This window comes from Giraffa tippelskirchi, chromosome 13 (assembly GCF_054371585.1).
Source record: "Giraffa tippelskirchi isolate mGirTip1 chromosome 13, T2T-mGirTip1v1.2.pri, whole genome shotgun sequence".
NCBI lineage: Eukaryota > Metazoa > Chordata > Mammalia > Artiodactyla > Giraffidae > Giraffa > Giraffa tippelskirchi.
The window spans coordinates 108,647,069-108,777,196 of NC_137287.1; the positions used below are offsets into that span (position 1 = coordinate 108,647,069).

Sequence of the window (130,128 nt, forward strand, 5' to 3'; positions counted from 1 at the left end):
CTAAGGTCCCTGGGCAAAAAAAAAAAAAAAAAAAAAAGGCCCCTGGCCTATTTTGAGGGGCTCCTGAGCTAAGAATAATGTTCACATGTGAAAAGGTTGTAAAAAATATCAAGGAAAAAGATGCCATAGAGCTGCGGTTCCCAGCCATGGAAGACAATTTTCCCAAGGACCAAAGAGGGGGGAGTGGTTTGGGGATGATTCAAATGAATTGCATGCTTTACTTCTATTATTATTCCATCAGCTCCACCTCAGATCATCAGGGATTAGATCCCAGAGGTTGGGAACCCCTATCCTAAAGAACCTGTCCGCAAAGCCTAAAATATTTGCCAGCTGGCCCTTCACAGAGAATGTTTGTGGATTCCCGCTTGGATGCACAGTGCTTGGTTTGGGGCGCGGCGACAGACGGGCTGAGCTGAGGAGAGCAAGTGCTAGGACTAGAACTGGAGCTGTCAGAAGGACGGGCACACTCTCCTAGGTTTGTTGAACCTACATCTGGAAGTAGTGGTGGCCATCTCGGGCACTTAACAGAGAGAGGCTGCCTGAGAAGGAAGGCAAGCACTGGGGGAAGCAGAATCAAAAGACAGGCTGGTTGTTGCGCTGAAGCCAGCTAGGCCCATTGGTCATGTGAGCCCAGACATTTCTTTGTAGCTGAAGCCAGTTAGAGATGGGTCTCCTGCCAGCTGCAAGGGAAGGAGTTATGATGAGTACAGATATTGGCAGGTATGCCCGATGCCTTTGGGCATGTTATTACCTTGTCTGGAATGCCCTTTATCTTCTCTGCCTGTCTGCTTATCTTCGAGGATCTTATATCCTCCTCTGCTGCGGTGCCCTGTAGTTCCTGGATAGTTCATTCAGAGACATAACCATCTACTTGCTCAGCTGTAAGTGTCTTGGAGGAGTAGGTGTTGCATCCCTAACAAAGCCACGAGCAGTGGGGTTGGGAGATGGAGGAAGGACAGCATGGTGTCCTGGGAGCCAGGCACTTACTCACCAGAGACACTGCAGCACTTAATTCCTCCTGAAGCAGCCGCCAAAAGAGGCAGTGGCAGCGGCTCCATTTTACTTAGCTATTTAAAACATTTATTTGACTGCATCAGGTTGTCGTTGCAGCACGTGGGATATTAATTGCGGTAAGCAGGCTTCTCTAGCTGTGGTGTGCAGGCTTAGTTGCCCCTTGGCATGTGGGATCTTAGTTCCCTGACCAGGGACGGAACCCACTCCCCCTGCATTGGAAGGTGGACTCTTAACCACTGGACCACCAGGGCAGTCTCAGTGGCTCCATTTTAGAGACGGGAAAATTAAGTAAAGTGACTCACTGAGGTCATGCCGTTATGAAGAGGCAGAGTCAGAAATCAACCCCACATCCATGTTCTTTCCAGAGTATGGTGCTCGCTCCCGCCGAGGATCACATCTAACTCTTTTCAGGATCCCCTGGGTCCAGCTTTACATGTCCCTGAATCCTCCACTTCCTGCAGATAAGAGCTCAAACATCTCAACCCCAACTGCAGGGCCTTTCAGCATCTGCCTGTTCATTCCTCCCCTACCCCTGACTCCAGCCACACAGCCATGCAGGGTACTCAGGGTACACCCTGAATGAGATGGGAAACCTTCACGGCACCAGCAAGTTTTAACAGGGGGAAATGATCGCTTTGCGAGGCCGACGTTAACAAGGACTAGACTGAGTCAGCAGGACAAGTTCAAAATAAAAGTTGCCTGAATATAGTAATAACCGGAGAGGCACTCTAATTAGTGTTTTTTTTTTTTTTTTTAATCAAGTGCAACAATCTGCCTGCAGGAATCGGAAAGCGACTCAGGATATCTTAACTCTTTGAGGAAGCGGTGGGTTTTCGGAACATCACGGCAATTCTCTTGTACGGGTTATCCCCTGGAGGGCTTCCCCAGAGCACGAGCTTTCTAATATTATGGTACAGGGTGGGTGTGCATGTACCCCAACTCTTTGGCACACCATCTCGGCCTGCCACACCCTGGCACCTGGGGAAGGAAGGCAGGCTGCTTTAATCTCCCTGGGAGCCAGGTCGTGCTCGACAAGTCACGCCACCTCTCTGACCTGTTTTCTCATTTGTCAGGACCTAGAGATTGAATTAGTCTATCACTCTGTGTCCCCAGCGGAATCAGGAACAATGCTCTGTGAATCCTTTGACAGTCACCTCAATTAGAGGGCATTTCCTCCCCTGCCCAAAGGAAATAACTCCAGAATTTTCAAACTGGAAGAGAATTAAGTGATTCTCTCTCTCTTCAGGGCTTCTTAACCTGGAGTCCCTGTGGGGTCACAGGTGAGGTCTCCGAAATTGGACACAGAATTTTGCAAGGTCAGCTGAGCGGACCCAGCGGGAGGTGGAGATGGGCCATGACTGCAGGCTCAGAGGATGCTGTACCCTCCAGGAGTGACAGGCAAGGAGGAGTGTTTTCGGGGAGTGATTCCTAGCGGAGTCTAGAATCATCCAAGTTTAAGAGTTCTCCCTCTGGCCCATTCCGTCCACTTTCCAGGTGGGAGAACTGAGGCCCAAAGTTGTCGGGGGTGGGTGGTGGAGGCTGATGACTCACTGACAGAGCCAGACCAGAAGCCAGCTGGGCATCCCGCTGCCCTTGCACGGAGGCTCTGCAAGGCAAGGAGTGGGACCTCTAGAATGGGCTGGGGACCCTTGCTCCATGAGGTCCCCATGCCAGCCATCTTCTGGTTTTTTTGTTTTTAGAGCTTGGGGATTATCTATGTCACTGGAGGAGTTATCTAGCTAGTGCCTCACCATGCATCTGCTGAGAAAGCATTCATCGTTCCTGCACGTGTGTCCTTCAGCATCTGTGTGTATGTGTGTGTGCAGCTATATAACTGAATTTACACAATCTGTGGGTTTTAAGTCTCCCAGCTAGGAAAATCAAGTGTTTATGCTGCCTTTACCACACAAACTCCCTCAAGGTTACCACATGGTTGATGAAGGGACACAAGGCTCTAGCTACAAGCCAGCTGGTGTGGTGGGGTGGGAAGAGCACAGCTCTGCGGCCCATAAAGAACGAGTAGGTCCAGGCGTGACCCACCAGTGGCTGCCAATATCACAAGAAGAGATCAGACATCATACACCTCCTGATGGAAGTGAGTGATACCACCCACAGAGGAGTGCTGCCAAAAAATAAAAACAAAAAAACCCTGATCTTTTGTTTTGCCTCATTTATAGGAAATATAGGTGACAGGAGGAGCCTGTACAATGACCCCCAAGGGGATGTAATCAGTAAATCCAGGCTGTGGGAAGTGCTGTAGAATAAATGACCTGTTTCCTTAACAAAAAACTTCCCGGGAAAAGAAAAGAGAGGTGGAGAATCTATAAATTAAGAGAGATTTATTAAGGGACATATCGATAATGGCAATGTACACACCTTATTTGCATCCTGATTCAAAAACACTGGGGAAACCTGAACACTGACTGAATATAATATTAAAAGAACATTGTTAAATTTTTTAATGTTATTCTGTGGGTTAGTTGCTCAGTCTTGTCCAAGTCTTTACAACCCCATGGACCGCTGCCCCTCAGGCTCCTCTGTCCATGGGATTCTCCAGGCAAGCATACTGGAGTGGGTAGTCATTCCCTCCTCCAGGGGATCTTCCCGACCCAGGGATCAAACCCGGGTCTCCTGCATTGCAGACAGATTCTTTACCAGCTGAGCCACCAGGGAAGCCCAATCTATTCTGGTTGTCCATAAAAAAAAAAAAAACAAACAAAAACCAGTTTGGATATGACATCTGGGATTTGCTTCCAAATAATGCAGGGGCTGAGTGGGGGCATGGAGGTAAATGGGAAGGGGCGGGATGAAGCAGGGCTGGCCAAGTCCTGACTGGTGCAACTGGGTCACAGCCACAGTGGTCTTCAGTAGACCATTATCCATGATAGACAGTTAAAAATACTTAAAAGGCATCCAAACAACTATCAGGAGTGTTTGACTCTGGAGAGGGAAACTAGATGTCTGGTGAATGAGGATGGGGAGAATGACTTCTCCGTGTTTTGTACCACCTGGATTTTATACCATGACTCTGTATTATTCCTTCACAAACATAAACTCATTTTTAAAAAGTCACCCGATTTAAATAACAAACTTCAAAGTGAGGTCTTGATCATACTTTTCATCCAAGAAGTGCGTTTATTTCATCTTCTTCCAATGAACAGGTGAGGTTCCATCTCCTTATTTGAGGAGAGGGAGGTGAGTTGGTGCTGCCGAAAACTTGTGGATGGGTGTCGCTTCCACATGGTCCTTGAGCGCTCAGAGGACACACACGATGCGCAGGCCTCTGCCCCACGTGTCCCCGAGCTCTCGGGTGTGGGTGTGCGTGGGGTGACCTGTGAGGCAGCTGGGGCCGCAGAGATGGTGAGCTAAGGAGTTAAGCCCTTAGAGCTGCCAGACAATGTCATTTGAAAACACCAGGTATGAAATATAAATAACAGTCGGCTGCTCTCCTTCAATCCAATTTCTGAGCAGTTGGTGTGATCGATCAATTTATAAATCGATCGGCTGTCTAATCCGCCTTGGCAGTCTTCTCTGCTGCCGCCACCACCGCCCTCGCCAGGGTGGGGTCGGCCCCACATCCTCGTCCTCCTCGGCAGGGGAGGGAGGGGACCTCCTCTGGCGCCCACCTGCCAGCCTGCGGAGGGGAAGGGAGGAGTGTCACTGCAGCTCCAGGAGCAGGCGGAGCACGTTAGCCGAGTAGGGGTTCTGCTGCCTGGTGGCCCCCTGCAGCTGCACAGGGTGGAGGCTAGGGTGAGGAGGTGTGAACTCCTCTGGGCAGTAAAGTTCGTTCAGGAGGAACCAGGTGGAGTCCGGGTCGACCTTCATCAGGTGGAGGAAAACGCTGCGGAGAGATGGAAAAGGAGTGTGGGGGCATGGGGGGGAGCTGCTGGGCTCCCTGTACCCCCAGAGGCTGCGTACTAGGCTATTTGTGAAAAAAACTGATAACCGCATCACTTCGAACAGCAGAACAAACCTCGCTTTAGTTCTGAAGACCATTATGATGGTCTGAAAGTCTAACAGAAAGAGAGGTAAAGAGTTTCATTTCCGTTGACAGAGAGAGAAGGAAAGTAATTAGTCTGAGTGGAACCATATTGACATCAAACAAACTCTTGGCAAAGAAAGTGGTTAAATTCTTGGCTAAAAAGCAGTTTTTAGAAGGAAGGAAATGGATAGGGCCCACCTCCATTACAGGGTCCTCCCCCCTCACAGGACCAGTCGCGGGCAGGGACTTCCTGTCCTGCTTGGGGAGCCTGGACAAAACCCTCAACTCGTGGGCCTCAGGTCCTTATGTCCTCCCTCCAGCAAGCTGCTGAACTCAGTAGTCGAGGCCTCTGAGAGCCATGGAATTTCGGTGGTCTGAACTCACCCACAAAGAGATCTGATCCAGTTGTTCTCCCATGGCAGGATCGGCTGAGCCCTGCTCTGAGACCTTTAGCAGACCCCCAGGACTGGTCATGAACATACAACACAAACACAGCGGAAGGGCCCAGGCTACCCAGCGCCAGATACCCACCACAGGTGAGGTTCTTTATCTTGGTCTGAATCGTGGGGTCACAATCCTTGCCCTTCATCTGCTCACATCTCATTTCTAAACGATGCCCAGGGCCACGGCACTGGGCGACCCAGGTGTAAACTTCTTACACTTGGCTGACTCAGCGATGCAGAGTCTGGCTTTTCAGTCTCAGGAAGGGTGAAGCCCTTCCCTAGCTGGGCGGCTCTCTTGCAGCCATCCTGCCCATCTCAGCGCCTGTACCACCTGCACAGAGAGGGAGGCCTTCCCGACCACTTCACCCAGGTGGTTGCCCGACTTTTCCTTCTCGGGACACTCTTCCCAGCATTTGTCAACGGCCTGTTGACTGACCTTCTCTCTTCCTTCTAGCACAAGCCCCTGAGGCCAGGGACGCCTGTTTGGTTCACTGCTGTATCCCAGGTGTTTAGTGTGCACATGGTAAGCACTCAACTAACACTTGATTGAACAGGCTTCATGTTTAATAAGTAAGGGACTTATCACGCTGCACACTAATGATTTCAGATGGCATCCCTCTCTAAAATAGTTGCTCAGTCGCTAACTCATGTCTGACTCTTTGTGATCCCATGGACTGCAGCATGCCAGGCTTCCCTGTCCCTCACCATCTCCCAGAGTTTGTCCAAGTTCATGTCCAGATAATGCCATCCAACCATCTTATCCTCTGTTGCCCCCTTCTCCTCCTGCTCTTAACACCGAAATATTGTTGTTCAGTCACCCAGCCTTGTTCGACTCTTTGCGATCCCATGGATTGCAGCACGCCAGGCCTCCCTGTCCCTCACCATCTCCGAGTTTGTCCAAGTTCATGTCCATTGCATTGGTGATGTCATCCAGCCATCTCATCCTCTGATGCCCTCTTCTCCTTCTGCCCTCAATCCTTCTCAGCATGGTGGTCTTTTAAAATCAGTTGGCTGTTTGCATCAGGTGACCAAAATATTGGAGCTGAAATAGCTATATTCTGTAAAATGACCTAAAGAAGAGGTGAATGCTCACCACCAAGGAAGGATCCACAGATGTCACTAACGGTCACTAACAGTGTGTCACGTTACCACAGACATCACTAGCTGCGTGATTTATCTTCATCTCAGCTTCCTCATTTCTGAAAATGGGAGATATACTTCACCCAGGGTTCTGCTGGGGTTTAATTGAGAAAACACAGATCTGGCCCTACACAGGGCTGCCTGCATGCGATCCCTGTCTACCAGCTAACACTGGACAGAATCTATCTGATGGATCACGTTTTATTCTTGATGACCTTTCGAGGAGCCTCTCCCCTACTACTGGGCGTCGGATAGGAACTTAAACAGTTGTGGCATGCCTGCTCGGTCATGTCCAAAACGGTTGCTAACTGGCACTAAATTCTGGTTTTTAATTTTGTTAATCTGAAAAGCCTGTGCCCTTGGGGGACGGGATTTGGGTTTTACTTCAGTGGAGCCAGTTTTGCTTCCTTCCTTGGGTTTAACAGATGTGGGCTCAGGTGGCCAGGGAGACAGGTGGAGGGAGCACTCTGATTTTCTGACCTGTCTGGTGCCTGAAGTTTTCTTTACTCAGGATAATCTTGAGCTTATAACCTCAGCAGTGGCTGCTGGAGAAGTGATTAGAATATTCTAATTCATTGTTTCCATTTCACCGCAGAAAGGAGATGGGGCCTGCGTAGGAGACAATTTTTGTTTTAAAACAAAAATATCTTTGATAATTAGAGTGGCGAGGGAAGTGATGAAAAAATGCACCAAAACTGGGAAGCAGATTTCTATTTACACGTGACACAGTTGACAGTTTTCCCTGGTGCCAAAGGCTGTTAGAATGCAAATGATTTCATTTGATTTTTTTTTTTCTCCCCCTTCAAGAACTGGAACAGCTCCTCAAGCGACAGCATGGGTGCACACTCTCAACTTCAAGGAGTATTTTGATCTGGGCGACACCCAGCCAAGTGGTGCTGCAGCCCAGTTCAGTCACCGCTCTGTTCGGCAACGTCGCAGTTCATTTTCGGCATCCCTTTTTAACTTGCTAAATTTGGGTGTTGTATTCATTGGCAGGAAAGGAAAAGGAAGGAAGCCACTCTCTTTGCCCTTCGAGATCCCTAAATAAGACACTAACGGGGAAGCAAAGGAAAAATCACATGCAAAGTTCATCTTCTAGAAGCCAGGGCCAAACTCTTAGAAGAATTATTTTGGGTCTCATTCCTGAGCTCCTAAAGTGATAGAATCTTCAGAATGCTGCTGCTGCTAAGTTGCTTCAGTCGTGTCCGACTCTGTGCGACCCCACAGACGGCAGCCCACCAGGCTCCCCCGTCCCTGGGATTCTCCAGGCAAGAATACTGGAGTGGGTTACCATTTCCTTCTCCAGTGCATGAAAGTGAAAAGTGAAAGTGAAGTTGCTCAGTCGTGTCCGACTCTTAGCGACCCCATGGACTGCAGCCTACCAGGCTCCTCTATCCATGGGATTTTCCAGGCAAGAGTCCTGGAGTGGGGTGCCATTGCCTTCGATCCCCAGAATGGCAGGTGGCAATGCTGGTTTCTTCTCTCTGTGGCTGGCAGCAAATTATTTTGCCTTTGAGAACCTGTTTTTCTCTTTCTCCAAAGGAAAATAATCACACTGGCCCCACCCTCCTCACAGGTTGGTTCTGAGGCTCTAAGGAGATGAGGTGCAGGAAAACACTTTGAAGTGTATGATGAAAACAACTGTTCCTTCCAGAAAGAGTGTGTGTGTCTCAGGAATAATTATCACTACCAACCCCGGCAGGACTGCCACACCATGGAAAATTCTCAGATGTTCTGAAAAGGGCAGAACATTTGTCTTTTGCTTCAGTCGTAATTTCCTTCATATTGACTTGGTAGGGGTCCCAATTCTCAGCCACTGGGGTTGTAATTTTGCCCATTATTTTCAGGAAGAAATGAATGCACTGTTCTTTGCCCTCTACGTGCCCGAGGTCGGGAGCAATTACTGTGCCATGCAACTGTGCCAGGTGGCTGGTAGGCAGAGCTGTGCTTTTTGCTTGGCAAAAGACATGTGACCTGCTGAACTCTAAACACTGAAAAATTCTGAACCCAGACCCTTGCTCATTTTGAGGCCCTGGCAGCTGACCTGAGACCCAGGAGGTGTTGTCCGACTACTCAGAGGCCCAGCTTTGCTCCAACCTCTAGGATTGTCCTGTCCTGGGCCCTGTTCCTGCCCTTTCTGGGGAGAGGGGCACCCAGATAGGGAAAGGCAGAAAGCCGAAGACCCTGAAAGCATCCTTCTGCATAATCGAAAGATGAAAGACAAAGAGGAGACCTCTGCTTTGACGTGATTGGAGTAACTGCCTGGAAAATGTTCCTAATACATCTTGAGACATGGCTGGGATGGCTGGTGAACACAGCAAATGGCCAACTCCATCTTTTTTTCAAGCCCAAAGAGAAACACTTGAAAAAAAAAAAATATATATATATGTGTATATATATATATATATATATATATATATATATATATATATATATATGTACACCATTTAACTCCTGCACAAAAATTTCTTTCTCCTTCCCCCAGGCCCAAATCGGTGGCTCCAGGGAGCACAGTTATCAAGAGATTATCTGGTCCCCAGAGTTCTGGGAGGCACTCGGCTGGGTCTCCTGCCTCCAAGTGTCCTGAGGCGAGTGATTATCTCTCAATAACCTGTAGGGCCGTGTAGCTTAAATGATAACTTGACTTTAAAAAATTTAGAACTCGCTGTTAGGCAGTTTCTAAGCAACCTCTGTTTCCATGGCAAAGAAGCCTGGTGTTTATACTGATTTTTCACTTAAAATGCGGTTTTATTGAATTTCACTTCATGCAGGCAGCCATTTCCCTGCACTTCAGCCCTATCTACAGTTGACGGGTATCAGTAAGTACCTAATAAACTCCAGACACCAAACCAACAGAAGCGACTCATTCCTTTATGATCCCTATCAGGTGCTCTGAGTGACAAAGCTGGGGTTGAGGGTGCCTGGGGGGCTGGGAAACGTGCTGCTGGAATCTAATTGGCTGGGTCTGGTCCCATCTCCGCATGGTTCACCAAATGTTTACTAGCACCTGGTCCAGCCCGGGCAGGCACTGTGTCAGGTGCATGGGACACAAAGATGGGTGGACAAAGGCTCTGGCCTCAGGGCTCCCTGTCTGGTGGGGGAGGACAGACGGATCACAGACACCCACAATGCGACGTGAAGAGGGTCATGGCTAGGCCAGAGCCGGGGAATGACTCCTGAGGTGGGGACGTGGCAACTCTTTCCTGGACATCCGTCAGATTGGTTCTAAGTCCCTTCCAGCTCCAACACATCCCAGCAGTTCTCAAACCTGGGGGCTGGGTCCTGGGCCCGTCCATCCACCGATCTGAAACCCAGCAACCCACTTCGTTTGTAATTTGCATGGCAAGGACTATACTTTCAGGGATCATTTCTATAGTTCATAATTTGCATGGCAGATGTCTCTTATCTTTGAACCTGAACCAAAAAGGCACCCTTCCGTTGAAGAGGCAAATATTAAGGAGTGTGTCCTCACCATCTCAGGCTAGACAACACTGGCTTCAAGGGGAGCTCTAGAAAACCGCCGGCCAACTGAGGCCCAGCAAAGCTAAACAAACCGTAACTGAAATTCAGTGCTCCCAGTTCTCCTGGGTGACAGGCTATTCTTTCTCTGTCAATTACTTGCTTGAGGGATCTGCTGTTCCTTGTCTCCTTCTGGATTTATAAAATGCTCTCATGAGCTGTCTGCATAAATGCCAGTGGTAAAGAACTTGCAGCTCTGAGAGGTTTATTTATTTATTTACTTGGGGCGTTGAAAGAAGTTACTCAGGGCGTCTCCTTAGGGATATGACACTGGCTGTCTCTATGTGGGCGCGACTAAGCGCAACTGGAGGATAAACTCACTTGTTGGAAAGCAGGCACACTGCAAAGTGATTTTGGCTTCCCTGTGATTCCCTTTCTGGCAGAACAGCCTCCACGCTCTTCTCTTCTCCGGCCACCTCTTCTCCCATGATTCCGTACCTGCTGACTCGGTACATGCTGATGCTACAAATGAGGCTGTGTGTTTCCTTTTAAATAAACGGATGCTAGGGGTATCCACGTGTCCGAGCCAGCAAAGCAGTGGGGCGATGCTTCCATACTCGGTAATTTACTCTAATGGGTCTCGCTTCATTGGTTAACCAGTATTTCAAGCCTGTCCTTTCTTGCTATTCAATTTAGCTATCTTCCCCCGCACCGAGGCTGTTTTTTTGTTTCTAAATGTTGGAAATGGAGGATTATGACTTGGAGCAACGATTTACTCTCCAAATAAATACCACCAATTGCCTTTGCGGCTATACATACTCGTTCGACTTAACTATATTTACCTGTTCACAGTCATTCATCTATCGATCGCCGACCTGCACACTCACGCAGAGGCCAGTATTAAAAACATTTTTAAATGCAACCAGGAAAGGAATTAAAACCATAAACACCAGTGGAAGCTTACGATGCTAATGCAGTCCCTAAAGTACCACAAGACAAAGTATCATAGTTGCAGTGGAATGACTCCATGGCTTTGTGCATATTTAAAAAGATATGGCACTGAGAGGCCCAATCTGTTACCGACAATTCAAAAATAAGCCAGAGCCGAGAAGGGTTTAAATTCCACTGGGGCCGGATTTAAAAGCAGTCCTTCCCATCTGGCCAGCTCTTCCCGCTCCAGGCCCCACCGCTAGCCCAGATCCCACGATGGAAACACTGCTGGGCGTGGATCTCAAAGTGGCCCTGGCCGTCTGTACTCTCCGGCCGCATGCCGAGTTTCCTGGCCCTCCCTGGAAGATTCACACCTTTGCAGATAAAGATGTCTTCCTGGTAGCCTACCTGTTTTGCGCCCCCTTCCCCGCCACCCTCGAACTCTTTTCCTGCAACCCACGCTTGGGCACCAAGCCAGCAGGCTCCACTGATGGAGCTGTAAGAAACAGCTCTAGGAAATGTGCTTTTGTATTTACTGCTAGGATGTTAGGAGTCATCAATCACAAAGGTATCTAGTGTTCTTCTAAAATGACACGGGGGGGCATTTTCTCAGGGTTCAGTACCAAGGGAATTCCAGAGAGGGCTGCCTTCTAAAAGCTTTCAGTTCTGACTTCAGTAATGACTGGAAGTCGCATAGCAGATGTGTCTCCCTCTCCGCCTCCTGTGTTAGGAAGCCCAGAGCCATGCTGCAGGCTCATCTCTAGCAGAGGTGAAGAGTTCCAAGTCTGTGTTTTACAAATGAACCTCAGCCCTGGCTTCACTTTGTTTTCCCTCTTCTTATTTTTCCTTTAAAAAATGTCTTCACTTCTTATTTACCTTGTTGCATACACTTTAGTTTGTAAGATGCTCAAGGTCTTTTTTTGGAATAAGGAGGAAGTTTAAATAATGATAATGACTACTACTGATTGACTTTTTACTCTGGGCTGACATTTTGTGCTATAGACTAATATACATGGCTTTGTTAAATCTTTGTAATAATTTTATCATGCAGGAAAAAAAAAGATATGCTTATTATAGTCTTGTAGATGAGGAAACTGAGACTTCCAGAAAGAAATTAATTTGCCCTAGGTGATAACACTACTAAGCAGTAATGTGAGGCCGACACTACCGTGGTCTTCACCTTTGAATGCTCAGCACAGTATCTGGCTAATAAGAGATTCTAAAGCATCTTTTGAATAAATACATATATAATAAGACAACTGAGGCCATGTCCCTGGCTACTTCACTTGGCACTGAGATTGTCAACATTCACTCCTGCTGCCTCTTAGGTGTTCAAGACAGACCTCAGACCCTGCAAAGGGATGAAATGACCACTCTGTAGTCTGCCAAGGCTTTTGATATCAGAAATCCACTTGGTGCAGGCTGTCCAGCTACCAGGCTTGATCTCCTGTCATGAGCATCATGGTTCCTGACCCAGTACGGCACATATAAGTGTGCGTGCAGGCCCCACACTGGGCTCTACCACTGAATGGTAGAATGGATGACCCTGGCAGATTATCAGTCACATGATAACACCGAGAAAGCAGGGAAAGGATTGGTAGCATTTGATTTAATTGGTAGCACAGAGGTCCCCGCCTTCTGATCTGAAACCCAGCAACCCACTTCGTTTGTAATTTGCATGGCAAGGACTATACTTTCAGGGATCATTTCTATAGTTCGTAATTTGCATGGCAGATGTCTCTTATCTTTGACACCAGGAAATCATGCCTATATCCACACAGTGAACAGCTTCAGATCTGAGTGCATTTTTAGAACAATGAGACTTGAAAAGCAGCAGTGCCTGCCAAAAGATGGATAATAGGAAAGCTAACTACTGGGTCTGGATTTGTCCACTATTAATCAAATGTCAAAAGGGAAAATATTAGAAGTGCCCTCATTTCCATGCTGGGTGTAGTCTGAGGGGAAAACAGCTCGGCAGCCCAAGCTCAAACACACTGCCCACACCATTTAAGGGGGTGAGCTGCTAATTTCAAGCTCAGCTGAACTAACGGATCACCTCTGTGGCTGCTGATCCATTCAAATATAATAAGCCCACATGTGGGTAAAGAGAGGAGTTGGGGCTCTGACGGGGATGAAATGAACAAGCCTCTGCTAGTCTGAGTTCATTCAGGGTTTGAGGCAGTGGCTGCATCTTTGATGGGCTGAGATCCTACTGCTAGAAAGAATGCAGGGAAGTCAGTCAGTAAATGAACATTCAAACTTGGTCCTGGCTGCTCACGCAAAAGTGGTAAGGGGAAGGTGGAACAACTAACGTGAAAAAGATCTTGAAAGACTTCCCTGGCGGTCCAGTGGTTAAGATTCTGCACTTCCACTGCAGTGGGCACAGGTTCAATCCCTGGTTCAGGAACTAAGATCCTGCATGCTTCACGGTGCCGTCAAGATAAATAAATAAAATTAAAAAAATACTTTAAGAAAAAGATCCTTCTGAGGTGAATACCCCTGTTTCAGATTTCAGTCAAGATGAAGCAGGCTTCCAACAAAAAAATACCATGCCCAAGAGTATACATATATGTGTAATGTATACACAACATATCATATATTTGGCAAATTTATATATCTCCCCACATGGATGATTCCCTGGTATCTCAGATGGTAAGGAATCTGCCTACAATGCAGGAGACCTTGGTTTGATCCCTGGGTCAGGAAGATCCCCTGGAGAAGGCAATGGCTACCCACTCCAGTATTCTTGCCTGGAGAATTCCTTTGACAGAAGAGCCTGGTGGGCTACAGTCTATGGGGTCACAGAAGAGTCGGACATGAATGAACGACTAATGCTTTCCACACAGGTATGCACACACACATGAATATAACTCCAGGATGGGAGCACCATGAGGGCACAGGCCTCCTCTCTGCTGCTCCCCTCTAGTTTCCAGGCCTAGAACAGTGCCAGGCTCGGAGTAGCTACTCAGTCAATCAGCAGCATGAATGACTGCCGAGTGGACTCTCACACACAAACGCTAAGCATCGGCGTGACATGTCTGGAGGAAGCTGTTATCACCAAACCCAGTTTACAGAGAAAAGAGATGAGGGGCAAGGAAACGAAGTCACCTGCTCAAGGCCGCAGAGCCAGGAAGACGAGAAACTGGGTTTGCCTGCGTCCAGGACTGCAGCCCCAGGCCCATCTACACAATGTCCAGGAGAGGCCCCTTTCCAACCACACCCATCAAGATTCTGCACTTCCACTGCAGTGGGCACAGGTTCAGGATGTGGTAGAACCACAGCATCCCGCACCTGCCCAAGCAGGAGGTGTACCAGCTGGTCCCTACCTGCTAGCACCCTGCACCCCCACCTGGCACCTCAGGGTGACAGACAGGTGGAGTTAGGACTGTGGGGTGGAAACTGGGCAGCCTGAAAGCATTGTCCCTCCCTTGCTGGGCATGGACTACCAAGTTTGAAAAGACAGATATTACCCAGTTTTTGTTCTGTTTAGCCCTAGGGTAGGAGACTGACTAGATGATGTATGCAAAAGACAGGGAACCTCAGAGGCTGCTTGGAGAGAGGCCTGAGGACTGTGGTTTTAATGGAGCTGAGTTGAACCAGGTTGAGAGCATGTACTGATTGGAAAGAAAAACACAGAAATTTGGGGGAACGTGCGCTCATCTCAGACTCTTTTCATGTAGGGGAAGGAAAAGCTCCACGGCCAGAAAGGCACAGAACCGTGGAGGCCCACTGCATGCCGGGAGGTACCTCAAAGGCCACTGGGGCCACTGGGGAATTTATGTCAGTTAAGTTCGCCAAGGCTGAGATGGTGTGGCTGATAGAACGTGTTATTTGGTACTCCAGTGCTTATTCTCAGGGACTGGGGCTTATTTACAGCTCGTGACATGCTGACCCCTCCTCCCACACCCCAAACATGGTTTTCTCATTTGTTATCCACTGAAATCATTTAACTAGGTGAACTCGGGGAGAGTTAGTATTTTTTCTTGCACAGCCAGTTAACAGTGACACCTGGTGGTAACAAACAGCAAGATTATACCCCTACTCCTACCACCCACCCCCATGTCCCCCATCCCGCCCCCTCTCCCCAACCAAGCTGCAAGATTTATGTTCCTCCTTACAAGGCACATTCGCTAGATAAAAGCATTAAACTGGAATGACATCTCCGTTCTCAGCATTTATGGCCTCGGTTATATCAACCACCCCCTGATCAATTTCCATTTCTCGAGTTTACAGCCTGGATGTAAAAGCCTGCCACAAAGGCTATATTTAATATGACAAATTAAAAAAGCAAACACAGGCTTGGTCATTCTTTGGAGCCAGGAGAAGCAAACAGGAGGAAGGAAAAAATCCAACCATGAATACATACAAAGGGGAACTTGCCTGGAGCTGCTGAGTCTGCCTCCATCCCCACATGAGGGAGGCCGCCCTGCCGAGGTCTCACCAAACCCACACCTGCCAGACCTACAGACACAGCTGCTCCTCCACCTCCTTTCTGCACTGGGGTGGGGGAGCTCAGAGCAGCCACCTGCCCTCCCAGATTTCCTCACCAGCCCCGCCACAGCCAAAGCGAGCCAGTCACCTGCCTGGAGCTGGAAAGTCACTACCCTGGAGAGAGTTGGGGCCTCTCTGAATGGCTCTGGTTTGTACTAGTTTTTTTGAATACGGAGCTGAGGCTTGAGTTTTTGTAACCCTCTGGTTACAGAACTCTCCTGTGGGCCCTGGCAAAGAACACACAGCCTGTTCTTCTCCCCCGAGTGGGTAGGGGTGTCACTGACAGTTGTGGGGAGGAACACTGAGAGGCAGGAGTGGAAGCAGGGGGCTGCGGAGAGGCTTCTGCAGGGGATCAGGTAAAGAGATGGGGTCCCTGGCCTGGCAGCTTGGAGGTAAGGAGAAGCAGACAGTGTTAAGAGAGATGTCACAAGTTAGATAGATAGGCTTCGTTTCTGGAATAGATGCAGTGTGTGAAGGAAAGAGGAGAATTAAGGACCAACGGCTGGATGGATGTGCGGCCATTTGCTGAGCTGGGGCCTCTGTCTCATTCAGGGGACCTCTTTCATAAGTCCCTGGAGGTCTGACTGCTTTCATACTCATTGGCTCACCCTTCTCCCTGTCTCTGCTCTGCAATGAGACTCACAAAGGGACCAGGTTGCCTATTGTCTCAGGCTTCTTCTCCCATTTAGAGAGCTTATTAATTTCTGAATCAAGATGCCAAATCAGCTCCGGATCAAGGACAACACAGGTATTTTTTTCCCCTGACTTCAAAATAAGTTTGCAGATGATGCGTACGTGAAGCAACCAACCTTGCACTTCCTCCCCGCCCAGCCCGCCCGGCAGAAGAAGGTCATCTGACTCAACCCTGAGTGGAATGTGGTGGAGCAAGCAAAAGGCACCGCAGTCAGGCTGGCTGGCGGCAACCTCCTCCTTCCCTACCCACCTCCTCCGGAGGCACCTGGAATTCCAACTCAAAGAGTTAGTAAGGTCCAGTTTGGGTTTGATTGCTTTCAGTGGCAAAAAAAGAAAAAGAAAATTAGAAATGAAAAGATAATGAATTGTGAATATTAGCCTGTTTGATGGGTCTGAATTTGAAGGACAGCTATGGGGAGGGTGGAGGAAAAGTAGAATGAGACGGGAGATGAGAAAAACCAGGTCTTTCAGACTCGCGATCATAACAGACACCCAGAAGAATCTGCTTCCAGATGGATTCGTCATGTTCGTGAGCTGTACTTTAAATTGGAGCACAATTAGCTTCAGGGACTCTGCCTGGGGGAGGACGATTTTCATCTTTAAGGAACTAGAATGTCTGGGGACAAAAAGCTGGTTGAGATGTGCCCCTGTACTCGAGAAACCATGATTGATTCTGGGCCTAGGGGATGTGACAGGAAAGGGACAGAAAGAAAAAAGGGAACTGGGGAAATCAAGAGCAGAGAACTGCAAAGGATAATAAATCAATTCGAAGAGATATTTCCATCACTCCCGGAGAGTACAAGGTTTATAAGGGAGCAAGTAGGCTTTCCTCACTCACAGAGAGCAGCTTTCCAGCCCTTCAGAGAGCGAGATGACGCCAACCCCACCAAGGAAGACTAGGGGCACGTTTCCAGAAGCTGATGGAGTGGGAGGGGCTGTTTCTTTGCCTGGGCAGGTGGAACTGTAAGGCCCAGGGCAGGAGGCAGTGCCAGGCAGACTGGCCAGCTTTTGCCTCCACTACAGACGTCCAAGGATGGCAGTTCCAGGGCGCACGCTGCTTCCAGTTAGAAGGAGGGCTCGGGAGAGGGGGGTCAGGGTGCACTGTGGGTCTCAAGTCGGGGGAAGGCTGCTGTGCTCAGTTTTATCTTTTGCTGAATATTCCTTAGGACTTGAGGAACCAGACAAAGGTTCTTCCGTTAGAGGTGGTAGAGCTATTCTTCAATAAGCAAATCTCTTAGAAATGAGAATCACATAATTTCAGAGTTGAAAAGGCCCTTTAAATCATTAGTCTAGGGGTTTTGAACGATTCTTGGTTCACAGACTCCTATTACATATCAGATGAATGATGTAGACTCCGTCTAGAAAAAGACATGTACGTGTCTGCTTGCACACACACACACACACATAGTGCTACATACGATGTGTGAGGGTCTGTGGCACCTGAGGACCATTAAAGACACTCTGTGGAGCCAACGTTTGTTAGATCAATAACCCAATTTCACTTGGCGAGTGGGGGAGCTGAAAGAGAGGTGCCAGGGTCACCAGAAGAGGAGGGCTAGAAGTCAATCACCCTCTGCCTGCTCCCCTCCAGGACACCGTCTTTATGCTTTTGGCTCCTTTGGAACTGTTGCTGACGCTGCAGCAGAGGAAAAGGTTGCTTTCAAAGAGAAAGGCGTCTAGTCAAAATGCCGTTTCTAGATGTTGGCACAGTTAAAGAACCCATCTTAACCTGGCGAGGAGAGAGAAAAGAGAAAGGAGCAGAGATGCCTCCACTCTGCTCGCCATTAGCAAATCATCCATAATTTAGGACAAACGTAAAAGAGATGCGGGTGATCAAGCAGACGTACCTCCTGGCCGCCTCTTGTAATTTCACGGGCTGTTTGGCACTGAGGTAAATCAAGCAGGCATCCGCCACTTTATTCAGGTCACCCTCACCTGCAGAGAGGAAAAACAAAACAAGCGTTGGTCCTCAGACTTCACCAGGGACGAGCAGTAACCCACTGCTGTTGGATGAAACTGGAACAGCTTGGCAAGATGCATGGGCTCTATATTCCATCCCAAAGTCAAAAAACACAGCAAGGTAAATGGATAAATGAGGCTGAAGTGAGATGGAAGGATGTGCACAGGAACGGAGATGAGGGGAGCAGGGCCAAGTAAAGAGGGCAACAGAGGGGGTGAGACAGAGAGGATGGGGTGTGGGTCCAGGTGAAACCGGCTGGTACCTACCGAGGTCCAATCTCTCACAGAGGGGGCCCAGGCCCTGTAAGACGGCCAACTGCAACTTGAAGGCCAGCGTGTGGGAGTAAACTGGTCCAGCTCTGGCACTGACGGGAGCCTGGCTGACTAAAGAGCCAGCCAACTTTGGCAAGACATCTTTGCAGAACCGGCTCCTTAGAAAATCGCCACACTTGCCTCCCAGGGTACGCAAAACCTGTGGAAACAGTCCCCAATCCAGTGACTGAACATTGCTAAGGCAGCAAGAGCGCTTAAGAGAATGTTTGGTAATTCAATTTCATCTCAGTCTCTGCTTGGAAAAAAAAAAAAAAGAATTATTGCTGTTAATTCCTTGCCCACGGTTTGTGATTCTGACAGTTATGAATTCGGCGGTCTCTGTTCCCGAGGCATGGCTGCTTCTATCCATAAATACAGATTACGTGGAGAATAATTCAAAGGAATCTTGGGTTGGATGAATAATATGGTTAATACCTAGATGTTCCTCCCTTTTTTGTTAAAAAAAACAAAAACAAAAACCCAAGAACTTAAAGCAGTTCACATAGATCATCTCTTGAATCTTCCTAACAGCCCTTGAAGGAAATACTTGTGCTTTTTAACTCTAGCTGGCTGAACAAACACAAACAGGCCCAGGAGCCCAGGCCCAGCTCAGCTGCTGCCGTGTGCAGGCGTCGGGAGGGCAGTGACCGGCCGAGGTCCTTGGCTGGGTCTGGGCAGGGACCCTGGTGGGCAGAGCTGAGTCAGAGTTCCTTCTGTTCCATGGCACAATCTCTTATGTACATCATCCTCATTCCAACTTTCACAACAGGCAGTCTCTTTGCATGTCTCGTTTTAAACTTTCCCTAGCAGAACATATTGAAACGTTTTGCCCCACTGCACAGGACCGAGTGTACAGGATAATAAGAATTTCTTTAAAAATTGGTAAACAAGGCATATCCAGCACAGAGAGCATTTGCCAACTTTGCAGAGAACGAGGCACTTATTTCAGGGCCCTCAGCTGGACTGCACAAGGCCTGACGGAGCTCAAGGGTCACCAATGGGTCTGGCAGTGGGAAAGCAGCCTCAGTTACAGTGCATACACCTTTATATTTTTTCATTTTTCCACACTTGCTGTCATTTCAGATAACATATTAATTTTCTTAAAGGAAACAGCATAGATGAGTAAGATTTGAGCAAGACCTCCTTCCTCCTCCCTTCCCCTAACTTCCCTTCTTCCCTCTCTCTTTCTCTCCCCACCCTGCCCCACCACCAACACATCTGTGTGTCACTTTGCACATTTTGCTTTTGAAAATACATTAACAATTTTGTATGTTATCAATGTAAGCTTGCATTTTGGTCCAGTATATGTTGAAGAATCTTACAGAAACACAATATACTTTTGCCAAGTATATCAGTTGCATCCCTGGCTTCATTTTATATCCCTACACATCTTTTGTTCTTTGCCTTATCTTGCTCACCCACTTCTAATTTATGTTAGCTTGCCATGGTAAATGTATCTCTGTAAGCTGCCTTAAGTGCTTTTTAGAACAAGGAAGGATATAAATAAATAAGCCAAAATATGTGTGCTAACATAAGCCAAACTAAGTCAGGGAGAATAATACCATGCATACACAGAGGGCTTTTAACTTTTCAAAGCATTTCACCAAATAGTCCCATTTTATCCTCGACAACAACAACTATGAGGAAGATGGGCTAGGTGGCCATGAGCTTTGTCCAGAGTTGCTCAGCTGGATAGAAGATGCCCACTGCTAGACTGCAGAGCCTTGGCCTCTTCATCTTGACTCTCTGTGCCATGCACAGAATGTGGGCATGAACTCACAGATTCAGGTTCTATCACTTACTGTCTGTGTGATCTTTGATTTTTGACTGTGCTGGGTCTTTGCTGCTGTGTGAGGGCTTTCTCTAGTTGTGGTGAGTGGGGGGCTACTCTCTGGTTGTGGTGTGCGGGCTTCTCATTGTGGTGGCTTCTCTCGTTGTGCAGTGTGGGCCCTACAGTGTGGGTTCAGCAGTTGTGGAGCACAGGCTTAGCTGCCCTGAGGTATGTGGGATCTTCCAGGACCAGGAATTGAACCTGTGTCTCCTGCATTGGCAGGCAGCTTCTTAACCCCTGGACCACCAGGGAAGTCCCTAGCTGTGTGATCTTGAGAAAGTTCCTTAACATCTCTGGGCTTCTTTCCCGCTCTGTCAAAGATGAGGATGTTAGTATCTTCCTTGCAAGGGTGTTGTAAGGAGATGAGCTCATATGTGGAGAATTGCCAAGCGTGCTGCCTCGGGCACAGGAGGTGCTCGGGGGATACTGGTGCCCTTCATCTACAAGCTCATTCATTCTGCTTCAAATTCAAATGGAAAGGGACTTTCATTTTTTTTTTCCTGTGCTTTTCTTATTTTTCTGTACTTTCTTCAAGGTATAGTAGGTCACATCAGATAAAAAGAGAACCAATCCCCCCCAAACACTGCTGAGCTTCCAGCTTACATCCCCCCATCCCTATGACTGACAGTGGTGGGGCACCGGTGCAGTACCTTGAAGGCTCTGAGCACCGCCAGGGGGTCATCATTGGTGAGTCGGTGCACGAGTGAGGGCCAGGCCCGATGAGCCAAGGGAAGCAGCTGGTTCTTGTGGGACTGCAGAACAACCACACACAGATCCAGCACATCCAGGACCTGAAAGGGAAGAGGACGTGATTGCAGCAGACTGTAAAGGCTTGAAACGAAATATCTGCGATCAAGTCGCCACTTAAAAAGAATAAAGCTTAGACACTCATGAGTCAAATAAATATTCATGAGTTCCTGACTACATGCCAAGCACTGGTGAGGTATACTGGGTGGGAGGCACACAGGGACAAAATACGTATGTTCAAAATATATATGTTTCCTTGCCTTCATGGGGGGCTTATGGTCAACTGGGGAAAGACCCAAGGTCTTAGACCTTAGCTAAGACAAATAAAGGGATGAATGATTGCCAATTGTGATGAGTGCTACAAAGGACAAAGTCAAGGGAGAAATGCAAAGACACTAAGGGGAGGGATCTACACCATACAAACTGCTGGGAGCGCTGCTGGGCTGGCTTCCTCCTCTGTCAAAAGTGGAGATGTCAGTATCTTCCTTGCAAGGCTGCTGTAAGGAGATGAGCAAGGCAGAAACAAGGTAGTAACTTCCACAAGGAGGCATAAAGGATGAGCAGGAGCTAGTTACATAAAGAGTGGAAGAGTTGGGATTTCCCTGGTGGTCCAGTGGCTAAGGCTCGGGACTCCCAATGCAGGGTGCTTGGGTTTGATGCCTGGTCAGGAAACTAGATCCCACATGATACAACAAAGATCTCGCATGCAGCAACTAAGACCCGGTACACCCAAATAAATGAATAAATAGAATTAAAAAGAAACTAGAGCAGGGCAGCATGGAGCGTGACAGAGGAGGGGTAAGATGGGGCTGGACCATGAAGGCATCACGTTAAGACTTTTTTATCTGGTACTAAATGCGGTGGGGAGCCAGGGGAATGTTCAGGAATGTGATATGATACAATTCATGTTTTAAAAAGGTCACTCTGGCTTCTGAGTGGAGAGAGGACTTGAAGTGGGAGTGAGAAGAAGTGAGGAGGCCCTGGAGGAAGCCAAGACGTATGTCCACTTGGGTGGCGCAGGGGTGGAGTCACGCAGTCACATGGTGGAGACAGAGGCAGGGATGTGAAGGGTTTGAGATCTGTTTTGGAGATGAAATGGCTTAAATTGCTGAAGGACTTGCTCTTTGGTGAGGTGAATAGATGTATTAAAAAGAGCTGCTTGGATTCAGGCTTAGCAACTGAATAGATGCTGGTGCAGCTTTATGAGACAGGAACAGGGGAGGAGGAGGAAACTGGGAGGGAGGAGGGAGATCAGGTTCTGTTACCTCTAAACAGAGAGGTCAAGTAGGCAGCTGGGACACAGGTTGACCTCAGAAGAGAGGTCTGGGGTAGCCTACATGTCAATTGGATTTTTCACCTTTCCTGAAAATATGTCTCCTGACTCTCATGCCTCAAAGTTCACTGAAGACAGACGGCCTGCTCAGGGTCCCAGGCAGTGGTCACCATGATGACTAGGGCAGGCTTCCCCCCAGCACAGAGGAGGTGAGGGTGCATATGTGAGTTAGGAAGACAGAGTGAGGTCTGCAGGAAATGCAGATTGGATGCCTAGTATGTGCTGGTCGTAGGAAGATTGGAACAGAAACAGAGAACAAAACAGGCCCTGCCCTTGAGGGCTGAATAGTTAGGGGAAGAAGAGAAACCTCAGGAGAGCAGGGTAGTACTCAGGGGGAAACGACCTTGGGATCGCGGACTGGCTTTGGATTTGTGTTCTGTCACTAACTGGGCAAGTTACATCATACTTCATTGACTCAAAGATGAATGCTTTCTCCCTTCTGCCTGGAATGTTCTTCCTCTCCCTTTTGCCCCTGCAGGGCTGGTTCCTTCCCAGCCTTTAAGCTTAAACTTCACCCAACAACCTGGTCTAAATTGGAACGTAAGCTCCCTCTTCTTCAACAGGCCGTGGGAGAGTAGGTTTCCAAACACGTTTACTACAGGGGTGAATTTTCTATTCCAGAACCTCTTACTACCTTCACAGCATTTCCTCCACGTACATGTGAGTATTTGTGCATCACCTCTTTCCCCTTGAGAGACAGAAAGTTCCATGAAGACAGGGATCATGTCTGCTTCATTTCCTTCTACATACTCTCTGCCTCATCTGTAGCCGTCCTCAATAAGCACTGAGCAAATAAGTGAATGAGTATAAATGCCACACCTGATGCTGTTTCTTATTTATAGCCAATAACTCAGTGAGGTAGGTACTATCATGTCTACTTTACAGATGAAGCAGAAGATGCTCAAAAAGGTACACTGATATACATCAGGTGACGTGGCTAGTGAGGGGCAGAGTCAGGATTTGAACACGGGTATGTCGATCTGATTCCAGTGCAGACGCTCTCCATAGCTATAGTGTTTACATGACTGCTGGGCTTCCCTTATGGCTCAGCTGATAGAGGATCCGCCTGCAATGCGGGAGACCTGGGTTCATTTCCTGGGTTGGGAAGATTTCTTGGAGAAGGGAAAGGTTACCCACTCCAGTATTCTGGCCTGGAGAATTCCATGGACTGTATAGCCCATGGGGTCATAAAGAGTCGGACATAACTGAGCGACTTTTCACTTTCATCCATGGCTGCTACAAAGTGTCCAGAAGAGGGAAGACATTGTGTTAATGTATCAACCAGACACCACTAACAAAAGGCACCTTAAAAATGACTCCTGAATGGAACAGAAAATACTAAGAAGTATCTCTGGGAAGACTAAACAAGTCCCGCAAAACCCAGATGCTGAAGTTTGAAGTAATCTGCGGGCCAGGGTTTCCCAGCCCACTGCCCCTGGTCAGGGCGAAGTGCCCTCATCACTATCAGTAATTCATGGAGGCGGCTGTGTTTCTCACTCCTGCTCAGGGGTAGGCAGGAGCAGGTCAGGCTGTGCTTTCCTTTGGGTGTCAGATCTGCCCCCAGGTGATCTGAAAGCTGTGTCCCCCATGCTCACCCTGCCCCCACCCCCTCAGCCCGTTATCTGAATCACTACTGTATAGTTTAAGTCCTTGCTGATGGGGAGGCTGCTTTAGAAACTGCCAGCAAGTAAGGATGTAAGATTAAGAAAAATGTTGATGCTTGGCCTAGGATGAGAATGGAAGTGGAAACGAGATAAGGGCTACAGTCAGGCTTGGAAGAATGACCACTTTAAAGTATTAAAACCTGTGTCCCACATTAAGTCAGCACAGAAAATGATATCCTTCCCAAAGCATATGACTTTTTTTCCCCTTGGAGACACGATGACTCTCTGAAACTCTGTGCTTTTTAATTCCATCAAGGGGACTCGGCTCCCTTTTGGCATCTGGGTCAATACAGAAAGACTAAGATGGCATCCCACAGATAAATTCCTCCTGAGGCCTTCTCTTGGCCACCACACATGCAGCGGAGATAAGGGCAGCTCCTGCTTACCCTGCAGTCACGGCCCGCAGACCAAACCTCATCCCGCTGCTCTGTGAACGCAGGGGTAGGGCTGCACACTGACCTTCAAGCGGATTTTCAGGCTTTTATCTGACATCAAGTGGATGCAGCGCTCCATCACGTCCGTGGCTATTTGGATCTGCACCGGCAGTGGAGGCTCCACACAGGGACCGGTGTCATCCTCCTCCACTTCGGGAGGGTCTGACTGCTCCTCTGGAAAAAAAGGATAACTGGGGGCAGTGCTTTTCTGAGAGATGCCGCACCTCAACTGAACCTCCCAACCTCAGATCTGGAGTAAGACTTTAGAGGCAAAATGTTGAGGAACTGATCCCAAGGAAACCATGTAAAAAAGGTGGGTCAAGCTCTGAGTCAAGATATTCACCAAAGCATTACTTGTAACAGCTAAAAACTGGGGGAAAACCCTCCATGTCCACTGTAGGGGGATGGTTATATAAACCATGCTATGAGCCATAGAACAAATGGCAGGTTATGAAGGCCTGAAAATTTGTGTTTATCAAGGGCTTTAAGGACAAGGGAAAATGCTTATGAAATAACATTGTGTTAAAAAGAGAAAAGCAGGATACAAAATTGCACACACGGTGTGAGTACTATTATATAAAGTTTTATACAATGACAGGAGGAAGTACAAAATATTAACAGAGATAGGGTCACAAGATAATGATTTTTATTTTTTCCCTATACCGTTAGCCTTTTCTAAGTTGCCATTCATAAATATTTAAAATAAAGACATAAGAGGGCAAGGTTCTAATTGGGAGCCCTGAGGCTGGGCAGTTCCCTGGTGGGTCTCTGGCCCTTTATACTCTTTCCTCTCCTAGTGATTCATCCTTTGACTAAGGGGGTACATATCTGTTTTCTCCATCACCTTGGAAGCTCTTTTGAGGGCCAAGATCAAGCCTTGTGCATCCTGGTATGAGGGATAACACCAGGGCAGCTTGGTGCAACATACAATGATGGGGTTTGGTCAGAGGACTGGTCTGGCCTCCACATCCTACTAGCAGCCGCTCTCATCCCATGTTACCTCATCTGAAAAAAATGGGGGTAAAGCATGTATATCTCATTGGCTTGTTGAGAGAATTAAATGAGATGAATGTCACCAAGTTATTTATTTATTTATTTTCACTGCCTGGAGTGCTACACTGCATGAGATAAGTGTAAGTTTGTAAATTAAAACAAAAAACACTCGAGTAGTGTGAAACCCAGGCCAAAATGCCTCCCCTGAAATTCTTCCTCCCTTTGCTTATAGCCTCCAGCCTTCCCCCAACCCTCAATATCAGCTGTGCTCATTTCCACGGAGCTGACTGTTGCTCCCCTAACTTTCTCCCATTTCAGTTTCCTCTGCTGGAAAAATAGAATCTTAAGAGTCCACACCTGTCTCTAACAATGCTGAAAAGATAAAGGAAAATGTGTTTATAGGATGCTTGGATTTCCTGGCAAAAGGGGCCTCAGATACCCAAGGTGAGCTTATGGCTAAAACAAAAAATGTATGTCCAACCACTATCAATCTAAACATTCCTTACAATGCCAAGTGTGTGGTATGTACTTGATGAATGATAATGATAAGAATGACAAGGCTGTGCTCTGCTTCTGGAGGAGGACTGGTTGTTTGAAATTCAACTACTGTGGAATGCTATTTGAGAGCTGTGGAATTTCAAACAGGAATGGCCAATCTGGATTACTAGGGATCAAGATGCCTCTCCTTCATGGTTTCTAGGTTTGGGCAAGGGGTGCAGTTTACAAGGATTGGGTGGGCTCCAGAAACAAAACAGAGACGAAAAAGCCGGGTGGATTTCTGATCAGAAAATTCTGTTTCTGGAGAGAAAAACAACTCAGCTCTGCATAAACTGTTACTTGGTTGTGATGCTTCCCTGCTATTTAGAAGGAATTTGTTGTAGCTAGTTGTATTGAACTACTATTTGCTGTTATTCTGAAACAGTATGGCTTCGGTTCACCAGAGCCTCAGAGTAGAGATTGACAAAAAAAAAAAAAGAGAGAGAGAAATCTGCTCAACTCCAGCCTAACAAACTAATTTGGGACTCAGTTCGATTTAGGATAGTTCTGAGACCACCAAGCTCATTATGACTTGGCATTTTATGTTTGCAGAGGAGATTCTAATAATTTATTAATCCTTCCATGACCTGAAGCTCTAGATTGAGCTTGTGAATAAAACAACAGGCCAGAGCTTCAACTAGCCTAAACTCCCTTCTCCTTTATCATATCAGTTGGTTAAGAAAAACACTGGAATCTCCTCCTACCAATAAATAAAATAAATGGACAAAGCGTATGAAAAGATAAGGGGCGCAAGAAAAAAAATACTGTTAGGAAAGATGCGTACAGAAAGATGTTCGACCTTTCTAGTGATCAAAGACACACAAAGTGAAATAACCAGAACCAGTTTGATTCAGCGAGAAGTAAGACTGGCGATAGCCATTGTTGGCAAGGCTGTGGTGAAACCAGTATTAATCCTGTACTGCTGAGGGGAAGGAGTAAATTGACACAACCTTTCTGGAAGGCAATTTGGCAGGCGTAAAATAATGTTCGTATCCTTGACCTAGAAATCCCACTTCTGGGATTTATAAAGAAATATGCAAAAGGAAGGAAAAGGTCACATGCACAGAATCATACACTGCAGCACTGTTTATCAGAGTGAAAAGCTAGAAGCAACCTAAACTTCCCACAGGGGAATGGATGCTTAGTAGCAGCTATTAAAACATTAATTATGAAAACTCCATAGCAACATGAAGAGTTCCTTCTTATATAACTAAATGCAAAAAGGGTATCATACATTTCAACTGTGGCTGCAATCAAATAAAAACAGGCTTGCAACAGAAAAGGATGGAAAAATACAACACAAAAAGTGAGAATGCCTACGTTAGCATGGCGGGCTTATGAGTGATACTTATTTCCAAACTTTCTATAATGATGTTTCATTGTTTTTACAATAACCTGCTTCAAAAAGAAAACAAACAAACAAACAAAAACAGTTGAAGCCAAAATAAATGATAGTTACCGTCTTCATTATCAAGATCTGAGACATTCCCAGCTGCCACATCCTTTTCCTTGAGGTAGTTCAGCACGAACTGTTCGATGTCTTCGGCTGTTGTGGGGTTCTCAAGGCCTTTCTCGAGACTTGCTGGTCTCTGGCTCAAAGGACTTCCCTCTTCCCCTACACTTTGCTCCTGGAGTTGCCCGAGATGACCTGCATCTGGGAACCACTGAGCTGTAAATAAAGTGTTATAACGATCACCTTGGTCATTGACAATAGGCATTAGTACCTTCTAACTAGAATAAGCTCTTTGCTATGGCCCATGTGGCCCCCACAGGATCCAGTCTCTACCTGTCTCTCCAATCTTCTAACCACTTCTGGCTGCCTGTTCACTGACCATCTTCTGGTTCCTCCAATCTGTCAGGCGTCCTCCTGCCTGTGAACTTCTGCACATGCTGTTCTCATTGTCTGGAATACTTGCACCCCCTATGTCACAGCTGGTTAATTCCAACTCACTTTTCATGTCTTAATACAAATACACCTCACCCAGTAAAGCCATCCCTTGACTCCTATACCCCATCCCAACTTCGGTCTCTTATATGCTATATTAGACATGTTCTTTCATTTCAACTCATCACCATTTGCAGTTACTGTATTTACTTTGTATTTATTGTTTAGTGTCTGAATCTCCCATTAGACACTGTGCTCCAGTAATCACCCCTGCAAAGTCAATCTGCCCAGCATGGAGTGGATGCTCAAAATACATGCTGAATGAATAAATATGCTAGACTGAAGGACAGCTGCAAGAGACAAAATTCTGAGTGTAGACTACATTGCTCATCAGCAGAAGAGAGGTTCAGCAGAGCCTTGAGAACTAACAAGTCTCACACAGGTATTTGATACCAAATGCTTCAGAAGGCTGGCATTTTCTCTCCAAAGCTTTTCCTTCTTCAGTGGTCCTCCAATACTTTTGATGTGTCACCAAAGAATAAGCTTCAAATGGTACTGAATCAGTGGTTTTCAAACTGTGCCTTGAGGAGCCCTAGGGCTCTGCAGAAATGTCTCAGGGTCAAAAGAAGAAGGGCACCCAGAGACAGCAGGTTAAAGGGTGGGAACAGGGTTTCTACGCCTTCTGTGGCCAGCACTGCTCTAGTTTTAACTCTTTTTATATATTGGGGTCCCCCAGGGCTTCATTTCAAAAATGGCACTTAAGACTTAAAGAACAAAACAATAAGAAAGCCCTGTAGCCTGAATTTTTGTCCTCCTTTTGCAGACAGCAGGAGAAAGTCTCTGATAACCTTTGGCACCTGCTAATCTCCTTTCTGCTTCCCTGGTGGCTCAGTGGTAAAGAATCCACCTGCCAAAGGAGAAGACGTGGGTTCAATCCCTGGGTCAGGAAGATTCCCTAGAGAAGGAAATGGCAATTCCCTAGAGAAGGAATGGCAACAGAATAGGGCTGCAGTCCATGGGGTGTCCCAGGCAAGAATACTGGAGCTGGAAAATCCCATGGATGCAGGAGCCTGGTAGGCTGCAGTGCATGGGGTCGCTAGGAGTCGGAGACGACTGAGCGACTTCACTTTCACTTTTCACTTTCATGCATTGGAGAAGGAAATGGTAACCCTCTCCAGTGTTCTTGCCTGGAGAATCCCAGGGACGGTGGAGCCTGTTGGGCTGCTGTCTATGGGGTCGCACAGAGTCGGACACGACTGAAGCGACTTAGCAGCAGCAGCAGCAGCCATGGGGTCACAAAGAGTCAGACACAACTGAGCAACTAAGACAACAACAACAACAACAATCTCCTTTCTATCAAGGAGCATCTGCAAAGAGTCACTGCAATAGCAGATGGGCTATGGCAGGGCCAGGCAACTGGGAGCAACAGAGAGCAAATGCTGCTGGACATGAGAACCCCTGGTCCAGCATTTGAAGATTCCTACATGAAGGGATTGATTACGCCAATGCTTCAATGCCCAGACATAAACCTATCCTTATTGTACTCTGAGGGACTGCATTCCCAATGGGTTAAAGCCAGTACCCAGCATTTATACTGTTGAAAACAGACACGCTGCAAAGATTATTTTCTAGATTTAAGGCTACTGCCAGACATTAAAAAGCCTTTGCTCACAAATGGCTTTTAAACATATGAAAAGCAGCTCAACCTCACTCTTAATGCAAATTAAACTATAATAAGGTGCAATTTTTCTCCTACTAGATTAGCAAAGATCAAAAACCCAAGGTAATATACAGGGTGGGTGAAGGGGTGGCAAAATTGGCGCTCTCTTATACTGCTGATGGGAGTTTAAATTGGTGTAACCTCTTTACAGAGCAATTTGAAACTGTATCTCTCTATCAAAGACTTAAATGTAACACCCTCTAAGCCAGCAATTGTCTTAGAAATTTACCCTATAGATACACTTAGACATGTCCAAAATGACCTACAAAGATGCTCACTGCAGCATTTTTTGGGGGGAGCAAAAAGATCAGAACAAAATGTCCACCAAGAAAGGACTGCTTAAATCATAGTGCAGCTACACAACAGAACACTAAGTAGCCATCAAAACAATACGGCAGCCCCATGTGTGGATGTGGCATGTTCTTCGGGGGCCAAGGTATATGGCATGGATGCTTTCTCATTTTTCAAAAAGACTCAATTTTTTGTTGTTGTTGCCGTTACAAATAATCAGCCAACCAGTAGCTGGTGCTAAGCAGTAATTTAACTGACAGTTCTTGCCTTCACTATGGAACCTTAGGGCTTTTTAGTCAATGAGTGTGAAACGCTGTGCTTAGTAACTTGGTTTCCTAAAAGACATACTGGGTTCTTTTAAAACCTTTTGGAAGTTCCCTGAGCTCACACTTCCACTTCCATCTTAAGAGAATGTGACCATCAGTTAGACAATTCGATGACAAGAAGAAAGGCCAGCAGACAGTGCTACTTTGCCTCATGCGGAGCTGATCCATTCCCCACAGTAGTGCTTACCATTCAAAATGCAAGTGTTGTGTGGGTTACTTTGAAACTTCTGGAATAGCTATCCCCACTTTTGCAGCTTTTCCTAGGATATTCTCAAGGCAAGCTTTTGCCATCCTCCCTCCTTTAGAAATGATCAAAGACACTGACAATCCAAGGCAATTCCATTTTCAAGGCCCAAAATGAGATATCTCCTGAGAATATATATATATCAATAATTCCATAGACAGAGGAACCTGGCAGGTTACAGTCCATGAGGTTGTAAAGACTCAGACATGACTGAGTGACTAACACACTTTGGCCTTTCTCGATGGCTCAGTGGATAAAGAATCCATCAGCAATGCAGGAGACACAGGAAGAAGAAGCTTCGATCCCTGGGTCCAAAAGATCCCCTAGAGGAGGAAATGGTGACCCACTCCAATATTCTTGCCTGAATAATCCCACGGACAGAGGAGCATGGCAGGCTACAGTCCAAAGGGTCACAAAGAGTCCGACACAATTGAGCAGGCACAACTATCATGAGTGTGTGTATGCTGCACAGCATGTGAGATCTTAGTTCTTCAACCAGGGATCAAACCTGCGACCCCTGCATTGGATGCATGGAGTCTTAACCGCTGGACCGTCAGGGAAGTCCCCGAGGATATTTTTAATAGGCCCTTTCTTAATATATTTTTTAAAACTCAAACTAAGACATAGTAGAGTTCTCCAAAGCACTAAGGGCAGGAGTCTGGGCCCTGGAATATTTGGGCCATGGAAGACATTTACAATCTAAAATCTATAAATGGTCAGCCAATGTTAGCTGCACTTCCACGAGAGCAAGGACCAAGTTCTCCTTGGTCATCGCTGCTATGCCAGTGACTAGCCCAGGACACAGGCTTCTTCGTGGTGGCAAAATACAACCCCCTACTCCTTCTTTTGGCCTGTGGGATTCACATTCACCCACCCTTTCAATTTTACCTGGTGTCACTCTCTCTGCAGTGACCTCTCTCCCATTCTCCAAAGACCCCAAGTCCTTTCTTCCCTCCAGGCCTTTGCACCTACTATTCGCTTGGCCTGAATATTCCTAAAAACCCTGAAAAGGACATGACAGCTCCATGATGAGCTATTCTCAAACTTCAGGTCATAGCTATAATGTCCCTTCTTCCGAGAAGCCCTCCCTGACTACTCTGCTACTGTTCCTGTTACCCTCTCACAGTAGCAGGAAAGCTCCTTGAGTTTATCTGTCTTGCTCACTGCTGTACCCTGATTATTTAGCACAGTGTCTGACACCTAACAGTCACCCTTTATTTAATGAATGAATCAAAGAACATTTACACTGCATGTTCATCAATGAACGTTGGAAGCGGTACAGCTACAGGGCAGAGGACTGTCCCTGTTCAGTCACCTTCCTTGAGAAACTTTTCTTATGTGGTCTTGGCTTTGTTAGCTGACAAAATGAAGCCAGCGACCTTTCCACCTACTTTGGTGTCTCCTGCTGCTACTGCTGCTAAATCGCTTCAGTCGTGTCTGACTCTGTGCGACCCCATAGACGGCAGCCCACCAGGCTCCCCTGTCCCTGGGATTCTCCGGGCAAGAATACTGGAGTGGGCTGCCATTTCCTTCTCCAGTGCATGAAAGGGAAAAGTGAAAGTGAAGTCGCTCAGTCATGTCCGACTCTTAGCGACCCCGTGGACTGTAGCCTACCAGGCTCCTCCGTCCATGGGATTTTCCAGGCAAGAGTACTGGAGTGGGGTGCCATTTCCTTCTCCGAAGGTGATGGTGTCTACTAGCAATACTGAAATAAATACTGGATGTATGTTCTTTGGATAAAAGGAGCTCATGTATATAGCTCGTTTTTTTGGGGTTTTTTTTTTTTCATGCAAAGATGGACTATCCAGTAGAGGGATTCTTCTTCTTAGAGTCTAAAACTTTGCCATTTTAATGGTGGCTAATACCTCCAACAGACACCCAACAAGGTCAAAGGGAAGGAGAGAAATTCAAACCAACTCATACAATTAAAAGGTTAAAGAAAGTTTCTAGGCCTGCTCTGATGTGGCAGTCGCTAGCTGTGTGTGGCTGTTTAAATAAAAATAATTCAGTCCCTCGGTCGCACTTGTTGCATGTAGTTACTGTACTGGACAGAACAGATATAGAACATTTCCACCATCATAGAAAGTTCTATTGGACAGTACTGTTCTGGATTATCTGTGAACTGAATAATTCATGCTAGTTCTGTTCTCCATTAGCAAAGATACTGCTAACTCTAAATACTGTCAAAAGCAGTCTGGTATACTGAAGAGAACAAAGGCGTCATAAATCCTGACTTTCCTCCTCATTAATTGTGTGATGTCGGCTAAGTAGGAGCTCACTGAGCTTTAGTTCTCCTTCTCTGTAAAATAAAAATAATGTTTACACTTAGTGTGCAGGGTTTATATCCCTGGGATACAGCAGGGGTGTTGAGCCTGTTGGGATGGAAGAGACTGTTACAAGCATAAGAACATAAGCAATGGAACCCTAGCAGAACACGTGGGACCAGATAAACAATTACACAAATAATGAAATAATGTCCTCCATAGCATAACCACAAATAAACAAACAAACAAAAAAACAAGGTCCAGCAAACAAGGATACTAGTCCTTCCCTCTCATTAAAAAGGGTTCTCAATTTACCTAATGCTGCCATCAGGGCGTGCAGGACACTGACAAAAGTTGCAGCTCTCTTATCATAAAATTGGTCCAGGGCGGCCAAGACATCTTGAACCACGTCTGCCACCAAAGGAAGCAGGCTCGCATCTGAGTTCTGCAGCATAACTTCCAGGACCTTCGGGGTGTGGGGGTGCAGAGAGAGATGACGCAGGTTTAAAGAGATCCCGTTCACCAAATAGTCGGAATTCTCATTGATCAGGTGCTGCAGGGAGTCGTAGCCACAAGCCTGGCAGATGTCCGTCATGGTGCCGATGGCCGCCTGACTGATGAGCAGGGTTTGGTCTCCAGCCTTCTCCAGTACTGGATAGAGGGCTGACATCAGGAGCAAACGGAAGTCCTTCCCTAGTGCGTGTGCGAAGTGGCCAATCCCTTCCAACTGGATGCATATCTGCCAGATGTTGCTGTTCATGGAGCAGATCGTGGGACTTGGCTTTGAGAACGTGGGAGAAGAGGTAGGCTGGCAGGTGTGTGCAGCAGAAGCAAGGGCCTGAAGGCCCGTCCACCTCATCGTCAGCTCCTCTCCCACGTCTTCAGCTTCCATGCAAGTGACCAAATACCAGTTTTCTTGGCTCGTGTATACTTCAAGTATGGATGTCACGATCTCCCTCAGCTCCTCCGGGTCGGCTGGAGTGTGTTTTTCATGGAGATTCTCTACCCCCAGCCCAGCAGCTCCCACAACCAGTTCATTCAGGATCATGGCGGCCTGCTTCCGGTACACCACGGACTCGTGGTACAGTTCCATAAAGTGATCCACAAGCAAGTACAGGTTCCCATAGAAACCAAGCAGCTGACAAACCTGCCTCAAGAGCAGAAAAACCCTCTCGTCGGTGAAGAAGCGGAAATATCTCCTCTGCATTTGAGCCCAGGGCCGCGCGGCTGGAGTCTCTGGAAAAGCGCTCAGATGTTCCACGTTCCAGCGCCGCTCTTCAACAATTTTGACGTCTGCCACGTCTAATTCCAGAACTTGGATAAGCGATTTGGAAAGGCGCTGGAGGTGGGCCGCAGAATTGAGGACAAAGTCCACTTTGGGGCCCAAGAGTTTCAGGTACCCTAGTAACAGGGAGAGAGTAGAGAATCGGCCCTGGTCATCTTGGGAGCTCATCAGGCGGGGAAGGGACGTGGCCAGGGAGTGCAGGTTTTCTGACAGGACGTCAGCGAAGGCTCTGTTGCCCACCACCACCTTCTCGTCTGCGAAATGCCTCAGGGCTTTATCGCACTGGGCTTGGACCTCAGGACTCTCATCATTTACCAGACTCACCAGGGCCTTCAGAAGGGGACCAGCCGACTCAACCAGTGACCGACTGCACTTCAAGAGAAGGGCCTCGACAAAGTCTATGAGTTCCAGCCTGACCTTCCAGTGTGGGTGGACTGAAATGCACTCCGTTATCTTTTTAATAAGGATGGTCAACTTGTCACCAGTATTTTTTACCCAGCTGGCTTCCCTGTGAACCATCAGCTCCGCTACTCTGCCCTCCACGGCAGGCTTCACCCGGACCTCTGAGACCCTTCCGAGCTGGTCATCAGCCATAATGAAACTCACTGTCTCGTAAAAGACCTTGAGGGAAGACACGACGATGCTGTGGCCCTGTTTGAAGTCTCCTGTGATGACTCTGGTCAGGGTAGTGGAGAGTCCAGGTAAAAAGGAAGCAAACAAATCCCCCAGCTGCTTCTGCTGCAGCTCATCCAAGGCGCGGGGATGGTCCTGACAGTCACACTGAAAGAGCAGAACCTGTAAACATGTTAAGGCAGCCATTTTAATTTCCTTGGATTTCTCCTGTTCTGCGAGGCCCAACAGCAAAGATATGGCAAATCCTAAGCGAGGCAGAATGGAGGGCTCATAAAAAGTCAGAATGATGTCCCCATAAGCCGAGTGCATCAATGTGCTGAGGCCCCGGATCACAGCCAGTTTCAGCTCCTCAGACACAGCCACGGGTTTCCGGGAGCCAGGCGAATACAGGCAGGCAGAGAGCTCTGAGAAGAGCTCCTGGAGGAGGTCTTGTTCCTTGACGCACGTTGAAGAGAGGACGAAGGTGATGCACTCCACCACGCTCTGGATCAAGCGCTCTCTTTTGGGGCCTGGGGTCTTCAGGGTAAATCGCAAAGGGAAGAGGACGTACTGCTGAAGTTCCTGAAGGGCAGAGTCACTCACGGCTTGTAACTGGTCCTGCAGACGCTCCACGTTCTCCACTGTCTGCATCTTGGTGAGCTGAACGCAGACCGGACGCAAGACGCCGAAGGCCTCCTCTGGGGTATCACACACCGCCATTGTGCAACAGCCTTCCTCTCATTGAGGAAACATCCTGCAGGCTGGAGGGAAGGAGACTTTTCAGTACAGAAGACCAAGCTCAAAGCAAATACAAAGTAAACCTGCACTCATTACTCAGCAGACATTTGGTGGGGCCTATGTGCCGCTCACTGCACGAGGTGCTGGGGGAGCAGTGGAACAGAAAAGAGCCGGTTCCTGGTCTTCAGGAGTTCCCAGTCCAGTAAGGGAAGCAGAAATACAGTGACAACATGGTCTATGAAGAATTAGGAGAGACCCGTGCTTACTATCCTATGTGAGCCTGGAAGACCTACATGTCTTAACACTCATACAGACAGCCTGGGTTTCACGGGAGGAAAACGCTTGAGGCAAGACTCAAGGGAGGAGTGAATAGGAATCTCAGTGAATTTCAATATATGCAGAGGCCCATGAAACACTACCCAAAATAAGATACAGAATTATTTCTAGCACACTGAAAGGTTCCCTCATTCCCTTTTGCAATCAATTCCCACTTTTCCTACCCAGAGGTAACTATTACTCTGAGTTTTACCAGCATGGACTAGTTTCGCCTGTTCTTATCATGGACAGGTTCTAAGCAGAGGGTGATTGGATCAACTTTACTCACTGAAAAAGACTCCCTGGAAGCCAGTAATACAGGAGAAGACTCAGAACTGGGTGAGACTGAAAGCAAAACAAAATGAAAGGGAGCGGCCAGAGAAATGGGAAAACCAGGAGCGCACATGATCAGAGAGACCATGGGAGAAGAGAGGTTGGGGCAGGATGGAGAGGTGGACGGCAGGCAGGCAGGGAAAGGAGACAGGTTTATAGATAATCGAAGGAGCTCAGCAACTTTACACGAGAGAAGCTCTTTTTCTCTATGAGGGGAAATGCAAAGTCACGGGCTGACAGTGAACAAGAAGGAGGGGAAACAGAGGGCTTGAGGAGAGAAATAAAAGTCTCCAATATTCCCTCTGAGGAAAGCAAAGCATGCTGGGAAGACATAAAAGTGTGGTCCCAAGGTACTGAGGACTGAGCTGAAGCTGGAGACCATAAATACGTGTGACTGTAAAAGGCAGGCATGGAGGCTTAGAGATCACCTAGCCTGGTGGTCTCTCGCTCTCTCTGTCTCACTCTCTCTATTTGCTGGGGGCTTCTGAACAGATGATGACAAGAAAGTGTCTGCTGGCACTTCCCTGGTGGTCCAGTGGCTAAGACTCCATGCTCCTAATGCAGGGACCCAGGATCGATCCCTGGTCAGGGAAAGATTCCACATGCTGCAAATAAAGATCCTGTATGCCATAACTAAGACCCAAGGCAGCCAAACAAACAAATTTTTTTTTTTTTATTAAACTGTCTGTTGCTTCTCCCTGTCCCAATACAGCTGGCAGGCAAGTGGAGCCTGGTGGGTGTGGGCAAAACCTGCTCAGCCCAAAGAGAGAGCTGGTCCTGGATTTCTCCTCTGGGGTCAGGAGGGGGCTCTGGGGCAACAATTAGGCTCTCATACCTGGGATAGAGTTTGGTCCCCAGAGTTCCACGAGAGGAAGGGCACTGCTGGTCTGTGAGGTTCCTGGTCTCTGTGACCTCCAAGAAGCCAGGGAAGGGAAGAAGCTCAAATCCTCCCTAATCCAGGCTAGCAAAATGCCAGGTGTGGATGCCAGAAGCTGAGGAAGCTAAGCCGAGGACTACCGACACTCCATCAGCACCAGCTCACACACTGATGATCTGGAGGTACTAGTAGCCGTAACAACAGAAGGGAAGAAGTAACCACTTAATGGGACACAGGGGTCAGGAGTAGGAAAGGCAGACAGAGCACCCCTGAGGTGGTGAACCTTAGAGTAACAGAACTCAAGGAGATAGAAGGTTTCCCCGGTGGCTCAGCAGTAAGCAATCCACTTACTAACGCAGAAAACACAGGTTGAATCCCTGGGTTGGGAAGACCCACTGAAGAAGAAAAATGGCAACCCACTCCAGTATTCTTGGCTGGGAAATCCCATAGACAGAGGAGCCTGGTGGGCTACAGTCCATGGGGTCGCAAAGAGTCAAACAGGGCTTAGCGTGACCCAAACAACAACAAAAGGAGATAGATAAAAATCTGAAAAAATAATAATAAGCAAATTCAATTACAAGACAAAAATATATTTCTTAGAATTTTAAAAACATACCAAAAAAGCTCAACTTATTAAAAAAAATTTTTAAAAGACAGTTAATTGCTGCAATCCTATTAGTGGCTGGGAAGATCAAGTAGAGCTATCTTAAAACTGAGCAGAAATACAAAGAGATAGAATATGTGAGGCTTGGAGGACAGATCTGGGAGAACCCACACATAAATAGCTGGGAATTCTAGAAGGAGAAAAAAAGAACAGATGGAGGAGCTAAAACAAATAAACAACTGAGACACTTCCGGAGCTGCAAAAGGATTTACCTAGAGATTGAAAAGACAGAAGGATACACATCTAGTCACGTTCTGGTAAAATTCCTGTACACTAAAAGATAAAAGGGGGGGAAAATCACATATGCCTTCAGGAAGAAACAACAAATAACTTAGAAAAAGACCGGCTTTGGACTTTTCATTTGCAATAGAAGATACTGGAATAGCATCTACTGCCTAGAAATAAAGGATTATGGCCCCCAAACCCTACTTTTAGTAGAGAGATGCAGCCATCAGGGTCAAAGAGCCACAGACAAGGATTCAGAGATGGTAGCACTGCACGTCCTACCAAAGGACTCCATTGAAATAAGTGACTCGAAACAGACTTAAAATGGGAAGATGAATGAAGAAGGAAATACTGCTGAGTAACTTTTTTTTCTTTGAGCATGGAAGCTCAGCATGTGCAACTGATAAAATCCGTGTCTGGTTAAAGCTGCATGGAAAGCAATGGCCTGGAGTTCTGCATCTCTCTTATTCATCTCAGGAGTTTCAGGAAGATAACCTGAGGGTCCCAGGAACTACGTTCTCAGATTACATGACGAAAACTGGAACAGAGCTAGTGAAGTGAGAACACCACAGCCACACTCTCACAACCACACATGTCCCAAACTGAACTCATCTGCTCTTTCTGCTGTATTCCCTTCATGATTTATGGCCCTCACCTGGGCTAGACACCTTAGACTCTCTGCATTCTTTCACCTCTGTTAAAAAAAATATTTTTGGCTGTGCTGGGTCTTCGTTGCTGCCCAAGCTTTTCTATAGTTGCAGCGAGCAGGGGCTACTTCTCATTGTGGTGGCTGGGCTTCTCACTGCAGTGGCTTCTCTTGTTGTAGAGCACAGGCTTCAGTGGTAGCGGCTCCCAGGTTCGAGAATTCACAGGCTTCAGTAGTTGCGGTGGGTGAGCTCAGTAGTTGCAGTTCCCAAGCTCTAGAGCACAGGCTCATCAGTTGTGGCATGCAGGCTTAGTTGCTCTGTGGCATGTGGGATTCTTCTGGACCAGGGACTGAACCTGTATCTCTCGCTTTGGCAGGTGGATTCTTTACCACAGAGCCACTGAGGAAGCCCCTCACCTCTCTCTTAATTCCACTTTTCCCTTAAGTTTCACAGTTCTACCCCTTTAATATCTTTTAAACCTATTGATGCTTATAATCATCTATTTAATACTGCACTGATCATAATGTTTTTTTCTTTGTCAACACTTGCCTTGTGTGCATGTCCTTCTTGAACCCACATTTCACACTGACATGTAAGTAATTTTTTAAAACAGAAACCTGGATCACTCTTTTCCATGCTTAAAATTCATCACTTGCTCTTTGTAGCCTGCCTAAAGTACAAGCGCCTTTGTACCATGGCATACAGGGCTCTGCACCATCAGGCCCATGCCTATCTCATCAACTTCATTTCTCACTGCTTCGCCCCTTGAACTGGAAACTGCACCATGTGAAATGATAAAACTTGCAATTCCCTAAACAGGGGGTGCTGTCATATTCGCCTTTCTCCTAGCACTGTATACACTGCTATTATAGTATTCAGCATGCTGAATTATTTTGTTTGTGCCTGTTTTACCTACTTTAGACTAGGCAACCATACACCTAGAAGCTGCAAGAGCATCTGGCATATGACAAAGCACTCAAAAACATCTGTACAGATTCTCCTTTCAAGTAGCTCCAGTAGAGTATAGCAGGCCAACACACGTGGTGACAACTAGAGAAACCCAGAGGAATTTTAAAAACCATTTCTTAAAGCATCAAATAGTTGAAGAAGCAACAAAGACCAGATGGACTAATAGTCCAGTGAAGGATGAAAGTCACAGTGAGTCAACAATCAACAGCTGGTTTGTTTGTTTTCCTTTGTTGTATTTGCTGATTCTGGACGTGCTCAAGCTTATGATGAGGCCCAGGCCGAGGGATGTCACTGATGAAAAAGAAATGATGATGCTTTTAATGTGGTCATATAGGATTGGGGTCCTATATGCAAAACCATAGTCTTCAGGAATCTCAAAATACATGACTTCTGAGAGGAGGCTACTGCTGGGGGCAAATGGCTGAGAAATGGCTAACAAAATGAAAGAGATTAACCCACAGATTCAAGAAGCTCAGCAAACTCCAAGCTGATAATACAAAGAGAAACACAGAGACATACCATACAGCCAAAAAGCCAGAAATAAAGAGAAAAATCTTAAAAATAATACAGCGGTAGAAGTGACAGATAACTTCTCTAAAGAAATGATGAAATCCACAAAACAACAGAATGACATCTCTAAAGTGATGAAAAAAAGTAACTGCCAACCTTGAATTTTACACTCTACAAAAATATCTTTCAAAATTGAAGGCAAAATGCAAGACAATAATGCACAAAAGGTGCATGAATGGTGGAAAGGAGTTAAGGATATTAAGAGTCTAGTAGTACCAGGAAGTGGTAAAAAAAAAAAAAATCTGTATTAGCTAACATGTCAAGAATGCATGTTGAACTCTGTAAATTCCAAAAGAACTGTAAAAGAATATGTTCCTCAGGAATTTTTCGGTAGAATTGATCCTGTTAGGAGACTGTTTATCTTAAAAGCTGGTCCCTTCGCTGAGGCTATTAATTTTTTGAAAACTTGATGCTATTTCAGCTGAAAAAAATTGGCAAGACTATTTAAAAAATTGAGGGAAGCCATTTAAGAAATTGAAAAGTAATCGCAAACAACATTGGGTAGTTGTGACTTTCAGTTCTGTATCAGTTGAATTTTTGTGCTCTTTTCCCTGTGTACGTGGTGGTTCTATTTTTCTCCAATAAAACTTTTTATTTAAAAAAAAAAAAGAATATGTTCCTAACAAGTTCAGAGAGCAGTAAAAATGGGATAATAAATTCATTATTGTTCAGTCACTCAGTTGCGTCCAACTCTTTGTGAACCCATGGACTACAGCACACCAGGCTTCCCTGTCCATCACCATCTCCTGGCGTTTGCTCAAACTGATGTCCATTGAGTCGATGATGCCATCCAGCCATCTCATCATCTGTCACCCCCTTCTCCTCCTGCCCTCAATCTTTCCTAGCAACAGAGTCTTTTCCAGTGAGTCAGCTGTTTGCATCACCTGGCCAAAGTATTGGAGCTTCAGCATCAGTCCTTTTGATGAATATTCAGGGTTGATTTCCTTTAGGACTGACGGGTTTGATCTCCTTGATGTCCAAGGGACTCTCAAGAGTCTTCTCTAGCACCACAGTTTGAAAGTATCAATTCTTTGGGGCTCAGCCTTCTTTATGGTCCAACTCTCACAACCATACATGACCACTGGAAAGACCATAGCCTTGATTCATGGAGCCTTCTTCCATGTCTGGTTCTACAGGGAGGGAGCACAGCTTCACCCATTAGCATAAAATTGGATTAAAGATTTACTGAGCAAGGCCCTGACCGCCAGAGCAAGACCTAGCTTCCCCTACAGCTAGTCCCTCCCATCAGAAGCTTGCACAAGCCTCTTATCCTTATCCATCAGAGGGAAGACAGAATGAAAATCACAATCACAGAAAACTAACCAAAATGATCACAGGGATCACAGCCTTGTATAACTCAATGAAACTATGAACCATGCAACGCAGGGCCATCAAAGACAGATGGGTCATGGTGGAGTGTTCTGACAAAACGTGGTCCATTGGAGAAGGGGATGGCAAACCACTTCAGTATTCTTGCCTTGAGAACCCCATGAATAGTATGAAAAGAGATAATAAATATTTTTTATTAATCCAAAGGAAGGTGAAAAAAAGGAAGCAAAACAAGTGAGTCAAACAGAAGACAAATACTTAATAAGATGGTAGACAGAAGCCCAAAAGAAACACTGATTACGTTAATCCTGAATTTCTCTACAGTGGCTCTACTGACATTTTTGAGCTGGATAATTTACTGGTAGAGGACTGGTCTGTGCACTGGCAGATGTTGAGCGGCATCTTTGGCCCCATCCCCAACATGCCAGGAGCACTCCCCTAAGAGTACCAACCAAAAACATCTCCAGATAGTGCCAAATGTCCTGTGGAGGGTAAAAATCACTCTGGCTGAGAACCACTGGTACAGAGTCAACACAATCCCAACCCAAACACAGTAGCATTTTTGTAGAAAGTTACAAGATGATTCTAAAATTGATATGGGAATACAAACCACCTATAATAGCTAAGATAATCTTGAAGAGGAATTAAATTGGTAAATTACACTACCTGATTTCAAGATTTACTGTAAAGATACGATAATTAAAGCCAGTGTGTTATTGGCAAAAAGAAAGACAAACAAATTGATGGAACAGAATAGAGTCCAGAAATAACCCCCACACATAGAGACTTAACCCCCTCAACAGAGACTCCACATGTAGGCTCACATATGTGACAAAGGAGACAGTGAAATAAACCTGGAAAGAACAGGTCTTGATTACATCTCATACTAGATTTAAATGTGAAATGTCAAATAATAAATCTTTCTAAAGAAAACAAAGAAAATCTTTGTAATGTTGGAGTAGCCAAAGATTTCTTAAACAGGACACAGAAAGAGCTAACCATAGAAAAAAATTGATAAGTTGCATTATGTTAAAATTAAGAACTTTTGTTCATCAAAAGACACCATTAAGAGGGTGAAGACAACCCATAAAGTGAGGAAAGATATCTGATATGTCTGACAACACAATCATATTTATAATAAAGATTTTCTATAAATTAAGGAAAAGACAATCCAGCAGAAACATAGAAAAGGACTTGAACAAGCATACCACAATAGAGGATATCTAGATGGCCAATAAACATATGAAAAGATATTAACAGATATTAACATCATTAGTACGGAAAATGCAATATAAAACCACAACAAAACACCATTACACAACAACTAGAAGGGCTAAACTGAAATAAAGGGGGGAAAAAAGAAAATACTAGGTGTCGGCAAGGATATGAAGCAACTAGAACTCTCATTCAGTGCTGGTAAGAGTATAACTGGTACTACTACTTTGGAAAATACTTAGGCAGTATCTATTATTCTAAAGATAAACATACATACACACTATGATCTAGTAATTACATTCTTTGATAAATATACCCAACAGAAATGCATACAATAGATGTGTTCTGGAATATACTATCCACAATTGCCTCCGCATTAAAAACTACTGCACATCTATAGTAGAATGGATAAATAGTAGTATATTCTCCCAATGGGATACTGTACAGATGAAGATTTACCACAACTGGAGATCTTCAAAGAATGGGTTATGGGTTCAGAAATACATAAACCAGCTTTCTGTAAGGAAGAAAGTATAACAAATTGCTACTATGGCATGACTATAAAAGGTACTCATATATGACACCTTTATGGAATGGCCATGAAATCACACCTGTGTGACAATCTGTCAATTACAGAAGAAACTGTTGAGAGATTTAGAAGCTTAGGTGTCCTAGATTCTATTCCTATAAAATGCAACCCTGATTATTTAAAGTGGCACTGCAAAGTCTAACGTTTATATAACTTACAGCAAGAGGCATTCTGGCCCAGAAAGTGATACTGGGATGAGGCACTCAGAACAAGCTGATTCTCTGGGTGAGCAGAGAAGACAACCCCGAGTTCAGCTGTGGCAGAGAGTGACTGAATAAACCAGTTCTTGACTCTAATCTTTTCCAAGTTCAGTGGAGCCCTACTGGGTTGTGGAAAGCAGTCCCTGGGGAGGTGTTGGACTAGAACTACAATCAGTGTTTGAATGAACCCATTTCCCTGGCAACCTCTCCCCCTCCTCCCCATCTCTTTCTGCTTTGTCACAGGCATGGGCGATGTAAGACCTCTGTGCCATGGAGTACAGGTGCGGAAGACAAATGGGACACTCTGTATAGGATAAGGTGCTATACTTTTGTTGTTGTTGTTTAGTTGCTAAGTCGTGTCCCACTCTTTTGTGATCCCATGGACTGTAGCCCCCCAGGCTCCTCTGTCCATAGGATTTCCCAGGCAAGAATACAGGAGTGGGTTGCCATTTGCTTCTCCAGGGCATCTTCCGGACCGAGGGATCCAACCCGTCTCTTGCCTTGGCAGGCAGATTCTTTACCACTGAGTTACCAGGGAAACTCCCCCTCATCCCTCTTACCCTCCTTTATTTTTATTCAAGGCACTTACAACTTTTGGGCTCATTTTACACACGCCTATGTTTATCTTCCTGTGCAGAAGATAAGCTGCCAAGGACAAAGATTCAGTCTGTTTGCACCATTCTGAATAGTGCTTCAGACTTAGGCTCTCAAAAATTACTGGCTGAAAGAATAAATAAACCCCTGGCTTGAGAGTGAAGAATCTGTGACAAGATAACCTCAGTTTGATTCCCAGTTCTGTTGTTTTTTGTGTCCAAGTGACACTGAACAGATTGCTCATCCATGTTTAATGTTTTCTCATATATCAAATAGTGATAACCCACACCCCATAGGACTGTCGTTAATGATTAAATAAAAGAATGTATGTAAGATGCTTAATACACAGTAACTTGGTATAAAAGTGCTCACTATATGACACTGTTACTTAACACAGAAAGATGGCCTAGATTTGGGGCTTCCCGGGTAGCTCAGCTGGTAAAGAATCTGCCTGCAATGCAGGAGACCCTGGTTTGATTCCTGGCTTGGGAAGATCTGCTGGAGAAGGGACAGGCTACCCACTCCAGAATTCTTGGGCTTTCCTGGTGGCTCAGCTGATAAAGAATCCATCTGCAATGCGGGAGACCTGGGTTTGGTCCCTGGGTTGGGAAGATCCCCTAGAGAAGGGAACGGCTACCCATTCCAGTATTCTGGCCTGGAGAATTCCATGGACTGTATAGTCTATGGGGTCGAAAAGAGTTGGACACAACTGAGCAACTGGAGTCAAAGGCCCTAGGTTATAATTATGACTGGATATTGACTGTGATTTTAGGCTTTTCACCTCTTTGATATTGATTCACTCAATCAGCTATGAATACGGTGTTAGGGTAAAAAAGATAGGTAGGGTCCCTTCCCTGTAATCTTAGATATGTGATCTTAGGTAGGTCACCTAAACTTTCTCAGCCTCAGTTTCTTCATTTGCCAAATGGGAATACATAAGACCATCTCATAGCTTTGTTGCGATGATTAAATGAGTCACTGTGTGAAAACACTGCGTCTAGCTCACAGCAGAAGCTCATTATGTTGCCTATGATTATCACAATTCCAGTCTGGAGGAGAAGTAAAAGCAGCTAAGCAAAAAACAGGGCAGTAAGAGCAAAAACAGGCATCGACTATAATAGAGCAGAGTCTCCTAAGTGGAATCTGCCCCAACTGGTCGGTTCTGCTATGATCGAGACATTTAAAAATTCTGTTATGTCTACAATAACCTAACTCCCTACCACCTCCCCATAGCAGTTAAAAGGACAAATTTCTCTGCTGATTTGATAACTGAAATTTATAACTTTTTTGAAATAGGAAAAGGGTACAGAGTATTTCTGTTTCTGAAAACAGAGTGTCAAATAGTGTTTCTTAAAGGAGGTTAACGAACCCACTGACTTCCTTATCCACCCACAAAGTGAACATATGGTACTTAAATTTGAGCAACAGTCAAATGGACCCCCCCAGAGGGCAGCCTGTAATTCCCCGAATAGCAGCAAGATCCCCTGGAGTAGGAAACGGCAAACCCACTCCAGTATTCTTGCTTGGAAAATCCCGTGGATAGAGGAGCCTGGCACTCGGCAGTCCATGGGGCTGCAAAGAGTCAAACACTAGTGAGCACGCACGCAGGCACGCACAACAACCAAGGGCACAAAGGTGTGTTTTACAGCGGTGCTGTCACAAACTCAACATCGGAACCGGCCCCTAAGGGTGGTTCTGGAGGTGGAGTGGGAGCCCACCACATGGGGGGGCGTCACCTCTGGAGAAAGAAGAGCAAAAGCCAAGGTGTGGAGGCAGAAAAAGTGCACGTGGGTGGCTTGGCAGAACCAAAAAAAAAGCTTTTCGTGGTGGGAGGTCAGAAAGCAGGAGGAAGAGTGTGGCTGCGGCCTGCCAGGTGAGGGAGAAAGGCCCCGTTCCACTCCCAGGTTATGACCTCTCAGCCTCATCGTCTCCCTGGGATTCCCCTCTAAGGGCTCGCGCTTGCCGGGCTACCTCCTGCTCGCGCCACTCTTCCCTTACCTCGTCTTCCAGCCTTTCCCTCACTCTCCCGCCTCCTCCGCCGCGCCGGAAGTGACGAGTAATTCGCGCACCGCCCAGCGCCAGAAAGGTTCTGCGGGAGCGGGAGAAAGGGGTCCGATGAGACTCACTGCGCCGGCGTGCGGGCGCGAGCGGTCAAAGCGCCTTCCGGAGGCCGTCGAAGTGCGCTCTTTTCCCGGTCTGCCGCTGTTGGAGAACTCAAGAGCGAGATCCAAAGAGGCCTTCAGCACTGGGGTGTTTTCTACACTCTGACTCCCCCAACCCCGGTGCCCCACCACTTCTGCCCTTGCCCTTTGACCCTGCTCTCGCGGCGGGGTGAGAGGTCGGTGGCCATCTTGTGGCGGCGGTGCGGGTGGCTGTTACTGCGGAGACCCATCACCTCCCCCGCCGGGCCCCCCCCGGCCGTCTGTCAGTCCGTAAAGAGTCCCGCAGGCGGGTGGAGTGAGGCCCCGGCCTCGTGCCGTCACTCTTCCCGCCGCACTGGGCGGCCTAGGCCGCTCCCTGCCGGGCCTCACCGCCGCCACCATGTCCTCCTTCTCCGAGTCGGCGCTGGAGAAGAAGCTCTCGGAGCTGAGCAACTCTCAGCAGAGCGTGCAGACCCTCTCCTTGTGGCTCATCCACCACCGCAAGCACGCGGGACCCATCGTCTCAGTGTGGCACCGCGAGCTCCGCAAAGGTAAACATCCCCTCCATCCCCGTCCGGTCCTTCCCCGGTAGCCCTTGTCCGCACCCACTCCCGCGGCCCCTCTAGCTTCTTAGCTGAGCCTTGGCTTTCCAGGCCCGGGCCTCTGATCAGTTGCGCTTGCTTAGGTTGGAGACAGCGTTATCCTCATTTCTCGGAGAAGGAAACCGAGGCCTCGGAAGGTTTAAGGTGCTTGTCTGAAGTTCCATGAACCGGGGCTCAGGACTCTCAGCTCATCCAGCCGTTTTCCCCCTCCGGCTTCTTCTGACACTTGTGACTATTATTCTCTCGGCCCCGTTGTGCGCCTGGTGGAGGGTACAGGCCCTGGCCTGTTCTGTGCCAGGCGCTGGCTGCGGATTTGAAGTAAGATTGCCCAGATCGAGCCCTGGCTCAGCCACTTTTACTAGCTGAGTGATATCGGGCAAGTTTCTTCTAAGCCTCTGTTTTCTCATCTGTCAAACGAAAATGAGGAGAGTTGGCCCTTACAGAGTCTTTATTCTGTGCCAGTCAGTATGCTGGCATCTTTCGTACATCCTTGCACTCAGTGCTCAGCACTGTCCTGGGGAGTGGGTATAGTTACTGCCATTACAGAGAAATTAAGAGGCCACTCCACCTAGACCTAGCCTCTCAGACTCCTCTTCTCAGGCAGCTCTACCCTGCTCAGGATCTGGCCGCCATTGATTGAGCTCAACCTGTCATGTGCCAGGCACTGGGTTGGGTGCTTGAAAGTCTCTCGGCCCCAGAGGCCAACTAACTGGAATCTAAGCCCGACTTTGTCATTTACTGAGCCCTGGCAGCTTAACTTCTCTGTTCCTCAGTTTCCTGATTTGTAAAATGGAGATGATGATAAGTGATACTTATGGTGCGTTTGTTCTGTGCCAAGTGCAGTACTGATCTCTTTACACACATGTCATTTTTTTTTAATTCTCAGAGTTCTGTGAAGTAGGAACTTGGCAGGTGAGAAAAAAGGCTCCAAGGGCCTGTGGTGAAGAGTAATCAGGCTAATCCACATGAACGTCTAGCATGGTGTCAGGCACAGTGTAGGCATTGGATAGATGCGGTGAGGGGGGATACTGGTGACTCCGTGTACAGCATGGTCTTCGCCACAGTTGCTTTCAGGTGGGGAAAGATGGGCACCTACGTAGCTGTCTCATGCCCTGGTGAATTTCAGAGCAAAAAGCCGAGGAAATGAAGCTTAGTGCTGTTTTGGACAGCCTGTGCGTGGTAGACCTTTTGTAGCATAGGAAGTAACTTTACATGTGTCCTCTGCTCTCTGTGAGCTCAGGATGTCACTCTGTTTTGCAGATGAGGGAACCTGTGAGCCTTGGATAACAACAGATTGGCAGGCACCAAAATCCGGGATTCTTTTGGGAGACCCAGTTCTAGTCCTCGGGAAGAGACCCCCCCCCCCGTCCCCCGCCACAAATATCATGTGCTGTACCGAGATGTTGGGGGGCTGTCCCTCTCATCCTGCTAGGTAGTTGGAGAATAGAGTCTGGAGCTCCCAGAACCTCATTCATGTACCCCACTGTGCCACTCAGATATTATTTCCATCATCTGAGATGTGGGGAGAAAATTTGAATTGCCTCTATAGGATCCTTTTTAGTAGGATTGCAGAGGCATGTCAAAATCCATCTCGAATGTCACTTCTTTTGTAACGCCATCTTGATTCCCCACCTCACCATATTTGAGTTATCGAGAGTAACAAATTAGAGTTCTTTTGTTTATGAAGCTCCTTAAACCCTAATCTCATATAATGGAACCTTATGTTGTAAGTAGGTCAGCATTATTATCCCTGTTTTATAGATGAAAAGATAAAGATATGAAGAGATTAAGTGCTTTGTTAAGGGTTATCCAGTTGGAACATGAGCTTTCTGTGATGAAAGAAATGTTTTCCATTTGCTATCCAATAAGGTAGCCTCTTGCCATGAGCACTCAAAATGCGTGACTAAGGAAGTTTCAAATAAATACAATGGAAAATTCAGATCCTGAGTTTTGTTAGACACAAAGCAAATATTCATAGCCTCATGTGGCTAGTGGCTACCATATTGGACAGTATAGAACTAGAGGCTGGTCTTCCAAGCCTTAGGATACAGTTTTCTAATACCCAAGCTTCCTTCATGAATTGAAAATGCCTCTACACTAGAGTGGAAAAGGATTTTGTGCCCTAACGTTCAAATTGACTAGTCCTTTAGGTTCTAGCCCACCCTGAGTCTTTAAAAGTGGGCATTTCTGTCTGTAGTCATTTCTTTAAGACACTCACAGATCCGTCTTTTTGCCTCCAAATATTTATGAGACTTTAAAATTTTTCCTTTTACTACTTGAATACTATTTCTATTCCTGCTGTGTTATTTTCTTTCCATTTCCTAGAAATAATTCTTAATTTATCCCTTTGGAGTCTGTTCTAGGTAGACCGTCTCCCTTTATTTTTGAAACAATTTTGTGTAAGATACTCTGTGTTGTTATTTAGTTGCAAAGTTATGTCCCACTCTTTTGCAACCCCATGGACTGTAGCCTGCCAGGCTCCTCTGTCCATGGGATTTCCCAGGCAGGAATACTGGAGTGATTTGCCATTTCCTTCTCCAGGGAAAATGCTCTTAGATGAACATTTTTCAGTAGTGTTTTGTACCTTAGCCTGAATGCAGGTAAATAGACCTTTAAAAAAAAAAGTTAGTTTTCCTAGATGTCAAAACCAGCCAAACAAGTGAAAAATTTTGGACAGCCAGTTACTTAAACCCTGCTCAATAACTGTTTCAACCAATTTGGAATGGGCTTCTGTAGGGAGTGAAAGAATTGTACTGACATATTGGAAAGACACCTGAACAAGTGAGTTATCACCCTGGGCTGGAGTAGACAGTGTGTGTGTGTGTGTGTGTGTGTGTGTGTGTGTGTGTGTTCGTTCTAGGGTTTTGGGGGGGGAGGGGCGGTGGTTTGGGGGGGGCGGCGGTGGTTTGTTCTCGTTTGTTTCGGCTGTGGCTTGTGGGATGTTAGTTCCCTGACCCAGGGTAGAACCAGGCCCTAGGCAGTGAACCCTAAGAGTCCTAACCACTGGACCACCAGGGAATTTGGTCTGAGGGTTTGTTATATTGCCTTTGCACACATGGTGCTAATGTTGACTTTCAGGACATTGAATGTGGGAGGAATGAAGTTTTACCCTAAACAAATTCCCATTGCTAAGTTTGAGGATGATGAGAATTAATTGGCATCACAGATGGTCTCTTATCTTCTTAGCTATCATATTTGTAATAGTACACAATGTATCCGGTCTTGAATGGCCTAATAGACATTTTACAATATGGATTCTGGGCTTTTTTGTTTTTGACATAAAGTATATCAAATTTGTAAACCTTCGCTTAGTCCGATTTGCTTTGTTTAAGTTCTGTTTTACTTCTGAATCTTCAACTTTCATGGTGTTGTTAACGTGATAGTTTAATTTGCTGCAGTATCCTAGAACAAGGTTTGCTTTGCAACAGTGGCACATTGAAACTATTGACGCTTATGTTCTGCTTTTGAATAATCATTAGAACAGTTAAAGATAGCTCCAGGTTTTCAATATTCTCATCAGTTGGCCGTCTAAACTAGGTTATTACCAGAAGGTTAATACAGTTCAGTGTATCCATGTTTAATTTTATGAGCACTTATTTAAGTCATAAGTTTAACTATAACGTGCCTTAAAAATCTTGTTTTTACCTGAGTTATTCTCCTGTACTACATTTTAAAATGTCAGATCTTATGCCTGCTGTGTCAGAATTTATGCATGCTGTGTGCATTTCAAAAGAAACAGAAATGGTTTCTCAGAGCAAGGAATAAGGACTAGTAATTCAGGGTGTAAAGTTTGACATAGGACTTGCTTGAGTTTTTCGGGCACTTTGATGTTGAAGAAAACTTTATGTTTTGAACTGATGGTGTTACTATTTATTTCTTACAAAAGAAAACTGGGACCAAAAATGATATTGATGTAACTCCATGGTTGAAAAGTTATGTGCAAAGAAGCCGGGAAATTCAATATGTTCCCCTAAGCAACTGTAACTCAGACATATTGCATGAGATTTTTATGGTTAAATATATGATGCCATGTAGAATAATAGAGACTGCTGCATTTAGAAGGTATAAGAGAGAATTTTTGTGGGAGCCATAATTTTGCATATCCACATTTCAGACCTGTGTAAATTTTCACTGATTATGTAGCATTAATATGTATTTTTATTTAAGATAAATATCCACGGGTACATCTAGAAATTCCTCTGGATTGTAGAGTTGGTATCATTGACTGATTATGGTTATTGAACTGTTGAAAAAGAAATTCTTGGTCCAGGAGCATAAATTACAAGAATCTATTTTAAAATTGAAACGTAACTCAGTCTTTCATTCTGTGATATTTGATAATCAACAATGAGTTAGAAATGTTTATCTTTGCAACAGAATAAATGAAAATCTTGCTTTGGAGATCCAATCAATCCATCCTAAAAGAGATCAATCCTGGGTGTTCATTGGAAGGTCTGATGTTGAAGCTGAAACTCCAATACTTTGGGCACCTCATGTGAAGGGTTGACTCATTGGAAAAGACCCTAATGCTGGGTAGGATTGGGGGCGGGAGGAGAAGGGGACGACAGAGGATGAGATGGTTGGATGGCATCACCGACTCAATGGACATGGGTTTGGGTAGACTCTGGGAGTTGGTGATGGACAGAGAGGCCTGGCGTGCTGCAATTCATGGGGTCGCAAAGAGTCGGACACGACTGAGCGACTGAACTGAACTGGAGAATATTGACTGCTTATCCTTTAGGAATCTTCTTTGATTATCTTCATTTTTATTGCCAATTAATTACACTGATTAAAACAACACCAAAATTAAGATGGCTTTTCTTGTTGCCTGTTTTTTCAAAAGTGTATTCTCAGTCCTATTTTACTAGACACACCTCAGTCTAGACCTCAAGTGGATTCTTAGTATTCTTTAGAAGTAGTGCAAGGCAAAAGAATGGTGGGTTGAGAATTTCCTTGGTGTATGCTAAATTATCTTTTCTTTTTTCCAGCCAAGTCAAATAGAAAGCTTACTTTTCTATACTTAGCCAACGATGTCATTCAAAACAGTAAAAGGAAAGGACCTGAATTCACGAGGGAATTTGAATCTGTCCTTGTGGATGCTTTTTCTCATGTTGCCAGGTATGTTTTATTTTTAAATGCATTACTTTTTCCCTTTTGTTCTTTTTTTGTGATACCCTTTGTAACTCAGCAACTTCATACTTAAAAGAGATGTGTTTTATAGAGAGTGTTGGAGAGACCAAATTGTGGTTTTATATTTTGCCTGGGCGCTTGAGAACTATCTCAGACACGTAAATATTTTGTTGTATTGAAGGGATTCAGTCTAGCGCTTGAAGCACATCTTTTCTCCTAGATGTACTCACTATTGAATTTATTTCTAGAATATGGTATTTTCCTTGGTTTGGCTGAGTTACCTCATTAGCTTATGGTCAAAAAACAAAGCTAAATTGTACAAGGGAACTTTCCAGTAACGAAACCATGCTATTTAGCAAGAAATTAGTTGCTTGTGCCTTTGTTTTTATTTACTTCCTTCTGGGTGTCTGGATGTCTAACTTACTAAAAATAGTAGTCATTATTGTAACTGCAAAGATAGTAATTATTAGTGTGAAAAGTTTCTCTGGCTCTATCGTATTAAGTCTCTACCACTGTTGTGTTTTGTGACAGAGTATGGGAGTGTAGGGCATACATATAGCTGAGATCATGGAAATTATACATGTCATTAAAAGTTTTACGAATCATTTTTATTCATTTAAAAGCAAACTGCTTTTGACACTTAGCTGCCTAGAAGAAGCAAAGAAAAACTACTTTTCACTAGAATGTTACTAAGTAAACGTATGAAAGTAAACATCTTTGCCAAAGGAAACTGGCAGTGAGGAGACTAGTGGGTTAAACAAAAACTGTTCTAGGGTCTAGAGTGTAAGTGAAAGACCTTAAGTGTGGAAATAAGTTTGCCATTCCATGAAAGATTTGGAAAGTTTGAAAGAATGAGAAATTCAAAACATTTTTAAGAGATGACATCTAGCTTTATAGAGATGGAAACAAAATATTTGTTCATCAAGTGACTTTTTTTGCGAACATGGCTACTGAAAAAGCAGAGTGTGTTAGGAACTTGAAAACATACGGAATCCTCATAACAGTGAATAAACTTAGAACAGACTACTAGAATAGCCGTCTGAAATTGGAGAGAGGCAGTTTCTTTGTTTGAGGAGATTTAGTTCACAGTTTCTTAGATGTGGGCAGTAGCTCTACCTCCAACCCTGTCTGAGTGGCATTGGATGTGTTACTTAGCTTTTTGAACCCGAGTTTCATAATTGGTTAAAAGGGGATATCACCACCTAACTCCTTAGAGTTGTGAGGTTAAAGTAAAACAACAGTCCTTGCTCATTCATGGGAGTGTACTAAATTATAAACTCTGTGAAGAGGACTGTTTCTTTTTTGTTCTTTGCTGTGTTCCAGGCACCTAGTGCAGTGTCTGGCATAGAGCTACTGGCGTACATAGCTTAGGTAACACCATTTAGTCTTGATGTCAGTGGTGTCTCAAGAGCTGAGCAACATTGTTGCACAGCCTTGGCACAGAGTAGGGATACAGTAAATAGTCACTGAATAAGTTTAACTAATTTAGAGTATAGGAAATTGACTAAAATAATTCCTACAGGGATAACACACATTTTCCCTTAAACATTGAACAGTAATCATTAGCTGCCCCCAAATCAGAAAAGGATAAGTAGGAAAGGGGTGGGAGAAGAGGGATGAGCAATACCAAGATTAAAAATTCCTTTTCTTCTTGGTTTCATCTTAAAACCTATCTAGGAGACATTGTAAACATGTCTTGGCAAATTCCATGGCATCGTGGGGAAAATAGGCCTGATCCTAAAAAAAATAAAATAGGCCTGTTACCTTTCCTCTTTGCATTATTCTAGTTCTTTTAAGGTTCTGTTTGGATATTATTTCCAAGATCCCCACGTTTCTAAGTTCCCTCCCTACTCCCACCCCCATTATTAGGATAGTAAGCCCAGCCACTCCACTGTGATCCTGAGGCACCTTATCAACAATGAGAAATGCTCTCTGTATTGTTTTTTTGTGGCCAATTAATGAACAAAGATAGACCTATTAATATTGACTAGAATTGATTAGGAATCTCTTTATGATAATTTCCTACTTCCTCCTTCAAACCCCCTGCCACCTGGAGGGTGGGGAGGGAAACCTCTCAAGTCAGGGAAAGCTTGCCAAGCTTGTAAGTAAATAAATGTTAGTCGATTAGTTGTGTCCGACTCTCCTTGATCCCTTGGATTGTAGCGCCCCAGGCTCCTCTGTCCATGGACTTCCAGGCAAGAATACTGGAGTGGGTTGCCATTCTCTTCTCCAGGGGATCTTCCCCACCCAGGGACTGAACCTGGGTGTCCTGCTTTGCAGGCAGATTCTTTACCATACAAGCTACAAGGCGGAACCCAAGCACCTGGAAGTAGATATAATTTGAAAAGCAGTTTAAGTAACCAGAGAGGTAGGCAAGTGACAGTCACATATGCCCTGTAAGCCTTGGGAGAGTGTTAGGATTTTGTCCTGATGGGATGTCAGTGAGGGATTTTAAGCAGAGGAATGATGTATTCCAATTACTTTTGTTCTAGGATCCCTCCACTTTGGGGTGGAGAATGAATTAAAGGGCAGGGACATGGGCATGGAGGATGTTGCACTTGCATGGGCTAGAGATGGCACTGGCTAGGACTCAGAAGTGGTGAGAAGATTACAGTTTTATTGAATGTGTATGGATAGATTTGTGGGGCCCATTCCCGTGTAAAATCGATAAGATTTGTGGGAATTAAGTGGGAGCTGGTAGTGAGGGGAAAGAGAAGTCAAAGAGTGTGTAATTCTAGGTTCTTGACATGAGTATATGGATGACTGGATGGCCCTGCTTACTGTGAGGGAGATTGGGGTAAAGAATTGGTAGAGGAAATCAGGAATTTTGTTTTGGCTATAGTAAGTTTGAGATGGCTAATAGATATTCCAAGAGGTGATGCCAGATAGGTGGATGGATGAAATAGTTGGAAGCTCAGTAGGAAATTAATTTCTGGAGACATGAATTTGGAATTATCCCCCTATACCTATATATTTCCTGTTATAACAGTCATTGGTCCCCAAGACCACTTGCAGGTTTGGTGACTTGCTAGGAGGACTCACCAGACTCGGTGTGTAGTTGTGTTCATGGCTGTGATTTATTACAGTGAAAGGATATAAAGCACAATTAGCAGAGGGAAAAGATGCAAGGGGTGCAGTCCAGAGGAGACCAGGCATAAGCTCCCAGGAGTCCATTGGTGGTGGAGTCCCACGCAACATACTCAATTCCTCCCACTTTGAGTTGTGACGGCACATGCCAAGTGTTGTCTACCTGGGGGGCCCATTAGAGATTTAGTACCTAGGGGTTTTGTTGGGGTTGATCACAGGTACTCTTGACCAAAATTCTAGACTCCCAGAAGAAAAGCAGGTATTCAGCATAAAACCATACTGTTTGTACAGTTCAAGCACAGTAAACTGCCCTCATCCGTTAGGACGTGATGGGACCATATCTGAAACCCAAGTTCCCAGATGCCAGTCAAGGGCCAGCCCTGTGAGCAGTCCTTTCTCAGGGCAGCAGTCTCAGGCCTGCCGTGTTAACTCTCTTCTCAGTTCAGTTCAGCCGCTCAGTCATGTCAGACTCTTTGCGACCCCATGAACTGCATGGATGCCAGGCTTCCCTATCCATCACGTTTTCTGCACAATTGCAAAGGACTGTTTCTGCTCTGCCCTTACATGAGGTGCTTTTGGAAGTGCTGAGGGTACTTAGAATTTGTGTCCTGAGTAGGCCCGCCATTGGCCTACTGTGCATGGGATAAGAGGGAAACACACGAGCTGCAGTGGGTGTACCAAGGAAGGCAGTGCCCTTAGAACTGCAGAGGAAGACCGGTAACCTGGCTTGGCGGGCCCTCAGGTATCCAGCTGACACTTCAATCAGCAGTCCCACATGGGTATAATACATACTTTTCACTTTTTAGATCAGATTTTCAGTGGTTGAATTTATAATTAATTAGAATTAAGATACATACTAAGTTGTGTTCCACAAAATAAGTTATATATATACTTGTCTCTCAGTTTATTCATTGATAGACGGCAAGGGGTTTTTTGGTGTTTTTTCACTTAAATATCTGTAATTAGAATGGAATTAGTACAACTTGAAAAGATAGCTCCTCCTGTCATAAAATGATTTTATTGCTTTGGTTGTATCCAGTTCAGGTGCTAAAGTGACTTCCATTTCATTGGAGCTACTTATAGCAAAGCCCCATCTGTAAAAAAAAGATTGCTTGACTGTTGTGTCTCTGTCTTTGGACCTTAGGTGGCAAAACTTTGTTTTACTATGGTGCTCAAGGAATCAGTCTATCATGGTTAATTAGTTCACTCATTAAACTTTAGTGCCCTTTTGGCTTTAGCCTTTAGTGGTGAATGCCTTTTGAAAATCTTTTGGTGATAACAGATTTGAGCATCAGTATCCACTGTCCAATAGTGAGACTGCAGCTGCCTACTATCAGTCTTAATGGAGCACCGACCCACCAGCCGCAGGAATGGTGGGTGGTGTTTGGGTAGGTGTCCTTCACAATCCTTTCAACTAAATCCTTGACAGGAATTTGTTGTCATGATTGGTTTCTCTTTTAAGAAAATTTGCAGACAACGGATTTTATTTATTTGTTTAATTTTAAAACTACATATATTTATTTATTTGGCTGTGAGCTGTCTTCATTGCATCAGTAGGATCTTTCCTTGTGGTGCATAGTCTCTAGTTGCGGCATGCAGCCTTAGTTGCCCCTTGGCATGTGGGATCTTAGTTCCCCTACCAGAGATCGAACCCACATCCCCTGCATTGTAAGGCAGACTCTTAACCACTGGACCTCCAGGGAAGCCCCAAGAGAATAGATGTCATGTTAAAATACTAACCAGTTAAACTCTGGTTAGTTGTGGTTTTGTTGTTACAATAGTTAAAATGATTTTATTTTTCTAAAGCCTACATTTGATCACATTTAGGGACTTTGTTGCCTCCAGGATAAAGGCCATAACGACTTAACAACGAAATAAGGTCCTGTATGATCTCAGGCCACTCTGTCTCTATCCCTCCAGTTTCTTCTGCTGTTTCCACACACTCCCTATACACTTCAGCTTCCTGAATTACTCACAGCTTCCTGTTCTTCACCTTGTTCCATTTTGGGGGTACCATTCAAGCTAGTGGAGATAGCATGAACACAGTCACATTCACCAGTGGCAGCAAAGTGCTGAGAAGAAAATATGGTTGAGCGTTCTAGAATGTGAAGGTATGGAGAGGTGGGGTGCTGCTGTATCAAGCCCTAGAGGTGAGGACCTAGACCTTGTTCAGTGTATTCCCAGCACAATATTTCATAAACCCCAATGAATGAGTAGATGAATATTTAATTGAATTGACATCTGACATGAATGACCTTCATGTCGTAAAATGGTCTTTGAAAGCTAACTAATTGTCTGGCCTACTGAAACCTATCTAAAATTTTATTAAAAACATTGCAATTCAGCATTTGTTGTGCTTATTCTTGGCATATAGCAGTGGGAGGGAAGACACATCCCTGCCCTTGTGAAAATTACATTCGAATGGAAAGAGTATAAACAACAGGGAAACTGTACATACAGCACATCCAAATATTAAATAGTGTGGAGAAAAATTAAGCAGGAGTAAGGAGTGTACTTGTAAATAGGAAGATTAGGAAAGGATTCGTTGGAAAGGTGTTGTGTGAACAGACCCACCTGAAGGAGGAGAGCAGAGGGGCATTGCTGGGCCTCAGTCATGTCGGGTAATGTGGTTCCAGGTGAAGTGCAAAGGCCCTGAGGCAGGAGGGCCAGGGAGCTGTTGGGGAGGGATGGGAGGGTGAGGACAGGAGGTGAGGTCAGGGAAATGATGGGCTGGGCTGAGAAGGGGTTTGTCGGCCTTATTAGGCCTTTCACTTTTCTTCTGAGGGAGAATGGGAAGAACTGTTGAAAGTTTGCAGAAAGAAAGTGATGTGAACTGCCTTCACAAGACATTTAGGATTGGAGTTTTAAAACTTGGAAATAGATGATTGGAGGACAGGCTGGAAGCAGGGAGACTAGTAATGAGACTGCTGTAGTCATTAGACAAGAAATGGTGGTGACTTGGACCAGGCTGATAGCAGAGAAAGAGAAGTAATTTGTTTCTAGATGTATTTTGAAGATAGAGATGTTTTTATTATAAATATCAAGGTCATATCTTTAAGTTTTATAAGCTATCAGTGGAAAGTTTCCCTCCCCTTTCCTCATACTGACCTCTGACTTAAAAAAAAAAAAGGCTGAACAAAAGAATAATTAATTTTGCATGTATCCTGATTTAGTTAGTACTTTGACTCCCCAGTTTAGCGAAACTTGCCACTAATAATTTGTAAGTAATACAGTCTGACCAGATGAGGCCAAAACCTCGGCTCATCTTTTAAGTTTTAAAAGTGTTGTCAGGGCTGGTGGTGGGTGAAATTCCCACCTAAGTTGAACTTGGTATGGAGGGCTTCCCTGGTGGCTCGGTTGGTCAAGAATCTGCCTGCAATGCAGGACTTCCCAACTTCCCTGAGTTGGGAATACCCCCTGGAGGAGGGCATGGCAACCCACTCCAGTATCCTTACCTGGAGAATCCCCCTGGACAGAGGAGCCTGGGGGGGCTACCATCCATGGGGTCGCAGAGTCAGACAGGACTGAGTGACTTTCACTCACCACTTTTTGAGGTTCCTGTTAAAGCTATTGACTTAGGTGCTAAGATGTCGAGGTATCTCTTCTTGTGTAAAGGCCCTCAGTGCTTCACAGCACAGAACAATGACGCAGCGGATGGTGAGAGGATTTGTTTTCCTTTCAAAAAGTCTTCCCCCCATGCTTCCACTTGCTGTCTGACACTTTATGGTAAACAACTATCTAATGCTGAGTGTGAGCTATGGTCATTACCCTGAAAAATGGTCTGTTTTAAGAAGAGTAATATGTCAAGAATAAAACTATCTAGCTTCTTTCATTCAGATATAAATAACAAGAACTGTATGTTCTAAGATTATCTGCTCAACACCTTTGTGTGAACCTGGAAGGTAGACCTAGCAAGGAATGAAAATAATTATGAAGTAGTGAGTATAAAGTTGAGATTAGTCTTGACATATATATGTGTGCAATTGTATTTGTGCATGCTAGAGGTGTTGGTGTGTTAGTACTGATGAGTTGTTACAAATGTATTCCCCATTTTAAACATTTGATTTTAATCGTTTTTTTTCTCATCCTAAAAAGTTTTGGCCTGCTTTAATTTTCCAGCTGTGTGTCTGGCACTAGATTTAAGTTAGTGCATTCTAAAAAGAAAGCTGTCACAATTGATATGATTGGGTTTTGATAATTTTCTGTCAGTGAAAATGAGCCTTTGGCTTTTGCCCTATTTGCCTTTCAAAGAGGATAAAAGACACAGATTACTTTGGTAACATAATACCTCTCTCTTCCCTACACACCACAGGAAGAATATAATTTCTGGTGAAGTTTTGAGTATCCATTAATTACAGTATGTACTTTACTCTTTCTTCTGTTTTTAAATATGTAAATCATGTAGTCAGTTGTGGGTGTTTTCTGTTTGTTTTTTTTTTTTAAGTAAATCTGTCCTAATTAAAAATAAAAAATCTTAAGCTTGTATATATCTTTTCATCTTTTCTGGGCAGAGAGGCAGATGAAGGCTGTAAAAAACCTTTAGAAAGATTGCTGAACATCTGGCAAGAAAGAAGTGTGTATGGCGGCGAGTTCATCCAGCAGCTGAAGCTGTCTATGGAGGACTCCAAGAGCCCTCCCCCCAAAGGTAGAGACATCACCACATGCTTACAGCTCTTGGTCTTTGCCTACTTTCGAATCAAATATGAAAAGCTTCAGTGGGGGTTGCTGTGAACCACCAGCGATTGTATGATTCTTCAGAGAGAGATGATCATAAATGATGGTGAGAATTTATGTAGTGCTTGCAGCGTGTAAGCCTGGTTCTAGTATTCATGTTATTCATCATCTCGTACCCTGCCTTTTGCTCACTGTTCTCCTTGGTTCGCTCCTGCCTTTCTGAGACTTTCCTTGCACAAGGGAAAGGAACAACAAACTTGTTTAGAGTTCTAGGGAACTAGGAAGTACCCTGGGTAAGATTTTGTCCTAGCTTTGCCGTTAACTGCTATAAGCTCTTGAATAAGTCCTTTAGCCCTTTTGGAACTCAGTTTCATTAAATATTCATGTGGTTTGGGGACGTACTTTTGATGGGTGTCAGCTGTCATCAAAAATTAGTTTTGGTCTTTACTGAACCAAGAATATCCTCAGGTAATCTGTACATGCATGTATGTGAATTTTGCTGAGTCCTTCTTAAAAGCTATGTTGTTTTTTCTTTTGAAGAGGAGTAAGATCAAACATTGTGTGGTTCTTTGGCTTCTGGTTAGTTGTGATTGAATTCTGGTTGGCACAGCTCTGACGTGACTGCATATATACCCATTGCCTGGAGGATCAAGTCTGAGTCCTGGCATGGTGTTCTCTTTATCATGTGAGCTAGTCTACTTTTCCAGATTCTTCTCCCGTTTCCTCACATGTACCATATTCTTTGGCCATTCGTAACAATTTCCCCTCTGGATGCTCTGTGGTTCCCCTTCCTTTGCATCTGCTGTTACCTCTGCCTAAAATGTCTTTCTGCCCCTTGTACGTGGTGAACCTACTCTTCAAGAATGCTACTCTCATTCTGACATCTTTGCCAGCTTGTCTGGGCACATGTAGCCAATTCCCTCCTTGTTCCTCTGTTACTTTGTACATGCATCTGCAATAGAATTTAACCATGATTAGCATACGTGATGATATAATTCATTTAGCAACTCTTTATTGTATACCTTTCATGATCCCTTCCAGATCTGAGTTTATATGTGTTTTAAGGTAGAGTAACTTTCCTGTGAAACTAGAAGTTAGAGGCTTGCTAAGAATGGCGTAAGTGCTTTCAGACTGCAGATCATTGTTGTTTCACTTGGAGTTGACAGAAGACAATTTTGGGGTCACTCTGAAAAGCAAGATATTTCCTACTTTGGATTCTGGCCGTGTTTGTGTTGTGTCCTTTGGAGGTGTTCTGGACAGCGTTGGGGAATTATCCAGCATTCTTTTCTCTCCTCTGACTTCAAGTTCATTGGTAAACAGTGCTGATTTCTTAAAAACACCTTTGGGCAAGTAGGAGAGCTCTGAAAGATGATGTTTGAAGCCAAGTGTTGAATTTCAATTCAGCAAACATTTGCCAGACATATGCTATGAGTAAACAGCTCTGCTAGACAGTATAGGAAAGAGCAGAGAGTAGTGAGAAATAGTTCTACACTCAGGGAGCAGTCAGACTAACTGGGGGATTGGTGGTGGCAGTAGGTTTGAAAATAGCTCCATGAGGTTTCTGATTTTTTTTTTTTTCCCAAGTGTCTAGACATTAACAATAGAGGCAGTATTCCTTTACTGTGGAGGATGATGCTGATCCAAAGATAATTTCTCTTTCTCTAGTTTGTAAGATGAAAACACGTATCAAAAGGTTCCAATGTGTGTATTCGTCTCAGCTAACTCACTGTCTTCTCACTGTCTTTTTCAGACTTCAGTTACCAGAATATTTTACACAGTCCTTTCAGAATGTTGATGAGTTTTTCCAGAAGCTTATTTCCAAATTTAAATAGCCCATTTATATTGCAGTGTTAATTCATAAGTAATTCTTTGTCTGCAGACAGCTTTATAGAGTTTACCCTTGGAATAAAAATTTTCCTGTGGAACTTTGGCAGTTCTAATCTTTTAGAATGTGTGAGTTTAGGAATTTTTAGAACTGGACTTTTCTTGAATTTATATACCTGTGATAGCTTAGGGTGATCTCCGAAGAAGATTTAGCTACAAGACCAGCTAATCTTGAGTAATCTTGATCACTCGAGCGCTTTTGTGTAGCAGAGTTTTATTAAAGTAAGACAAGGGACAGAGAAAGCGTCTGACATAGACATCAGAAGGGGGATGAGAGTGCCCCCCTTGCTAGTGTTAGCAAGGGAGTTTCATACTTTTTAATTATTACAATAAATCAAAAGAATGTCTCAAGTTTGTGAAAATTTTAGCAGGCCCCCTCCCACAATTTACATTTTAAGATAACAGGATTAGCCAGAAGGTTTTCAGGAAGGAGAAACTGTCCTCAAGCAGGATATGTTGTTGTTATATAATCCTTAGTAGAGTTTAAACTGAGTTGTTCGTTGTGTAATTATTAGTTCTGGGCTTAAAGAAAAAAACGTTCTATGTGACTAGGATTAAGGAATGCAGAGAAAAAAAAGATGTTTGTTCCTTCCTCCTCTTTGAGAATTCCAGACCCCTATCTCCTCCTCAAGAACCCCAGACCCTTCTCTCCTCGGGGACCCCTGGACTTCTTATCAACCTGCCTAGGAATTGACTCTCTCGCCTGTCTCCCAGGTACAGGACCCAGGGATTCTAAAGTTGTCTCTCTGTTCTTGGGAATACTCAAGCCGTTGCTTGTCTGGGTGGAACTTCATCATCTACTTGAGTCCCTCATAAATCACACAGTATCCAATAGTTGTAGACTTTGGAAAGAAAGGGAGATACAAAGGAAGTAGCATTTATTCAGCTCCAGTCTCTCTGCTGGCTTCTTTTCCTGTTAATTTATTTTAGGTACTTAAGGATATATATTTGGTTTTGTACTTTAGATGACAGTATTAAAACTCGAAAGGATAGAGTAATTTTGTCCAAGTAAATGCAATTGATAAGTAGGTCTAAACGTATTTTCTTCACACCATAACTTTTCCTTGCAAGCACATGGATTCAGTAGACTTGAATTAGGGTATGAATTCAGGAGTAGGTCACTCAACTTCCCTGGACCTTTAGTATAGTTGAGCTATTCAGGGCAAGGGTTTGAAAGCAAACTTCCAGAGTATGAATCCTGGCTCTGTCACTTGCAAGTTGCGTGACCTTGGGCCTGGCCTTTGACCTCTCTGAGCCCAGGTCCCTCACTGTACAGTGTGGCTATTAATAGTAGTACCTCATAGGCTTGTGTGAGGATTACTTGAGATCATGTAGGTATGAAGTTATTAATGTGATCACATGACTTCTTTGTGGCACACCCCCCCCCCCCCCCCCCAGTTCTAATATCTAATATTCTGAGTTTCTAAATACAAGCCAATAGCAAAAGTAGCAAGAGTCTTGTTAGTATTTTCAGTCCCTGGGCTTTTGTGCAAGGCTGGAAAGCATGGTGGTTCAGAGCACACACTCTAGGCTTAGCTTCCTGGGTTCGGGTCTGGACCTGGCAGTTCAGTCCAGTGAGATGAGATGGGTCGGGTGCTTTCAGAACTGTGCCTTGAGTATCAGCCCTTGGTTTGCTGCACATCTCTTTATCCCCACAAGTAGAAGTTAATGTGCTTTTAAAAGAAAACTCCCTTATTTTGCAGGGAGGGAACAAAGAATGAGGGAGCTGTTAGAAATAGTATTTTCTAATTCTTTTTTCATTATAAAAGTAATATAAAATCGGTGGGTTTTTTTTCTTTCTTTCTTTCTTTTTTTTAATCTTAGAAATTTTTAGATCTTTAGATCTTTAGAAGGTCCAGCTTTTTGGGTAGATGACTGCATTTTCTAATGCGATTGGGGACCCTTCGGGCTAACTTTTTGCCTTAGAATTAGTTTTAGTGTTGGAAAGTCTATCATAGTCAGGTCTCTAAGAAGCATACCACAAACCCTTTGGTCACCAGAGCATTTGATGGTTAGCTGAGTGCAGGGCCCCCTGGAGACACGGGACTGAGTTGGAGGATAGAACAGAGGGTGTGCAAGATGAGGACAGAAGGAACTTGGCCCCCGAGGTGTTTGCCCTGCCTATGAACAGAGTGAGTGAGGGCGTGAAAGGGCGATGAGTGGAGCTGCGGTGGTCAGAGCCGAATGGATAGCGGAAGGTGCCTGATCTGAAATCCACACAGGAACGGGCCTGGCAGATGCCTGGGTCGTTTTAATGGCTGTGTGACTCGATTGAGGATTCTGGGCTTCCTCACTGCTAACTTTGCACATGAGCAGAGGAGAGTCCGGTTCGTGTAAAGCACAGCGGGAATGGTCATTTGTGGCACAGCACCGGGGCTTTCCAAGCACTGTGCTTCCTCTGCCCTCCAGAGGTTTCAGGCACAGATGTGTTGACACTTTCCTGAGCATCGTAGGGGTGTAAAGGAATAAGGTACTGAAGCTTTGTATCAACGGCCATCCAAAGAAGCAGGGCCAAGTGCTTTCAAAGAGAGGCCCATGGGGTTAGAGGGAGACGGTGACAGTTGAAAGGGAGAGCTGAGAGTGATGCTGCCACTCCCATTCATTACCAAGTAGACTGAATCTTGGTAGCCTTTCCAGGGTCTTGAATAGAGGCCTGATGGGGCGAGAGCTCACCTTTATTTATTTTATTTTATTTTATTTTTTTCAGCTTTATTTAGTAAGAGAGAGATTATAGTCCATGTTGGAGAAGGAGTGATTGGAAGAGGCAGGATGCAGTTGGGATAGCGGTCTGGATGAGGCATGAGAAAGGACAGGTGGCTGATAAGAGGCTTTGGGAAGAAGCAGAAAGAGGACATATGGAAGAATTCCTCACAGGTGTGGAATCTGTTATAAGTTGGGACTTGGGGAGAGACTCTGCTGTTCTCCAAGGCATGGTACTTGGAAGATGGAGCCAGTGAAAGTGTTCATAATGGAACTAGATAGCTCATGAAGGGTGGAGCCCTCTGGGGGAAATGATAAATAATTTATTTCCAGCAGGTCGTCTAAGTGGAGATAGGAGAGAACTGGAAACATAGGATGATGATGGTTAATTCCTATTACACCCTCTTCCATCAGGATGTGAAGGGCGGAAACAGCCCTAAAATTGTCATCAGTTTGATTTCAGTTTTGCATTGCTGTGAGTGACAACAAGAACTCCTGCTTAGGAGACAGAAAGCTTTTGCTGTAGGACCCAGACTTACTAAACAAGCTCTCTGGCTTTAGAGAAACCTCAGCTGGTGGGCCTTGACATTCTTATGAAAAATGAGTTGGAGAGCAGTGGGGAAAGCAAAGACATAGGTATGTGTAAGGGCTTCCACTATCAGAATTCAGTGATTCCGAGTGTCCTGAGATGTTCAGTGGTATGTGGCTTTTATATATAATAATTTCTGTATGAGAGTTGAAAAACTGAAGGACTCAAGTTTTATAATTTTTTCTACCTTCTTTAGTGTCTTTAACAGTTATTTTTTCAGCATTCTCTTCTAGGTGTTTGGAAGTGAACAGAACAATACTATAAATTCTCTTTTGCTCCTGTGCTTAAATTCTTGTGGCTACTAATCAAACATAGCCACTTTGATTCTGTAGTGACTGAATGCTGACAGGGTCATACCACACGCTACACACTACTTAGGCAGCCACTTTGTGCAAAGTACTGCTATATATTTCATATGCAAATTATAGCCTTATAGATTTTCTGTTTGAAAAATACAGCCATCCTTGCTTTGCATAGTGCAGGACTGTGAATGCGACTGGTCAAGTTGAATACCATGCAGAGTGATCTTAATAATCAATGGGGAAAATTACAATTGTTCTGTAACTTTTAAAATTTTTTTGTCAAAGAAAAACTCACTGTTTATCACAATTGTATAAGAAAACAAGAAAGTAAAATAAAGACTTATTTAGCATGTTTTAACATAAATTAGAAACATGAGTTACAATGTGTATTTCTCTGTAACTGACTTACCAAGAGTGGTTTGAACAAAGCTTGTTGCATCTTTTCCATCTTTGTCATACTCCTTCCTAACTTTGGATCAGTTTCCAACATTTTTTCCTTTGTGCTTTCAGTATTGTGAAGTATCCATTAAGCGTTCCTCTAAAGTGAATTTTGTCAGCATCACTTCCTCTAGGACATTGTCATTCTTTTCATCACAGCCACTTTCTTCATTTACGTTGATAAGTTGGCCTTCACTAAGTTCCCTTTTGCTATGAATCCAGAGTCTCTTGAAGAACATGACAAGGGTTTGCATCCCTACAGCCAGCTGTCTCTTGTACAGCCCCATTTATGTTTTGTGCAAATTTCATTTCCAGCATTAATTTTAGTTTTAGTTTCTTTGTTGCTCTTTCATCTTTGTCAGTCAGTTCCCTGTTTTGATTATTTATTTTTATAAAATGTCATGTGGATTTTGGCACTGGGAGACTTTGTTGCCTATGTGTGAACTGAATAACAGTGACCAATTACAGACCTTCAAAGAAGTGATGCGGTCACTAATCATGATGCCCTTCTGTTATTTACGTAGTGATTTGTGGACCGAAGTTAGCAGCAAGGTTTGTTGTTGATGCAGTTACTTCGAGTAAATACGCCATGACAACTGAAATACAAAGTGTGTTGTTGGGGGAATGGTGTCATTTAACCAAACCGTGGTAATAAATCTGTGCATAATAGAATAGTGCGAAGGCAGGACTGCCCGTCATACAAATGCTGCTGTTTCTCTTCTTTAGTAGAATAAACAAAACATTAAGAAAAAAAAATGAAACCCATGATATTGACTTGTCTTTCACGTCAAACATAGTTTGCTCAGTTAATATGTAAGGTAGAGAACAGGAGCTACATCCTGGGTTCCAGAAGAGAATGTTGAATTAAGCAGGAGGTATCCGTGTCCTGTTTTTAACTCACAGAGTTCTGAGGCAGGTCCATGGTGCCTCTCACTTGACAAGATGAGAGGATAGTTGTGTGGCACTGAGTAAGTTTAGGTTGAGTTCAGTGGAAAGAACACAGATGTTGAAATCCCACCATTCCATGAGTTATTTAGCCTCTCTGGGTCTTCATTTTCTCACCTGTAAAATGGAGACATAGCACACCTTAGACCTGCTGAAAGGATCAACTGTAAAGAAACTGTTGGAATGCCTGGGACATGCTAGGCATCCAGTAGTTTCTTTACTTCCCAAACTTGAATTTCTCATTTAGCTGTATGTCCCTCGTTGTTTGGCATTGATTTTGTATTGTCCAATTTAATGCAAAAGGAATGATTTTGGAATTAATACATCCATCATAAAAATTTAAGAGCACATGGTGCAGATAATTAAAAAATGTAACCCGTTAGCCTCAAAAGTGGTTAATTTTAAAATATTGACTTAAGTCCTTCCTTGCAGTAGTATCATCTTGCTCAGCAATGGTTACTTTAAATTTTAAGGTAAAACTAGGTTTGTTTTGTTCTTAAAGGATTGATTTAAAGATTTAAAGTTGTTTTTAGAGCTTTTTGACACAGCCTTATCGATGGGTCTCTCTCTACTATTTATTTTCTGAAATGATCCCAGAAAGTGAAAAGTCTCTCATTGTACACACAGTATAGTCTCTACAGACCTTTGCACACATTGGCTTGCTTCATTATATTTTCTGATGAGGTTTGTTACCTTTTTACTTTGCCTGTTAACTTTTATTTTTCTTTTAAAGATAATTAGGTTTTTAGTGAAATGTGTTAGCTTGGTAAGTTTCACTTTTAGATGCTTTTTTCTGATGGTGTTTTTCCAGTGAGTCAATCTGAGATACCAACTGAGGCCATTTTGACTCTTCTCAATAATGTACGGAATGACCACCACTTGAAAATAAGTGCCATTAGGGTTAATGTTAATCCATCTCTGGAAAGGTACACCCTTCCACCCTTTTTTACTTGTGACCCATTGTGCTTAGCATTTGACCTACCTGTTCAGGCTGCGGTGACCCACATGTGTCACTTTTTTCTTTCCTCTAGCAACAGAGGAGAAGAAATCTCTGAAGCGAACTTTTCAGCAAATACAAGAGGAGGAGGATGATGACTATCCTGGAAGCTACTCTCCACAAGATCCTTCTGCAGGACCTCTCTTGGTATGTCTTGACCCCCCCAAGAGCATAGGGCCCAGGGCTTGAAGTGACCCCTAGTTGAAGATTCTGGCCACAAGGTGGCGCTAGTGATCAATAGTATGGAATCACCAGAGGGCAGCTCTTGGCACTGGGTGCAGGATCCACATAGTGAAGCAAGCTTGATTTTGTCTTTGCATGCCTCGACTCTGGGATGAATTTGTGTTTTACAGAGTACTTGTATTTGGCCTTTTTTCACTCCTAGAAATTTAAAATATTCTTTAAAAGTAGTTTTTGTAAAGCGGTAGATATTACAAAGACATTCAAAAGTCCTCAACCATGGCTTGTCTTATAAGTAAACAACATGTTAGTATCTAAGGATAGTCTGTGTAGCAACAGCAAATTTGCCACACCGTAGCCTATTTAAATATTAAACCAGGTGCTAGCATTTACTGAGTTTTTAGCCATATATTTGCATTGTTTGATCCCCTCATGTAAGTTAGTTCATGAACTCTGTATGGTTGGTTCATTTTAGCTGTTTGTTTATTTATGTATTCATTTACAGCCAAAGAAAGTGAGTCTCAAGGCGACAAATTAAGTAACCTGCTCAGTGTTTTAATTGAATCTGGGCCTGGCTGAATTCAAAGCGCCTACTCATTTCACTGAGTTGCACTGCCTCTCATTCTGCCTGAAGCAGCTTTATTTTATTATACATGGGTGTACTTAAGGCCTGTGTGAATAGAAAGCATGTCTGATTTGTGTTATGTTAAGATGTCAAATTAGCCTGGGAGTTAAATGAAAACAGTGTTAGGCCATGTATATTTGCATTTAAAAACTTTCAAGAGAACAGCCCAAATGACCAGCTTTCGGGATAACCTGACTGCCATCTCTATGGTACTCTGGGGGTCATTGTGAACTAGCTAACCTGTCAGTGTTGTATGTTTCCCTGACAACTAAAAAACCCTTTTTTGGTATACACAGAATATGCATTCTTGGTTTGTGGTTTTTTTGTTTGTTTGTTTTCTTCCCTCTTTGTTTATAATTAATGAGCTTGACACATTTAATTTTGGTAGTGGCTGCCGAAATCAAAAACATCATCTTTGTGACATTCATTCTGTAGAGCAAATCCAGGAAGGAATTGAAGTAGGTAGTGTCCTTTCATTTAGTCAGTCAGCACACAGGATGCTAGGGCATTTGATACGTGTTCCTTTACTGTAAACTGGAGGCCGTTCTGTACTAGAGATCATGCATCCTTTGAAACTAAGCAATGTAAACCAGATTCCATTTTCTTAAGTTGCCAAAAACACACTCTTTTAAAAAAAATTCTTTTTCACAGTTACGTAGAATTTCATTTGTGTTCTGCCTCGTACTTAGAAATACTGTGTGCATTCTCTTAGAATTCGTATCACTGATTCAGTAGACACTCTGGGTAAGGACAGTGGTTCTTTTTTAAATGTCAGGGATGATCATTTTTGAAATTCGCCTTCACATTGTTGAACTCCAGCTAAGTTTCTCTAAACCCCACATCCCCACATGTCTTCATGGATAGTGTTGTCTGTGTTTTCCTTGTACAGACTGAGGAGCTGATCAAAGCTTTGCAAGACCTAGAAAATGCTGCATCAGGGGATGCTACTGTCCGACAGAAAATTGCTTCTTTACCCCAGGAAGTGCAAGACGTTTCTCTTTTGGAAAAAATAACAGGTGAGAAGTTAGAGGTCGGGTGAAGGATGAGGGAGGGGGAACATATCTCCAGTGCATCAGACCCCAGGACATGCCAGCGTCTGCAGATACAGACCTTCCACCTGGGGCCAGGTTCTCTATTGTCTTGAGATTTGCAAACATAACTCACAGACTGAACAAAGGAGCTGCTGGCATAGTCTGAGCTTGAATAGTGACTCTAAATTATTGCAGAAATGCTAGCGTGCCACAGCCTGTGGTACTCAGCTCAGGTAAGGTCTTTTGAAACCAGGGTACAAACTGTGTGCAGAAGGGCAAAGAAGGGGGAAGCATTAAACTCATGACCGTGTTAACAAAAAAATAAAGTATGACTCAGTGTCATGATTTTTACCCTGTACCCTGCGACACCCCCTCGAGGTTCTTCAGTGCCGAGAACCCCGGGTTTGTATTGTTAATCATATCATCTTGCCCTTGTGATGATCACCCCCAATTAAACAGAGAGGGGCAGCTGACATTCTTCCTGCTTTATGCGTGGTCAGTCCAGAGGAAGGAGTGAGCGTGAACTCCCCCTCCTCATTCAGGAAGCAAGCTGTGAGGAGATGTGAGGGAAGGCAGTGCTACCCAGACAGAGGGGGCGGGAATACCTTCAGGCAGGAGTGGGTTAGCTGGAGAACACAGCACGGCCTCTTGGCTCACTCTCTACTTCCCTGACCCCAGCAGTCAAACCCACTGGATTGAACAACCTGTTGAGCCCACAGGCTGTTGATCTTTCCACCTTTTCCCAGCCTTTAGCCCCCTCCTGGCCTCGTGTTCTCTGTTACTCGGCTTCGGGTGTTTATAATCACTCTTCACACACACCCTCAGTGCCTTTTGCTCTTTTTCCCCTTCACTCTATAGTCTCCTGGGAAAACCTAACTTTTTGAATCACAATCTGCAAAATTGAAAACAAGTTAACATAAAATTAGCAGTGTGTGTAATTGCATTTCTCTGTTTTCACTGACTTAAAGGACTTACATGACTTTTTAAAATTATTTATTTATTTTGATTTTTAATTATGGTGAAATACACCTAACAATACTTGCCATCTTAACCATTCTGAAGTGTGCCATTCAGAAGCGCTGAGTACATTCACGTTGTGCAACCAATTTCCAGAACTCGTTCCATCTTGCAGAACTGAAGCTCTCTATCATTAAAGTAACAACTCACTGTCCCTACCCACTCCCCAGCTCCTGGCGGCCGCCACTCACAATTGTATGTGGCTGGGCAAAACAAATGATAAACATTGGCTGACTTTTCTTCCTGTTTCTGTGGATGAGCATGCTGTTTCCTAAAGCAGCCCCTTAGCCTAGTAAGCCTATTTCTTCTTACCCACCCAAGGGCACTGCTCCAACAGTTCTCCCCTTTTCTCCTGCATCTCCAGTTTCTCCGCCCCCCCTCCGCTGCTGGGTCATTTTCCATAGCATAAAAATACATATTTTTTTCCTATGTGGGAAAATTTTTTTTGCTTGGCCTGGTACTTTCCTCCAGCTGTTGTCTCATTTCTCTGTTGTGTATAGCTGGACATTCTAAACAGATGGCCTATGCTCATCAATCTCTAGTCTCTGCCCCGCCCCGCCCCCCCCCCTTTTGGTTTCACTTCACTGACTGCTCTTATCAGTGTTGGCTGATGACTTCCATGTTGCTAAATTCAAGTGGTGAACTTTTTCTGCCCATTCTTTTGTGTGTGTGTGTGTGTAGCAGAGTTTTACTAAAGTATAAAAAGGGACAGAGAAAGCTTCTGACATAGACATCAGAAGTGGGACAGAGTGTGCCCCCCTCACTAGTCTTATCAAGGCCTTATATACTTTTGACCATTCTTAATTTGGCCCAGTCAATCATTTCTTCTTCCTAAAAATACTCTCTCACTTGGTGTGGTAGGCAGAATAATGGTCCTCCCCAAATGTCCATGTTCTTATCCTTAGAGCCTGCAAATATATTGTCTTACATAGGAAAAGAGACTTTGTGGATGTGGTTGAGTGAAGGATTTTGAGGTGGGGAGGTTATTCTCCTGGGTTAATCACGTGGGCCGGGTTCTTAGAAGAGAAAGGAGAGCAGGAGTAAGAGATGTGACTGTGGAAGCAGAAGTTGGAGAGATGCATTTTGAAGATAGAGGAAAGGGCCATGATAATAAATGTCAAGATAATATATTTGTGTTGTTTTAAACCACTGGGTTTCTGATGCTGTGTTTCGCTGGGACCCCATATCTCCTGGCATTCCCCTCCAGTCTCTTGTCTTTTCAGGCTCCTTTGTTGATTTCTTCCCTTCTCCCTCACCTCTTAATTTTGAGTAATTAGCTTTCTTCCCTAGTTAGTTTCACTGACAGTTCATTTCATCCTATTTGATGACTTTAAATAACAATTTTTGTGCTAATGATCCCCTGATTTACATCTCTAGGGTTGACCTCTCCCTTGAACTTGAGACCCATATATCCAGCCTCCTCCTCTGAGTGTTACTGAGTTGGATATCCTGAAAGACATTTCAGACTTGACCTGTCCCAAACCAAACTTCTCTTCTTCCCTCCAAATTTGTCTCATGGTCTTCCCCATCTCAGTAGATGACCCTCGCATAATTCCTGTTGATCTGAACTGCAGCTTGAACCTGACACCTGTTACCACCTCTGCTGCTGCCACCTGGTGGGAGTCTCCACCATCTTTACTTGAATTATCACAGTAGCTTCCTGCCTGCTCTCCCTGCTGCCTCTTGTCCCACAGCCATCAGTCTGTCTTCAACAAAGTAACCAGAGTGATCCGCTAAAATAGAAGTTGGATCCTGCCCCGTTCTGCTCAGAACACTCTACTCATGTGGGCTCCTTGCCAAGCACTCTCCAAGGGCCCTTGTACTTGACTGTTTCCTCTGCCTGGAATGATCTTCCCCAGATAGTCACATGACTTGTTCTCTCACCACGACCTTGCAAATGCTTTGCCTTATTGTTCTCTAGAGTTCTTATCTTCAGCTGGTAAATAAGTAAAAAATATAGTGTATTATTTATTTCTCTTCCTCCCTGAGAATGTAAACTTGAAGGCAGAAAGTTTTTGTCTTTTGTGTTACCTGTTGGCTCAGAGCCTAGAACAGCATTGGACACACAATAGGAGTCCACATACCTGTCAGGCTAATTGGAAGGTTTGGGGTATAAAAGTCTGATTGGAGTGAGTTTAGTGACCTGGTAGGAGAGAAGGTGGGTACCAGGAGGAGAGACAGCCCTCTTGAGTAGTTCTTCTGTGAGAGGAGCAGGCATGTGGCACAGTGGCTGGGGAGTGACACATGGTCAGAAGATAGAGCAGCGTGTGTGCGTGCTGGTGGGAATGCTTCCAGAGGGAGAGACGTGATGAGGCTGGGGAAACGCAGGTGACAGTCCCAGACACCTGAGTCTTGGAGGAAGCAGAAACAGATGGGATGCCCGTGCACAAGTGAAGGGGTGGCTGAAAGAGGCACACAGCCCTTGTCTGTGGACTTGGGAGGGCAGAGCATTAGAGGGTAGCCCCAGGTAAGTTCCCCAAGGTGAGCGTCTCACTGCTACATTTCGACTGCATTTTTTTCTTTGGCTCATAAAACTCACAGGTTCTTTTTCTGGGTTGTAATTATTTGTGTGAATGAATTATTTCTCTTGTACAACTTCATGGAGTATGAGAATTGATTTTTTTTTTTTGAACATCTCAGAAAGTAGTGTTTTCCTTGTCATTTTCTGCCACAGGCCCTGAAACATTTTAATGAAATTAACCATTACCTTCAGCAGTGACGAAGGTAACCAATCTAACAATCCCAGCAGCTTGTTCCTAGACTGTACCACCAGTCTAGAAGAATAAGTTTCGCTGTCCTCTTGACCCGCGGTGACTGAAATTGTCTCTCTCCTTTGTGTTCTCTTTGGCCCACTCCTCCTCCACCAAGAACATCCTGTTGTTTCCTCGTCCCTGAGGAGCCTACAAGTACCTGATCTTTGATATCAGGCCTAATTTGGAATCCCTCAACAGTTCACCTTCCAGTATTCATATTGAGGAGGCATCTTATAGTCAGGCACTGTTTGCCAGAGAAACTCTGTGGGGAATTCTTAAATCCAGGTTACCTATGATTGTGCTGAACTCTCTCACTTTGACCACCTGTATTCAGAGGACGCAACAAATCTGTATCACGGACACTCACTTTCAGTTTATTCCATGGAACTGCTGGAGTCTCTAGTGCTTTGTTTCAAAGCACTGACTCTTGATCCTTTAAAGCCTTTTTAGCTATGACAAACCTAGACAGCATATTAAAAAGCAGAGACATCACTTTCCCAACAAAAGTCCACATAGTCAAAGCTATGGTTTTTCTAGTAGTCAGGTACTAATGTGAGAGTTGGACCATAAAGAAGACTGAGTGCCAGAGAATTGATGCTTTTGAATTGTGGTGTTGGAGAAGACTCGTGAGAGTCCCTTTTACAGCAAGGAGATAAAACCAGTCAACCCCAAATATTCATTGGAAGGACTGACGCTGAAGCTTCAATACTGTCGGCCACCTGATGTGAAGAGCTGACTTATTGAAAAAGACCCTGATGCTGGGAAAGATTGAAGGCAGGAGGAGAAGGGGATGACAGGGGATGAGATGGTTGGATGGCATCATCGACTCAGTGGACATGAGTTTGAGCAAAATCAGGGAGATAGTGAAGGACAGGAAGCCTAGCGTGCTGCAGACCATGGGGTTGCAAAGAGTTGAACATGACTTAGCAGCTGAACAACAGCAACAACAACATGCATACTTAAGTATTAATCTCACCCTTTTCACACATAATTAATTATATCAGTTTTTTAAAATACCAATCATCCTTCGTCTTTTCTTACTTCCTGAGGTTGAGTGTGGTTCACCACTTTTTCCCAAGGATACCCTTTCTTATGCTTTGATTCTTCTGCAGTTTCTTCCCCAGACAATGAGTTGCAGCCCATTAATTGGGCCTGAAGTCAGTCTGGTAGATAATAACCAACCTTTTATTTTTTTTTTAATGAGATGGCAGAATGCTTGGTACACACTGAAGGAAGTATTGTCTAATAAAACTTTGGTTTCTTTTTTAATATATATTTATGTAAAGTGTATTTCTTAGCGTGGGTCACATTCAAAAGCATTTAAAAGCTTCCGTCTTATCAGACCCTATATTTTGCTGAGCAAAAGAGGTTTAATGCTTACGCAGTTTAAGAAATAGAATCTTACAGGTCCATTTTATTTATTTATTTTTAATCAAGTTTTTTTTTTTGTTTTTATTTTTAAATCTATTGAATTTGTTATAATGTTGCTTCTGTTTTATGTTTTGGTTTTTTGGCCATGAGGCATGTGGAATCCTGGCTCTCCAACCAGGGATCGAACCCACACCTCCTGGATTGAAAGGCGAAGTCTTAACCACTGGACCACCAGGGAAGTCCCTATAGGTCCATTTTCGAGCTACGGTTTTGAGTCCCCAGCTCCTCAGCAAAGTCCACGATACTGAACCTGATAGGTAGCTTTTGTTGTCTTAGTTTTCACACTCAAGAAATGGGTACTTACTTTTGTATTTCAGATGGATATGCAAAGAATATTTAATGACATATTGTGAAGAAAGCAGTTTTGAAATTTTCAGAGGTGGGGAAATATTTCACATATAACCGTAAATCTCTTGTTTATTTGTAGAGATTTTATAGGAATAGGCATTTTGAAGTCCTTTGTCCAATTCACGTCTTTGTACAGTTGCCTCACTTCAGGTAATTCAGAAAGGTCCCATCTTGTTGACAGGAGTGAGTACCTTTGATTTTTCTGTCAGCCAGTCCATTGTCTACAGGTTTCAGCCTATTCTTGAACTTGGGTGTTAGGGGAGAAACTGCTAACCTCCCCCAGAAGTGTTTGCAATTATGCCTGTGTTATTATTTATCGTGTCTCTCTTTTTGGTTTCATTTGTATTTAGACAAAGAGGCAGCTGAACGTCTTTCAAAAACAGTAGATGAAGCATGTCTGTTACTAGCCGAATATAATGGGCGCCTGGCAGCAGAGCTGGAAGACCGACGCCAGCTGGCTCGGATGTTGGTGGAGTACACCCAGAACCAGAAAGACGTTTTGTCAGAAAAGGAGAAAAAGCTGGAAGTGAGTACACTGCAAGACAGACCCAAACTCCCCAAGTTTACCTTCCTGGAGCCCACGTTAGGAGGGTTTTATTATGCCTTAATTAGCACATTTTTTTCTTTAAAACATTCATGAGATGAGAACATCCATCAGATACTGTAATGATTTAAACCAAGTTGAAAATCAAAGTCATGTTTTTATATATCCAGGAAAGAACAGAGTGGAATGCAGAAAGCAAGCAATGAAGTCTTAAATCACAGCATTTAGGGTCTCATTGCTTTAGTTTGAACTCATATTTCAAGAAAAACAATTGTAGATTGAGGTTTGAGAAAAATAGGCATTCAGCACAGCCAAGGAATGATTGCATTTGGGAAATGCTTAAAACTTTCTTTTGGATTATATTGAGATTTATTTCCAACTTGTATCCTTGCTAAGGCCAGTAAGTAGTGTGCCTCCAAGCTCTGTCTCCAGTCTGTTCTAGAATTCCGCATAAACCTAATAATGTTTTTGGAGCCCAGTTCTCAAACTGTTGAGAAGGAGCTGATTTTTACCTTGAGTTGACATTGTCTGAATGACCTTGGAGAGCGGCTCCAGAACTAGTTTCTCTCCATGCATTTGTCTGGCTTAATTAAATACCTGGTGGTTTATCTCAGTCCTTTGATAACTGAACCAGCAGTGTGGATATTTGGGAACTTTTGCTTGCTTCCTGCAGCTAGGCTTCCTTTTTAGCAGTGTCTGCCCTTCTTTTTTTCAGAGACATGGAGAAGAGTTGCTACCAGTGGCTTGGGAAGGGAAGACAGTTTTGAGTTGAAGAATCAGTCACTTCTTATAGGAAACGGAGTAGATTAAGGAGGGAGGGGATTGCCCCATCTGCCAACCCTGCACTCAAGAAACACTTTCTCTGGCCCAGAGGGAGGGAAAAGTGAGCTAGCCCTGAGGCTGCCATGATTTTGTTTGCCTTTCAACACAGTCATTTGACTTGTGCAGGGAAATGAAAGATGGCGCTTCTTCCCATGTCGTTACCTGCAATGATTATGGGAGCTGTGATGGGTAGTGGTAGTGGGAACTTCATATTCCTAGCCAGCTTGGAAATGGAAGATGGGAAAGAGATATAAAAATAGTATGGCTTATATTTAGAAATTAACACTGACCAGAAATCCTAAAGGGAGTTTCATAGGCAGTACCAGACGGTCATTTATCTGAAATGCTCATCTTTCACTGAGGAAGCGTTTTAAGCCCTGTGCCCCGGGACTAATAAGAAAGTGTAATTAATGATTCTGGTTGTAAGTCACCATACCATCTGTTGAACTGCCCCTTGGCGACACATTAAGGGCTTTCTCTGATCTGTCAGACATTGATTATCATGAGCAGCTGCTGTTGGGTGGAACGTGGCAGGCTACCATAGAGGACAGAGTCTTTGAGAAGGAGATTGGGTTGGTAGAGTGAATTAACTTTTTGTTCGTCTCCTTTCCTCATGGTTGCACTTTCCTCCCTATATTTCTTCTGGGGGAATCTTCCTCATTTCTGTAGAACCAATAGTTTGCTAGATGCCACAGGAGGTCATTAAGGCAGAAATGGATCAGAGATTTGGATCCGTTTTGTTGCTTTCCAGCCCCAGGTTTTTAATCACTTGGGCATTGGAATTCCATTGCTTTAAGAATCAGAACAAGTATGTCCCATCACTCGAAAGTATAGATTCTGAACTCCCACTTCTTATCCCAAACCATGTCTGTCAGCCACATGAGTGAAAACTATTCGTTGTAAAAATGGAGCTAAATTTGCTACATTTTAAAAAAGCAAACTCCTAGATATAAAATGTTGAGAGATGGTTTTCATTCTTTATCTGTGTTTGCTAAAAATATGAACAGTCTGCTCCCTAGAATCTGAGATTTTTTTCTCATATCCCATAATAGATTGATCTTAATTCCATTATATCTTTATGGTGATGATAAAACTTAATAAGTATGTGCCACTTGAAAGACGTATTATTACTATGATTTCTTCTAAATCTTCCAAAAGTGTCTTATTGATAGGGATAAGTACATGAAGTATATGTATTTTTTTTAACATTCTTTTTTTTTTAAACATTACCAGTCCTTGTTTTAAAACTGCCACGTCAGAAGAGTAATGAAATCTGCTTTTATTTTTTAGTGTTTTCATTGCCATCAGTGTATGAACATGGAGTTCTTAGAACTCTGGAAATGTAGTTACTTGCTTGAGAGTCTCTTTTCTTCCCAGAGTTCTAATTTGATAACACATAACATTTTTTTCTACAGGTTTGTATCTTCCTTGTATAATGAGTGTACCTCCTTATTCTTTCACTTGAGAATTTTATCTTAGATTCTCAGTGTCTCCTGAACTTTGGGATAGGAAGTATAATGATTCAGAGCCTAGGATGATTCAGACCCTGAGACGTAGAAGACAGAGTTATGGCTCTGGGAGAGATTATGTTTCTGCCCTCAAGGAAATAATATTTTTGCATAAACAGGATGGTTGAACATAAAACCAAACCAAGGGATTGTACGTAATATAGATCAAGGAGACAATTGGCAATTATGATTGTGGTTTCAGTTATGATTGTGGTTTAAGATTAAGTCTAAACTTCCTGGCAGGCAATAAAGCCTTTTCATAAGAGGAAGTAGCAACTGAAGAAGGGAAATACATTTATAAATGGAGAATAACCATACTGGTGCAGACAGATGAGTGAAGGAAGACAAAGACAGAAGATACGGGAAGCCGGGTCCCAGAGCCCTCCCGTGGGAATTAGGCTTCATATTCATTCAACAACAACAAAACTCTTTTAGCAGCTGCTCATTCAGCCGTGAAGTCAGCAGAGCCCATGCCAGGCAGGAGATAGTGGAGATGAGCAGGATATGTGCCCTCCCTCAGTGAGCTTCTGCTCTAGTAGAAGCAAGAATGAAGTTAAAGTAGAATGTGAGAAATGTTCTCAGTAAGGGGAATATCTTAACTCACTATGTCTAAGTTAAAATCAACTGAGGAAAATTGAAAATGTTTTTTGTTTAATATACTGTTTTGATCAGACATTTATTTAAAATATAAGCGAGTTATGAAAGTGCACAGGCAGTTTTTGAACAATGCTGTGCCTTCAGTGGGCTTCCCTGGTTGCCCAGTGGTAAAGAATCCACCTGCCAATGCAGAAGACGTGGGTTCGATCCCTGGGTGGGAAAGATCCCCTGGCGAAGGAAATGGCCACCCACTCCAGTATTCTTGCCTGAGAAATCCCTTGGACAAAGGAGCCTGGCAGGCTACAGTCCATGGGGTTGCAAAGGGTCAGATGCAACCTGCAACTCAACAACAACAATGCCTTCAGCAGGTCTTCCAGAATTCACTAGAATAGGTGTTCTTTGGCAGCTCTTACAGTATGAGGAACATAATTTTTTTCAGTAAATATTTGTTCTGGGAGTGAAATTCGTCACCTGATACAATCTTACTCAATGAAGAGGGTTTTTTAGGTTGCATTTAAAAACTAATTCTTGGTTGTAAAGACTATACTAGTTAGTAAAGAAAGCTGAGTATTTGATGGAAACTGTGGGTTTCCTCCTCTGTTTCTTTTTTTTTCCTTTAAATAGAATCATGATTCATTTTGAGATGATGTGGTTTTTGTTTGTTTACCTTTTTTTTTCTTTTCTTTTTTCACCATGCTTTTGCTTTTGGATGTTATAGTAGACATTGGCCTTAAACTCCAGGCAAGTTAGAAGGAAAGCCGCTTAATGTTTGTCATGCTTTTGTCGTGAACCTGAGAAAACATAGAAATGGGAAAGAGGACTTGTAGCAGGAAGCACAAATAGCAGCCTGGAAGTGAGGATCAGGAATGTGGAGGAGATAGAAGAAGATGAATTCAAAAAAGGAAAAGGAACCAGAAAGGCCTCTAAAACTTCAGTTCTTAGAGCAAAGGGAGGATTTGTTTCTGCGGGACAGAGGTGACTGTTACCCCAAGTGACTGCTAGAAGCTCACAAGCCGTAAGGTAAAGTGGACAGAGTTCCAGTCTTGTCAGTTTGGAGAAAGCCTGATATGGTATGTTCCGTCTGGGCATGTGCAAAGGGGAAAGAGAGAGAGAGGGAGGGAAGTCTTATTTGTACACGCTTTGAAGAAAGAAATCAAAACGGGGAAGGTGCTTATAATTTTACCACCTTGACACATCAGTCCTTTTTTTTTTAACATCATGGTGTTTAACTGTTGACATTCTAGCAATGCTCTAGAACTGAAAGGAGACAGATCTGTGTGTGATGTCCATGCCAGTGGTACACACACAGACTGTGTGCCACACAGGGACGAGCTCTGGGGAACTGTGTTCCTGTCTGCAGATGTTTTAAAACTACCAGGTGAAACATGAAAATAATAACCCTTTTAAAGTATATGCATTTCAGTGACACATAGTACATTCATAGTATTGAGTAACCACCACCTGTATCAAATTCTAAAATAATTTACTTTCTGTCATACCAAAAGAAAACCCTGTACCCCATTAACCAGTCCCTCCCTGTGGGCCCCTCCTCCCAGCCCCTCACAACCACCAATCGGCTTTCTATGCCCATGAATTTGCCGGTGCTGGATATTTTATATAATTGGGTCTGGCTTCTTTCACTTAGCATGTTTTTGGAATTTATCCACATTGTAGCATGTATTAGTACTTCATTTCTTCTTATGGCTGAATTTTCCATTTTATAGATATGCAAAAATGTCTACCCACTAATTTGCTGATGGACGATTGGGTTGTTTCCACCTTTTGGCCATTATGAATAGTGTTGCCATAAACAGTTGTGTACAGGTTTTTGTGTGGGCATATGTTTTCTTTCTCTTGGGTATATGTATACCTAGGAATAGAATTACTTCATTGTAAAGTGAAGTCTATGTTTAACATTTTGAGGAGACGTCAGAACTGGTTGCCATAGCAGCTGTGCCATTTTCCATTCCCACTAGCAGTGTATGAGGCTTCATTTCTCCACGTCCTTGTCAACACTTGGCGTTGTCTGTCCTTTTTAAGTTCTAGCCATCCTGGCGGATGTGAAGTGATTTCGCGTGGTTTTGATTTGCATTTCCCTAGTGACTAAGGGGGATGAGCATCTTAGCATGTGCTTGTTAGCCATTTGTGTATCTTTTTTTAAGAATGTGTTTGTTCAAGTCCTTTGCCCATTTTTGAATAGAGTTGTTTGTTCTTGAATTGTAAGAGTTCTTGGTACATTCTGGATATCAGACTTCTACCAGTTAAATGCTTTGCGAATATTTTGTTCCATTCTGTAAGCTGTTTTTCACTTTCTTCAGTATGCTGTTTGAAGCAGTAAGCTTTGAAAAGTTCTAATGTGTTTTTTCTTGTATTGCTTATGTTTCAGTATCACACTTAAGAATCCATTGCAAAATCCAGGTCATAGGAAGAGTTATTCCTGTATTTTCTTCTAGGAGTTTTGTAGTTTTAGCTTTTACATTTAGGTTGTTGAGTTAATTTTTGTATATGATGTGAGGTGGGGCAGGGGAGCGTGAGCGCACCTTCCTTATTTGCATATAGATGCCTAGTTGCCCTAGCACTGTTTGTTGTTCCCCACTGAATACTTAGCACTTTGGTTAAAAATCGATTGGCCATAGATGTATGGGTTTATTTCTTGACTCTCTGTTCTGTTCCACTGATTTGTGTGTCTGTCCTATGCCGGTATCACACACAACTACTTTGATCACTGTAGCTTCATAATAAGTTTTAAGATTGGAAAATGTGAGTCCTCAAACTTTATTCTTCTTTTTTAGTGTCATTTGGCTGGCTCTTCAGGGCCTCTTTCAGTTCTGTGGGAATTTGAGGATCAGCTTTTCCATTTCCAAAAAAGTTTGTTGGAATTTTCGTAGGAGTTGTATTGAATCTGGAGATTGCTTTGGGCACTCTTGCCATCTTAACAGTCTTAAGCCTTCGAATCCCCGAACGTGAAATGTCTTCCCATTTATTTAGATAATTCTTTAATTTCTGCTGCAGAATTTCCAAAGACATGCTAGAGCATCGTTTCCCAGTGCATTTGATTTTAGAGAGGCCTTGTTTAGGTACGCTCAGTGTCGGGAACCACAATAGACGACAGTGTGCGTCTCTTCTTACAGTAGGCAGTGTTTACCCACCTCTGGAAGGCCTGCATATATATGCATGCGTGCTTAACAAAGTCACCAGGGCACAGGTAAGACTGCCAGTTTCATTCTGCAGAGGAGAGTCCTGGATGTCTAGGTAAGGTCTTTAATAGGATTATGAAGCTGGATAGGACCTCAGAGGGTATATAGTCCAGCTTCTGAATTGTATAGTCTTCTCTTCAGACCCAGAGTTAACCCAGACCAGGAATACAATTTAAAGCAGACATCTTGTCATTTTTATCAAGTTTGTGTTTTGGTTTGTTTATTGTGGTTTTAAATTTTATTCATTTATTTCATAAGGTCAGGTCACAGCAGAAGGATACTCTACACCGAAGAGGAGCCAGAGTTGATCATTTCAGCAGTCCCAAGAATCTTATTTTAGAGACATGACGTCTTATATAGGGGCATTAAAATGGTTGCAGGAACGCATTCTGGAATGGCCCCTGAGAAAGCTTTCTGAGTTTGAGAGAGCCCGCTTTGCCACCAAGCTCCTAGGTACCCTTCTGCCATGACTCTGCATGCTCTTGCTCTGAGAGGAAGGGAGAAATTGGTCATTGAACTTGGGCCTGCTGCTGTGTCTCCAGACTTGGTACGTCCCCCCCTCCATTGTAATGAATACTCGAGTACGTGCGACTTTTCCATTGAGACTCTGGTGGCTCAGACAGTAAAGGATCCGCCTGCAGTGCAGGTGACGTGGGTTCGATCCCTTGGGTCAGGAAGATCCCCTGGAGAAGGGGATGGCTACCCACTCCAATATTCTTGCCTGAAGAATTTCATGAACAGAGGAGCCCGGCGGGCTATATAGTCGGTGGGGTCACAAAGAGTCAGACACAACTGAGTGACTAACACTTTCGCACTTTCACTTTCACAGCCTTCTACTTAAGACAGCACAGCTGGGAAGGGGGAACTGGCCCAGAATCCAGCACTGACTTGTGACTTCTTATGTCTGTTTGTAATTTAATTCCAACAAACTTGAGAGATTCTTGGGCTATAGCTGAGGGGGCACTAACCAAACTGGTGGGTGTCTGTTATTTCTGCTGGCATATCCCCCACCTCCCCGCAGGGTGCAGATGGTGAGAGGTGTTCATTCCAGTAATGGGGTGGGCAATAGGTGGAGATAGAGCGCTCCGTTTTTGGTCAGCTTTGGACAGATCCTCCCCTTTCCCCATGGTGAGGGAAGCCAGTGTCTCATTGTCCATTACAGCCAGGGCAGATGGGAGCAGGCAATCTAATCCCCCTTTTAGGTGAGAAGGCAGAGCTCAGCGTTCTTCTGAGCAGTCCAGTGTCACAGAAGGAAGTCAGTGAGGACCAGAACCCCAGTCTACAGAATCCTGACCCCAGTGATCACCTACCGCGTTCCCTGGGAACTGAGGGGCCCTGCCTGTGGGTCCTCTGTATCATTCCCTTCCTTAACGTGTCGTCCTCCCCTCCCTAGACTAGCAGTGCCATCAGCACCATGGGCTGAAGCAGGTCAGTTCTGCTCACACTGGTCCCTTGATTGGCGGTGGGCTGGTGGGGTAGGGTTGTGCTCATGTCCTTCCCCACACGGCAGGCCTTGGCTCACTCACTGCTTTTTCACCCCTGCTTTGAGGTGGGTCCTTTTTTTTTTTTAAGTTTCCCTCCAGTAGGTGGGGACTTTTTGAGTTCCGTGGTTCTGTAAGTGGTTTGGAGGCTGTGTTTAATCCTTGGATTCCTTCCATTTGTTTTAGGTACTGCTGACCCTTCTAGCTCAGGCCCCATTTGCAGCTGGAACTCTTACCTATCCGTGTGTGTGCGTAGGGAGTACTTAATCTCTAAGTACTCCAGGGGAGAAAAGGCCCCATATAATGTACTTAACTTACTTGGTGACCTAAGGGCATGGTTCACTGACATTTGAGAGTTTACTTTGAAAACAGTGACGTGAATTCAAAGCTCTCCCAGCTGTAAATCCATACCTTTAGCCGCAGCATTGTTTTCCTATTTATCAACTTTTGATGGTTCCTCCTCCTTCCCGGAACAGCACCACTGAGTTTTAGCAAGTGTGTGTAGCAATGATTTTTCATATTTATGTATAAAGTGAATATATACATTGAGTCAAAACAGTATTTGGGCCCCGCATCACTGCTTTGTCTGCCAAAATATTCATTCTTTTTTTTTAAACTAACTTACTTACTTACTTACTTGGCTACCTGCCTGACTGCACCAGGTCTTAGTTGCAGCATGTGGGATCTAGTTCCCTGACCAGGGATTGAAACCAGGGCCCCTACATTGGGAGCTTGGAGTCTTAGCCACCCCACCACCAGAGAGGTCCCAAAACATTCATTCTTACTCAACTAATATTCAGTTCTTTTTTTTTTTTGAATTACAGAAGAAGCACTCACAGGAAACTTAGAAAAAATGAATATAAAGGAAAAAAATCATAATCTCACTATTCAGAGATAACTACTTTTAATTTTGGTATATTTCTTTTATTTTTTTCCTCCTGTTTTAAAATTAAAATGATCATACGTGCCTTTAAAAACCTTACATGATTATTTTTCCCTTATTAGCGAAAAACTTTGTAAACATTTTAAATTGCTTCTTGAATAGGGTTTGATATTCAATTATTTTTATTGAAGTTTTTTTTTTTTAACTTTGGGCTAACTTTTAGTATCTGGATTTTTTAATTCCTATAAATTTTTAATAATGGATTCTGTATGTATGCAGAGGTCTGCTTGTCTTTAAGTATACTCCAGGTCATATGTATTTCAAGGTCTTTGCCCTCAGTAGGCATTTCTGACTTATGGGTTCTTGATCTTTTTCAAATCATCTCAAGTAGACTAGAACTTCACTGAGCTTTATAGACAGACAGGTAGAAGATGCATAGGTATGTGTGTAATGTGTGTACATACCCGCAAGTTAAGGATTAATCTTGGTTTTATGAAGGAGTGAACATTGAAGTAGACAAATTAGACAAATAGGGCTCTCTTCTGGGTTTTAAATTAACTGTTTACATTTGAAACAGCTGTGGGAAAATAGCAACTACTTATTATAACATTGACTTGAGTGAGCATAGCTTTGAGAGCAGAGTTCAGATTACAGAAATTTGAGCTCTTGTGTCTAAGTGTCTGTTTGACCCAAGGGGTACATGTTATTTTGAGCAAAGATCTATTTTAGTTTTTATGAATGTTCCTAAATCCGTGAAGGTAGGCCTTCTACTCCCACTGTAAGTTGTGGTTTTTGAAGAAAGTAAAACTAGATTATGGCATGCTCTGCAATTTTGTAAGTTGTGTCTCTGACTTTGTTTTCCCTTATAAAATGAAGGACTTAAAGTAAGGTCAGAAGGAGTCTTTTTCCATGTTTAGAGCAAAAATTTGCTTGCTTATAATAAGGAGTCAACATGAAACCTTTACAAAGTCCCTGAGCTCCCAAAAGTATGGCATGCTTCACGTGAAGAAGTGATGGTACCAGTTAGCTTTCTTTATGACTCTGCAAGCCTCCTTATTTTTTCTCCTCCTTATTCAGATTCTTTCAACATCTTTAGGAAAAAGTATGGACATCTCTGTTACTCCAGTCATGAGGTTCTTTGAGAATTTTAAGCAGAGTAACTTTGCAAATTTCAACTCAGCAAAAATTTGCTGGTGACCTAAGCATTCTTGAGGTTTTGATAGTGATTATAAATAGTCTCATCCCACTTTTCCTTCATGGTGTCTAGTAGGCTCTGTTTGGTGCTTTTATTTTGCCCACCATTGTTTCTGCTCCGTGGACATAAGACTCACAAGGGGTTATTCCCAGAAATATACCATTTAACCCCAGTCAGGATTTAGTGATGAGGATCCACAGGGCCCATTCCAGTCTCTTTCTGACTTTCTCTACTGAGGCCAGTCAGTAGTTTTGGCAGCCACCTATCTTTAGCATGGTTTTTCATTTATAAAATAACAATTTTATCTTCACCCGTAACTAACAGGTTCAGCCCTTGTCTAACCTCAGTTGTTCGTGTTTGCCTTTCCTTAGAGCACAGGACCTTTAGGACCAAGTTATTTTCCTTTCTGTGTAAGAAGTCTCCAGTAGGTTGTCTGAAGGGCTTCTTCTCAGCAAGTGTATCATGCTTTGCCTCTCTAATACTGTTTTTACATCACATCACATGAGCACACCCCGCATCACTACCACTCTCCATTTTTTACCACATCACTGCATCGTGGCTCCCCATTCTGCCTCTGCTTACCCCACTGCACCTTGGCAGATACACCTCCATTACTCTTTAGAATCCCCCACCAGTAGTCTAGGGCTTCCCAGATGGCTCAGCGGTAAAAAAAAAAAAAATCAGCATTCCAGTGCAGGAGCCGCAGGAGACTCAGGTTTGATCCCTGAGTCAGGTAGAGCCCCTGAAGGAGGAAATGACAACCTACTCCTATTCTTGTCTGGAGAATCCCATGGACAGAGAAGCCTGGAGGGCTACAGTCCATGCGGTCGCAAAGAGCTAGACTTGACTGAGCACCCACACACACCAGTAGTCTAATCTCAAAAGCCTAAAGATATTCTCAGTCTCTGGCTCTCTTTTTCTTTTCTCTTTTTTGGCCCTCTCTGTAGCATTTAATGGCGGCTTCCCTGGTGGCTCAGTTGGTAAAGAATCTGCCTACAATGCAGGAGACCCAGGTTCGATTCCTAGGACAGAAAGATCTCCTGGAGAACAGAATGGCAACCCACTCCAGTATTCTTGCCTGGAGAATTCCATGGACAGAGAAGCCTGGCGGGCTGTAGTCCATGTGGTCAACAAAGAATCGGACACGACTTAGTGACTAACAGTCATCTACGTGAAAACCAGGAATCCTAGCCACCAGTCCAGCAAGGGCCAAAGGCTAGAAACTATAACATTTAATACTGTTTATTACTTTTCATGTGTTTTCCTTTTCTTGGTTTCTGGATCCCACCTCCTGCTGGTTCTGCTTTTCTCCATTCTTGCCCAATAAATGGATATTCCTTTAGCTTTTTCCTCATTCTCATTCTCTGAAGTGGTTCAGCTACCACCTCTGTGCTGATGGCTTCAATCTAGGTCTATACCTAGATTCTTCCTTGTACTTAAGACCCATGTGTCTTATTTCCAGACACCTCATACTTAATATGGTCACATACACCATCTTCTCCCTTCCAACTGCCATTCATCAAAGCCAGACGCTAGGCATCATCCAGTGTTTCTCTTCGTGTTTTTCCTACCTCCCACGTGAGTCACTTCACTCGCCTCATGTCCCTGTTGCTTCCTCAGCTCCACTGCTGCACCTCTGCCAGACAACCTCCCGTCACGTGTCTTCCACACTGGAGTAGTCGCCAAGCCATTGTGATTTTTATCTCCTCAGTTTTTCTTGAATTTGTCCTCCTTCTCTTCATCTCTGTCTTCACTTAGCGCTGTAGTCCAGACTGAGTGTGAGTGCTCAGTCACTCATTCGTGTCCAACTCTTTGTGACCCCATGGACTATAGCTCGCCAGGCTCCTCTGCCCATGGGATTCTCCAGGCAAGAATACTGGAGTTGGTTGTCATGGCCTTCCTCCAAGGGATCTTTCAGATTCAGGGATCAGACCCTCATCTCTCATGTCTCCTGCACTGGCAGCCTTGTTAACTGCTCCATCTACATTTGTTCTTACCCCCTGTGATGCACTCTTCACATGGCAGCCTGTAATGTTTTCAAAATGCAGCTCTGGGCATGTCATTCTCTGCTCCAACATTTAAATGGCTTCCCATTGCTCCTAGAATATAATCCCAAACCCTTGCATGTAACCATACCCCCATCCCACCCAGGACTTGGCCCCTGCTTGCCTCATCAGCCATATCTCTTGTGTTCCATTCCCTTTTGTCTGTGCCGCCTTTTGTCTCTGGCTTCGCATGTCCTGTTCTCTTTGCCTAGAACACTCTCCCTCCTTGACTTGTCTTCCTTGGTTAATCCTCATTCATCAGTTATATCCCAAGTCAAACAGTATTTCTTGAACACCCCCATCTCCCCCCCTAAAGCCAGGTCCATCCCCGCCCCCCGTGGCATTCCCACACGGACTGTCTTAGCGTCTTCCTTCAGCACCACGTAGCCTGTCACTGGGTTTAGGGATTATTTGGTGATTCTCTGACCAGATCATAAAGTCCAGTCTTTGGCATCATTCTTTCATCCCCAACCCTACCCTGAGGCTTGGCTCAGCATCTGACCTCAGGCAGCACATAACAGTCGCAGCTCGGTTCATCTCCAGTGGGGTCAGAGGCCATCTTCAATGGGAACTCCTTCCAGTTGAGGGCATTCTCATGAGATCAAGGCTTTCCTCCTGAGAAATTCTTTGTCCTCTCTCAGCCTTTAGATTGATAGGGTTGGACTGTGGTACTACCTGATTATAAAATTCTGTGACTTTTTTCAAGTCAGCTTCTAGTAAACGTGCCAAATTTTCAGGTCATACTCAGATGGTTTATGGGAGGAAGGACTTTGTATGCCATTAATAATTCTTTTCAGTTCTGTACATCTTTTCTTAACATGTAAATCAGGAAGGTAAACTATTACTTATAAAATAATAAGCCTGGGAGGGGGTGATTATTCGTTTCCTCCCTCTGATCTGCTGGTTGACATTGAGCAGTTTAACAAGTGCCTGACCTCACCGTCAGCTGGGAGGGGGTGATTATTCGTTTCCTCCCTCTGATCTGCTGGTTGACATTGAGCAGTTTAACAAGTGCCTGACCTCACCGTCACCGCAGGGTATAGGCGTCATTTCCATTCCCTTCTTAGGTAGGAGGCCACTGAGCCCAGCAAGGTAAGTCACAAGTCACACCACAGGCACAGAGTAGAATAGCATCTGAACATTGGTTTTCTTTTTCTTTCTTTCTTATTTATTTATTTGACTGAGCTGGGTCTTAGCTACGGCATGTAGGATCTAGATCCCTGACCAGGAATTGAACCTAGGCCCCCTGCATTGGGAGCACCGAGTGGAGTCTTAGCTACTGGACCACCAGGGAAGTCCCTGAATCTGGAGTTTCGGACCCCAGGTTTTTTCTGTCCTACCATAGAGACCTCCCTGCCATGGGACTGTGATGTACCCTCAGTCTTTTGGGAGAGCTAGGAAATGCATTTTACTTCTTTTTTTTTTTTTGCAAACGGGAGGAAGTGAAAACTTTTTATTGCTTGTAGAGAGAGCTGTATCAAATGCGGAGCAGTAACCTACAGGCCACCTTGCTCCAGGCAGACCTTTTAGCACTTTATATTATAACAAACATTGCTTAAAGTTATTTTGTGTGAAAAATGTCCTTTTCCTTTCAACCCTTTGCTTCTCATCTGCCCTGCAGGAATACTTGACTCCACTAGTATTAGGCTCAACAAGAGAAACGGTTGAAAGATCTGCCTGCACCTTTGATGTTTGCACAACATCAGTAACTTGGTTTTTTATTAAAATGGTCATTAAGGAAATCAGTTTGTGGGGGCTTTATTTGCATAAAGCTTGTGTTTTTGGAAGGTTAACTTTTAAAAAAATGAATTAATTATAAATATACTTCCTGTACATTAGTGGTTTGATTTTACCTGGTTTTGTATGAGGGACCCATTGTATAAATGGTGTAAGCACTTTTGAAGGACCCAGGTGTATTTTTAAATTAGTCTCTTTTTAAAGCACTTTCACAGGCATCTGTTAAATTGTAAGTTTTAGCTTTATGATTACATTAAGATTTGAAGATTTGCCCAGTCCCAAAATGGATTTTGGGCTTCCCAGGTGGCACTTGTGGTAAAGAACCCATCTGCCAATACAGGAGACATAAGAGATGTGAGTTCAGTCCCTGGGTTGGGAAGATCCCCTAGAGGAGAGAGCATGGCAACCCACTCTAGTATTCCTGCCGGGAGAATCCAATGGACAGAGGAGCCTGGTGGACTCCAGTCCCAAGGGTCACAAAGAGTCGGACACGACTGAAGCGACTTCACACACATGCACGCAAAATGGATTTTATTTTTGTTAGTTGCATTTTTATTAGTTTAATTATGTGTGTTGGGCTTCCCTGGTGGCTCAGATTGTAAAGAATCTGCCTGCAATGCAGGAAACCCAGGTTTGATCCCTGGGTTGGGAAGAGTCCCCGGAAGAGCGAATGGCAACCCACTCCAGTATTCTTGCCTGGAGAATCTCATGGACAGAGGCCTGGCGGGCTACATTCCATGGGGTCGCAAAAAGTTGGACATGATTCATAGTAACTTTTCATTCTTCCCTTGCTTTTGCAAATCCCTCTCAGAAGGATGTTTTTGTTGTGATAGTTCAGTTCAGTTCATTTCAGTCGCTTAGTTGTGTCCGACTCTTTTCGACCCCATGTACTGCAGCATGCCAGACCTCCCTGTCCATCACCAACTCCCGGAGTCCACCCAAACCCATGTCCATTGTGTCGGCCATGCCATCCAACCATCTCGTCCTCTGTCGTCCCCCTCTCCTCCTGCCCTCAATCTTTCCCAGCATCAGGGTCTTTTCAAATGAGTAGGCTCTTCGCATCAGGTGGCCAAAGTATTGGAGTTTCAGCTTCAACATCAGTCCTTCCAATGAATATTGAGGACTGATTTCCTTTAGGATGGACTGGTTGGATCTCCTTGCAGTCCAAGGGACTCTCAAGAGTCTTCTCCAACACCACAGTTCAGAAGCATCAGTTCTTCGGTGCTCAACTTTCTTTATAGTCCAACTCTCATATACATACATGGAAGAACCATAACCTTGACTAGCTGGACCTTTGTTGACAAAGTAATGTCTCTACTTTTCAATATGCTGTCTAGGTTGGTCATAACTTTCCTTCCAAGGGTAAACGTCTTTTAATTTCATGGCTGCAATCACCATCTGCAGTGATTTGGGAGCCCAGAAAAATAAAATCAGCCACTGTTTGCACTGTTTCCCCATCTATTTGCTATGAAGTGATGGGACCAGATGCCATGATCTTAGTTTTCTGAACGTTGAGCTTTAAGCCAACTTTTTCACTCTCCTCTTTCACTTTCATCAAGAGGCTCTTTAGTTCTTCTTCACTTTCTGCCATAAGGGTGGTATCATCTGCATATCTGAGGTTATTGATATTTCTCCCGGCAATCTTGATTCCAGCTTGTGCTTCCTCCAGCCCAGCGTTTCTCAGGATGTACTCTGCATATAAGTTAAATAAGCAGGGTGAGAATATACAGCCTTGACGGACTCCTTTACCTATTTGGAACCAGTCTGTTGTTCCATGTCCAGGTCTAACTGTTGCTTCCTGACCTATATTGTGATAGTAGAAGCTCCCTTAAACCTTTTGTGTAGAGGGTCTTCTGGGGAGAAAGAAATACTCCGAAAACACTTTGTGGTATGATTTCCAGCTTAAGAAGCCAGTTCCCATTTGATTCCTCCTATCAATTCAGTCACTCAGTTGTCTCTGACTCTTTGCGACCCCATGGACTGCAGCACGCCAGGCTTCCCTGTCCATCACCAACTCCCAGAGCTTGCTCCAGCTCATGTCCATCGAGTCGGTGATGCCATCCAACCATCTCATTCTCTGTCATCCCCCTCTCCTACCTTTAATCTTTCCCAGCATCAGGGTTTTTTCCAATGAGTCAGTTCTTGCATCAGGTGGCCAAAGTATTGGAGCTTAAGCTTCAGCATCAGTCCTTCCAGTGAGTATTCAGAACTGATTTCCTTTAGGATTGACTGGTTTGATGTCCTTGCTGTCCAAGGGACTCTAAAGAATCTAATCCAACACCATAGTTGAAAAGCATCAATTCTTCGGCGTTCAGCTTTCTTTATGGTCCAACTCTCACATCCATACATGACTACTGGAAAAACCATAGCTTTGACTAGACAGACCTTTGTTGGTAAAGTAATGTATTGCTCTGCGAATACATCGAATTGTAGTCGTTTTGTCACTTTCCCTTCTGGGAAACACTTTATGTGTACTTTTGGAGAGGGGAAATTTCCCCCTCTGCTCCTCTTGAGCACTTGTGACTGTACTACTGAAAACAAAACAAAAGGACAGAAGACAGATTAAGAGGAGAAAAAGAAATTTTTTTTTTTTCATATACACAGAGGTCTCCTAAAAATGAGACCTAAGAAGTAACCAAAGCAGGCAGCTTTTATACTTTTTACACAGTAAATTTGTGAGGAATGGACAGCACAAAGAAACTTAGGCTTTGGGTGCTTAAATAGAAAACAGTCTAAGCAGAATTTGAGTGTGGGGTGGTAAATTAGAGAAGTAACAGAGTTTGTTTATACAGGCTCCTCAGCTCTGAATTCCTATCTCTGACAATAAGAGTGTCTGTCCCTCTACTCCAGATGCAGAAGGCAAACCTTTCACTCAAAAGATTATTTCCTGCTTTTCAGGGAGACAGAAGAGGATTAGAGTTTTTCTTGTTTTTTAGTTTCTTATATCAGCACTTTTCATGCAAGTTCAAATAATTGATATGCCATAGTGTAGCCATTTTGGGGTAGCCCACTCGGAGCCCCAGCAGTAATAGTCCCTTTATTATTGGTTTTGGTAACAGAGCTGAGAGCCCCTGAAGACCAGAATCAGAGCCACAGCTTTCTCTTTTCCTTGTATCTTCCCCAGCATCTTAACTCAGCAGCTCCAGCTCTGCTGTGACACCTCAGAAGGGATCATTTTGAAATGTCGCAGCTGCCACTAAGTCACATGGAGCAATGGAGCTGGCTGGGAGAGAGATGTGAGTCAGCAATGGGTTTTTAATGTTCCCATGTAGATCCTTGAAGAAAAATTAAAAGCAGCATTCTTATTTTCAGCCCAAAGATTTATATGTTGTATTTTCCCGTAAAAAATGAAGGATGAGTTAATTAGTTGTAGTTTAAGTTGAAGCTGTGATTTCTAAGTGTAGATTTCTAAGTCTATAGCTTCAGTGACTATAGTGTTGAGCCTCCTGAAAGACAAGAGGGCTGAGGGGGCGTGTTAAGTAACCTTGGGGCAGCGTTCAGCTTCCCTTTCTGCCTGGCTCTCTTGCCGTTCATGTGATGAAGCCGTTCTTTGACTTTAATTTAGCGTGGCAGGTCACATTTTAAACAGGGCCCTTCATAAACTTCTTTATGCATGATAACCCTTTATAATTCTTAATTGAAAGTAGCTGAGCAGTGGGTGATTTTTATATACCATATGTCCTATAACACAACAGGGCAAGATAAAGGAAAACAGGCATCTTGTTACTGGAAATCTTATCAAATCAAGCCCCTGCCTTTGGTGTTATTTCTAACATAATTTTTGTTGTGTAAATACTTCTTAGCAAGAAAAAAAAGTAGGTTTGACAGTTTACATTTTGATCGGTATTTCTTACATGAGTTGCTAGAGGAAATGCTTACAATTTTTGTTTGAAAATGCAATTCCCCTCGAAAGGTCGTTGCGATGTCGGCCCCTGTCATTTCTAACCATCTTATCCCCCAGCTCATCTGCAGCATGTCAGGTCTGGCTTACTGCTCTAACCAAAAAAGGCAAAGAATGTGTCAGCCTTGCTTCCCTCAGCCAGTTGTCTCGGTGTGCCGTGCTGGGCTGTGTTCCCACAGTGTCAGCTGGATCCATAGGAAGCAGGGGGGTGTTGGACACATTTTCTACTTCTAGTTCGGAGAATCTGTGAGGCAAGATTCCAGAATTTTGCCAGGAACGTAAATCCTAGGCTCAGTCCTAGAGCCACACCTCCGTCCTTTACCTTCTCTGTTTTCAGCATTTCTTGGCGATCACAGAAACCCAGGCAGTTCATCACGTGTGCCTGCTTCCCCCTCCACTACCTCCCCTCCAGGATCCCCCACCAGGGCAGCAGTAGCTGCAAGTCTGGTAGAACACCTGCCTGTTTCATGGCTCCCCGTGGTGGGGGCGGTGGGGGAGGGTGGTTTGCTGCAGTGAGTGCCTGTAGCGAATGGCGGATTCAGCTCAACCCTTCGCCTCTGCCACCACCCCAGTGTAAATTATTCATGAGTGGGGAAGGAAAAGCAACAACACTTCCTGGGTTTGTCTTGTCTTTTCTTGCTTGCCTGGTAGTGGAGGAAAGGGCAAGTGTCTAAAGATACGGGTGCTAAAAAGAGCCTGTGTGAAGTGTGGGTGAGGTGAATCAGCTGGTGGGGAGAGAAGACTGAGGAGCAGGAGCAGGCCAGGGGTGGCATCTGCTGGTGTAAATGGTGCAGGGCTCCATCTCTCGAGTTCCTGGACCAGGCAGGGTAGTGGGAGCCTTAGGTTAAAGGCTGAGTCCTCTGTTGTCCACAACTGTTGAAGGTATTTTAAGCAAGGAGCATGTGACCACCTTGTCGCATCATTTGTCTGTGTGGTACTTGGTGTGCTGAAGAGATTGTGGGACGCAACACACTTGAGTGAGTCAAAAGAATTTGAATGGGTCTCATCGCTTAGAAGTTGGTTTTCATGGTATCTTGAAAAGAATCCTTGATTTCTGCTGAGAACAGGAGTCCTGAGGGCTCGGTGTGGAACCTTGCGGGAGCAGAGCTTGTGGGTCTTAGTTGTCAGAAAGCAGACTAGTACGCTGAGGAGAAAGATGCTTGGATTCTCCTGAGGTCTGTCTCCTTTGCCTGTTTAGAACCTAAGAGAATAACAGGGAGGCAGCTATCAAGGGTGTGCCCTGCCCCAACTGAGGGAAGAAGTGGAGACAGGTAAAGGCTGGATTTGTGTCTGGGGGAGTAGTTTTATTTGGATTCATGCTTAATTTTCTGTTGGTCAGTGGCAGCATTAAGGGTTTCCCAAGAATCTACCTGCCAGTGCAGGTTTGGTCCCTCAATTGGGAAGATCCCCTGGAGGAGGAAATGGTAACCCACTCCAGTATTTTTGCATGGATAATCCCATGGACAGAGGAGCCTGGTGGGCTACAGGCCATGGGGTCGCACAGAGTCTGACACAAGCTGTACACATACACACTTGGGAAAAGGCTGAGTGTAACTTAAAAAAGAAAAAGGTTAGGATATCACAGAGTCAGTTACTACTAAATCTATTTAGGGGACTATAAAATTACAATAGCCTCAGTTTGACCTAATCGGAGCTTGGGGTGAATTCTAACCTGTTTGTCTCTCCTCAGGGCATTAAGTGGGGTCATTCAGCTGTTCCAGTTAAGCAGCTACATATTTTAACAGTTTTGTTTGTTTATTTATGTTTGTTTTTTTGGCTGTGCCATATGGCTTGTGGGATCTTATTCTCCCCCTGTCCAGGGATGTTTTAACAGTGTTAAAGGCAGACTTTACCTGTATTTAGATATTCAGAGTATATACCTAGTGGCTCTTGCTGATACATTTTAACCAGTTGGCCGATTCACCATTTTTCAGAACAGTTTTAGGTTCACAGCAAAATTAAGAGGAAGGTACAGAGATTTCCTATATACTCCCTTATCCCCAGACCTGTATTGTCTCCCCCACTATCAACGTCCTCCAGATGGGGTACATTTTTGCTCTTGATGAACCTGCATAGTGAGTAGTGAAAGTCGTTCAGTCTCTTTGCAACCCCATGGGCTGTAGCCTGCCAGGCTCCTCTGTCCACGGAATTCTCCAGGCTAGAATACTAGCGTGGGTAGCTGTTCCCTTCTCCAGGGGATCTTCCCAACCCAGGGATTGAACCCAGGTCTTCTGCATTGCAAGTGGATTCCTTACCATCTGAGCCACCAAGGAAGCCCTGATGAGCCTATGCTGACACCATTTTAATAATTACGTAAAGTCAGTAGTTTATATTAGAGTCCACATTGGTGTTGGCCATTCTGTGGGTTTGGACAGATGTGTAATTCATCCCTGTAGCGTTTCTGCTGCCCTAGAAATCATCTGCTTCACCTGTTCATCCCTACCTCCTCCCTCCAACCTTTGTATCCACGGTTTTGCCTTTTTCAGAATGTCATATAGTTGGTGTCATACAGTAGTTAACTGTTCCAGATTGGCTTCTTTCACTAAATAATATGCATTTAAAGTTTTTCCCTGTCTTTTCATGGCTTGATAGCTCATTTATATTTGTTGTTGTTCAGTTGCTCAGTCATGTCAGGACTCTTTGCAACCCCAATGGACTGCAACTCGCAAGGCTTCCCTGTCCTTCACTATCTCCCAGAGCTTGCTCAAACTCACGTCCATTGAGTTGGTGATACCATCTGACCATCTCATCCCCTTCTCCTCCTGCCTTCAATCTTCCCCAGCATCAGGGTCTTTTCCCGTGAGTCAGCTCAGGTGCCGATAGTATTAAAGCTTCAGCAACAGTCCTTCCAATGAATATTCAGGGTTGATTTCCTTTAGCATTGACTCATTTGATATCTTTGAAGTCTAAGGGACTCTCAAGAGTCTTCTCCAACACCACAGTTCAAAAGCACCAATTCTTCAGCACTCAGCCTTCTTTATAGTCCAGCTCTCACATCCATACATGACACCTGGAAAAACCATAGCTTTGACTAGACGGGCCTTTGTCAGTAAAGTAATGTCTCTCTTTTTAATATGCTATCTAGGTTTGTCATAGCTTTTCTTCCAAGGAGCAAGCACCTTTTAATTTCATGGCTGCAGTCACCATCTGCAGTGATTTTGGAGCCCAGGAAAACAAAGTCTGTCACTGTTTCCATTGTTTCCCCATCTATTTGCCGTGAAGTGATGGGACCGGATGCTATGATCTTAGTTTTTTGAATGTTGAGTTTTAAGCCAGCTTTTTCACCTCCTCTTTCACTTTCATCAAGAGGCTGTTTAGTTCCTCTTTGCTTTCTGCCATAAGGGTGGTGTCATCCTCATATCTGAGATTATTGATATTTCTCCCAGCAATCTTGATTCCAGCTTGTGCTTCATCTAGCCCAGCATTTTGCATGATGTACTCTGCTTATTTAATTGAAGTTAAATTCACAATATACAGCCTTGACATACTCATTTCTTTTTAGTGCTGAATAATATTCTGTTGTTTGGATGTACCAGAGTTTATCCACTTCCCTACTTGACGTCTTGGTTGATTCCAGCTTTGGGTAATTATGAATAAGGCTGCTGTAAATGGTGGTGTGCTGGTATTTGTGTGGGGCACGGATATTCAACTCCTTTGGGTAAATACTAACAAGCATAGTCATATGGTAAGAGTATGTTTGGTTTTGTGAGAAGCTACCAAATTGTCTTCCAAAGTGGCTGTACCATGTTGCATTCCCACCAGCGGTGTATTTGAGCATTCCTCTTGCTCCACATCCTCGCCAGCATGTGGTAATGTCTGTTCTGCACTCTGACTATTCTGGCAGGTATGGGGTGGTATGTCAATGTTGTTGTTTTAATGTTTATTTTATTTTTTGCTGTGCTGAGTCTTTGTTGCTGTGTGCAGGCTTCCTCTAGTTGTAGCAAGTGGGGGCTACTCTTCAGTTGTGGTATGGGGGCTTCTCATTGCAGTGGCTTCTCTTTTTGCAGAGCACAGACTCTAGGGTGTGTGAGCTTCAGTAATTGTGGCTCGTAGGCTCCAGAGCACGGGCTCAGTAGTTGTGGCAGATGGTCTCATTTGCCCTGAGGCATGTGGGATCTTCCCGGAACTGGGATCAGGGATCAAACTTGTATCCCCTGCATTGCAAGGTGGACTCTTTAACTGCTGGACCACCAGGGAAGCCCTCAGTATTGTTTTAATTTGCATTTCCCTGATGAAATAGGATGTCTTTCACAAACATTTTCTCCCAGTCTCTGGCTTATCTTTTCATTCTCTTGGCAGTCTTTTCTAGAGTCAGATTTTTCATTTTAATTAAATCTAGTTTGTCATTTCTTTCATGGATCATGGTGTTGGTGTTATATGTAAAATACTATCTGCTTTCCATTGTATTGCCTTTGCTCCTTTGTCAAAAATCAGTTGACTGTTTATATATTCTGGGCTCTCTATTCTGTTGCACTCATCTTTTTGTCTGTTCTTTTGCCAGCATTGCGTTCTAGATTACAACAGCTTAAAGTAAGTCTTAGAGTTAAGTAGTGTCTAGCTTTGTTCTTTTAATATTGTGTTGACTCTTCAGAATCTTTTGCCTCACCATGTAAACTTTAGAATTAGTTTGTTTTTTTCTTCAAAATAACTTGCTGTGGTTTTGATTGAGATTGTCTTGGATCTGCAGATCAAGTTCAGAAGAACTGACATTGTAAGAGAACTGCATCTTCCTGTCCATGAATGTGGACTATCTATTTATTTATCTCTTCTGTGTTTGATCATCAAAATTTTGTAGTTTTCTTCCTATAGATGTTATATATATTTTGTTAGCTTTATACTTAAGTATTTCATTGTTTTAAGACTAATGTAAATGGTATTGGGTTTTAATTTCAATTACACTAGTTCATTACCAGTATATAGGAAAGCAGTTGACTTTTATATATTAATGTTATATCTTGCAACTCTGTTTTTTAATACTGTTCAATGACTCCCACTTTCATCCTTTGTCTAGTGATGCCCTCCTCCTAGGCTCATAGACCTGCTCTTAAAATAGAAATGTCTGTGGGAAGAGAACAAGAAGACCTCCCTGGGCCACGAGGAGGTGTGGGCCTGATCCATCCACTTTCAGAGTGGTATGAAAAGAGGTCTTTAATGTGGAACATACTTCCTTTCATTAAAATGAAGTTTCTCTAATGATATCTAGAATATAATAGCAACCTAAACACGATGAGATACCCTCCCACCTCTTGTACTCCTAAAGAGGAACAAATGGGATTTTTTTTTAAGATGAGAGTTGTTTGAATTTAAGATGGTGTGGGAGTGTTAATCCGATCAACCACCTTTTGACCTCAGGTGGACTTGCTAAATTAGTCTGAGGATCACCGGAGAGTATGGACCCTTGGATTCTCATCCTAGGTCAGCTCTCCAGAGACTCGGTGATTTTCAAACTGTCCTTGAGGAATTCCTCCTTCAACTGAAGTGCTCTCTGACTGCTCTGGATGGCTCTGAGTTGAGGTGGCTTTCATGTGTCAGCTTTAGTCAGAGGATCTTCACAGGTAGCAAGGGGTAACTATTACCTTTTTTGTACCTAGAATTCAGGAGAAGTTCAATAAATGAATCCATGTCCAGTAATAGAGAATAGGTCTCCTCTGTTATCTTCCTGTGACATCTGTAAAACCAAAGGAGAAAACTGTTTGTAGAAGGAAGAACAGAGAACTTTGACATTTTGTTAATAGATCCTCAGATTTGAAATCAGTTTTTTGTTTCAAGGATGCGAGGTAATTACTCTGTGTGGTGTACTGGGACATAATCCTATCTTTTATATATTGTTAATTCATTGGGCAGCTGTGTAGACAGTTACTATTTGCAGGGCACTGCTGGGCATGGTGGATGCTGGGGAGGCAGTTGGGTCTGGTCCTTGCCTTCTGATGCTTACTGGTTTGTTGGGGGAGTCACTAGGAATAATTTACAGAAGTCATTATTTTAGTTGTGTTAAGTCTACAGAGGCAAGAAAGGGGATGTCAGGAGAGCTTCCTTTCTTTACTTGTCCCTTGTCTCTGAGGGCTCATGTGACAAAGCAGCTCTCACTTCAGGGGGAAGGCCGACGGCCAGCAGTCACATGGGGGCAGAGCCCCCCTGCCCATTTCTCCATTTCCCTCTCCCACTCCTTGCTTGGAATTTGTCTTTACAACTTCAGCTAAGTGTTCTTCTTTTAACCTATTTCCTATCTTATTACTCTTCTTCAAACGTTTTGCCTCTCTAAGTATGTGTAAGGTGTTTGGCATGAAGGAATCTAGGACATGAAGAAAAACCTTATGGATGCTCCACTTCCCTCATTTTCAGATAAAGAAGGATGAAGGAAAGGAGGGAACACCTCCACAATCACACCGGAACTTGGGAGTCAGAGCCAGAACTAAGCCCAGGGCTTTGCGTCTCAGCCCAGTGCTCTGTTATGCTCCTGTAGGAGAGGCTTTAGTCAGCAAGGGCCCAGTCTCAGGAACCTCCTTGTCTTTGCAGAAACACCGAAGAGGGTGACACAGCTGGAAGAAAAAAGTCGAGCCCCAAAGGAGCCATAAACCACAGATGTCCTCTGACCCAGAGTTGTTACCCCAAACAGATTTACCAAGACCTTTTAGCCGGGAACTGAGGAAGGAAAATAGTATATTCAATTCCTGTCATCAAGGGAGTCGTATTTTAGAGGAACGTAGAACTCCGACCTGTGGAGAGGGCACCTAAGAGCAGTCCGTTAGGGGCGCAGTGCCCAGGAAGGCCGGCAGAGATGGGGACTAGTGTATTGGATGAGGAGGAAAGAGTCTTCTAGAGAGGCAGGACTCAGCAGTTGGCGAAGGAGTGGAGTCACGACTTTGCCGAGACCAGGAGAAGAAAGAGAACCCTTCAGGCTTAGGGGGATCCTGAACAAACGGCCAGTGCAGGCTCTTGCCTGTGCAACACGTGGGCAGGAGCTAATTTTAGAAGACCTTGCACTCAGATCAGTCATGGAGATAGTGTGGCACCCTGCTTCCCTTTATCAGAGGAGGGACTTGCTGAAAGCTGGGCTTCTGAAAGATAAGTCCAGGGGCATGTTTAGGGGTGACTGCTAGAAGGCCTCAGCAGGGCCTTGCTGCAGTGCCTACGTGTAGAACAAGGAAGTCCTGACCCAGGCGGTGGTGGTGGGAATTTTGAGCTTCTGTAGTCCTTGTCTATGAAGATGCTAACTCTGGGTTAATCTAAGTTTAACAAAGAAAATACAGTTAGCTCTAGAGTGGTTTTCCTAGTCATGTCTAGGTGGAGCCTTCAAAATAATTGTAAAGCTTAAGCATTATTTTATCTTACAAAGTATTTTGAAATAGATAAGCACCAAAGACACTACAAATACAAAACATCACTTTTTACTTCCAGATCTCAAGCACTCAGTTAAATACCATTTAATTCACTATTGCCAGTATCGAACTCTAGAGCTTTCCTTTTTTGTGTAAAGTCTTGCCTTTTGAGCATTTGAAAACCTGAGCCTGGTAGCTTAGCTGAATGTGTGAGGGGCTGTCTGGTCAGGAGCACATAAACCAGGAGACTGAGAGTATCTGTATCAGCTCCTTAACGTAACTGCATCGTCTCCTCAGGAATATAAACAGAAGCTTGTTTTCTCTTTGTCCTTAACGTAACTCTTTGTCTCTGCAGGAATATAAACAGAAGCTTGCTCGGGTAACCCAGGTCCGCAAGGAACTCAAGTCCCATATTCAGAGCTTGCCAGACCTCTCGTTGCTGCCCAACGTGACAGGGGGCTTGGCCCCCCTGCCCTCTGCTGGTGACCTGTTTTCAACTGACTAGGGCAGGTGTGATGCCCCAGATTCCCATCTGTACCAGCAGAAAGAAGAGGGCACGTCATGGTTGGAAATAACCTGGAAGCCCCTGGTTCTATCCCTCGTTCAGTCGGCCCCCATCCTCAAGAAAGAACCACAGACTCTGATTCTCCTCCCTCCGGCCTCTCCTGTCGAGCACAATTGAGAACAGTGGCAAATGGAATCCAGTTTCAATGTATACTTGGAAAGAATACAAACTCACTTCATGTTTCCATGCCCCTGTTGGTTTTCCCTTTTTAGCCCTCTCTGTACACCTAAGAAGTTACGAAAATCATGTGTAGAAGAATCTTGTCCCTCATGATGGCACTGTGTCATGAAAGCAGTTGCTCCTTTTCGAGCTGGGCTTGTTTAGGTTCAGGGCAGGCTTCTGCCAAGGGACTCAGGTCTGGAATCATTGGCTTTCCTGGCTGTCATCCACCCCAGAGGCTGGAGGCACAGCTATTGAGCGTCTTCGCCATAAAGAGTTTGCCAAATCTCAGACTCTCCCTTGTGACTTTTGGCAACGTGTTGCCAGAAGTTAGGTGCGTGTGTTCTGTGAGCAGACTAGAGAATCTAGCGGTAAAGATTCAAAGCTGATCTGGAACATCAAGCCACAGTTCTGAGACAGACTCACGGGGATCACAAGCATGAATCAAAAATAAGGTATTTTCTCAAGGTTCCTATCAACCTTGCCAGCTGTTCTGATCAAAGGTCCCACCCTCTGCTCAGGAGCACGTTTCTAGAAACATGATCCTTGCCCCATGTTGTGAAGGCTTGAAGGCGGTTATTAGAAATGGCACAGTGGGCCCCTGAAACTGAAGGTTTTCTGGGAGTCTGGGTTCTGCTGTCACTTTGACCCCTTTGGGAAAATGGGGCACACACTACCGATTAAGTCGCTACATGGGCACATGTCCACAGCATGGTGACTAAACTTGAAACGCTCCCCTGCAGACCCAACACTGTGCCTGCTTGTCTGTCCTTCAGTTCACACCACTGCACGTGTCCTTGTGCCCCTAGGAGGAGGAGTACTTTGTGTCAGGTGTCGCTGAATAACCCATCTCGGGAAGGGGGAAAGTGAGGGATATTAATTGAGGGGTCTTAATTCCATTATCATGCCAGCTGACATTATGACTGTATGATGTAGTTAGGATTTTTATCTTACTTTTAGTAAAGGCTAGGCCTGCTGTCTGTAAATCATTCTCATTTGGCAGGCTGATTTTTGACATTGGAAAGGGCAGAAAACAATTCTCCCTAATAGTGTAATAGGAATTAGAGCCCAGAGGCTGAAATCCAAAAGCTATAAAAGGAATTCCTTGGAGGGGCGTTCAGAATCTCCATCATTTTGAGTTGCTCTTTTCAGGATTACCAAAAAAGCCAATTACATGTGATTCTACATGTTTAACGTGTTAGAGCATGATGATGTCTGTTTTTAGATGTGTAACAGGCTTCCGTTCAGGAAGCTCTCCTGCCTGCCATGAAGTGAAAACAAGGAAAAGTCCCAGCAGGTATGCAGTTTAACTCTGTGTAGAACCTCGTAGCATTTAAGCTATTTTTCAGATTGAATGCGGACTGTGTGTTGGTTGCGTATCGACACTGCCCGTCGTCCTGTCATTATTAAATTAATGGGTCTGTCTGTAAAGTGTTTCTCCCAGAGGCCATACGGCAGTAAATGACTTTACCACAATTGCAACATAAATTCCAGTCTTTGCTGTATCTGCATATAAGCCCCCTCCCCATGTGGCGTGCTGCTGTGGTCTTGCAGGCGAGCTTGCTTCTAAACAGATCTGTCGTGGACATACTCTGTGCTTTCTTTCACCAAGGAAGCAGAATCTTATCAACCACAAACCAACCAAAAAGGTGTAGAAGGTATTTGCTCTCATCAGCTAGATGAAAATGTTATATAACATAATGGATTTTGCCCACTGCTGTGTTTTATCTGATTAAGTCTTTGACTAGAGATTGGTGCGTAATTATTACAATAAGAGCAAGAAATGAAACTGTAGCAATTATGTAAATGAATGTGTTGGCCTCTTAACACCTGTTACTAGTGGACTTCCTATAAGGAGGTTAGTCCTGTTTTTTTTTTTTCCCCAATGAAATGCTTTTGTTTTTTAACTCTCAATTCTCTTACATCCTCCCCAAGTGTACTTTTTCCTTCATTTGTTTAATTTAAATGACCCTTTCTCCTTGTATGTATGAGGTGACCGGGGGGGGGGGTGGGGGTGGGGGGTCTGTTTTGTGTTTTCCTACACTAGGACATCCGTCGGCCTCCAAGACCTTTGCTTTGGGTCATGTTCCTCAGAAAGTCTTCAATCTTCCTTTGTTTTTTGTTTTGTTTTGTTTTTTCTTAAAGAATATTTTTAAAGCTTAAATTTGTATATTAATTTAGGACTTTATTTAGAAGTATAGGCTGCCATTGGCGGTAGCAGTATATTCTGAAATGTCTCATAGATATATATTTTTGAATAAAGATGGTGTTGTTGAACGACATTGTACAATGTCTCTTTTCCCTTCCCTCTTAGGGAACCCCCAAAGCTTTCTTTGTAATCAGTAGGTAATTAATAATCACCAATAGAGATTATGCTGTCTGCACAGAATCCTGTCTCTTAGGAGTTTTTGTGACTGTTAGCGGCCCATAAATACTCAGCTCTCACATAGAGTATTTTGGTTCTTTCCAGGGGGTCAGTTAGCTTTAATTAGCCAGTCCACACAGTATCCAGGAGAGGTACCTCCAGAGTTTTATCCTCATTGTACAGAAATGGGACTGATGGAGAGAGGTCACATGACTCTTTCCCTGGTACCACACAGTCTCTTGACAGATTAAAACGTGGAAGTTCTTTGATTTCAGTGCTTTTGTTCACACCACCAGGCCTCCTAAGAGAGATTTGATGTTGGCGGTACAGTGAAAGCCACTCGGAACAGTAAAAAGAAACATGGGAGATAAAAAAAATTTTTTTTGTGAGTTCCTTTTCACTTTTAATTCATGAGAGCACATTGACTATTACCAGTTAAAATTCAAAATATTGAAAAATGGTCTGAAATACAGTCCTTTGAAGCAATTGATATGTTTAGAAGGATGGTGTTAACCTTTGTTATCAGTGAGAGCAGCATTTGTAAGTACAGATATCTGTTTATCTCACGATGCAAAAAACTGCTGCAGTCATGGTCCTTCAGGGCTACATATGTAGCAACTCAAGATGAAGATCAGAGTTGGAAAGTTGAGACTATGGCATTAACCAAGTTCTTAAAATATAAAGGCTGAATGTAATATGTGAATCTCAGGAGACAGTCTCCTTCTGTGTCCCCAGGTTTCATGGGCTAGTTAATGTCTTCACTCCTGCCTATAAATAGTAAGTCCATAATTCCTCAGGTTTAATTAGCACTTCAGGCTACAAAATGTGACTCCGAGGTCCTCAGAGCTGAGGGTGGAACTACCCAAGAGTTCATGAATCTGTCAAACTGCTTTACTTTTGTGATGAGAGCCATTAAGTGTGTGACCTTCCTGGCAAGGTTCTTTCCTCTCTGGGCCTCAGTTTTCCCATCTTTGAAGTCTATTGGATGAAATTATTTCTAGACACCCTGCCAGTCCTGAAGCATATGATTGTTGTGTTTCAGGAAAGGAACGCAGGACTGAAGTCTGAGAATGCTGAAGGGCATGTCCTGGGTTGCCAACAGTACTTGATAAATAGAGGAATAATATCATCATTATGCCATATATACTTATTTTATAAGAAATATCTATGAAACCCTGGGGACTGTAGCCAGTAAAGGTTAGAACATTAGACAGTGCCAAGACTAGGAAGATGAGAGTAAGCACAGTAGTTCACTCTCTGGGCACAAACTGCCTGTATTTGGTTTATTTGAAATCTTTTAAGAAAAAGCTACTCTCCATCCTGAATTTGCTGTCTTACTTTCTCTTAAGATCATTCATCTAGCTAAACTCATTTCTCATCACCACCTCTGTGAGATTTTCCATTTAAAAATCATTCTTCCACTCTGAGGCACAGCTTCAATTAAGAATCCATTATTCTCCTGTACAGTAGATTAGGATTCTCACAGCTTTATCTCGTGTTGAAAGCCCAGGTTGTTCAATTTTTTAAGACTCTGAAATAGTTATTTTGCATTAAGAAGTGATTTCTACCACTGGTTTGATAAATATTAAAATTAGCAGTATGCATCAGAATGTATCTAATACTTTTCACAAACAAGAGCTGCAGCAATTGACAGTCCCCATCTTCCGATCTGTCACTGTGATGACCTTGGGCACGTCCCTCAGCCTCTGGGGACCTCAGCTGCTTCTTAAGGGCAATGAGTGAGGTTGAATAACCTTTGGTATCCTTTCCAGATCTACAGTTCTGCAACTAGGGTTTCAAAATATTTCTTCCTACTGAGAATCTTATTAATAATACCTCACTCTGTAGATTTTCAAATGCCAGTTATCTGTGGGAACTCATGAAATTGATAAATCAAGGTAATTATAACTATTAATAACTTTAAGTGACTTTAAACTTTTAATAACTTTAAATGTTGTTCAGTCACTGAATTGTGTCTGAATCGTTTGACACCCCATGAATTGCAGCACACCAGGCTTCCCTGTCCTTCACTGTCTCCTGGAGCTTGCTCAGACTCATGTCCATTGAGTTGGGAATGCTATCTAACCATCTCCTCCTCTGCTGCTCCCTTCTCCTTTTGCCTCAGTCTTTCCTAGCATCAGGGTCTTTTCTAATGAGTTGGCTCTTTGCATCAGGTGGCCAAAATATTGGAGCTTCAGCTTCAGCTTCAGCATCAGTTCTTCCAACTTTAAATGAGATATTTGTAAACTAGGGCCTAGTACCATGTCTGGGACAAATTAGGGGCTCAACAGTAGCTGTTAACTGTATTCAATAATGGTTGTAGTTATTTAAATGTGCATGTAACAAGACGTTAAAATACATGTCTTCTGGAAGACACCACATACCTATACCATACACTGAATTTATAATGGAGATGGTCAAAAACCTGAAGCCCTCTTAAACTCCCTCACCCACACTGAAGGTGTAAAAGAAGAATTAGAGGTGAAGGAGGAGAGTTCTTGGTGGGGATTTCTTTGAGAGAGCCATTTGTGTGTTTTGAGTCTCCTCAGGGAGAGTAGTGGGTGCCAGCTGCCCCTCACCTCAAGGCCAAGGAAAGGGGGCCTGGGTGGAAACTTAATGTGCATCCCCTGTAGGGTGACAATCCAGTGGACTACACAGACCCTAGCTAGCCTGGAAAAATCTAAAGGATGAGCTACCAGTGTCTGGCTGGGTGCTTTGATGATGGAGCAAATGACAGAGGTGAGTACGGCCTCCACTCCTGGAGCCTGGATGGGGTGGGGTGGGGAGAGGGGGTGCGTGCATGCCTCCCTAGGACCGAATGTGGGCTGTGTGTGAGGGAACCGACACGCAGTCATCTCAGAGCCTGAACAAGAGGCAAGGGTTTCCTCGAGGAGGTGAACTTCTGGCTCACAGTGCAGACAAAGGAGCAGAAAGCAGAGCCACAGGGTGGGCATCACTCCTGAGGGATCTCTGGGCATGAAGATGGCATGACTGGGAGGGAGAATCCACCCTGAGGGGCGCTGGAGGAGCTCACGGGAGAAAGACACAGTTAAAACTCTTGCTAGGTCAGCGTCCAGTTACTACAACACCTCAACTAAGGATTTTGTTCTTGCTTTGCCTTATTTTCTCACTCCCACAGCCCTATCACTGAAAGGGTCAGAAACCTTAATACACAAACCTCGCTTCCCTAATGCTGGCTTCCAGTCTGCAGCTGGCCCGGAGGAGCCTCAACTTCAAATGATAAGGTGTTTTGATTATAACGGAATTGGACATTTAAATTTCTGAGCTGAGACTGTTATACACCTTAAGTGTGACTTTGTGTGTGTGTATGCTCAGTCGTGTCTAACTCTTTACAACCCCATGAACTGTAGCCTGCCAGGCTCTTCTGTCCATGGAATTTTCCAGGCAAGAATACTGGAGTGGGTTGCCATTTTCTTCTCCAGGGGATCTTCCCAACCCAGAAATCGAACCTGCATCTCTTGTGTCTCCTGCATTGGCAGACAGGTTCTTTACCACTGTGTCACCTGGGAAGCCCCAGATGTGACTACAGGATGATATTAAGATGCAGTAGAGAAGTGGACCAAACTCCAGGAGATCATGAAAAACAAGGAAGCCTCGCATGCTGCAGTCCACAGGGTCACAGAGTTGGACATGACTGAAGAGAAGTTGCAGAGGCCTGAGTTTTCTTCTAGAATTAGGGGATACACTAGTCTCAAGTTGGATTTCAAGGGAGAGTAGGAGACAAAAATAGAGTTGCTTTGTGATTGTAATTCTACAAGCCTACCTGTTTATAGTAACTGTTATTGTTGTTTAGTCACTAAGTCATGTCTGACTGTTTATGACCCATGGACTACATGTAGCCCGCACCAGGCTCCTCTGTCCATGGGATTCTCTGGGCAAGAATACTGGAGTGGGTTGCTATTTCCTTATGGTTACACACATGATTTATTTTACGACCTTTAATTCTTCTGTTTTATTTTTTTAACTTAAAAAGTTCACTTCCGTATCTTTAATTTGTTTCTTAATTAGTAATTTCAAGAATTATCCTCTGTGTACTTGAACACATTTTTTAATTGTAGTAAAATGCACATGATATAAATTAACCATTTTAGCCATTTAAAAAGTGTATGATTCACTGGTATTTAATACATTCATGATGTGCAACCATCACAGCTTAGTTTTAGAATATCTTCACCCCTCAAAAGGAAACCCCATAGTCATTAAGCAGTCACTCCTAATTCCAAGACCCTGTGAGTGAAAGTTGCTCAGTATGTCTGACTCTTTGCGACCCCATGGACTATACAATCCATGGAATTCTCCAGGCCAGAATACTGGAGTGGGTAAGCCTTTCCCTTCTCCAGGGGAACTTCCCAACCCAGGGATCAAACCCAGGTCTCCCACATTGCAGGCGGATTCTTTACCAGCTGAGCCACAAGGGAAGCCCCTGTGCCAAGCCCCTGGAAACCACTAGTTTGCTTTTTTTTTGTCTTTATGACATTGCCTATTCTGGATATTTAGTGTAAACAGAATTATACAATGTGTGATCTTTGTGTCTGGTTTTGTCCATTCAGTGTAGTGTTTTCAACGTTCATGTTATAGCATTTATCAGAATTTTACTTTTTTTATGGTTAAATAATATTATATTGTATGGATATGCCACATATTCATCAATATTTATCAGTCAACAAACATTTGAGTTGTTTTTTACCTTTTGGCTATTGTCAATAGTGTTGCCATGAATATTCTTGTACAAATTTTTGTTTGAACACCTATTTTCAATTCTTCTAGATATATACTTTGGACTAGAAATCCTGGGTCATATGACAACTCTGTTTAATTGAGGAACCACCAAATCATTTTCCACAGTGATGGCACCATGTACATTTCCAATGGATGAGAACTGCTCTGTTAGGGTTTTCCAGAGAAACAAAATCATCAGGATATTGAGACAGATGTTTTCTTCTAGAATTTTATACTTTCAGCTCTTATATTTAGGTCATTGCTGCATTTTTTAGTTAATTTTTGTGTATGGTGTGAGGTGAGAGTTCAGCTTCATCCTTGCACGTGGATATCCATTTATCTCACCCAGTACCATCTGCCAAAGAGATTATTTTTTTTCCCTTGAATGATTTTGGCATCCTTGTCAAGATCTTGAACACTTTAAGAAAACAAATTTAAAGGTTAAGTAATGCGTTGTGTCTTGATCAATTCGAGTTAACCTTGAAGATCTTTGCCTAGTTCAACTTTTCACAAAATCTTCATAGAGCCCAACTTCCTGATAGAATTGTAAAACTCAAAAATATTCATGAACTAACTCGCAACACAATTTTCTTAAACCGTCTCTAACAACATTAATGAAGTCACCATCTATTAGATAAATGATATTGTAAAGTATAAACCAATGGTGAAAACAACTAGGTTAGAGATTTTCAGTTCCACCCATGAAGGATTAAGTGCTGTGGGAATTGCCTTCCACCATAAACAACTAGAAAAGCTGATGAAATACATAAAACAAATGTTTTTAGACATTGGACATCAGGAAGCACAGGCTGTTACTCCCTGAGAGACGGGACATGCACAGGAAGGGGTGATCACCAATCTTACTCATTTAGGATGCCTCCAGCTTGCAGCACAGAGATGGAGAACCAGATGCCCACTGTATCACTGAACTGAAGAGACAGAGGTAGAGGTACAGGAAGGTCAAGGCAGCTAAAATTTACATGGACATACAACAGAGATATTTTCTTGGGCTCCAAAATCACTATAGATGGTGACTGTCACCATGAAATTAAAAGACCCTTGCTCCTTGGAAGAAAAGCTATGACAAACCTAGACAGCATATTAAAAAGCAGAGACATCTCTTTGCTGACAAAGGTCTGTATGGTCAAAGCTATGGTTTTTCCAGTAATCATATATGGATGTGTGAGTTGGACTATAAAGAAGGCTGAGTGCTGAAGAAATGATGCTTTCAAACTGTGGTGTTGGAGAAGACTCCTGAGGGTCCCTTGGACTGCAAGGAGATCAAACCAGTCCATCCTAAAAGCAATCACCCCCGAATATTCATTGGAAGGTCTGATGCCTAAGCTGAGGCTCCAATACTTTGGCCACCTGATGCAAAGAGTCAGCTCATTGAAAAAGGCCCTGATGCTGGGAAAGATTGAAGGTAGGAGGCGAAGAGGATGACAGAGGATGAGATGGTTGGATGGCATAACTGACTCGATGGACATGAATTTGAGCAAGCTCCAGGAGATGGTGAAGGACAGAAAAGCCTGGTGTGCTGTATGTAGTCCATGGGGTCGCAAAGAGTCAGACACAGCTGAGTGACTGAAAAACTGAACAACAACATAACAGAGAAGGTAGCTGCACAGAGACAGAGCTCAGAAAATCCCACAGGGTTTCCTGGACCCCTAGATGAGTTCTCATCAGGACATGGGATGAAACTCCATGCGACCAGGAAAGAAAAAAGAGAAAGGTGCATGCCAAGCAATTCCTAGGGTTCCCATAGTTCTGGGATAGTTGAAGTTTCTTCCAGCCAGGGAAGAGACATTCTAACACAGATAGAATCCTTAAAAGGTTATGCCTTTGTAGTGGGGCTCAAGTAATCCTAGGGTAAAGGTTGCTTTTAGCCTGCCATAAAACAAGCTCAATATTAATCCTCAGACTGATCTGCAAGCAACTTAACTGCCTGGCAGAACAAAGTCCAGCATGTTTAAAGAAATACAACAAAACCCATCACTCAACAATGTAAAATTTATTATGTTTGGTGCAAACCAAATTTACCAGACAAAGCAGTAGAAACATATGATCAGAGTCAGGAGAAAAATAATTTCAGAGATCCAGAATGACACAGATGATAGGATTAGCTGACAAAGACCTTAACAGATAATATTATAAATACATAAGGATTTATAAAGGAAAGCATGAACATAATGAGGAAAGGCATAGGGCATATACTTTTAAAAAATCCAAGTCAAATTTTGGAGATGATACATGAAATATCTGAAATTAAAATAAACTGAATAGGACTGACAGCAGAAGAAATTAGACCCTCACAGAAGAATGGGGGCTTCCCAGGTGGCTCAGTGGTAAAGAATCCACCTGCCAATCTCCCTGCAGGAGATGCGGGTTTGATCCCTGGGTTGGAAAGATACCCTGGAGTAGGAAATGACAACCTGTTTCAGTATTCTTGCCTCGAGAATTCCATGGACAGTGGAGCCTGGTGGGCTACAGTCCATGGAGGTCACAAAGAGTCAGACACAAGTGATCACACAGAAGAAAATATCAGTGAAATTGAAGGCCGAGGAATAGATATTCAAAATGAAGCACAAAGAGAAAATGCTTTTAAAGGAATGAACAGAATAGGCCGTGAAACAATACCAAGTATCAAAAATACATACCAGAAGGAGATGAGAGAGAGAAAAAGAAAACACTTGAAAAAATAATGACCATTCTCCAAATACGATGAAAATGATAAAGGCATAGACCCAAGAAACTCAATAGTCCTCAGAAAGAATACACATGAAAAAAAAAACTTACATCCTAAGACACATCATAGTCAAATTGATAAACCACTGAGAATGAATCAAAAGAAACATAACTATTTAGAGAGCAACTGTCTATGAGAACAAATTGAAGGCTAGCAGAACAGATTCTCCACAACTAAAGACATAGAGAACTACAACAAGATCGTAGGAGGGGTGAAGATGCAGTGTAACCAGGACCCACACCCTCAGGTAGGTCACCCACCGTAGGGGGCACTAGTTTGATCCCTGGTTGGGGAAGTTCCGCTTGCCATTGCTGCAGCCTAAATAAATAAGCGAGCAAGTGATGGATTGTTGAAGAAATCAAAGAGGAGATTTTTTTAAAAACCTGAGTGGGAGACTCCTGGGCATATATCTAGAGAAAAACATGGTCTGAAAGGATCCGTGCACCCCAATGTTCATTGTAGCACTGTTTACAACAGCCAAGACCTAAAAGCAACCTAAATGTCCAACAACAGAGGAATGGATAAAGAAGATGTGGTACATACATACAATGGAATATTACTCAGTCGTTAAAAAATGAAATAATGCCATTTGCAGCAACATGGATGGACCTAGAGATTGTCATACTGAGTGAAGTAAGTCAGAAAGAGAAATAGCGTGTGTGACATCCCTTATATGTGGAATCTAAAAAGAAATGGTACAAACGAACTTATTTACAAAACAAACAAAATCACAGACTTACAGAATGTATTTATGATTGTGGTGGCAGGGGAATGGATGGGGGGAAGGGGTAGTTAGGGAGTTAGGGATTGACTGTATACACGCTGCTATATTTAAAATGGATAACCAACAAGGTCTTGCTGTATAGCATAGGGAACTCTGCTCAGTGTTATGTGGTAGCCTAGATGGGAGGGGGGTTTGGAGGAGAATGGATACATGTATATGTATGACTGAGTCCCTTTGCTGTCCAGTTGAAACTATCACAATGTTGTTAATTGGCTATATTCCAATATAAAATAAAAAGTTTAAAAGAAAAAAAAAAAAGCCTGAGTTGGAGAACATACGTGTGAACCATGTAGCCAAAGGGGGATAATACTCACATCAAAAAAACACAACACTTTTTTTTTTCTTTATATATATATAATTTTAAAATTTATTTATTTTTAATTGAACGATAATTGCATTACAGAATTTTGTTGTTTCCTGTCAAACACCAGCATGAATCAGCCATAGGTATACATATATCCCCTCCCTTTTGAACCTCCCTCCCATCTCCCTCCCCATCCCACCCCTCTAGTTTGATACAGAGCCCCTGTTTGAGTTTCCTGAGACATATAGCAAATTCCCATTGGCTATCTATTCTACACATGGTAATGTAAGTTTCTATGTTACTTTTTCCATACATCTCACTCTCCTCCCCTCTGCCCATGTCCATAAGTCTATTCTCTATGTCTATTTCTCCATTGCTGTTCTGCAAATACATTCTTCAGTACTGTTTTTCTAGATTCCGTATCTATGCGTTAGAATACGATATATATCTTTCTCTTTCTGACTTAGTTCACTCTGTATAATAGGCTCTAGGTTCATCCACCTCATTAGAATGGACTGCATTCCTTTTTATGGCTGAGTAATATTTCATTGTGTATATTTACCACAGCTTCTTAATCCATTCATCTGTCGATGGACATCTAGGTTGCTTCCATGTTCTAGCTATTGTAAATTAGTGCTACAATGAACAATGGGATACATGTGTCCTTTTCAATTTTGGTTTCCTCAGGGTATATGCCTAGGAGTGGGATTGCTGGGTCATATGGTGGTTTTATTCCTAGTTTTTAAAGGAATCTCCATACCATCTTCCATAGTGGCTGTATCAATTTACATTCCCACCAACAGTGCAAGAGTGTTCCCTTTTCTCTACACCCTCTCCAGCATTTACTGTTTGTAGACTTTTTGATGGAGGCCATTCTGACCAGTGCGAGGTGATATCTCATTGTAGTTTTGATTTGCATTTCTCAATAATGAGCTATGCTGATCATCTTTTCATGTGTTTGTTAGCCGTCTGCTTCGGAGAAAGGTCTGTTTAGGTCTTTTTCCCACTTTTTGATTGGGTTTGTTTTTCTGGTGTTGTGTTGTATGAGCTGCTTATATATTTTGGAAATTAGTCCTTTGTCAGTTGTTTCATTTGCTATTACTTTCTCTCATTCTGAGGGTTGTCTTTTCACCTTGCTTATAGTTTCCTTTGCTGTGCAAAAGCTTTTAAGTTTAATTAGGTTCCACTTGTTTACTTTTGTTTTTATTTCCATTACTCTAGGAGGTGGATCATAGAGGATCTTGCTTTGATTTATGTCATTGAGTGTTCTGCCTATGTTTTCCTCTAAGAGTTTTATAGAACGAACTCTTTTTTTAAAAATGGGCATACATACCTGAATATACCTTTTTTTTCCAAAGAAGACACACAAATGACCAGCAGACACATGAAAATATGCTCACCACTAATCATCAGGAAAATGCAAACCAAGCAATAATGAGATATAGTATCATACCTGTCAGAATGGCTATTGCCAAAAATACAAGAAATAACAAGGGTTGGTGAGGAACTGGAGAATTGGGAACACTCATGCAGTGTTTGGAGAAGGCAATGGCACCCCACTCCAGTACTCTTGCCTGGAAAATCCCATGGATGGAGGAGCCTGGTAGGCTACAGTCCATGGGGTCGCTAAGAGTCGGACACGACTGAGCGACTTCACTTTCACTTTTCCCTTTCATGCACTGGAGAAGGAAATGGCAACCCACTCCAGTATTCTTGCCTGGAGAATCCTAGGGACGGCGGAGCCTGGTGGGGTGCCGTCTATGGGGTCGCACAGAGTCAGACACGACTGAAGCGACTTAGCAGCAGCAGCAGCAGCAGCAGCATGCAGTGTTGGTAGGAATGTAAATTAATACAGCCGCTACGGAAAGCAGTATGGAGAATCCTCAAAAAAAGTAAAAATAGAATTGTCATATATGATCCAGCAGCTCCACTTCTGGGTATTTTTCTGAAGAAAACAAAAGCACTAATTTGAAAAGATTTATGTGCCGCTATGTTCACTGCAGCATTATTTACAACAACCAAGATATGGAAGCAACTTAAGTGCCCATCAACAGATGAATGGATACATATGAGGTATATACGCATAATGAAATATTACTAAGCTATAACAAAAAAAGAATTCTTGCCATTTGTGACAACATGGGTGGACCTAGAGGGTATTATTCCAAGTCAAATAAGTCAGAAAAAGACAAATATCATATGACTTTACTTATATGTGCAATCTAAAAAACAAAACAAACATCACAAAGCAGAAAGAGACTCAGAGATACAGAGGTGAAACTGGTGTTTGCCAGAAGGAGTGGTGTATAAAACAGGTGAGGGAGATTAAGAGGTACAAACTTCTAGTTACAAAATAAATATGTCATGTAATATATAGCACAGGGAATATAGTCAATAATTTTGGAAAAACTTTGATAGTGACTGATGGTAGCTAGACTTATCATGATGACCACTTTGTAATTATAAAAATACTGAATCATGATATTGTACCCCTGAAACTAATTTAATATTGTAAGTCAATTTTACTTTGTTTTTAAAAAGAGAGAAAAATGACGAAAAGAAAATGTTTTCAAAGAAACAAAAGCTGAAATAATTCATCACCAGTAGACCTGAACAATAAGAACTGTTGAAGGAGGTTTTTCAGTCTGAAGAAAAATGATACCAAGATACAAATCTGGATCTACACAGAGGAATGGAGAGCACTGAAAATAACTCCATGGGGGAGTATATAATTTTTCTTATAATTTAAATGTCCTTAAAAGATAATTGTTTAAACAAAAATAATAATCTACTTAGAATTTTATGACATACAAGAAAGCAAAATGTATGACAACAATAGCATGAAGTCAGAAGAAAGAGAAATGAAATTAAAAGGATCATAGTATTTGTGACATAATGACACCTGAGAGTAAAAAGTGATAAGATAAAGATATGCACTAAAAAGTCTAAAACAACCATGAAAATAATGAAGAACTGTATGTAGCTAATAAGCAAAGGAGATGCAATGAAATCATAAAAATTATTCAATTATTCCAAAAGGAGGCAGAAAAAGGAAAAAATAGAGCAAGGAATAGAGGAGACATGTAGAAAACAAATAGCAAGATGATATGCTAAAATCTGATCATATCAGTAATCACATTAAACGTCTAAATGGCTCAGTTAAAAGTCAGATACTAAGAAATTTGCTTATTTTTTTATTGACCACACCTCATGGCTTGTAGGATTTTAGTTCCCCAACCAGGGATGTGGCTCAGTCAGTAAAGAATCTGCCTTCAATGCAGGAGACCTGGATTTGATCCCTCGGTTGGGAAGATCCCCTGGAGGAGGGCATGGCAACTCCAGTATTCTTGCCCAGAGAATCCCCATGGACAGAGGAGCCTGGCAGGCTTCTCTGTCCACGGGGTCACAAAGAGTCAGACACAACTGAGTGACTAAGCATAGCACAACACCATCAGGCATAGAACCTAGGCCCTTGCAGTGACAGTCCTAACCACTGGACAGCCAGGGAATTCCCAATAATAAGAAATATAAAGTGTATGGTTTCAGGTGTTGGAGTCACCAAGTAAGACGCGACTCACACAGGCACTAGATGGAATGATGCTTGACTCACGGAAGAGAGCAATGTCTGCTTTAAGAGTGAGCACTGGTTCCCATGGTCAGCAGGTCCTGTCCTGCAGCTGACACAGAAAGATGGTCTGCCTGCTCTCCCCTCGTGCTGCAGGGAGGGGGGGGGACCCCGTTCCCTCTCCCCATGGACAGATAGAAGCGGTGGAGGTGGCCGGGTGCCTCTCAAGCAGAACAAAGACATACACATCAAGTCTGTTCGCAGGGAAAAGATATTTGCAAACAAGTGCTGAGCCCAGCACTGGCTGTAAGAGCTCCTTACCTTCCTATAAGGAAATGTTTCAGGTCCCAAGAACACTTTTATGCAATTGTGCAAGAATCACCAGGCTGAGACTTCCTGGTGGCACAGTAGATAAGAATCTGCCTGCCAGTGCAGGAGACATGGGTTCAATCCCCAGTCCAGGAAGATTCCATATGCCATAGATAAGCTAAGTCTGTGTGGCACAATTATCAAAGCCTGTATGTGACTGAAGCCCATGCACCCTAGAGCCTGTATCCAGGAGAAGCCGCTGTAATGAGAAGCCCATGCACCGCAACAGAGTAGCCCCTGCTTGCTGAAACTAGAGAAAGCCTGTGCAAAGTACCAAAGACCCAGTGCAGCCAAAAATTAATTATTTTTAAAAAGGATTTGTACACCTTAACAATAACAATAAAATAATCACCAGGCTATGGATGACTGCCTTTCCCTACATACTTACTATCTGACTCTTTACCAAAGTTTGCCTATCTTTGGATTAGTATAATGTGCATTTCAACCCAACAGCGACCATGATGACTTCTGAATTAATGGGCAATGAATGAATGAGGTCTCCATGTATGTCCTAACATGGGCACTTTCAAACTATCAGAAGCCTAGGCTGGGTGGTTCTCCTCTCCCTGGCCTAGGAACCCACTGGGTTAATTGCAGTGTGTTATATACACATGTGGGCTCAAAGCCAGTTCAGAATGCATTTCACTTCCCTAGGTAAGATTAAATCTGATGGGTCCACTCAGCATGCTCTCAGTTCGGTTCAGTTCAGTCACTCAGCCATGTCTGACTCTTTGTGACCCCAGGGACTGCAGCACACCAGGCTTCCCTGTCCATCACCAACTCCTAGAGTTTACTCAAACTCACGTGTTGGTGATGCCATCCAACCATCTCATCCTCTGTCATCCCCTTCTCCTCCCACCTTCAATCTTTCCCAGCATCAGGGTCTTTTCCAGTGAGTCACTTCTTCACATCAGGTGGCCAAAGTATTGGAGCCTCAGCTTCAGCATCAGTCCTTCCAATGAATATTCAGGACTGATATCATTTAGGATTGACTGGTTGGATCTCCTTGCAGTCCATGAGACTCTCAAGAGTCTTCCCTAATACCACAGGTCATTAGTATCAATTCTTCGGTGCTCAACTTACTTTATAGTCCAACTCTCACATCCATACATGACTATTGGAAAAACCATAGCTTTGACTAGACGGACCTTTGTTGGCAAGGTAATGTCTCTGCTTTTTAATATGCTGTCTGGGTTTGTCATAGCTTTTCATCCAAGGAGCAAGTGTCTTTTAATTTCATGGCTGCAGTCACCATCTGCAGTGATTTTGGAGCTCAAGGAAATAAAGGCTGCCACTGTTTCCACCATTTCTCCATCTATTTACTGTGAAGTGATGGGACCAGATGCCATGATCTTCATTTTTTGAATGTTGAGTTTTAAACCAACTTTTTCACTCTCCTCTTTCACTTTCATCAAGAGGCTCTTTAGTTCTTCTTCATTTTCTGCCATAAGGGTGGTGTCATCTGCATATCTGAGGTTATTGATATTTCTCCCAGCAGTCTTGATTCCAGCTTGTGCTTCATCCAGCCCAGCGTTTCACATGATGTACTCTGCATATGTTAAATAAGCAGGGTGACAATGTATAGCCTTTACGTACTCCTTTCCCAATTTAGAACCAGTCTGTTTTTCCATGTCCAGTTCTAACTGTTGCTTCTTGACCTGCATACAGATTTCTCAGGAGGCAGGTCAGGTGGTCTGGTATTCCCATCTCTTGAAGAATTTTCCACAGTTTGAGCCCTGGACTTGAAACCAGTTGAGATCCCAACTCCATCACTGCAGAATGGAGTAACTTTAGACAAGTTGTTCACATCTCAGGGTGAGGCTGACCTTATCAGGACGATGTAGATTTCCAGATCTCCCTAGAGATCTTTCTTCTTGAGCTTAACATGAACAAGCTTCATAGAGAAGCAGCACAGGGAGGTTAGGAGCTTCAGCTCCAAACTCCAAGGATCTGAGTTTGAATCCCAATCTCCCCACTTAACTGACACCTTGGCCGAGTGACTTGACTTTTCTGTGTCTCAGCTTCATCATCTGTACACTGGGGATGATAATGTGCTATGCTGTAAGTCACTTCAGTCGTTCCCGACTCTTTGCAACCCCACGGTCTCTAGCCCACCAGGCTCCTCTGTCTGTAGGATTTTCCAGACAAGAATACTGGAGTGAGTTGCCATTTCCTTCTCCAGGGGATCTTCTCCACCCAGGGATTGAACCCATGTCTCTTAGGTCTTCTGCACTGGCAAGTAGGTTCTTTACCACTAGCACCACCTAGGGTTTTGGGGATTTAATGAATATTACTAAACTAAGCTGAGCTACAAGAGTATTCGTTAAGTAAATAAAAGCTGTTTACGTATATGGAACACTGTGCAAATTCTGGGCATGTCAACCTGAAATGTGGTACAGCTGGACTCAGCCGTTCTTCTCTAGAAATCATAGAGCAAGAACTGTGTCCTCTTAAAGTCATAGCTGTTGTGAAAAGACACTGGAGAGGGACATGGGCCAAGTGTAGGGGAGCAGCTAGGTCTCTCTATCAAGGTCTCCCAGGAAGAATGACCTGGAACAGTGTAGCCTGGTGATGAGAGAGTAAACATGGTGATGTTCAATATACATAGATGAAGAAGGGCATAAGCATGGTTCTAACTTTGAGGATAAAACTAGGGACAGGAGCTGGAGATTTCAACGGGGATGCTGAGCCTTCTTGTCTGGGGTGCTGCTGCTGCTAAGTCGCTTCAGTCGTGTCCGACTCTGTGTGACCCCATAGACAGCAGCCCACCAGGCTCCGCCGTCCCTGGGATTCTCCAGGCAAGAAGACTGGAGTGGGGTGCCGTTGCCTTCTCCAGGGTGCTGTTGGGAGCTACTCAATTAAGGTAGAGAGTTAGACGAATTGAAACATACAAGGGCTCTCCCATATTGAATAGTCCTGGACTCTAATATTTCTGTTGGCTTTGAGATTTGACTACTGATAAGTGTGGTAAGAACAAAGCCATTGCTTTCAAAGTTCCAAAGTTTGAAGCTTGCCAAGAACTCTGTAAGAGCGTCTGCCCAGATTCTCTGGGCCACCTCCTGATGAAGTGTTCAGTGGCCTAACATTACTCTAAGCACCCTCCCCCACCCCCCCACCCCCCCATGGATTATGAAACACGGGGCAGGCAGAGGTGACGGCTGCTGGCAGGGTCATAGAAAGGCAATTTATCTGAGCACTGTCATTGCTCAAGAACCCAAAGACAGACTTCTAAACCCTCTTTTGATATCAGCACGGATTTCCTTCAAAACTTCAAAAAGGCCACCCCGACGTGGTCTCTAGTTTGGCCAGAATGCGATGGCATGTGGGTTTCATTTTGATGGCCTAAAAGTCTATGAAGTCATTTCCAAGAGTCATTTTTTATCTGTCTCAATCAAAACAAGCATGGACTGTCCTGGTTCTGAGGTAATTAAAGTTCATTAGACTTTGGAAGTACATTACAGCATGACCTGTTATACATGGATTCAGATAAGCCACGGTTTAAATCAAACTCTCCCTCCTCACCACCATCTACTTGACCAGTCACAGAACAGACTGGAAGCACGCCCCTTGTCCCTGTTGGTATCAAACAGTGCCTATGTGACTCCTTATCTGGGGAATAGTTACAGAGGGGATTTGTAAACCCCAAAGGAACAGGGGCTGCAAACTCAAATGCCTTCAGGACCTGGGAAGGCAACAGGAAGCAGGCAATGTGGCCAGCTGTGGAGAGGTGAGTGTGTGACACCTGCTGGGTAGTTTATCCAAGGGTCATACACCAGAGGTGAAGATCAGTATTACACCAGATTGGCTGATTTTTCTAAGAGAATGTGGAAACTTGGATTTGCACGTAAAAATATTTTTGTTTTTAAATGTTGGCAACTAATTTGAATACCAGCTTGGAATTTTTTCTTTTCTCTCTCTTTTTTTTTTTTGGAACGTTGGTTGGTTTGTTCTCGGAAGGCCGCTTTGTTTTAGAATGCCATATTTTCATTTTGGAACATAGAAAGTTACTCTCGGCTGAAGACCTGAGATAGAAATTTCACAGCTGAGCACAGTCTGAGGAAGAATCTCTGTTCAAAGAAGAATCTATTAGCCTCAGATCAGAGCCTGCAAGTACCTTCAAGTTAATCCAGTCCAACTTCTTGCAGCCTGCTCTAGAGACACAGAGGCCGCTGGCCAGAGAGTGGAGAGGCCTGGGTTCCGGTCCCCACCCTGTCACTGATTCCCTGAGTGACCTTGTGAAAGTCTCTGCCCTTCTCTGGCCTCAGTTTCCCTTTTGGAACTGGCCCAGAACCTCTTAGTTCCCAGCCAAATCAAATGGTCGAAAGCTCCACTTGCGAGGAGCCACAAATGGAGAATTTTCAAAGTCAGGGCTTGTTCTTGATGTGGGGTGAAATGGCTGTTTTTAGACTGACTGTGCATCTTTGGAACTGGTAGTTGCAGAGCTAAGAAAAAAATTTACCTGAAGGGGGGCTTTGTCAGCAGCTTCTGGAGTCTTTGTGCTGAGGTCTTAGGACTGATGGAGGTGATCTGTTAGTGTTTGTCGGGGGCCATTGGTGAAGTTTAGGTGGTGATAGGAGGTTAATGGGGTTCATGGCAGATGGAAAGTGGCAGGCGAGGGGATCATCCTGAGGTCTGTCTTCTTGTCTTGGTCTCCACTCATTCTGTAGCCCAGAAAGCCCTTCCCCATCTCTGGGCCTTAATTTCCTCTGAGGAGGTTAGCTGGCTGGTTTCTGAGCCCCCTTTGAGCCCCAAGTTCTATGATTCTAATGAATTCTGTTTTAAACTTGTAGTTTTATCTTCCCAAGGACTTTAATTTTTTAAAAACTCTCTATGTTTCTTTCTTTCTTTTTTTTTTTTTATGTTTTGGCTGCACCAAGTAGCATGTGAGATCTTAATTCCCCAACCAGGGATCGAACCCATGCCCCCTACAAAGAAAATGCAGATTCTTAACCACTGAACCGCCAGGAAAGTCCCTTAAATATATGCTTCTTAGGCACCCACTGGTGACAGGCACAATGGTTGCAGCTAGCTAAAGCAGATCCAGTCCCTGCCATCATGGCATTTAGAGTCTTGGGGAAGGACAGACAGTGACCAATCAGATAAAGGCACAGCGGGCCTGGCAACACGCTACGACTAGCAGATGAGTTTTCAACAGAGGACTTGAACTCGGACTGAGTTCAGGGCTGGACAGGGTCAGCTTATTCAAGCAAGTGACTCTTGTGCCAATATCCCCAGGGTAATGAGGGTCTGACTAGGTGAAGGGTACAAAAAAAGTGTTCCCGGAAGAGGAACAGCATGTGGGAAGCCTGGGTCAAGAGGGCACGGGGCATGTTCGAGGCACCGAGAGGAGCCAGCGGTGCTGTGAGGTGAGGCTGTTGAGGCTCAGGGCGAGTCAGATCCTGCAGAATGTTGTTGTCTGTGGAGAAGACTCATGCTGAGGATCATGGAGAGGCTCTGAAGAATTCTCCACAAAGAAAGACAGCGTCAAGTCTGCATTTTGACTCCTCTGAATACTATTAGGAAGGGACAAGTGATGGCAGAAGGGATGGTGGGGGCAGAGGGGAGCAGAATAGATACAGGGGGACCAGTGAGAAGATGGTGATGGAGTGATGACCTCCTGGTGAGACATGAGGGGGTCCTGACTGGAGCCATGACAGTCCAGAGTGGTCACACTCAGAAACTACTTAGGATTTTGAATTAACAGGATTTGGTGATAGATGGAATGAGGAGTTGAGGCCAACTCCCAGCTCTGCACAGGTTCATCTGAAGGTGAGTCAGCCTTAGGTCTACCTGTGTGTCCCAGCTGCAGCCACTCTGAGGTGGGCACACGGTGAGATGGTCCCCAGTGGTCCCCAGCTCCCTGGTTTTCCCACCCTCATATAATTCCCCTCCTGAGTGTGGGCTGGACTTACTGACTTACAGCTAAGAAATAGCAAACATTGGTAGGGGAAACACACTGACTGAAACCGCCCACCCTAGCCAGGCACCATAGTAACTATTTGCATGAGTTATTTTACATTTTACAACAGGAGGTACTGGTAAGGAACATGGAACTAACAAGCCACCACCAACTGGAAGAGTTCAGGAAAGGTCCAAAGGAGACACCACGTGTCCCACCACATCCCAGAATCAGCACTGGAATTCATCTTGGCTGAGCAGATGCGTGCACCACCAAGAAGGACCCTGAGTCAGAGTGATTGGCCAGAGACAACCCAGAAAGTAACTCCAGCACCATAAAACCCAGGACTGCAAGCCACGTGGCAGAGCAGTCCTCCTGGGTTTCCTTACCCTCCTGCCCTCCACCCAGGCAACCCTTCCCAATAAAGTCTCTTGCTCTGTCAACACTTGTGTCTCCTCAGACAATTCATTTCTGAGTGTTAGACAAAAGCCCACTCTCGGCCCAGGAAGGGATCCCCCTTCCTGCAACACCATCACAAGTGGTGGGTGAAGAGGTTGGGTTATTAAAGGTCTGTGCCTTCTACCTTGGATGCTTGTCTTTCTCCCTCTTCACCTCTTACACAGAGGAGGAGAGGAGAGGGCATGGGGGGAACCCAGCTGCCTTGACATGAGGCAGTTTTGTGGACAGGCACGTGTGAGTGAACTTGGTCATAGCTCGTCAGAAGCTGGCCAACAGCTACACGAGTGAGGGTGGAACCAATCCTTCCAGAGTCAAGCCTCAACGTGACTGCCATCTTGATTCGGGCTTGGTGAAATCTTTTGACCGGGAACCACCCAGTGACGCCACATTCAGACTCCTGAGCCACAGAAGCTGAATGTTAATATTTATTTCCAGCTGTTAAATGTGGGGGTAATTTGTTCGGCAGCAAGGGATAATCAATATAGTCCTCCCTCACACGTGCTCTGCTCTTAGCTTCCCTGGGGCTGGGAAGGGAAAGCGTTAATCCCAGGGCCCAGGCAGCAAGGTTAATGCCTGCAGCCTGAGGGACAGTTCATTACAGAATTATCTAGCGGCTCAGCCAACATGTGGTTCTGCTGCCAGCTAGGCTTCAGCCCTCCTATGAGGCAGGGGTCCCCAGTAGGGGTGGGGAAGATGGGGGGCATCCAGGAAACTGACAGATTTATTCACAGCTGTGGTTCCCTACATCAGCCTGGATGCTACAGCTGCAAGGAAAGCCAGTGAGGATCTATGGCCATGTCCCCGGCAGGGGTCAGGGCAGCCTCAGTTCCTGGGTCACAGCACTTTCCAGAGATCATTGCCCTTGATTTACGGTGTTGAAAGACCAGAAGGTGAAAGTGAAAGTTGCTCAGTCGTGTCTGACTGTTTGCAACCCTGTGGACTGTAGCCCGCCAGGCCCCTCTGTCCATGAAATTCTCCAGGCAAGAATACTGGAGTGGGTCGTCATTCCCTTCTCCAGGGGATCGTCCCAACTCAGGGATTGAACCCAGATCTCCCACATTGCTGGCAGATCCTTTACCATCTGAGCCACCAGAGAGGCCAGAAGGAGGTGCTGAGGGGCTACCCCAAACTCCAGAGACTGCCAATAACTGCAGGCGATATGTATGCAGCACCTCCCGGGTGATGAGCCCTTACATTAGCTATGATGTTTAACCCTCACTATAACCCTACAAAAGCAGGAAGGCCTTAGCCCCATTTTGCAGGTGAAAAAGCCAAGGCTTAAAGTCAGGTAGATAGAGAGCACAGGTCTGACTCCAAAGTCTGCAGCCTTATGTGCTCTGCCTCCTGGGCCCCTCCTGTGAGGATGGTGGATTTGGTGGCTGAGTACCAGTTGAGGGAGCTGCTTCGGGGAATAAGGTGGCAGAGTCTAGGAGTCCAGGCATGAGGGCAGCTCCACTGTTCCCTGCTGTGCCTTTAAAGGACTATGTCAAGCTTCACTTGGAAAACAGTTACACAAACCAAACCAAGAAAAACAAATATCGTATATTAACACATATATACGGAATCTAGAAAAATAGTACAGATGAATCTATTTGCAGGGCAGAAATAGAGATGCAGAACAGACACGTGGACATAGGGAGGGAGGGTGGAACAAATTGGGAGAGTAGCATTGACTTATATAAACTCTCAGTTATAAAATAGATAGCTTGTGGGAAGCTGCTGTGTATCCCAGGGAGCTCAGCTCGGTTCTCTGTGATGACCTAGAGAGGTGGAATGGGTTGGGGGTGGGGTGGGGAGGGAGGTTCAAGAGGGAGGGAATATATGTATATTTATGGCTGATTCACTTTGTTGAACAGCAGAAACCAGCATGACATTGTAAAGCAATTATACTCCAAGAAAGAAAGAAAAAAAGGAAGGAAGGAAGACAATAATCTGGGGGCAAAAACAAAAACAAAACAAACCAGATTAACATGGTGTTTCAGACTATGTGGCCTAAACTGAGACTGACCCAGTCCCAAGCTCTCACTTAGTGACCTGGAGCTAATAATAGGTCCTACCTCATGGGGTCTCATGGGGAATTCAGTGAAGTCAAGCCTAAGTGCAGTGCTGGACACAGGGGAACTCGTCTCAGTAGAGAGCTGTTTGCAAGGAAGGATTTGCCTTTCTCAAGGAGTCTGCGATGTTGGGGGAAAAGCCCTGACTCTAGGCAGCAGGGAGCCTTTGAACGTTTTGAACAGGGTGAACCTTCTCCATTTTCCCTTGTGTAAAACCTCCAAGCCAACACCCATCCCCCTCAGGGGAGCTATTTTGTTTGCCAAAGAACTTGGACTTGGTAGATGATAAGTCTAGTAGGGTGGGGATGGAAGGCAGGAGGCAGGGCAAGAGAAATACCGTTGTGGGTTTTCTCTGAAAGGGGAGCCCAGGCAAGGGGAGTGGACAGCGATAAGATTAGCAATTGTGTTCTGGAGCCGTAAATCCTGGCTCATTTTACGTATGTTGCCAGAAGCATTAAGTTAATTTTGACAGGAGCCAAAAGAAAGGAGAGAGGCTGCCTCCCGGGGCCAAGTGTGAGAAGAGCTGAGGTCCAGCCTGGGGAGAACCAGCCTTCAGCCCCCTTGGACGCAGCTCATCCTGTCCCTGCTTGAACCCTCCCACTGACAGGAAGTTCACTCACACACGGAGTAAACCGTTCCCACAGGTTTATCTCTGAATGTTCAGAAGATCTTGTCCTCCAAGTGCAAATCTTCCCTGTGGTAGCTTCCTTCAATAATTCAGTGGGTGGTTATATGGAAACATAGTTGCAATATGTTTATTTTGAGTCCAATAAAAATGCTACATTTTCTTGTTAATTTAGATAACATAGTTGTAGAACATTTTGCCTTCCTCTATACATATTAACTGTAGCACCTTTGAAAGATGAGGAGCTACCCCGGGCTCGAGGTCAGGGGCAGCCGAGAGGAGCTACTGCGCGTCCGAGGCCAGGGGCGGCGGCTGCGCTTTTTTGGAGCAGCCATGAAGAGAGACCCCGCGTGCAAGGTAAGAGAAACCCAGGTAAGACGGTGGGCACTGAGAGAAGGGATCAGGGGGCAGACAGGCTGAAACTACAGTCACAGACAACTAACCAATCTGATCACATGGACCACAGCCTTGTCTAACTCAGTGAAAATAAGCCATGCCGTGTGGGGCCACCTAAGACGGACAGGTCATGGTGGAGAGGTCTGACAGAATGTAGTCCACTGGAGAAGGGCATGGCAAACCACTTCAGTATTCTTGCCTTGAGAACCCCATGAACAGTATGAAAAGGCAAAAAGATAGGACACTGAAGGATGAACTCCCCAGGTCGGTAAGTGCCCAATATCCTACTGGAGATCAGTGGAGAAGTAACTCCAGAAAGAATGAAGGGATGGAGCCAAAGCAAAAACAACACCCAGTTGTGAATGGGACTGGTGATAGAAGCAAGATTCAATGCTGTAAAGAGCAATATTGCATAGGAACCTGCAATGTTAGGTCCATGAATCAGGGCAAATTGGGAGTGGTCAAACAGGAGATGACAAGACTGAACATAGACATTCTAGGAATCAGTGAACTAAGTTGGACTGGGATGGGTGAATTTAACTCAGATGACCATTATATCTACTACTGTGGGCAGGAATCCCTTAGAAGAAATGGAGTAGCCATCATAGTCAACAAAAGAGTCTGAAATGCAGTACTTGGATGCAGTCTCAAAAACGACAGAATGATCTCTGTTCGTTTCCAAGGCAAACCATTCAATATCATGGTAATTCAAGCCTATGCCCCGACTAGTAATGCAGAAGAAGCTAAAGTTGAACAGTTCTTTGAAGACCTACAAGACCTTCTAGAACTAACACCCAAAAAAGATATCCTTTTCATTATAGGGGACTGGAATGCAAAAGTAGGAAGTCAAGAAACACCTGGAATAACAGGCAAATTTGGCCTTGGAGTACAGAATGAAGCAGGGCAAAGGCTAATAGAGTTCTGCCAAGAGAACGCACTGGTCATAGCAAACACCCTCTTCCAACAACACAAGAGAAGACTCTACACATGGACATCACCAGATGGTCGACACAGAAATCAGATTGATTATATTCTTTGCAGCCAAAGATGGAGAAGCTCTATACAGTCAGCAAAAACAAGACCAGGAGCGGACTGTGGCTCAGATCATGAACTGCTTATTGCCAAATTCAGACTGAAATTGAAGAAAGTGGAGAAAACCACTAGACCATTCAGGTATGACTTAAATCAAATCCCTTATGACTATTCAGTAGAAGCGAGAAATAGATTTAAAGGACTAGATCTGATAGACAGAATGCCTGATGAACTATGGATGGATGTTCGTGACATTGTACAGGAGACAGGAATCAAGACCATCCCCAAGAAAAAGAAATGCAAAAAAGCAAAATGGCTGTCTGAGGAGGCCTTACAAATAACTGTGAAAAGACTGAAGCAAAATTCAAAGGAGAAAAGGAAAGATATACCCATTTGAATGCAGAGTTCCAAAGAATAGCAAGGAGAGATAAGAAAGCCTTCCTCAGTGATCAATGCAAAGAAATAGAGGAAAACAATAGAATGGGAAAGACTAGAGATCTTTTCAAGAAAATTAGAGATACCAAGGGAACATTTCATGCAAAGATGGGCTCAATAAAGGACAGAAATGGTAGGGACGGACCTAACAGAAGCAGAAGATATTACGAAGAGGTGGCAAGAATACACAGAAGAATTGTACAAAAACGTTCTTCACCACCCAGACAATCACAATGGTGTGATCACTCACATAGAGCCAGACATCCTGAAATGTGAAGTCAAGTGGGCCTTAGGAAGCATCACTACGAACAAAGCTAGTGGAGGTGATGGGATTCCAGTTGAGCTATTTCAAATCCTGAAAGATGATGCTGTGAAAGTGCTGCACTCGATATGCCAGCAAATCTGGAAAACTCGGCAGTGGCCACAGGACTGGAAAAGGTCAGTTTTCATTACAATCCCAAAGAAAGGCAATGCCAAAGAATGCTCAAACTACCACATATTGCACTCATCTCACACGCTAGTAAAGTAATGCTTAAAATTCTCCAAGCCAGGCTTCAGCAATACATGAACCGTGAATTTCCAGATGTTCAAGCTGGTTTTAGAAAAGGCAGAGGAACCAGAGATCAAATTGCCAACATCCGATGGATCATCGAAAAAGCGAGAGTACCAGAAAAACATCTATTTCTGCTTTATTGACTATGCCAAAGCCTTTGACTGCGTGGATCACAATAAACTGTGGAAAATTCTTCAAGAGATGGGAATACCAGACCACCTGACCTGTCTCTTGAGAAACCTGTATGCAGGTCAGGAAGCAACAGTTAGAACTGGACATGGAACAACAGACTGGTCCCAAATAGGAAAAGGAGTACGTCAAGGCTGTGTATTGTCACCTTGCTTATTTAACTTATATGCAGAGTACATCCTGAGAAACACTGGGCTGGAGGAAGCACAAGCTGGAATCAAGATTGCCGGGAGAAATATCAATAACCTCAGATATGCAGATGACACCACCCTTATGGCAGAAAGTGAAGAACTTAAGAGCCTCTTGATGAAAGTGAAAGAGGAGAGTGAAAAAGTTGGCTTAAAGCTCAACATTCAGAAAACTAAGATCATGGCATCTGGTCCCATCACTTCATGGCAAATAGATGGGAAACAGTGGAAACAGTGGCAGATTTTATTTTTCAGGGCTCCAAAATAGCTGCAGATGGTGATTGCAGCCATGAAATTAAAAGATGCTTACTCCTTGGAAGGAAAGTTATGACCAATCTAGACAGCATATTAAAAAGCAGAGACATTACTTATCCAACAAAGGTCCGTCTAGTCAAGGCTATGGTTTTTCCAGTGGTCATGTATGGATGTGAGAGTTGGACTATAAAGAAAGCTGAGCACCGAAGAATTGATGCTTCTGAACTGTAGTGTTGGAGAAGACTCTTGAGAGTCCCTTGGACTGCAAGGGGATCCAACCAGTCTATCCTAAAGGAGATCAGTCCTGGGTGTTCATTGGAAGGACTGATGTTGAAGCTGAAACTCCAATACTTTGGCCACCTGCTGCGAAGAGCTGACTCATTGGAAAAGACCCTGATGCTGGGAAAGATTGAGGGCAGGAGGAGGAGGGGACAACAGAGGATGAGATGGCTGGATGGCATCGCTGACTCAATGGATGTGGGTTTGTGTGGACTCAGGGAGTTGGTGATGGACAGGGAGGCCTGGCATGCGTGGTTCATGGGGTCACAAAGAGTCGGACATGACTGAGTGACTGAACTGAACTGAACTGAACTGAACATCTTTCATTTCTTTTTCCCGTCTCACTGCACTGGATAAGACTGCCAGTAAAATGTTGAATAAAACAGATGCAGTTGGCATCCTTGACTTCCTGATATCAAGAGGAAAAGCTTGCAGTATTTTACCATTAATTGTGGTAGCCACGGACATAATCTTTATCAAAGTATGGAAATTTCCTTCTGTTCATAATGCTGTAGATTATCTTCTTAGTTTTAAAATCATGAATAAATATTAACTTTTTTATCAAATGGTTCTCTGAATGTAGTTTTTGTCCTTTAATCAGTTTATGTGCTGACTTGTATGAATAGATTTTCTATTGTTAAATCAACTTTGTGTTTCTGGGATTAGCCTACTTTTGTAGTATCCTTTTACATAGTGATTTTTGTGGCTAACACTTTATTAAGGATATTTTCATTTATATTTATGAATAAAATTGGCCTGTGACTTTCTTTTCTTGCTGTATCTTTGTGCTGTTTTGGTCTGTGGGTTATGTTAATCTCATAAAATGAATTGGGGATTATATTACTCTTTTTCTAGTCTCCAGAAAACTAAAATTGTTTCTTTCTTGAATGTTGGATAGAATATGCCAGTGATGACTTGAAGTTTTCTTAATGAAAAGAATTCTCAGGGCTCTTAATTGTTAGAGGATTCTCTAGGGTTTCTATTTTGTCTTGCGCCGAAGTTGGTATAAGGTACCTTTCTAAGTTGTCCATTTCATTTAAATTTTCAAATGTATTGATCAGAGTTGTTCAGAGTACCCTATTTTTTCCTTTATGTTGGCAACATCTGTAGTGATGTTCCACTTTTTATTCCTAATATTGTTTTTCTGGTGCCAGTTCTGCTTTTCTCTAGACTAATTTCATTCAGGGGTTTTTCAATTTTTCTGTATTTCCAAAGAACCATCTTGTAGCTCTGCTTTAATCTTTGCTTTCTTATTTTATTTTCTGTTCTTGCCTTTATTATTTAATTCTTCCTACTTTTATTGGATTTGTCTTGACATTCTTTTTATAACTTCTTCGGGTGGATGTTTATTTTTATCAGTTTTCAGCTTCTTGTCTTTTCTGACATGTGTCTAAGACTATAAATTTCCCTTATATGTACAATTTACCTACACTTACAAATTTTGATATGATTTTTCTTTATTATCAATTAATTCAAAATATTTTCTAGCTTTCTTTATTAGTTCTTCAACTCATGGATTATTTCGAAGTGTATTTTTAAAAAAAATTTTCCCCCATTAATTTATTGGCTGCACTACACAGCATGTGGGATCTTAGTTCCCTGACCATGGATCGACTCCATTCCCCCTGCATTGGAAGCTTGGAGTCTTAACCACTGGACCACCAGCGAAGTCCCTAGAAGTGATTTTAAGTTCTTAGAATATGGAAATTTCTAATGCTCTCTTATTATTGATTTATACCTTAGTCATAAGAAATAACTAGTTAAATAATATGCTCTATTTTAGTTCTTTGAAATTTAGTGACACTGACTTTGTAGCCCAAGTTATAGTCAGATTTTGTAAATTGTCTTTTGTGTTTGAAAATAAGTCATTGGATGCAGAATTATATGTGTCTATTAGGTCAAGTTTGTTCGTTGTTTTGTTTAAATTCTCTGAGTAGAGACTATAAATGCTCTTTCCTACCTGGTTTTCCTCTTTTTTCTGGGGTCATAGGCAAACTACACTTCCCAGTACCCTTAGAGATGGAAGAGAACATGTGACCAGTTCTAGCAAAAGATGTGAATGCAAGATACGTGTAACTTCTGGGCTAAGGGATTTAAGAGTCAGTGGGCTACAGTCTATTCGGTCTCAAAGAGTCAGACGCAACTGATCAACTGAGCACGTGTGCACATGCCTCCTCCACATTTTTTCCTTAGAAGCATCCGTGGGATTT

The 130,128-nt window shown here is 43.9% G+C and overlaps 2 protein-coding genes and 1 long non-coding RNA gene across 10 annotated transcripts; 2 read left to right on the top strand and 1 right to left on the bottom strand.

The window, feature by feature from the left end:
- Window positions 1-4,126: 4,126 nt before the first annotated feature.
- TTI1 (TELO2 interacting protein 1) lies at window positions 4,127-45,896 on the bottom strand. 4 transcript variants are annotated; one of them, XR_014073675.1, is made up of 8 exons: window positions 45,853-45,896; window positions 33,008-35,350; window positions 27,422-27,631; window positions 24,454-24,606; window positions 20,905-21,045; window positions 18,379-18,583; window positions 18,000-18,087; window positions 4,127-4,648 (listed from the first exon to the last, which is right to left on the bottom strand). XR_014073675.1 is itself a non-coding variant. In XM_081558814.1 (8 exons), exons 2-8 carry the CDS (start codon window positions 35,307-35,309, stop codon window positions 4,504-4,506), a joined length of 3,240 nt encoding a protein of 1,079 aa, XP_081414940.1. In that variant the 5' UTR covers window positions 35,310-35,350; window positions 45,853-45,896; the 3' UTR covers window positions 4,127-4,503. The 4 variants fall into 4 exon arrangements, 2 of the variants coding, with proteins under 2 accessions (XP_081414940.1, XP_081414939.1); XR_014073674.1 differs by having other exon boundaries at window positions 4,127-4,855; XM_081558814.1 differs by having other exon boundaries at window positions 24,458-24,606.
- A 293-nt stretch (window positions 45,897-46,189) lies between these two features.
- On the top strand, window positions 46,190-102,963 carry RPRD1B (regulation of nuclear pre-mRNA domain containing 1B). Of its 5 annotated transcripts, XM_081558818.1 has the most exons (8): window positions 46,190-46,546; window positions 51,586-51,715; window positions 59,326-59,424; window positions 60,846-60,861; window positions 67,389-67,490; window positions 69,044-69,164; window positions 75,079-75,254; window positions 100,313-102,963. In XM_081558818.1, exons 1-8 carry the CDS (start codon window positions 46,396-46,398, stop codon window positions 100,460-100,462), a joined length of 945 nt encoding a protein of 314 aa, XP_081414944.1. In that variant the 5' UTR covers window positions 46,190-46,395; the 3' UTR covers window positions 100,463-102,963. The 5 variants fall into 5 exon arrangements, with proteins under 5 accessions (XP_081414944.1, XP_081414945.1, XP_081414941.1 ...); XM_081558819.1 differs by lacking the exon at window positions 60,846-60,861 and having other exon boundaries at window positions 59,326-59,459; window positions 67,378-67,490; window positions 69,038-69,164; window positions 100,255-102,963; XM_081558815.1 differs by lacking the exon at window positions 60,846-60,861 and having other exon boundaries at window positions 59,326-59,459; window positions 67,378-67,490; window positions 69,038-69,164.
- A 21,838-nt stretch (window positions 102,964-124,801) lies between these two features.
- On the top strand, window positions 124,802-128,685 carry LOC145532872 (uncharacterized). Its single transcript, XR_014073676.1, has 2 exons — window positions 124,802-124,948; window positions 125,809-128,685. It is a non-coding gene; the product is annotated as an uncharacterized LOC145532872 (long non-coding RNA).
- Window positions 128,686-130,128: the final 1,443 nt, after the last annotated feature.

Bases quoted from the DNA above. Each gene is read 5' to 3' on its own strand.
- TTI1 (XM_081558813.1), bottom strand. From the start codon at position 35,309: ATGGCGGTGTGTGATACCCCAGAGGAGGCCTTCGGCGTCTTGCGTCCG. The intron at 24,607-27,421 runs GTAACTATCATT...CTTTTTTTCCAG, and splicing joins AGATCTTGATAATGAAGACG to AGGAGCAGTCAGACCCTCCC. The intron at 4,856-17,999 runs GTACGTCTGCTT...ATCTCTCCGCAG, and splicing joins TTACAAGAGGCGGCCAGGAG to CGTTTTCCTCCACCTGATGA.
- RPRD1B (XM_081558815.1), top strand. From the start codon at position 46,396: ATGTCCTCCTTCTCCGAGTCGGCGCTGGAGAAGAAGCTCTCGGAGCTG. The intron at 46,547-51,585 runs GTAAACATCCCC...TCTTTTTTCCAG, and splicing joins GCACCGCGAGCTCCGCAAAG to CCAAGTCAAATAGAAAGCTT. The intron at 59,460-67,377 runs GTAGAGACATCA...TCTTTCCTCTAG, and splicing joins CAAGAGCCCTCCCCCCAAAG to CAACAGAGGAGAAGAAATCT.